Raw genomic sequence first — 114,398 nt, 5'->3', positions numbered from 1 at the left:
CAACATAGAGCACATTTTAGTAATCCATTTGAGAGGAACCACATCATAGGTGAATGTCTGATGATTTTCCCAGTACAACCAATGTTTAGCTTCCAGGAATAAATTGCTTAGCCTAGCTAATCAAAACAGTCCTTATATTCTTTTTGTGTGCATAGATTTATTGATACCCAGCTTAACCCTGGTCGCTATCATTTTGCCCACCAAGAAAGCCTTAAACCTTTCCAGAAAATTTTCAGGGAAAGGAGAGTTCGATGCTACGCATATCTTGATATATTTTCTATATTTTATTTTGTTTCACATAGGCTAAATTCCAAATCCTATCAGTACAAACTGATTAGACTTTGATTAAAATAAAGAGGATTCTTAATTTCCCATTTACTTCTGAAAACATTTCTCTATTTGTTTATTTATTTATTGGTTCGATTTATATGCCGCCCTTCTCCGGAGACTCAGGGTGACTTACAATGCGTTAAGCAATAGCCTTCATACTTTTGTATATACCTGCTTAGTAGGGCTTTCGGGCCCCCCCTAAGCGGTGTTCTTTTTTATACAAAGTCAGTTTATTGCCCCCACAATCCAGGTCCTCATTTTACCTACCTCGAAAGGATGGAAGGCTGAGTCAACCTTGAGCCTGGTGAGATTTGAACTTGCAGTGATTGCAGGCAGCTAGTGCTACTTAACAGCGCTTTAGTCTGCTGTGCCATCAAGGCTCTTTTTAAAAATACATTCTAAAATTTCTAAATTTTAATAATTTAGAGATACATTCCAAAAACAGAAGGTGTAGCCTCAGGTTATTTATTCAATCATATTTCATTAAATGATGATGCCCTCATTTAAAAATTATTTAATTTAGTGCAGTTTGTTAAGTACATAGTCTAATATAATTTATCTTCCTTTATCTTCTCTCTCTCTCTCCCCCTCCCTCCCTCCCTCCCTCCCACACACAAACACATAATCACCATTTCAATTTTCCTTAATGCAAACGTTTTCATCTGAAAGTCTATGGAGATTTTCAATCATCCAGGTCATGGATGACTCTTGAAAAAAGCACCTTTGGGATTTTTACGTTAAAGCTACGTACTGTATGTATAATGATCTTCTCTCAAGACAACATACTTTGAGAACATATTCTCTTCGTTTTATAATCCACAAAATGGTCCGCCATAATAAAAATGTTCAGTCTTTAAGATGCCACGTGATTCTTGTTTTTTGCAACCACACAGGTTAATTAGCTCAAAGTTCAACGTTACCTTTCTGCAAAAGTCAGCTTCATTTCTGGTTGCTTGATGCAACCTCTATTTAAATTTTGCTTAACCTTTTAGTAAATACTTTGGAATCTTGCTAACATCATCTGATCGATTTCCCTACTCTGCAGGTGGTGGCAGAGTGAGAAACGAAAATGGGCAGCTGACTCCTGTTCAAACTCAATTCCCCACTGAGCACCAAGCATGCTTGATATGATTTGCAAGCATATGGTACAGGGGCACATTTATATTGCAGGCCTTCGCTCTGGGTCAATCTTTCCTTAATCCAGCAATTTCCTTTATTTTCCTTTATGTCGGTTATACATTATTTCAAGCTCTCTCAACCACTACATAAAGCATCTATTTGCAAAGTAGCCTCTACAGACATTATGGCAAAAGTTGGCAAGGTTAAAATTGGGTTTAACTTACTGTAAAATTAAATGCCTTCAAAATTAAACTGCACTGATCATATTGAGTTAACCAAGATTAATTCAAATATATGTAATCATTTTCCACTTAATCAAATATTATAATTGTCAGGCTCTTTGACATCTGCCTGAACCAAAACTAACATTTTTCCAAACATGACTCTTAAAAGTCCCTTATATCAAGAAAAGAGATAGGGCTGCAAAAATTCCAGCAACTTAATTATTTCTCATCTGAAAAATCAATATATGCCTACACAGGTAATCCTCCACTTACGACCACAATCGAGCCCAAAATTTATGTTGCTAAATTCTGTTGCTAACTAAACCCAACAAGACAGACACAGACTTCAGAGGATAGTTAGAACTGCAGAAAAAACAATTACTACCAGCCTGCCTTCCATTGAGGACCTGTATACTGCACAAGTCAAAAAGAGGGCAGTGAAAATATTTACAGACCCCTCGCATCCTGGACATAAACTGTTTCAACTCCTACCCTTAAAACGACGCTATAGAGCACTGAACATCAGAACAACTAGACACAATAACAGTTTTTTTCCCAAATGCCATCACTCTGCTAAACAAATAATTCCTTCAACACTGTCAAACTAGTTACTAAGTCTGTTTACTATTAATCTTCTCATCATTCCTATCACCCATCTCCTCCCACTTATGACTGTATGACTGTAATCTTGTTGCTGGTATCCTTAAGATTTATATTGACTTTTTCCTTATGACTATCATTAAGTATTGTACTTAATTGTATTAATACTTAAAAGTATTGTACTTATGATTCTTGACGAATGTATCTTTTCTTTTATGTACACCGAGAGCATATGCACCAAGACAAATTCCTTGTGTGTCCAATCACATTTGGCCAATAAAGAATTCTAATTCTAATTCTAATTCTAATTCTAATTCTAATTCTAATTCTATTCTATTCTATTCTATTCTATTCTATTCTATTCTATTCTATTCTATTCTATTCTATTCTATTCTATTCTAAATAAAAAGTTGTTAAGTTAATTTTACCTCATTTTACAATCTTTCTTGCCAGAGCTGGTAAGTGAATCACTGCAGTTATTATATTAGTAATATGATTGTTCAGCCCGGTGGCGCAGTGGTGAGAGTGCAGTATTGCAGGCTATTTCTGCTGACTGCCAGCTGCCTGCAATTTGGCAGTTCGAATCTCACCAGGCTCAAGGTTGACTCAGCCTTCCATCCTTCCAAGGTGGGCAAAATGAGGATCCAGATTGTTGGGGGCAATAGGCTGACTCTGTAAACCGCTTGGAGAGGGCGGTAAAAGCACTGTGAAGCGGTATATAAGTCTAAGTGTTATTGCTATTGTTAAGTGAATTTGGCTTCCCTATTGACTGGTGAGAAGGTCACAAAAGGAGATCACATGGCCCCAGGACACTGCAACCATCATATAAATATTAGCCAAGCATCTGAATTTTGATCACGTGACCATGGAAATGCTGTAATGATCGTCAGTGTGAAAAACAGTCATAAGTCACTTTTTTCAGTGTGGTTGTAACATTAGTCACTAAACGAACTGTTGTAAGTCAAGGACTACCTGCATATTGGAGCATAGATATTCTCTTTTTCCCACAGCTGTTTTCCTTGAACCAATGAAGTGACCAGTATCTCCACTGATATTGTCATACAGGAGAGATTGGAGTGGATTGTTTATTTATCTCCCAAATCTTTATCACCCTGAGAATTGAGTATTTCAGTAAATCACCTAAATAAATTAATAAATTAATCAAATTTCAGAAAAGTTTTTGAGGCTTCATCCAAGTCTTTCTTTGCATTGCCATGCCATATAATGCCCTGTAATCATTAATGGTATTATATCCCCTATTATCAATAGAGGGTTTGAAAACCCAGCGCTACCAGTTCACTATTGGTAGCACGCAGCGCTTCTGCACATGCGCAGATCGTTTTTGATGACGTCTGGGTGGGTGGGCGGAGCCTCCCGCTGCTACCACTACAGGTTCGCCCGAACGGGGGCGAACCGGGAGCAACCCACCACTGCCTATTATCTATACCACTTTATAATGCCTTGGTAAGGCCACACTTGGAATACTGCATTCAGTTTTGGTCGCCACGATGTAAAAAGGATGTGGAGACTCTAGAGTGCAGAGAAGAGCAACAAAGATTATTAGGGGACTGGAGGCTAAAACATATAAAGAACGGTTGCAGGAACTGGGTATGTCTAGTTTAATGAGAAGAAGGACTAGGGGAGACATGATAGCAGTGCGCCAATATCTCCGGGGCTGCCACAAAGAAGAGGGAGTCAAGCTATTCTCCAAAGCACCTGAGGATAGAACAAGAAGCAATGGGTGGAAACTAATCAAGGAGAGAAGCAACTTAGAACTAAGGAGAAATTTCCTGACAGTTAGAACAATGAATCAGTGGAACCACTTGCCTCCAGAAGTTGCGAATGCTCCAACACTGGAAGTTTTTAAGAAGAGGTTGGATAACCATTTGTCTGAAGTGGTGTAGGGTTTCCTGCCTAAACAGGGGGTTGGACTAGAAGACCTCCAAGGTCCCTTCCAACTCTGTTATTCTATTCTATTATTCTATATGCCAATTTCTTGGCCCAGAATTTGAATTGAATTGGTTTGCTTTTAAGATGACATTTGAATATATCTGTCACTGAGTGAGGTTTTCATTTGTTTCATGTACAGGTAGTCCTCCACTTACGACCACAATTGAGCCCAAAATTTCTGTTGCCAAGTGAGACATTTGTTAAGTGAATTTTGGCCCACTCTATGACCTTTCTTGCCACATTTGTTAAGTGAATCGCAGCAGTTGTTAAGTGAGGAACATGGGTTGTTAAGTGAATCTTGCTTCTCCACACAATGTGCAAGATTCGCACAATCTTGCTTGTCCGAAGGTTGCAAAAGGTGACCACATGATCCTGGGACACTGCAACCGTCATAAATGTGAGTCAGCTGTCAAGTGTCTGGATTTTGTTCATGCGATGCTGCAACGGTCGTAAGTGTGAAAAACTGCACTTTTTTCTAACTTTACACAGTCACTAAATGAACTTGAAGGGAAACAATAATAAGGATATAATAAATAATACTAGAATATGATATACTGGTATACTGGATTCTGTAACCATTAGGTTCCTGTAATACAGATATGCCTTTGTATTTGTATCACACATATTATGTCTTTATATTTGTATCTCCTGTAACAAATATATTCTGTTATTAGGCCTCTGTAATATCTCTGGTATTCGTCAAACATATGTCCCTGCCATTTGACCTGAACCCATATCAATCGTCTTCCTGTTTTTCTTGTGCCATCTAAGAGCATGGTATGTATCTCCAAGGGATAATTTACACCTCAGCCCTAATTTATGTTTGATCTGGATAAGCTCCTGCCTTGCAGAACCAGGAGGCCAAATGGCCAATTGAGAAAACAAAGGAATACTCAAAGACTAATTGGGAAGTTTCTATTCCCTTGCAGGGCAACAAGGAATACACAAACCTAAATTAGGAGGCCAGAATTGGGTACTAAGCTGACGTCTCTGAGGGTATAAAAGGACGCCATACCTTCCACAAGGTGTGGCTATCTCCTCGCATGCATTGTATCTGTATGTTCTGGATATAGTCCCAGCCAGTATTTTGTTTTTGGCCATAAATAAAATCTGCTTTTTTGCAAGCCTCGTCTTGAGTCTCTCTCTTTGGCATTCTGGTGACTCAAGTATATTTTGGGACCTTACAAACTGTTGTAAGTCAAGGACTACCTGTACAGATTTCTTTGAATCCCAAAAATGCATTGTGCTTTTTAAAGGCATATGTACAGTTCACTCGAAAAAAGAACTAAGTAGAACTTATTTCTGATTTATCCCCTATTTTTCAATTCCATCCACATTTCTATGCTGCTACAGGTTTATAAATAAAACACTAGGAACTCATCTGCAATTCTTCTTCTGGCTAGCTATTTCTGTGTGATTACAAAAAGGAATCAAAAGACTTTTATGCTTCAGCAGAGTCCAGGGGAAAAACAGCCTATCCCGTTACCTCTTAATCATGTTTGAAACCTGCCCTTTCTGGACTGCGAATGTTTGTGACGTGACCTTCATCATCCTTGAAACTTGTTGAAAACTCACAGTGATCATCCTGAGTTAATTTTGGAGAGCTATCTATTGGGAACTTGAATTACTCACTGTAACAACATCAGAGCAATAAAAAAAAATGCAGAGAAGAATCCGCAGTTGTTAAGTGATTCACTTAACAACCGTGGCAAGAAAGGTTGTAAAATGGGGCAAAAAACTCACTTAGTAACTGTCTCGCTTAGTGACAGAAATTTTGGGCTCAAATGTGGTCGTAGCTTGAGGACTACCTGTACTACAAATCAAGGGAATACAACACGAGATAAGAGAAAACCTAGGAAATATTGTATAGCTCGATCTATCATGTCCTTCATTATACTTTTTCATGCATATCTACCAGAGGTGGGTTTCAGCAGGTTCTGACCAGTTCTGGAGAACCGGTAGCGGAAATTTTGAGTAGTTCAGAGAACTGGTAGTAAAAATGCTGACTGGCCCCGCCCATATCTATTCTCTGCCTCTCGAATCCCAGCTGATCGGGAGGAAATGGGGATTTTGCAGTAACCTTCTCCTGGAGTGGGGACCGAATGGAAATTTTGCAGTATCCTTCCCCTGGAGTGGGGACAGAATGGAGATTTTGCAGTAACCTTCCCCTGGAATGGGGACAGAGTGGAGATTTTGCAGTATCCTTCCCCTGCCACGCCCACTAAGCCACACCCACAGAACCAGTAGTAAAAAATTTTGAAACCCACCACTGATATCTACCTTTTTAAACTTTCACCATGCCCATTCTTTAAACTTTTTAGCTCTTGATTTTTGAGGATTTCAACTCCATCCACAATATTCTTGCTCTTCCTCTTCCTCTCAACCCATTCACTCTTCTCTCATACATGTCTTCTGCAGTTCTTAAACTTAAGGTAAATATATACTTCTTCTGTGCTGTTTACCCACATTTTTCTAGATCCAAATTCTTTCAGCACCCATTCCCTTTATTGTTCTACTACACATATGTTTAGAATAGAATGGAATGGAATGGAATGGAGCGGAATGGAATGGAATGGAGCGGAATGGAATGGAATGGAATGGAATGGAATGGAATGGAATGGAATGGAATGGAAGCGGAATGGGGTGGGGTGGGGTAGAGTGGAACGGAACGGAAGGAACAGAACAGAACAGAACAGAATAAAACTTTAAATGTACACTCATCAGCATACATCGAAATGAAATTTCATTGCAGTCAGCTCTCAAAGGATAACCATTATGCATATACCCACATACACACACATATATGACACAGAGAAACATCACAGTCTAGTTCGAATGCACACATGAGTACTCTACTCCCACTGCATTCAACTTATTACATCCATATACTAACCGTCCCCCTAGCAGTTCGGAAGTATGCAAATGCGAGTAGATAAATAGGAACCACTTTGATGGGAAGGTAACTGTTCTGTGTGTCTGTGGCATATAGTCATGCTGGCCATGTGAACAGGAAAATATCTTTGGACAACGCCGGCTCCCTCAGTTAAGAAACGGAGATGAACACCATACCCTACAGTTGGACACGACTGGACAGGGACACCTTCCTTTAGTTTTACTAACTGGCTCTGACTCTCATCAGCCAATTCTCCAAGATCATCCAAAGTCAGCTAAGAGTTTCTCTTTTCTGAAATGCTGAAGTGCCTGTGCAAACATCTCCTATCCTCCATGCCTAATCAGAACCACTTCTATTTATTTTATGAACATTTAACTAAGATTCACTAGGGAGGCTTTAGTTTAGCTTTACTGAAAAGCAGATTCCAAAACCATCCATAAAACCTGATTGTGGAGCATGTGTAAAGCCTTAATAAAATTTGGATTCATTTTCTCATTTATTTTTCCAATTAGAATGAATTACATACATGGAATCTAAGATGATGGACAGCACAGTATTTTTTTTATTATTATTCTTTCCATTTTTGCTAGTATCCATTTGCACTGGATCTGATATTTCCATGGGTTGGTTGGTTGGTTGATTGATGTATTTATTTATATTTATATTATTTATATTTATATAAATATATAAATGTGTGTGTGTGTGTGTGTGTGTGTGTGTGTGTGTGTGTGTGTGTGTATCAGAGGTGGGTTTCAGCAGGTTCTGACCAGTTCTGGAGAACCAGTAGTGGAAATTTTGAGTAGTTCGGAGAACCAGTAGTAAAAATTCTGACTGGCCCCACCCCCATCTATTCCCTGCCTCTCGAGTCCCAGCTGATCGGGAGGAAATGGGGATTTTGCAGTAACCTTCCCCTGGAGTGGGGAAGGAATGGAGACTTTACAGTATCCTTCCCCTCGAGTGGGGTGGGAATGAAGATTTTGCAGTATCCTTCCCCTGCCATGCCCACTAAGCCACACCCACCAAGCCACACCCACAGAACCGGTAGTAAAAACATTTGAAACCCACCACTGGTGTGTATGTATAATTATTTATTAATATATTGTTAATTTACTATTTATTTATTAAAACATTTATTTGCACATTGCAATGCATTTATTAGGAGGTGAGTTTTCTCACACTCACAAATTGGCTAGATCATTGTATTTGTTTGTTTGTATTTAAAATATTTCCCTACAATAGTTTTAAGCATCGGCTGTAATATCCAAATATAAATACAGCGTGATGGCTGAAATTCAAGAATGACATTAATAGGAGTATCTGATACCAGCTGGTAGGTCAACATACATTGGTGTAGCTAACTTACTAAGGGTGTAGAAGGACAGCAGGTTGCAAAAAGTAAACAGCCGTATAAAGCAAAGGCACTATAACTAGAATTAATTTCTGATGATGTTGACTCATGGAAAATCTTCTTTCCTGAGCTGGAAGGAATTGATATTAGAGAACAGCTGGTTCTACAGCTGCCAAAATGGAAGAGACTAAAGGAAGGGGAAGGAGAGGGGAGGGGAGGTGAAGAGGAAGAGGAAGAGGAAGGGGAAGGGGAAGGGGACGGGGAAGGGAAGGGAAGGGAAGGGAAGAGGACCAAAGCAAAGAGGAAAGAAGAAGAGAGGACTCTAAGGACTGTACTCTGTCCTTAGTACAGGTAGTCCTCCACTTACAACCACAATTGAGTCCATAATTTCTGTTGTTCAAGACAGTCCATTCTGTTGTTCAAGACAGTCCATGAGTTTTATACCATTTTATGACATTTCTTGAGACAGTTGTTAAGTGAATCGCTGCAGTTATTTAATAACACAGTTGTAAAGTGAATCTTCCCCATTGACTTTGCTTGTCAGAAGGTCGCAAAAAGTGATTCCAGGACCCGTAGACACTGCATTTTGCTTCTCATCCAAGAAGCTTCTGAAGAACTGAAGAAGTTTCTTGGATGAGAAGCAAAATATTTTCAAAGAAATATTCCTCTTGAAGTAGAAGAGGCCACAAAACTCCAAGTTCCAGGGGAAGATACTCAGCTTCGGGGCAAGAATTTTAAGTTTGTGTTTTCTGTTCCCAATTGACCTTCATCAAATGAATGACTTCCATAATGAGTAAAGGGACAATAACGGAGAAAAAACTTTCCAAGGCTTATTCCAGGCATTTCTCCTTTACCCTACTAGTAGAGTAAAGTTTGAAGCAGTGGTGAAATGTAAAATTTGTTACTACTGGTTCTGTAGGCATGGCTTGGTAGTGGTGGTGGGTAATGTGACTGGGTGGGCGTGGCCAACTTTTTTTTTTTTTTACTTTTAAAAGCATTTTTTTCGGCCAAAGAGGTTGTAGAAAAAGTGCTTTTAAAAGTTTTTTTTAAAAGCCTCTGATGATCGCGCGGCTCAGCTGGGCATGGGGAGGGCAGGGATTTTTGCTACCGGTTCTCCGAACCACCTGCCGCCATCCGATCTGAACCGGGAGCATTTCACCCCTGATTTGAAGATGCTAGAGTTACAGAACACTGATGTAGGGGCATGATACTTTTAAGTCACCTGGAGTTTTGATTGTGGTTTAATGACTTTTTAATGTTTGTATCATTTCCTTGTGAGGCAAGATTGTGATAAAGAAGATGGGTATCTATAAACATCATTTTAAAAAATAAATAAAATCATTTTTAAAAATGTATCAGTTTTTACTTGAAATAAACGATGATGAAGATTATCACGGGTCTTAGGGAAACCGGAGACTTTTATGTAGAGAAACAATTAGATGATCATCCTTGACAATTTCTCTGACAGCATGAGGGATTCTTATTAGCATCTATTCAGGAAATACATCCATGCCATTAATCTTACAAATAACGCCTAAATGCAGCTTCACAGTAGGTTGCTATGAGGCTTAAATTAAAGGGAATATTCTTTCACCTCTGGTGGGAATGTGATAAAGTTTTAAATTTTCGGAAGAAGGTGTTTAATAAAAGGTCATACATAACTGAACAAAAAACCGAATTATCTCCAAAATTACTTAGGCTTGCTACTCTGAACAAAAAACTGATGGTCCAACAAAAAAAAAAAAAAAAAAGGAAAAATTGACGAAGTTTCTACTTCCTACATGTAAATTACTTATTTCAATAGCAGAAATATCTACATAATACCTGAATGGTTTAATGGTCTGGTGTAAAGCTGCCATTGTACAACAAAGCAAAGTTGTGAATAATTGTTATGACTTATAAGTTTTGTGGTCAGACTGGCTATGGCTGGGTGGACATGACTCAGCAGAAGAGGAGAAAAAGATGAAGGTGGGCAGATGACTGTTGATTGGAGGGGGAAGATGGAGGCAACAATCTACAGGGCCAAGTCTCCAAACTTGGCAACTTTAAGATTTGTGGACTTCAACTCCCAGAATTTCTCAGCCAGCCATGTTCAGAATCGAAGTCCACAAGTCTTAAAGTTGCCAAGTCTTCTCCATGGGGGAAACCCACCTCCTTACTTGCTGGGAGAGATGCTGCTAGTTTGAGCTTAAAAAAGAGAGAGAGAGAAGAAATATGGAGAGACACATTTCCGTGCTTGACCCTATGCCACTGGAGACATCCAGGAAGTTAATGCTTTGAAGAAACTCTGTAGGAGTTCGGTGGCTGCAGAGAGACATTACTGTCAGGCACTAGGCCATTGAAGTGGGCAATAACCTTTTCCTGGTCCTAGAGCCGTGATGGCGAACCTATGGCAAGTGTGCCACAGGTGGCATGCAGAGCCCTCTTTGCGGGCACGCCAGCCGTCACCCCAGCCCAGCATCACCATGAATGTCCGCACGCCTCCTGCCAGCTACCTGGTTTTCTGGTCTCTGCTGTGCATGAACGGGGGGCGTGGTGCATGTGGGGGACACATGCGTGCATGCACGGGAGGTGGGGCACATTTGTGGGGGGATGCAGGTTGGTGCAGGAGGCTTTCCAGGCCCAAAATGGGGTGTGGGGGGCCTTGCGCGGGCCCTCTGTGCCCCATTTTGCCTTCCAGGTAGGTGCAGGAGGCTTTCCAAGCTCAAAACAGGGGGCAGGAGGCAGGGGGCAGGGGCAGGGGCAGGGCACATGCATGGGGGGCGGGGGGCAGGCTGGGGATGTACATGCATGCACAAGGGACGCACGCACATGCACCGGGTGGGGCGCATGCACTGGGGTTGATCGCATTGCATTTTGGGGCTTCGGGCACACACACATGCATTCGCGTGCACACACTAGGGAGGGAGACACACACACACACAAACAGAAGTCCCTCACCATCACCACCCCCCAAGGCAGCCACATCCCTTCCCTAACCTGCTTTCCACCCCCAGGAGCATAACAAATTAGTTTAATTTGTGTGTATTGTTTAACGGACTGCTAAATTGGCCACGCCCACCCAGTCACATGACCACCTAGCCACACCCACCCAGTCACATGACTACCTAGCTACGCCCACCCAACAGGTCTGCCCCCGCGAACACTCTGAGAGACCGTGAATTGGCCCCCTGTTTAAAAAATTTGAGGACCCCCTGACATTGATACCAGAATATAAATCTTCTTAACATTCATATTTTACTGTGTTTTTAATCTAGGTGAAATGTTAATACATATCGCAAGTCCATGCATGTTATGCTATATTCGGAAAAAAATAAATAAACGAACACTTTTAATAAATAAAGCGCCCATGGCACCTGTCCCTATGAAAACAACTGCTATGCTTAAAGCCACACGTACACCCGGCTGGAAAAAGTGCCATTCAGACATGTTGTGACAACTGTTCTGCAAGAAATGGTGGCAGTTCATCATTTATAGGAGAAAAAAGAATTCTGGCATCAAAAATTATGAGCAAGTTAAAATGTCCTAACATTTTTTAAATTAAAAATGAAATCATGTTTGGTAAAAAAAATAAAATAAAACCAAACTAGTCATTACTCCATAAATGCCTATCTTACACACAAGTACCAACTTAATTATTGCTAAGGGAGGCAGAAGCACAGAAGTATACACATTTTTTTCAGTGAACGTTAAATAGGTTGCACTCGCGCACACATTTAGATGTTTTTTATTATATGAAGCTCCAGGATTGTGAGACCAGCTGCTGCCTGCAGTGACTGAGCTGTTCTGGCACATCAAAGGATACCTGGGGATGTCTCTCAAATGAGCTTACAAAAAGATTCAGGAATAGAGCAAAGATAGCTTGCCAAGAACAAATGGCTTGTTTTTATTTTAAAAGTGGAGTAAAAATAAATGTCGTTATTTTGCATGGTAATATTCTTGATCAAAGATTGGTCATTCATAAAGCAAAACAAACGCTTTATGGGTTTTTCCATTTGGCAGCTGTTTGTTCAGCTGGTAAAAACGATTAATTAGCTTCATTTTATTTCTTGTAGATAGGGGACCTGGCATTTGGCCCAAGAAATATCCTATTTGCTCTTCTCTTCTTTTTATAGCTCACATTCTCCTTCTCTTTACCTTCAGCTAAGCCTCTTCCCATTCCATTCTTCATACAGCCCTAGGATATTGATGATGATGATGATGATGATGATGATGATGATGATGATGATGATGATTTATTGAATTTATATCCCGCCCTTCTCCCCGAAGGGACTCAGGGCGGTGAACAGCCGAAAATTAAAATAACATACAATATAAAAGTTAAGATAACTAAAAATAAATTAAATTAATCGGCCTCCCAATTTAAAACCCCAAGCTATACAATTAAAAACTAACCCATAAAACCTATTCAGGCCAGGCCGGCTTGCTGAAATAAAAACGTCTTCAGGGCCTTACGGAAAGTGCGGAGATCCGGGATCAGCCATATTCTGGGAGGTAGCTCGTTCCAGAGAGCGGGAGCTCCCACAGAGAAGGCTCTCTTATCTACTTGACTAACTGAAAAACGCTGATTGAGTAATTCTCTCTCCAGCTTCCCACCTTTGCAGCATTAACTGAGAAAATCAAAGCTACCTCACACAGAATTATTGCTAGTCAATTATGGTTTAGGCTCATGGCAAACTCTGGGTAGTTTATGTTTAGTGGGTCATGAAAGCCAAGGCAATTGGGTGAGCCAGTTTGGTGTTGTGGTGAAGATGCGGTGAAGAAATCAGGAGACACTGAGTTTTAGGCCTTCTTTGGGCATAGAAGCTGGCTGGGTGGCTTTGTACCTTTCAGGAAGATTGTTATTGTGGGAAACATAGAACACAGGAGTATTGGGTATTTCTCTGCCTTGAGCTGACATCTATCTATCTATTATCCATCCATCCATCCATCCATCCATCCATCCATCCATCCATCCATCCATCTCTATCTGTCTATGTCTGCCTGCCCGCCCGCCTGCCTATCTACATACCTATCTACCTATCTACCTATCTATCATCTCCCTCTCCCTCTCCCTCTCTCTCTCTCTCCCCCCCCCCCCCTCTCTCTCTCTCTCTCTCTCTCTCTCTCTCCCTCCCACTCTCCCTGCCTCCCTCCCAGTGGTGAAATCCAAATATTTTTACTACCAGTTCTGTGGGCGAGGCTTGGTGGACGTGGTGTGGCTTGGTGGGCATGGCTGGGTGGGCGTGGCAGGGGAAGAATACTGCAAAATCTCCATTCTCACCCCACTCCAGGGGAAGGATACTGCAACATCCCCATTCCCTCCCCACTCCTGGGGGAAGGATATTGCAAAATCTCCATTCCCACCCCACTCTGGGGCCAGCCAGAGGTGGTATTTGCTGGTTCTCCGAACTGCTCAAAATTTCCGCTACCGGTTCTCAAGAACCTGTCAGAACCTGCTGGATTTCACCCCGATCCATCCCCTTGCTCCTGGCAACTGCCTGGACAAGTCTATTCAGTTTTCTTGGCAACATTTTCAGAAGTAGCTTCTGATTGTCTAGAAGACGGATGGCCTTTTATTATTTATTCTCAAATGAACATTGATTGGTTGATTGCATTTGTCATGTATCACGGAGACCTGGTTGGGCCAGGAGGGGGGGGTCCCCCTCGTTGAGATGTGCCCGCCAGGTTTCCGTGCATTTCATCAGCCAAGGGCCCAGGGGAGGGGTGGGGGAGTGGCGGTGATTATTAGGGAAAGTCTTTGTCCGAGGGAGACCACTGTTCCTCAGATAGCCGGATGTGAGTCCCTCTGTGTAAAGTGGGGCCGTGGGGTGCAGATGGGCTTGCTGACTACGTACCTGGCTCCCTGCCACGTGGCAGCGACCCTGCCCGAGCTACTCGACGTCATTGCCGGGGTGGCGGTTGATACCCCCAGACTTATTGTCATGGGGGATTTCAACCTTCCATCCGCGGGTGAGGCGTCAGAGGTGGCTCGGGAGTTCATGGCTTCCATGACGGCCATGGACCTGACCCAGTTAGTTCAAGGCCCCACTCACATAGGGGGACACACTCTGGACCTGATTTTTGTCTCTGGTCAGTGGTTGAATGATCTTGGTAGAGGGGACCTAGATATTAAACCCTTGTCATGGACAGATCATTCGCTCCTCCAACTAGACTTTCCTACCGCCGCCCCCCGCCGCAGGGAGACGGAGCCAACTAGATGGTTCCGTCCCAGGCGCCTGATGGAACCCGAAAGGTTCCTGACGGAGCTTGGGCCGTGTCCTGAGACCCTAGCACACGACTCGACTGAAGAGCTGGTGGCCGCCTGGGAAAGGGCGGCCGCTGGAGCTTTGGACCGCGTCGTGCCTTTGCGGCCTCTGACCCGATGCCGATCTCAACTGGCTCCTTGGTTTTCTGAGGAGCTGAGAGAGATGAAGCGTCGGAAAAGACGCCTAGAGAGCATTTGGAGGACTAGCCAATCCGATTCCGACCGGACACAGGTGAGGTCTTATATCAAGACCTACCTAGTGGCGATAAAAGCGGCAAAGTCTAACCACTTTTCCGCTCTTATCGCATCTGCAGAGAACCGCCCAGCCGCCTTGTTCAGGGTGACCCACTCCCTCCTCCGGGGGGGAGTGCGGGAAGATCCCTTGCAGGGTCGTGCTGAGGATTTTGTGCAATTCCTGCACGATAAAGTCGCTCGGATTCGGGATGGCTTGGACTCCGACTGGATGAGTCCACGGGAGGAGACGAGGGCAGGTCTTGAGAATGTTATCTGGGAGGAGTTTGATCCTGTGACTCCCGAGGATGTGGACAGGGTTCTGGGTAAGATTAGTGCCGCCACGTGTTTATTGGACCCGTGTCCCTCCTGGTTGGTGCTGGCCTCCCGGGAGGTTACACGAGGCTGGCTCCAGGGGATTATAAGTGCTTCTCTGAGTGAGGGTGCCTTTCCTGCCGCCTTGAAAGAGGCGGTAGTGAGGCCCCTCCTCAAGAAGCCTTCCCTGGACCCGGCTGAATTAGCCAACTATCGTCCAGTCTCCAACCTTCGTTTTGTGGCGAAGGTTGTTGAGAGCGTGGTGGCACGACAACTTCCCCGGCACCTGGATGAAGCTATCTATCTAGACCCGTACCAGTCAGGCTTCAGGCAGGGGTACAGCACTGAAACGGCATTGGTCGCGTTGGTGGATGATCTCTGGAGGGCTCGGGACAGGGGCTGCTCCTCTGTCCTAGTCCTATTAGACCTCTCGGCGGCTTTTGATACCATCGACCATGGTATCATGCTGCAGCGGTTGAGGGGGTTAGGAATAGGGGGCACCATTTTGCGGTGGTTCTCCTCCTTCCTCTCCGACCGCTCGCAGTTTGTGTTGGCAGGGGGACAGAGGTCGACCTCGAGGCATCTCGCATGGGGAGTGCCACAAGGGTCGGTCCTCTCGCCTCTCCTGTTCAACATTTATGTGAAGCCGCTGGGTGAGATCATCCGTGGTTTCGGGGTGAAGTGTCATCTGTACGCTGACGATACTCAGCTGTACATCTCCACCCCAGACCACCCCAACGATGCCCTTGATGTGATGTCCCGCTGCCTGGAGGCCGTGCGGGCCTGGATGGGGAGGAACAGGCTCAGACTCAACCCCTCCAAGACCGAGTGGCTGTGGCTTCCGGCGCCCCGATATGGTCAGCAGGTGCCATCGCTGACTATTGGGGGTGAATCTTTGCCCCCCACAGAGAGGGCTCGCAATCTGGGTGTCCTCCTGGATGCACGGCTGTCTTTAGAAGAGCATATGACGGCCGTGGCCAGGGGGGCCTTTTATCAGGTTCGCCTGATTCGCCAGTTGCAGCCCTTTCTGGATCGGGACGCCTTGCGCACGGTCACTCACGCCCTTGTCACCTCCCGGTTGGACTATTGTAATGCTCTCTACATGGGGCTCCCCTTGAAGAGCACTCGGAGGCTCCAACTGGTCCAGAATGCGGCCGCGCGGGTGGTTATGGGTGCAACCCGTTGTGCCCATGTGACACCCCTCCTGCGCGAGCTGCACTGGCTCCCAGTGGTCTTCCGGGTGCGATTCAAGGTGTTGGTTACCACCTTTAAAGCGCTCCGTGGCATAGGACCCGGGTACCTTCGAGACCGACTTCTGCCACCAATAGCCTCCCACCGACCAGTTCGCTCCCACAGAGAGGGTCTCCTCCGGGTGCCATCAGCCAAGTTATGTCGGCTGGCGACACCCAGGGGGAGGGCCTTCTCTGTGGGAGCTCCAGCCCTGTGGAATGAATTGCCCCCCGAAATACGAAAGATTTCCGACCTCCGGGTGTTTCGCTGCGCTCTGAAGACCCTGTTGTTCCGCCAGGCAGGGCTATTAACATAATGTTTTAAATTGGGGTATTTTAAATTTCTGGGATTTTAATTGGAGCCTAATTATTTAATGATTTTAAATTTTAATTGTTGTCGTGTTTTTTGTGTTTTTAAATAGGCTGTACACCGCCCTGAGTCCTTCGGGAGAAGGGCGGTATAGAAATAAAATTATTATTATTATTATTATTATTATGTCTTGAGAGATCAAGACAGCATGCCTATGGGACTCACTCTACTTTTACCAACTTGTATGGCAGATAAAGCTGAAAGCGATTCATTCAGAGTCACGCGATAAACCGTAGGCCCAAGAGGGAAACTAGATTTTAGACCCATGGAATCAGATTCATATATGACTCACTGCACTGTACTCATGGCCATTACTGAATCCAGGGCTATCATAAAACAAATAAACCGAAAAAACAGAAACATCATTAAGAAATTGTTGTAGTTCAGTTTGTCAAGTATTGTCGTTCTAGAACAGGGGTGTCAAACTCGCGGCATCACGGCGGCATCACGTGATGTATCGTGACTTTTTTCCCCTTCGCTAACCCGGGCGTGGGCGTGGCTCATGGGGCCGCCCTGGAAACAGCAAAGGACCAGCCCACGGTGCCTCTGCCAGCGAAAACGGAGCTCTGGCTGTTTGGCACTCTTTGCAGGCAAGCTGTTTAGGTTATTGTGATTTTATTGCTCTTTGTCGATGCCTGCTTGCCTTTCTTGGCTTATAAACCACAAAAATCCAAAGTCAAGTCTCGGAACTGAATTCCTTGCTTTGTGTGCACTCTTTGGCTTGAGACAACGCAATATTATAAATTCTGCACCGTCTTCTGTTACTTGGAAAATGTACAGCTGCCCTCCTATTCATCAAAAGGTTGTTACCAAGAGAATGAAGAAACTCGGAGAGACAAATTGGCTCCTGAAAGTGAAATAATGCAGTTGTTGAGATTTGTGTCACCTAATCCCTTCTCCTTTTCAAAAGCTGTGATTAGAGAAGGTTCTGTGAAGATCTTGGGAATGCTCAGTTGTCACAATATTGGCATCTGGCTTGTCAGGAAATGAGAAGATTTCCAGCCCCTAAAGGCTGGGGAAATGAGAAATTAGGTTGAACTCAGTCTAGGGAGCCACACATTGGCATTTAGTCATTATTTTGTTACTTTGGCACCAAAATGCATTTCTTGTCTTCAATAGATTCTAGCATGATATGTAATTTGACCGAATAATCCACGACAATATGCTCCCTACAATCTGTCTACCCTGCTATTATAACAGAATACTAGAATAATAGAATTGGAAGGGATTTTGGAGGTCTTCTCTTCCAACCCATTGCTCAAGCAGGAAGCCCTGTCCCATTTCAGACAAATGTTGTCTATTCTCTTCTTAAAAAGCTCCAAAGTTGATAATAAGTACAATAGGTACAGTAAAACAGTTCATGAAATCATACTTGAAAATGATAACGTGCATGAAATGTAAAATACACCTTGACACTGGAAGCAGTAAGAACCTGAATAAATGATGAGATCTTAGAAAACTATATAGTTAAAAACAAAGTTCACATGCTACTTTAAATATTTATAAAACTAAAAACAGATGAATAATACTGCTTTTTAATTTTGTTTTGTACAGTATCTTTTTCACTTCTGCTATGAACTTTTATCAAAAACTGGTCTATTTTGTTCTTTGCAGACCCAATAATCATTTTCACCTGTTTAAGCTAAACAATATAATAATCCTTTTGAGAACATGTTCCTTTGTGAAGCTGCACAGCACTGCACATTTTAATTTGGCTTTACAAATTTGTTTTTAACTAATTTCTCAGCATAATTTAAGTGTTTTACTTCAATAACTGCTGCAGTGTAAAAAAAGTTACAAGATGATAGTTGATAAGACACCAATAGCATATTACTGAAGCAAAGTTACCTAATTCCGGTGAGGGAAAAAGAAAATAAGTTTTAGTTAAATAATACATAGAAATATTTGCTATCATAACAAATCAGTATTTAATTTACAGGCATCATATATTTTTATAAACAGTATGTGCTACAAGAGATACTTGAAAACAACCTACTAGCTGAAACTATTTAAAAGTATCTCTTGGAGCACATATTGTTTATAAAAATATACGATGCCTGTAAATTAAATACTGATTTGTTATGATAGCAAATATCCTTTTGACTTATAGACAGAACAATGAAAAAGTTTTCTGGGGTGACCACAGATCTTAAGGAAAATTAACTTTCCTTAAGATTTTATAATTGAATATCCTAAAAAAGTTAAGCTCAACCCTCATGTAAGAAGTAACTTTGCAATTAAATGTTATATAGACCAATTAAAAAAAAAAAAACACCTTCCAGTGTTGGAGGGAGTTCACAACTTCTGGAGGCAAGTTGTTCCACTGATTAATTGTTCTAACTATCAGGAAATTTCTCCTTAGTTCTAGGTTGCTTCTCTCCTTGATTAGTTTCCACCCATTGCTTCTTGTCCTGCCCTCAGGTGCTTTGGAGAATAGCTTGACTCCAGGGGTGGGTTCTACTTACCTTTACTACCGGTTCACAGCGGGGCTACGCACTCTTCTGCGCATGCGCAGAAGCGTTTTGATGTCGGGGTCGGTGGGCGGAGCCTCCCGCCAGTTTTACTACTGGTTTTATAGAACCGGTGCAAATCGGGATCAACCCACCACTGCTTTACTCCCTCTTCTTTGTGGCAATCCCTTAAATATTGGAACACTGCTATTATTTAGACTCTTGATGGCTCACAGATTAGCAACAATCAGGAGCTTCTGCCCTTTTACTTTACTCATCCTCCTTTTACAGATTCACAAGCCATGTATAGCTAGTTCTTGACATAGACCACAACTAAGCCCCAAATTTCTGTTGCTAAGTGAGACAGTTGTTAAGGGAGTTTTGCCCCATTTTACTACCTTCCTTGCCACAGTGGTTAAGTCAATCACTGCAATTGTTAAGTCAGTAACACGGGTTCTTAAGGGAATCTGGCTTGCCCCATTGACTTTGCTTGTCCAAAGGTCACAACATGGGATTACGTGACCCCGAGACACTGCAACTGTCCCAAATATGAGTCAGTTGCCAAGCATCTGAGTTTTGATCACGTGACCATCAGGATGCTGCAACGGTCGTGTGAAAAATGGTCACTGTCAGCGCCTCAATGCTGGCATAGAGAGCAGAGGAGAGAGATAAGCTCTGAACTTTTGCCTGCTAAATCCCTTTGAAGTCGGGTTGTCGTGGAAATGAGGAGTGGGGGGACATTCCTGGGAAATGATGAGACAAGAAGTCTGGAGAATGACTTGGAAGATAGCCAATGAGAAGCAGAGATTTGGGGATCGGAACGGAAGGGATTGGGGGGCAAAAGGTCAGTCTTGTCCGCATCGAGTCATGATCCGGTTGCTGTGCTCAATTAAAGAAAAGATTTCCTTAAAGATTGGCAGTTTGGAAATTCATTTATTTTGAGATAGCATCGAAGTCTGACAGTCACTTTTTTCAGTGCCCTTGTAAATTTGAAAGGAACTGTTGTAAATCAAGGACTATTTATTCATTGAGACCATAACGCCATTATCCTCACACACACACACACACACACACACACACACACATCTATGGAGATTCTCAGTCATCATGGTTGTCCCAAAGGTGCTTTTTTCAAGAGAGAACTGGACTTTCTGGTTTTTCTTTGAAGACATTTTGCTTCTCATCCAAGAAGCTTCTTCAACTCAGACCTTCTTGGATGAGAAGCAAAACGTCTTCAAAGAAAAACCAGAAAGCCCAGTTGCCTCTTGAAAAAAGCACCTTTGGCGCACACATGCACGCATGTGCAAACACACACACAAGCTGCAAGGATCATAACCTGCAAGGACCTGCAGCATTCATAAAGTAAATCTTCCTATTTTACCCGTATATACTCGAGTATAAGCCGACCCGAATATAAGCCGAGGCACCTAATTTTACCACAAAAAACTGGGAAAACTTTATTTATTTATTTATTTATTTATTTATTTATTTATTTATTTATTTATTTATTTATTTATTTTTATATGCCGCCCTTCTCCAGAGACTCAGGGCGGCTTACAAGGTGTTAAGCAACAGCCTTCATACTTTTGTATATTTTATACAAAGTCAGCTTATTGCCCCCACAAACCGGGTCCTCATTTTACCCACCTTAGAAAGGATGGAAGGCTGAGTCGACCTTGAGCCTGGTGAGAATTGAACTTGCAGTAATTGCAGGCAGCTGGATGTTAAATGCTGCCTTAGTAGGAGGCATTAGCCTCCTACGCCACTTAGGCTTATTAACTCGAGTATAAGCCTAGGGCGGGAAATGCAGCAGCTACTGGTAAATTTCAAAAATAAAATATAGCAGACTAAGTACTGTAAATAAATGTACTGTATATCCAAGACCATCCCTGTTGCAGCTGCAATGAGATGCCTCCCTCTGACCCAGCCACCTTCCTTGCTGGCGTCACTCCTGAGCGAACTCTTCTGTCCTCGGCTGCTGCGAAGAAGCGGCAGTTCTGGGTGCTCCACGCCTGCTTTGTTCTCTTTGAGAACCGCTTTGCAACTTGTTTGCAAAGCAGATCTCAAAGAGAAAGAATTGGGTGTGGCGCACCCAGAGCTACTGCTCCTTCGCAACAGCTGAGGACTTCTTCCGCTTGGAGCTCCAAGCTGCGGGGAGGGAGGGCGGCTGCAACGCCAGCAGTTTCAGTAGGCTCCTTCCCTCAGTGGTTTGTTTTCTTTGACCTCGTCTAGGCGACTTGGTCATTAAAGGCTGCTCCGTGTCTTTTGATCTTTCTCGGGCGCGGAGAAAAGCGACCCTGTGTGAAGGGACTGAACCTGCTGCTCTCGAGTATAAGCCGAGGGGTGCTTTTTCAGCATAAAAAATGTGCTGAAAAACTCGGCTTATACACGAGTATATACGGTATCTTCCAAATATTTGGACCGGGGTGAAATCCAGCAGGTTCTGACAAGTTCTGGGGAACCGGTACCGGAAATTTTGAGCAGTTCGGAGAACTGGCAAATAGCACCTCTGGCTGACCCCAGAGTGGGGTGGGAATGGGGATTTTGCAATATCCTTCCTCCAGGAGTGGGGAGGGAATAGAGATTTTGCAGTATCCTTCCCCTGCCACACCCACCAAGCCATGCCATGCCACGCCCACCAAGCCACGCCCACAGAACCAGTAGTAAAAAAAATTGGATTTCACCACTGATTTGGACTAGGCAGATGTTTTCAGAAACTAAGGCACACACATCTGTCTGCACACATCAGTCTTTAAGTCCACAATTAGCCTCATTCCTGGAGCCCAAATTCCTATAAAACACCCAAGCAGAGGTATTCTGCCTAAAGACACTTACTGACAAGAACTTATAGAAAAGCTGACTTTGTCCTCTCTTGCCGATGCATCCAAATTTTGGACGAGAAATAGAGTGGCTCTCGGTGGTGAAATTATGACTACTGGATCATTAAATATTAAAAATCGCTATCCCTTCCCCTTCATTTCTAAACAACTAGAAAAGTTGTAGATAGAATATGCCTCTGTCAAGTTGAACCTCTGGGGATCTTCACTTTGATTTATATGGAAGACGAGTAAAATATTTAACAGCCTTTGATTATTGCCACAGGGAAGTATGAACACGCAGATAGTCCTTGACTTATGACTCTAATGGGGCCTGCTCATTATTGTTGTGAGTCTTGATGGTCAAACTGTGGATCATCATGTGGCCAATCTGGTTTTACAACCTTTTTTGCAGCAGTCATTAAGGAAAGCACCATGGTTGTTAAGTGAATCTGTGGTCGTTAAGCAAAGGCCGCAGTTGTTAAGTAAACTCATTGCTCACTATGGGGCATTTTTACTGATAACTGGAAACAAATGCCCATTTTCAGCAAAGCTGTCATAAATGGTGGTCAGATGGGATGATGCCAATGGCCCTAAATGTCAATCTGTTGCTGAGCACCCAATTTGTGGTCATGTGATCACATGGGGGGGTGGCTGTCAGAATTTCAGAACAGAGCCAGTTTGGGGGCAGGTCTGTCAGAACTTTGAACTGTTGCCAATCGACTGGCCGTAAGTCGAGGACTGCCTGTACAGTGGTGCCTTATGAGTAGCCAAACAGAACACCAGCCTGTCAAAAATTTATGGTTCATGTTTTCCATGATATCGGGACACGTTTATAGATAGTCCTTGCTTATGTAGAGGTAGGTCAAAGGTCGTGGTGCCATGCTAAGAGCAGCACACTGCCTTAGCTCATGCGCTGTAGATCTTGCCTGCTTGTATGATCTCATTTTGGCTTTGATCTGTATTATCTCACCTTCAGAGGATGGCATCTTGAGAGGGGGGTGAATTATTTCTACCAATTAGAACACTGTTGCTGTCCTGCCTTTTTGTCTGCCTGTAAAAACTGTATAAAAAATAAAGCTCTCTGCGAGAGCGGGAGAGACATCTTCGCACAGAGCAAAAGCCTGGACCTCTGATTTACAACAGCTTAACTATAGCAACTGAGACCACAATTTCCATTGCTAAACTATGTGGTTTTAATAGCCCAAGGTCATATCACTACATCGCTAAGCAACAACAATCCCAGCAGTCCCCATTGCTTTTGTAAACAAGGATTGTTGGTCATCAAGCAAGAACCTCATGTGACTGGGACTTATGACTTCCTGCCAGCTTCCAACATGCAAAGTCAATGGGGAAGCCAGCGGGAAGTCATGGATCCTGGTCGTCACAAGCAGGTTGGTGGGCAGGCAGGTGAGCACTATGGGGGGCTGTTCGGCAGAGGAGGGGTTGCTGCAGCCCGAGTACAGCGAGGCTGGGGATGGCAGGTGCAGTGCAAGTGCAACCAAGCAGGGCAGCCACCTGCCTGCCTGGGACCCCCACTTACCCTGCTGCCCATTGGGCTCCTCAGAAAATAAATACAATGGCAGCAGGAGCAATTTACCACTTCCCTACCAGCTTCTCCATTAACTTGTGGGAAGTTGGCAGGGAAGATGGCAAATGCTGATAGTAATAGCACTTAGACTTCTTTAAAAAAAAAAAAAACTTTATTAACACTTAAAATCCAAAAATACAAGTTAAAATACCTCTAGAACAAAAATACATCCGTAATAATTATACAATTCAACGTCTTTCTGACAGTACTTAATTCTTAACTTTCTTCATCTATTCCCACATGTTCCTACTTAATCGACATATTTAATCACATTTTATATCTTATGTTGTTCTATACATTCCTTATTTTTCATTTCTATCCATTGATACCAAATATCCCAAGTTAAGTAATATTCCGAGCCTTCCTTATTGTTTAATTCTAAAGTAAGTTTGTCCATTTCTGCACATTCGAAAATTTTCCGGATTATTGCACAGTCTGTTGGAATAGTGGACATTTTCCAAGCTTGCGCAAGTACGATTCTAGCTGCTGTAGTTATATGAATAATTAAATATTTTATCCTAGAAGCACTTAGACTTCTATACCGCTTCACAGTGCTTTTACAGCCCTCTCTGAGCAGTTTACAGAGTCAGCCTATTGCCTCCAACAATCTGGGTCCTCATTTTACCAACCTTGGAAAGATGGAAGGCTGAGTCAACCTTGAGCCAGTCAGTCAGGATCGAATTGATCATGTAACCATGGGATGCTGCAACCATTCTGAAGGCAAACCGGTTGCCAAGCACCTGAATTGCGATCACATGGCTGTGGGGGCACTGTGGTGGCCAGAACTTTGAGGATTGGCCGTAAGAACCTTTTGTAAAGACCGTTACCAGCCGTAAGCACTGTTGTAACTTTGAACAGTTGCTGAATGAATGGTTGTTAACTGAGGATTACCTGTATATGCATGACAGTCGATTTCAATTATTTATCCTAAGCTTCCTATCTATAATGACAGCCCTATGAAACATGTCTGTGTTAGACTATTTGGACCAGTGTATTTCCCCTGAAGTCCTCTCCCTCCACCATCAGAAACGTACAAACCTCCTTGGATATGCCCATTTATAACTACAAATATATTCCTCATTTTCTAATCATTTATTCCCCACTTGTTACTTCTGGCCAAACCAGTGCTTTGTACTACCAAGAAGGTGGATCCCTTTAAGTGGCATTTCAAAGCTCAGCAGCCATTTCTTCACCTCAATTTAGGTATCCCCTTCTCAATCTATCCTGTTTGTGACTATGGAGATTCTCAACCATCCAGGTCTCAGTCATCCAATATCTATTATTTGTTGTGAATTTATTTCACTTCCAGGGTGTCTCTGTACACAGATCAGGGGTAGGTTCTACTTACCTTTACTACCGGTTTGCAATGGAAGCGCACGCGCGCTTCTGCACATGCACAGATCGTTCATTATGACGTCTGGGCGGGTGGGTGGAGCCTCCCGCCACTTTTACTACTGGTTCGCAAGAACTGGACAGAACCAGGAGCAGCCCACTACTGACGCAGATCTATGTTTTATGTATTATGTAGGAAGGTAAAAACTCTTGCCCTACTCCCATGATGGCGAATCTATTGCACACGTGCCACAGGTGGCATGCGGAGGCATATCAGTGGGCACACGAGCATTGCCCTAGCTCAGCTCCAGCACGCATACACGCACCGGCCAGCTGATTTTCAGGCCCCACTGGAAGTTGGGAAGCAATCCATTTTCAGCCTCCGGAGGGCCTCCAGGGGGTGGGAAAAGCCGTTTTTGCCCTCCCCAGGCTCCTAGAAAGCCTCTGGAGCCTGGGGAGAGCAAAAAACTGGCCTTCCGGTCCCACCGGAAGCCGGCAAATGGGCCATTTCCGGCCTCCAGAGGGCCTCCGGGGGTGGGGTGGGGGTGGGAAAGGCCATTTTTGCCCTCCCCAGGCTCCTAGAAAGCCTCTGGCGCCTGGGGAGGGTGAAAAATGGGCCTACCGGGCCATTGCGTGCCAAAAGTGGGGGCAACGCAGGGGGTTGTGCATGCATGCATGGGGGTGGGGTGCATTGAATTATGGGTGTGGGCACACACGTGCACACTCTCCCGGGCTCCCCCCGCTTTTGGCACACAACAGCAAAAAGGTTAGCCATCACTGCCCTATTCGCTTATGGTGATTCTCCATCATCCAGATCATGGTTGTCCCAAAGGTGCTTTTTCAAGAGGCAACTGGACTTCCTTTGTTTTTCTTTGAAGACGTTTCACTTCTCATCCAAGAAGCTTCTTCAGCTCTGACTGGATGGTGAGGAACGGAAAGATTTATATTTGAAGACACAGACAAACCCCCAGGTGGCCTCAACGACTCTCTAAAACAGGGGTGTCAAAGTCACTTTCATTGAGGACCGCATCAGGGTTGTGTTTGACCTTGGGTGGGCGGGGCCAGGGTGGGCAGGGCCAGCTCAACGTCACTCGTGTCAGGGGTGCCTGTGGTGGCCCGAGCGCTCTGCCAGTGAAAACGGGCTCCCGAGCTCCGTTGTCAGCTAAGATGGCCTCCTGCAACCGTCTGCCAGTGAAAACGGAGCTCCATTTTCGCTGGCAGAGGCACCGCGGGCCGGTCCTTTACTGTTTCCAGGGTGACCCCGTGGGCCAGATCTAAGCACCCCACAGGATGGATTCGGCCAATGGGCCTTGAGTTTGACACCCCTGCTCTAAAAGAATACAAATGACCAGCTGACTGCAAGGAATATAAATCCTGCCATTCCCCACCATCCAGCCAGAGCTGAAGAAGCTTCTTGGATGAGAAGCGAAACGTCTTCAAATCGAGTTGCCTCTTGAAAAAGCAACATTGGGCCATCCTGTTCATCTACTGTACATTCTTTTGCCTCTTTGTTACACGGTCTGGTGCCTCTGATTTCACCTTGGGAATTGTGCTTTTATCCGCTCCAGGTTTCTAAGCAACAGCCTCCCCTGTGAATTCTTTTCTTAACAACTGCCAGCAGCCTCCCCCACCCCCAAAAAAGGATGACGTTTTAAACAAGGATTTATTTATTTATTTTTTTGCCATTAAGGAAACCTTTCAGATCTGACACTTGCCCTTGAAAAATATTCATTGCCCTAATGAAATTAAACTGGACCACAAAACCTTCTAAGCCCATGAGACAAATCAACCCAAGGTTCTCATTCAAAGCATAAATGAACAGGCTCAAATATTATATTTTTGACACATTATGCAAAGACCTAGCCTCTTTGAGGAATTGATTGTACTGGGAAAGATGGAAGAGGGGAAAAGATGGATGCAGCAATTTCAGCAGTAACGTGGATAAAGGGAAAGGGAAAGGTTCCCCTTGCACATATGTGCTAGTTGTTCCCGATTCTAGGGGGCGGTGCTCATCTCCGTTTCAAAGCCGAAGAGCCAGCGCTGTCCGAAGACGTCTCCATGGTCATGTGGCCGGCATGACTAAACGCCAAAAGTGCACAGAACGCTGTAACCTTCCCACCAAAGGTGGTCCCTATTTTCCTACTTGCATTTTTTACATGCTTTCGAACTGCTAGGTTGGCAGAAGCTGGGACAAATAACGGGAGCTCACCCCGTTACGCGGCACTAGGGATTCGAACCACTGAACTGCCGACCTTTTGATCGACAAGCTCAGCATCTTAGCCACTGAGCCACCACGTCCCTTTAGCAAGGTGGATACATACACTCAATTTCGGTGACAACAGATGAACGATTGGCAGACTTTGAGAACCAGGTTGGTTGAGAAGCAGATCATCCTAGGTAAGGTCTTTCTATGTGGTTCCTAAGTATTGACACTCATTTGATAGCGCATAATCAATCAAATTCCAAACATGCAAAACAGTCAACCACATATTTTTCATCTTACATCCCTGCCTCCATTCAGAAATCTTTGCAGCCTCCGCCCCACAGCTTGTCCCTTGTCCCAAGAGAAAGGGGGATATTCCTTCTTTAATGGACTGAAATCATATTCAGCAGAAATCAGGAGAAATCATGGGGTCACTGAACAAGGACCATGGTCCATTCTTATTGTGTTCTTGTTCCTTTGCAATTACATTGAGATCAGACTGACTTTTTGATTTCGTGTTTCAAAGATTGTATGTAGGGCAGGGTGAAAATAAATAGGGGTCAAAGACAGAGGTGGGTTTCAGCAGGTTCTGACCAGTTCTGGAGAACCGGTAGCGGAAATTTTGAGTAGTTCGGAGAACTGGCAGTAAAAATTCTGACTGGCCCCACCCCCATCTATTCTCTGCCTCCCAAGTCCCAGCTGATAGGGAGGAAATGGGGATTTTGCAGTAACCTCTCCCTGGAATGGGGTGGGAATGGAGATTTTACAGCATCCTTCCCCTGCCACGTCCACCAAGCCACACCCACAGAACCAGTAGTAAAAAAAATTGAAACCCACCACTGATCAAAGATATGAAAATATGGTTAAATTATATCCTAAAAATTTGGAAAGTATACACAGAAAGCAGCCAAAAAGTTGTTTGTGGACACAAGATATATCTACACCGTTTAAATATGATCTAATTTCTAGAACCTGACCCAGTCAGCTGGTGGCAGCAGCAGCTGGAAGCTCATCTCAGCCATAGTCGGTGAAACATTTTCTGCTTTTATTTTCATTACACTTGTGTGTGTTAACTGCAAATTGGATTGCAAAAATTTAGAAGACCAGAAGATGGCACCAAAGAGATACAGATCGTCCCAAAGGTGCTTTTTCCAAGAGGCCACTGGACTTGCTGGTTTTTCTTTGAAGATCTTTTGCTTCTCATCCAAGAAGCTTCTTCAACTCTTCTTCAGTTGTAGAAGCTTCTTGGATGAGAAGCAAAAAAACTTCAAAGAAAAACCAGAACGTCCAGTTGCCTCTTGAAAAAGCCCCTTTGGCACAAGCATGACCTGGATGACTGAGAATCTCCATAGACAAAGAGACACAGAAAATTTTAATTCATTGCTAGTACTAATGGCTGCCCAACGTTTTTACTGCCCAAATGTGATAGCTCAAAGTTGAGTATTTGGAATGGGAATGGGAAGTAAAAGTGCAGAAAATAGTAGTCGTAGAACTAGTATCAGAGAGTTTTCTCTCACTGAAGTTTTGGGACACCTCCTAGTGGATCTCCTGGTGGACACTTCCTGGTGGACCTCCAGGTGTGTGATGGCTCAGCCGTTAAAGATGCTGAGTTTGTCAGCTGGAAAGCTGACAGCCGCGTTCGAGAACCGAGCACCGTGCAACAGGGTGAGCTCCTGCTCTTGCCCACCTAGCAGTTTGAAAGCAATGCAAGTATAAGAGAATAATAGAATTGGAAGGGATCTTGTAGGTCATCTAGTCCAACCCCTGCCCTCACTGTAGGAGACCCTACCCCATTTCTGACAGGTGGCAGCCCTTTCTCTTCTTGAAAGCCTCCAGTGATGAAGCTCCCGCAACTTCCAAAGGCAGCTTCTGTTCCATTGGTTGATTGTTCTCACCGTCAGAAAAGTTCTCCTTATTTCTAGGTTGAATCTCTCCTTGATCAGTTTCCATCCATTATTCCTTGTCTAGCCTTCAGGTGCTTTGGAAAACAGGTTGACCCCCTCCTCTCTGTGAAAGCCCTTCAAATATTGGAGCAGATAAAGTTGCATTCATTACTACACCTATGAAATGCCCCCCCCACACACACACATATTAATTGCTTAAAGTGCCCTGTTAAGAAAATATTTGCAGCAAGACCCTGAGGGTGACAGGAAGAGAACTTAGGGCCCAGTGAACCAAATTGTTTATATTCACTGACCATTTCTCAAAGATAGTCCTCAACGTGCAGTAGGTCGCTTAGCAACCATTCAAAGTTACAATGGATCCTCCAGAAAAGACTTTATGATCCAGTTATGAAGTTCTGCCATCTTCCTACAGGTCATGTAACCGCATTTTAGCCATTTAGTATCCAGCCTGCACTTATGGCCCTTTGCAGTACCCTGTAGTCACATCAGGGGTGAAATCCAGCAGGTTCTGACAGATTCTGGAGAACCGGTAGCGGAAATGTTGAGTAGTTTGGAGAACCAGCAAATACCACCTCTAGCTGGCCCTAGAGTGGGGTAGGAATGGAGATTTTGCAGTATCCTTCCCCTGGAGTTGGATGGGAATGGAGATTTTGCAGTATCCTTCCCTGCCATGCCCACCAAGCCATGCCCACCAAGCCATGCCCACAGAACCGGTAGTTTAAAAAATGGAATTTCACCACTGAATCACATGACTATGATTTAAGACAGTTGTGACAGAAACTGTGTTTAATTTCAGTTTCCAGCAAAAACCAGCCAATACCCATCAATGGATTTGCTTAACAACTACCACAAAAAAGGTTGTGAAAACGGCCCTCTTGACCACATGGTGACCCTCTTTATCACTGTCACGACTTACGACTGTAATTGCCAGGCAAAATTACAGTCATAACCTAAGGACAACCTGTACGACTAGCATGCTGACCTAATAGGATGGGAGAAATAATGATTTATCAAAAACATCACGACGTCGTTCTGTGATATGTACTTGGTCCACCTTCATCTTGTTTTGAAATGTATCGGGTGAAAGTTATACAAACTGTGGCTCAACTTTTGCTCAGGATTGCTTAGCAAAGTGCCAAAACTTTGCTAGGACCCCTGTATATAATGTTTATTGATTGCATGCTAAATCAAATTGAAAGTTTGAGAAGGGCGGTATAGAAATAAAATTAATAAAATAAATAATAATAAATAAATAAAGTGACTTGGTTGCTTTAAGTGAGCTGGGTTTTGGGCGTAACAGGTAAGAGTAGAAGAGGAAACAGGAAGTGGGGAAGTTTTATTGAAAACTCCTTTAATGCTGCACATGTAATGAACAGATTGTATCCTTCTTCTAAATGTGGTGGCAGTGTTACACAGCTCAAACATAATAGAAAATAATTGATTATAGACTGCAACAAATGTTGAAATTCTAATCCCATTTCATTCTGAAACATTTATTCGTAACTTCACCAAACCATACATTTCTCCAAAATATTCTCAACTGATGTTGTATAGGTTAACAACTGCCAAGGGTGTCATATACTTGTTACTTTGATCTCTTCTATGGAAGGGTGCTTAGATCTGGCCCGCGAAGCCACCCTGGAAACAGCGAAGGACCAGACCGCAGTGCCTCTGCCAGCAAAAACGGGCTCCCAATCTCCATTTTCAGCTGGGACAGCCTCAGTGGTGAAATCCAAATTTTTTTACTACCGGTTCTGTGGGTGTGGCTTGGTGGGCATGCCATGGGTTGGTGGGCATAACAAGGGAAGGACACTGCAAAATCTCCATTCCCACCCCACTCCAGGGGAAGGATACTGCAAAATCTCCATTCCCTCCCCACTCCAGAGGAAGAATACTGCAAAATCTCCATTCCCACCCCACTCCAGGGGGAAGGATATTGCAAAATCTCCATTCCCACTCCACTCTGAGGCCAGCCAGAGGTGGTATTTGCCAATTCTCCGAACTACTCAAAATTTCCGCTACTGGTTCTCCAGAACCTGTCAGAACCTGCTGGATTTCACCCCTGGACAGCCTCCTGCAACCTTCTACTAGTGAAAACGGAGGTCGGGAGGGCGGTGCAGTCCTCCTGAGCTCCGTTTTTACTGGCAGATGGTTGCAGAAAGCCGTCCCAGCTGAAAATGGAGATTGGGAGCCCATTTTCGCTGGCAGAGCACTCGGGCCGCCATAGGCGCCCCTGACACAAGTGACGTCGAGCTGGCCACGCGCATCCCAGCCACGCCCACCCCGGCCCCCTGAGGTCAAACACAACCCTGATGCGGCCCACAATGAAATCAAGTTTGCTACCCCTGTCCTATGACATCAGCAGGAATTCTGAGGGATGATTTTCGCCCCATGCTATATACATATGACAAAATGGCTTGGTCCAGATCTGAAAATAACTTGTGCCAAACACTAACCATTTTTAAAATAACTACAAGGGTACATCAAATTACACAGCTATCAAAAGGCCAATTAAAATTCCATTCCGTTCAAATTAAACCTTCAGTTCTCCCATTGGAGATACATAACGATAAGCCTGGCTGGGCATAAAAGCAGTTTCACATCATGCATTACTCAGATGTACAACTATTAACCAGATCATGTTCAGAGGAAAAGGGGTGTTTTATTTTTCCCTCTCTCTTTTGCATTGCAGCCAGAGGGAAATTTCACAGTATGAATTTGCAGGTGATTCCGATAATCACACAGTACTGTCGTCCTCAGCTTCTTTGATCAGTTGTTCCTACGGTAAAAGCAACATCTGCTTTTTAAGTAAAGCCTTGGAATGTTTCCCAAGACAAATATATAAAGAACAAGAAATAGGTTTTGGGTTTAGAGCAAGCAAAGCTGGAAGGAAGTTGAAACACACACAAAAAACCACACATTGATCATTGTTGGGGTTTTTTATAAAAAGTTTGTCTATTTGCAGCTTTACAATGAGACACTGCTGGAGGTTGCCTATTGAAAAATCTTCCATTGTTGTGGTCCTTTGCTTTCTGAAGACAGACAACCTCATGTGTGGGCAAAACCAGTGGTGAAATCCAATTTTTTTTACTACCGGTTCTGTGGGTGCGGCTTGGGTGCAGCAGGGGAAGAATACTGCAAAATCTCCATTCCCACCCCATTCCAGGGGAAGGATACTGCAAAATCCCCATTCCTTCACCACTCCTGGGGGAAGGACATTGCAAAATCTACATTTCCACACCACTCTGAGGCTAGCCAGAGGTGGTATTTACTGGTTCTCCGAACTACACAAAATTTCCGCTACCGGTTTTCTGAACTGCTCAAAATTTCTGCTACCGGTTCTCCGAACTGCTCAAAATTTCCACTACTGGTTCTCCAAACTGCTCAAAATTTCCACTACCGGTTCTCCGAACTACTCAAAATTTCTACTACTGGTTCTCCAAACTGCTCAAAATTTCCACTACTGGTTCTCTGAACTGCTCAAAATTTCCGCTACCGGTTCTCCGAACTGCTCAAAATTTCCGCTACTGGTTCTCCAAACTTCTCAAAATTTCTGCTACCGGTTCTCTGAACTGCTCAAAATTTCCGCTACCGGTTCTCCGAACTGCTCAAAATTTCCGCTACCGGTTCTCCGAACTGCTCAAAATTTCTGCTACTGGTTCTCTGAACTCCTCAAAATTTCCGCTACCGGTTCTCCGAACTGCTCAAAATTTCCACTACCGGTTCTCCGAACTGCTCAAAATTTCCGCTACTGGTTCTCTGAACTCCTCAAAATTTCCGCTACCGGTTCTCCGAACTGCTCAAAATTTCCGCTACCGGTTCTCCGAACTGCTCAAAATTTCCGCTACCGGTTCTCCAGAACCTGCTGGGCAAAACTCTCTGAACTGATGCAATGGAAGAAAACTATGAGAACATTATGGTACATGAAGAACTTGCTTGGTTATTTTCTCCTTCTTCTGCCTTGAAACTCTGCCCACTGACAGATTTCATCAATCCTTCACTGACACCACTGACCTTCTGGCAAGTTGAAGAAATGTCAATTTGTCATGATAGGCCTGTCACCAAAACGATTCTGAACTGGTGACATGGAAGGGTTTGTATGCTTTCTACTCACTCTCTGAGCAAATGGAAATATGTTGTGATTCTGAAGCATGCTGGTTTCAAAATGAGTATCCAATGACCTGGCTTCTGGGATCCATGAGCAACTGATGTGCTTTTAAATAGTCCAAAACATTTCTGGTTTTAGAAATAGAAGGATAAAGTTGAGCATTGGAAAGCTTATTTCATATTTCTGGATTTTCAACGTGGGATTAAAATGGTTAATGTAGGATTAACAATGGTTGACAACAAATACGCCATTGTTATTTAAGCATGTGCTTAAATCTGAAAAGCTGCAGAAAGTGACAGCATCTGGTTGACCTTATCTAGGTTCAAAAGTGGAACTTGGGTCACACTGGATGGGAGACCATCAGGAAATGCCAGGGATGTAGGCTAGATTGGGAATAGAAGAAGACAACAGAAATCACTTCTGGGAAGCTACCCATAATGTCATCAGGACTCAGCCTGAAAATTTCACCCATACCTAAGCATGTAAAAGATGGAGACAATATATATCAAGAAAGCTAAAAGTTCAGCTTGTTTTTCTTTCCAATAGAAGTTGGCTTTATTTATTCCGTTCTAATTTTTTCAGTGTTAGTTACTGAAAAATGTTCCACTATAGGAGTGTCATTTATTGAGGCAATAAAATAAGACATATACACATACACCTAAAGAAAGTCTTAAAGAGAAAATGTATTTTTAAAAAATTAATTCAAATTTACAAAGAGAACCAGTTTGGTGTAATGGTTAAGGTACTAGTCTAGAAACCAAGAGTTCCCTAAATTCTAGTGTTGTTTTAGGCATGAAATCTGACTGATGACTTTGGAACGGTCTCTGTCTCTCAGCAAAGCTCACCTCACAATTGTTGTGATGAGGAAAATAGGAAACAGGAGTATGTTCGCTGCCTTTGGACAAAATCACCATCAGTCAATTGCAAATGGCAGCTTTGCTTGGAATATATGCTGTGATGATATCTTTAACACCCTCAAACAAAATCTGCCTATTGACTCGATATTGCCTATCATAATAATTATAAAACAATAGAGGCAGGGGCTAATCTCAAGTCAAACAAACTGCCAAAGAAGAAAATTGACTGATTATATAACAGACAGTCAAGTACAATTACTGAAGTTAAAGTTAAAAATTAGAAATTACAGAAGATTTCAGGTAACAGAACATACATATCAATATAATGTAATAAAAACACAAACAGAATGCTGGCAAGGAAAAGCTTTACATGGTCAAGATCTACAAAAGATCAAGGAGAAAATGGATAAAAATAAAACCTGGCGATGGTTTAAAACTGGCATGTTAAAAAAAGAAACAGAAGACTTAATTTTGCTTGTTCAAGAGCAAGCTATTTGAACTAATCAGGACCAGAACTGAAAAAAAATCATCAAATGAATCAAAGTGCAAATTGTAGAAAGAAGCAGAAGAAACAGTAGATCATATATTGAGCTCATGCAGGAAGATCACACAAACTGATTATAAACAACGGTGTAACACAGTCACAAAAATGAGTCCTGAAACATTTCTAAAAATTATCATGTGCTAGTAATGAAAAATTGGTTGGGATATATTGTTGGAAAAGTAGTTGAAAATGAGCGGGTTAAAATATTGTGGGTTTTCCAAAAACAAACAGGTAAAGAAGAGAGCGTGGATAACTGAGATGGCAGTGCCAGTACCAGTACTGTAGAACAGAAGAGGAAGAATCTGAGAAGACCACATATTATCAAGATCTGAAAATTAAAATTGAAATATTATGGTATAAACTGGCAATGGTGGTCCTAGTAACTTATGGTGTAATTTTTGTGGATCTGCACCAGTGGTGGGTTTCAACATTTTTTACTACCGGTTCTGTGGGTGTGGCTTGGTGGGTATGGCATGGCTTGGTGGGCGTGGCTTGGTGGGCATAGCAGGGGAAGAATACTGTAAAATCCCCATTTCCTCCAATCAGCTGGGACTTGGGCGGCAGAGAATAGATGGGGTGGGGCCAGTCAGAATTTTTACTACCGGTTCTCCGAACTACTCAAAATTTCCATTACCAGTTCTCCAGAACTGGTCAGAACCTGCTGAAACCCACCTCTGATCTGCACATATACTACACTAACACACTATGATATCCTAGGTTCTTGAGAAGAAGTCAATGCGAATGAAGGTCAACACCAGCTAAAGAACTAACAGTGGTGACTTTACATTCTTGTGTATAATAATGATTTCCAAAGTCCTGTCATAGTAGTTTTTTTTGTACAATCACCACATCTCAAAGTGTACGCAAGATCCAAATGTCAAAATTTTCCAGATCAATTATAATTTCATGGCAGACTTAATTCTCTTGTTCTCACTCCCCCATCACCCTTTAAAAAAAAAAAAAGAGTAGCAAGGAATGTAGAAAGTAAAGTTTGCTAAATTGAAGCAGACTTGGCACTCTGGCTGGTCCAAATGTGAGATTTGGACCAGAGCGGAAAAAAATTGAAAGGCTATATGCCACCAGATGGAAAGAGAAGATGAAATCTGTTCACTACCACCACTCTTCACACACCCTCCCAATACTATCCAGTTCCTGTTCTGTACAATTTCTCTTTCATTTTCCATCTCTCTGCATTTAAGAAAAACACACCGTGAATGAAGTTGAAGAAGGACATTTTTCAGGGTTTTTTTTTCTGCTGAACTTGCAAAAAAAATAATAATAATACAACATGCATGTAGAAAATGATTGCTGGACCCAGCAACTATATACCTTATTTCTTTCATTGTTAAATTGCAATAACACCTTTCTGTGCATGGCAATATTATACTATGAGAGATCAGTAGCCTAGTAAGCCTTAGTTTAGCTAAGATTGCTTAAAGGACCGTGAAAATTTAGGAATGAGAAATCATAGTGAGAACCCAGATTGTTGGGGGCAATATGCTGACTCTGTAAACCCCTTAGAGAGGGCTGCAAAGCACTATGAAGCGGTATATAAGTCTATTGCTATAGTTCTGAGAATCAGAATAGAGCTTAAAGGGATCTTGGAGATCTTCTAGTCCAACCCCCTGCTCAAGCAGGAGATCCTACTACAATTCTAAAATTCTTGAGAAAGAAGTAGAATGTATCATCCAGATAATTCCAGAATTGCAAGCAACCTCTTTTCTCTAAACTCTTCCTAATTCCAAAGCAATAAGGAATTCATTCTGTCCAGAGTTGAGAAGCTGCCTGGTAGGAAAAAGCCACTGCTTCAATAAAGGACATTGAATAGATTCAATATCAGATTTCTCTTTCCAGCTGTCTACCGGTCCCCTTAGTACCACTTGCTATTATCAGGACCTTCCACGCCTACCCTCTTTCTATAATTAGGATAGCAGCTATGGTTAATCTGGGCCATTTTTCAAAACCAGATTTCCTCAACAGCAGTAGCCGTCAATCAGCAGCTTGAATGGCTCGCATTCTTTCAGGACATGTTGGAATCAAGTACATTTGAAGTCCCTGGAGTTGCATCTTCCCAAAAATACGTTATAGAAATAAACATTTTCTTACCTTCGGCGTAGCCCTTTCCTCTGCTGCTTGGCTTCCTTCTGACAGACCAGTAATCCATTTGCCTACCAATCGGTCCCTTTGTCCGCTTCCTTGACCATGAAATAAAGCATCCTTGTCTGTAACATTGGTTAACCCCAAGGTGGTCTTTCCTTGTCTGTGAAGCGACGTGGCTGAACCTAGATGATTTGTTTCCCTCTGAATTGTATGAAGTTTGGAGTTGTGAAGCGGTTTAGGGGGTAGCGCCTTTAAAGGATCTTCTGAAGAATGGGGCAGACTGGACTTTTCTCGCATTGTTTTCTTTCCCACCTGAATTATTTGCTGAGACTTGATTTCCCCTGAGAAGTTTTTGCATTCTGCTGTATCTTGCTTGCCTGCCGTTGCTGAAGAAACATCTAAGCGCCGTGAAGGCGGTTTCATTGCTGAAGTCCCATTTTCTATGCCTTGTGGTCTGAGAGCAGAAACATGACAAGTTGAGCAACTGTTGCTATGATTTTCTTCTCCTGTTCTGGAGTAGTTATTTTTGATCACCGGTTGTTTCTGTTTTTCTTTGGTTTTCATACCGGGATTCATACTCTGCTGTTGTCCAACGGTAAGAGTCATTCCTGTTTGCAAAGTTGATGGTCTGTACGCTGTCAAGTTGCTCCTGACAGCTACCTCTTTGGACTTTGACGGATGACTTCTGAAGCCAATGGTGGTCTCCATAGGCATAGTGTCATCTGATACTTGAAACAGGCGAGGCATTTCACTGAGGAAGTACGAACATCCATCACAATCGGTACTTGGAATTAGCTCATCTTTCTCGTCATCACTTTCCAACAGAAACTTCAGCTTTGCTTCCCAGTCCTCATAGATCTCCTCCGTCATCACATCAGAACAGTCAGTATCTTCAAGAAAATCATTCTGAAAAATCTCAGTGGCTTCAATAAAGTTTCCATCCAGGTGAAGCTCAATGCCACTATCCACCGTAAAAGTGGAATTCTCTGCTAAGTAGAACTTATCTTCTAGAGGAACCCTTGTGTGACTCTCAGACAGTATGTCCTTTTTCAGAACTTTGCTGAGGCTACCCTTTTCACATGTCTTGGCGTATTCGGTTGTTTGACAAGCAGTTAAGACTTTAGCATTAAAGCAACAGCTGTCCGTGCGCTCAGAAATCTGACTTGCTAGTGTGGAATCTACTTGTGAGCTGTCAAATCCATCTACCTTGCCTTCAATAGAATTCCAACATTCTTCAACACCATCATAAATAAAAAGACCAGAGACACTTTGGGTTGTGCTCGGAATAAAACTGTCATTGTTAATTTCCATTTTTTTTTTCCTTCAAGCAATTAGTGTTTTTATAATGATTTTCTATTGTAGGAAAAGTGTCACGTTTACAGAAGACTGTTGTTCCTATGATTTTCTTCATTCATAATCCAACGGATTCTGGTTCTGGGAAATTTAATCAGAAGAATCATGGGTTAGTCACAAGCATTTTGTAAGAGCTAAAGTTTTTATATTTTTTTTCTATCTTGAGGATAGAATAATAGGTAAAAGCTTTACTAAGGGAGATCCAAATAAGGAGAATTTCCTGACTGTAAGCTATTAAACTGTGGAATGATCTGCTTCCTGGAGTCATGGATGTTCTGTCTCTGGAAATTTTCAAGCCAATGTTTGACTGGGATGATAAGATGATAAGAGGATTTCTCCTTGGGCTGGAGACTGGCCTAGAAGTAGAGGTGATATTCAGCCGGTTCGGACTGATTCAGGCAAACCGGTAATAGCAACCTGCAGGTGGCCCATCTGCTCCGGCACTATGCTGTCCTATTTAGCTACATTTTCTAAGCCGCGTGCATGCGTGCAAGCTGCGCGCACGAGCAAAGCGCATGTGCGGAAGGCTTCGCGCATGCACGGAAGGCTGCACGCATGCGTGGAAGGCCCATGCACGCTCACATTTTTTGTGCTGGGCAAACCGGTAGGTAAAGTATGCGAATCCCACCTCTGACTAGAAGACTTCCAAGGTTTCTTCCAACCCTATGTTCTAGGGAGGATTACTTCAGAATAAACCTTCATAGGATCATATTGTCAAGGATTGGTGTTTTATAGACAAGTTTCCAGTTTTAGGTTCATTTCTTAGAAATGCTCAAAAAAACAAAGAAAGTTGCAATAAGATACTTAGGTCATAAAACTGATTATCTCCTTGAATTTCATATATGGAAATATCTTCCTGTTTTGTTTTGTTTTTTACTGATCTCTTGCTTAGTCTTAAATCAAATTATCTGTGGTTTCAGTTTCAGCCTGGGAACATGAGAAAAGAGAAAAACTGCTTTTCCATATTTACAGGGAAATATTTTTAAACATTAGCTTCTTCCTGAGCAGCAACACCATTCAATTCAAGTTTTATTACCTGAGAATATCAGAGAATGGGTTTTATATTCAGGCTGTCTTCAGCTGGAAATAAAGAACAGGAAATGATCAGAGCAGTTGCAAATCTACATATTCCATTATGAATAAATCTGGGACATTCAATGTATGTCTGAATAATCACCGTCAATCCATAGATATGGGAAACATTCACAAGTTATGCTGACCTATATTCAGTAGTAAGCATGCTAAGAGTCATATCTATGGTGTATTTCACAGATGATATGACATTTATAGAGAATAAGGAAGTTTATATTGATGGGGATATGCAGAAACTACACATCAACTTTGTTTAACAACCACTATTGGTTGTTAAACAATCTAAAAACAAAACGAAAGGAGAAATGTTTCCCCTTTTGCATTTGAGCATGCAAGAAGGGACAGGAAAGGAGAAAGGATAAGAAGAAAGACAAAGAAAAAGAAGGAAAGATGGGAAGAGAGCAAGGAAGGAAAAAGAAGGAAAGGGGGGACGGAAGAAGAAATTAGAATGAAGAGGGAAGGAAAAAGAAGAGAAGGAAGGAAGGAAGGAAGGTAGGTTATAATGAGAGTGAGGGAGGGTCTCAGGGAAGACCTGCCTAAGCACGTGGCCACCACAGGTGCCCCCAACATGAGTCCCATGTCACGCCCTCCATGCCAGACCCCCAGACCCTCCAAGGTCAAACACAACCCTGATGCGGCCCTCAATGAAATTGAGTTTGACATCCCTGTTCTAACCTCATATGGCTGTATTGGAAGCTGTTCCTGACTCCAGCTGAGTGGTTTCTAATTTTACAAGATGGGGTATTCATGGTTCTGGGACGTAAGAGAGGAAATCCCCATTGAAACCTTATAGAAAGCAACATGGAACACTATACCCTATGTATACTACGCTACGCTATATATAGAACATAATAGAAAACAGGTCATCCATTTAAAAGGATGGGTGTGTCCTCTTTCAGTCTTACTGTGTGGGGTTTCCCCAGCTTTCCGGCTTCTGTATTAATACTTTGCAATTTTCTAAAGTCCTTTGATGACTTTGGAACATTGGGGGTGGATCCCTGTAGGAGTGGATAGATGGGAAATAGGGTTTAAAGGGAGGGAGGGGAAAAACAGTCTCATAACCCTGCCACAAATCCTAGCCCTAAGGATTGCAACTAATTTTCCCTGTCTGTTGACCAGAGTTAAGTAGATGGGTAAAGGCAACTTCACAATTTTATCATTCTTGGTGGTTATCAGCTAGTTGGCTAAGATTAGGTTTTGCAGCTATTAGACTGGTTCTCAATGCATGGCACTGAAATTCAGGACTGATGCTACACCTGTCTAACCAATAATACAGGTAGTCCTTGACTTACAACAGTTCATTTAGTGACCGTCCGAAGTTACAACAACACTGAAAAAAGTGACTTATGACCAGTGGTGAAATATAAAATTTGTTACAACAGTTCTGTGGGTGTGGCTTGGTGTGTATGTGTGGGGGGGGGATAATGTGACTGGGTGGGCGTGGCCAATTTTTTTTTTTTTTTACTTTTAAAACCATTTTTTCTACAACCTCTTCGGCTGAAGAGGTTGTTTTAAAAAATGCTTTTAAAAGCCTCTGACGATCCCAGCTGAGTTGCCTGATCGGCTTTTTTTTCTTTTAAAAACGTTTTTTCTACAACCTCTTCAGCCGAAGAGGTTGTAAAAAAATGCTTTTAAAAGCCTTTGACGATCAGGTAACTCAGCTGGGATCGTCAGAGCCTTTTAAAAGCATTTTTTTAAACAACCTCTTCAGCCGAAGAGGTTGTAGAAAAAAATGCTTTTAAAAGCCTCTGACGATCCCAGCTGAGCCGCATGATCATCAGAGGCTTTTTTTTTTTACTTTTAAAAGAATTTTTTTGGCCGAATAGGTTGTAGAAAAAATGCTTTTAAAAATAATTTTTAAAAAAGCCTCTGATGATTCAGTTGGGTATGGGGGGGGGGCAGGGATTTTTGCTACCGGTTCTCCGAACCACCTGCCAGCATTGCTACCGGATCAGGCGATCTGGTCCAAAACGGGAGCATTTCACCCCTGCTTATGACCATTTTGCACACTTGTGACCCATGGTCATGAGATCAAAATTCAGATGCTTGGCAACTGACTCACCTTTATAACACTTGCAGTGTCCTGGAATCATGTGATCTGCTTCTGCAACCTTCTGACAAACAAAGTCAATCGGGAATCCAGATTCACTTAACAACCGGGTTACTAAGTTAAGAACTGAAGTGATTCACTTATCTTAACCAATGTGGTAAGAAAAGTTGCAAAATGGGGCAAAACTCACTTAATAAATTTCTCACTCAGGAACATAAATTTGGGGCTCAATTGTGGTCATAGTTGAAGACTACCTCTATTACGGCCAATGTATTCAGCTTTTTAAAAGAGCTCACTTGCATCTTATGGATACCCTTTTTCTCATGTTGCATTTCATGCTGAATAAATAGCATACATCACAATCCCTCCAAATTATCTCAGTTAAGAGATGTAGCCTAGAAAATGTATGGCACAGAGGAAACTCTGAGAAGATAAATTAAATTCTGATGAGCAAAACAAGGCCCAGAATCCTGAAGTCCTATCTTGATGTCTTTGATATCAAACTCTACTTGCTGGCTCTTGGGGTGAAAGTAAGAATAAAGTAGATCCCACAATCTAAAGCAGTTATTTCTCAAACTTGGCAACTTTAGAGGTATGTGGACTTCAACTCCCAGAATTCCCCAGCTAGCTTGCTGTTATAAAGGTACAATGCAAAAAGGATAGCATAAGCACACAAAATGGAGTGGAGTGGAGTGGAGTGGAGTGGAGTGGAGTGGAGTGGAGTGGAACGGAACGGAACGGTACGGAACGGAACGGAACGGAACAGAACAGAACAGAATAGAATAACAGAGTTGGAAGGGACCTTGGAGGTCTTCTAGTCCAACCTCCTGCTCAGACAGGAAACCCTGTTCAAACTCTTCCTAAAAACACAGGAGCAGTGTTGGTATAGGAAAACCAATATGGAGTTCACGTTGTATATAAGTAGTCCTCGAGTTATGACCATAATGGGGCCTGCCCATTATGATAGCCAAAGAGATCGGCCACATGACCGACCCAATTTCACAACATTCTTTGCAGTGGTTATTAACAAATACAGCCGCTGTAGGAGAATGCCGCAGTTGTTAAGTGAATACATTGTTCACTGTGGTGTCGTTTTGCCGAAAACTGTAACTAAGTCACTGTAACTGTTGTAAAAGGAGGTTGTAAAAAACTGCAGGCAGCTGAAAATGCAGTTGTGTGGCCAAGGGCCCAAAATGTGGTATTGTGATCACGGGAGGTGAGGTGAACCATCAGAACTTCACAGATATGGGTCGTAAGTTCCTTTTTACAGGTTGGTCATATAAGTCACTAAGCTGCTGGTCATAAGTCAAGGACTACCTGTAACCTTCTGCAATCATATGCAGAGAGAATTATCCTTACTTTGCTTTTTCCATATACTTAGCTTCTACAGAGAAACCTTGCCATTAATGGCTACAGAGATTCCCAGCCATCCAGATCATAGTTGTCCTAAGGATGCTTTTTTTTTCCCATAAAGACTTTCTTTATTTTGCTTGAAGATGTTTCACTTCTCATCCAAGAAGCTTCTTCAGTTCTCAAGTTCAGAACTGAAGAAGCTTCTTGGATGAGAAGTGAAACGTCTTCAAGCAAAACCAAAAAAAAAAAGTCCAATTGCCTTTTGAGGGGGGAAAAAAGCACCTTTGGGACGTGCCACAAATGTTTCACGTGAAAAAGGTCATAACTCACTTTTTCAGTACCGTTGTCACTTTGAATGGTCACTAGATGAATTTGTTGTAAGTTGAGGACTACCTGTATGCCTGGTTCATTTTAACCTGGGATAATGTTGGGGTTTTTTATGTCTTTAACTTGAGACATTGGACAGATCCAGCCTGTGTCAGGTATGCCTCCTTTCAGTACTCAAGAAAGAAAAACCCCGACTCCATTTTCATAGAGAAAGGTACTTTTACTGAGTATGAACTGAATGCAACCAAAGAAAAACAAGGTCTGAGGCAATAGGCGCAAAAATTACCCTCCCCCCAATGGTCCAGTCAGGATTATCCAATCCACATCCCCCCAAGGGGTCATGTGGGGTGCAGCTTCCAATGGCTCCATCCTTCTGGTATGCCAGGACGGTTGACCTTGACTGGTTATCAGCGCGCCTCCCAGCTGCAGAGAAACGCTGAGGAAAACTTTCTCCAATTTACTCCACCAGCTCACTTCCCCCCTCCCAACTATCCAGATAGCTCCCCCCTTCCCCTGTTTCAATGACAGCCATAGCAAGCAAGTTATATTATATTTATAATATAAATATAATATAAACAGGCTGACAGCCTGTTTGCTAAGTTCACCGTTATGAGAACCCAGATAATGGGTGAATTACAAATAATAAAGTTGCAAATCCATCGTGTAAACAGAGTTGGAGTTCAGAACTGAAGAAGCTTTTTGGATGAGAAGCGGAACCAGTGGTGGGTTTTTACCGGTTAGCCCCGGTTCGGGCAAACTGCTAGCGGCTGCAGCGGGAGGCTCTGCCCACTTGCCTGGACATCATCACGGACGCTCTGTGATGCGCAGAAGTTTCTGCACATGCACAGAAGCACCGCGCACAAGTGAAGCAAGCGCAGACGCACGCTCACAGTTCCGAACTGGTAGCGAAGGTAAGTGAAACCCACTACTGAGGAGAACGTCTTCAAGCAAAAACAAAAAAAGTCCAGTTGCTTTTTTTTTTTTGTGGAGGTGGGAAAGCACCTTTGGGAAGTGCCACAAATGTTTCATGGAATATCATCCAGAACACCGATAGCACTTCAACAAGTAAATAAAGCAAAAGAAATTGAAAAGAAAGTATATATTATTAGAAAATTGGAGTTCTCGGATACCAAATAAGGGAAATATTGCACAACAATGGAGAAAGAAAGGAGAGAGGAGGAGAGGGAGAGAGAGGAATGGAAGAAAGGGGAAGGAAAGGAAGAAAGGATAGGGGACAAGAGCAGGAGAGAAGGTGAGAAAGGGGGAAAAGAGGGGAGGAGTGGGGAAGAGGAAGGGGAAGTAGGGAGGAAGAGGAGAGGAGAGGAGGAGGAAGAAAATAGAAGAGGAGAGGAGGGAGGTAGAGGAAAGAAAGAAGAAGGAGAAGAAGGTTTGTTGTGAAAAGAGGGAAAAGAGACGGTAGGAGAACAACCCCAAATGTGATTAAAATGTCTTATTTTTATGCTTTCGTTAGAAAAAATATGTATATATATGATCAATTATGGATAAGAGAATGTACATTTACAATATGTGTATAAGAAATAAAAATAAAAAACTTTTTTCAAAAAAAAAAGTAAATAAAGCAGAAACTATTTGTGTTCATCTGCTGATTTTGTACATTTTGTTGAAAAAGAACTATACCGAACTATATTGTGCAAGGATAAATCATTATTATGCAAACAATATTTGGAAAGGATAACTCCCTTACTTTTTAATCCTTGCCTTTTGTTTACTGCATTTGCTCTACAGTTATCTTCTTAGATATGAACAAATAGGTAAATTAAGTGCACGCATGTAAATTATTCCACTTTGAATGAAACAGCTTTTATATTTGATTGCCAACGTGTTTCCTTCCCTTTCTTCCCCTGCCACGGAGAAAAGGCAATCAAAACATCTGCTAAATTGCAAGTATTTTCCTTTGAAGAGGCATTTGTTATTGACGCTTTTCGAATTCCTGTAAGTACATTTGCAACGCTAAGGCTCCCAGAAATGTTTCCCCAGTGTTACTTGTTGAACATATCTAACGTATATACTTACATGGTTTTTTTACTGCTAGGAACAAGTTGTTCCAATAGAAGAGAACATAGCTAGCTTGGGGTTAAACTGTGGAATTCTTGATGTTTGCTGAATTCTTGGTGGCTTGCTTGTAGCTATTTCCCAACTAGGTAACATCATCAGTGGTAACATATGGTAGAGCGTATCAAATTTTTCAACTTTCAATTTCCAAACATTAGGGGTGCTCAAAAGTTGTGACATGCCTTAGGTATTGTAAAGATATTTTGGTTACTTTAATATAATTTAGATGTGCTTGATAAGTGATATTTAGATAAGCAGGGATTAACACCAGATGAACCATCAGGCAGAAAGCTATCAAAGAATGACCGAAGAGGAATTCACCATATAAACCTCACACTCATACAAATGAAACAAACAAAATGTTAAAAATTTATGATATTTATGTGGTTACCTACCAAGCACATCTAAATTAGGTGTTTTGCCATTTTGGTCTATTCCTCTTTGGTGGTTCTTTGATAGTTTTCTGCCTGATGGTTCATCTGGTGTTAATCTCTGCTTATCTAAATATTATTCGCTGGAATGGATCTGTTGTACAGGTAGTTCTCGTATTATCAGCAAAATTGAGCCCAAATTTTCTGTTGCTAAGTGAGTTTTACCCTATTTTGTAACCTTTCTTGCCACAGTTGTTAAGTGAATCGCTGAAGTTCTTAAATTAGTAACGCTGTTGTTAAGTGAATCTGGCTTTCCCACTGACTTTGCAAAAGGTGATCACGTGACCCCAGAACCAGTGGTGGGATTCAGCCAGTTCGCACCACTTCGGGAGAACCGGTTGTTAACTTTCTGAGCAGTTTGGCAAACTGGTTGTTGGAAGAAATCATTAGGGCAGAGAACCTGTTGTTAAATTACTTGAATCCCACTACTGCCCAGAACATTGCAACGGGGATAAATACATGCCAGCCACTAATTTTGATCACGTGATCATAGAGATGTTGCAACAATCTTAAGTGTGAAAAGTGGTAATAAGTTACTTTTTTCAGTGCTGTTGTACTTTCAAATAGTCACTAAATAGGCTGTTGTAAGTCAAAGACTACCTGTAGACTTTTTGTTTCCCCTACTACGTTTTTTTATTTTAATAGCATATAAAGCTAGTTTATCTCTATGTTATCTAGTTGTGTAATGAAGCCTCTGCAAGCAAACAACCAAACTCAGAGAGCATCAAGAATTCATCAGAATAAGTTGCATTAGACATCATCTACTTTGGACCATTACAAGACACTCTATGAGTACCTGACAACTGAGTCACACTATCCTGCATGATTCACTATTATTCAAGCTTATTCTGGACTCAAAATGTTTTCTTAGATCATCTCTATAGATCCCATCATTCCATCTTTATAAGAAGGAAAGCCTGGAAATGCAGCAAAGATTTCCTTGCTTCTAATAGCATGCAAATTAATGCTTCCTGATGGGTGGATTTCATTACAGCTTTTTTGCTGCAGCTTGCCTATCTATTAAACTTTTTTTTGCATTCATCTTATTGTACTTTGACACGCATGTTGGGTTATCAGGAAAAACTTCTCCTTCAAAGCACAAATGGCTAAAGCAATCTGGGCTTTTACGTTTAGAAAACAGAAGATCTATATTAAAGGTTATAGGTAATTATTATCTAACCCATAATGGAATTTGTTTGGACTCCCTATGCTGGGTTAATCCAATTATAGTGACTGACCCCTAATGGGAACAATGGCTGGTTCACATAACATGCTTCATCAGGTCACTTTAACACCAAGTATTTGCATCTTTGTGAGATACTACTCGACTTACGACCACAATTGAGCCCAAAATTTCTGTTGCTAAGTGAGGCAGTATTAAGTGAATTTTGCCCGATTTTATGATCTTTCTTGCCACAGTTCAGGGTGGGTTCCTCCCGGTTCAGTCCGGTTCAGCCGAGCCGGTAGCGGTGACGATATAACGTCACCGAACTGGTTCTCCCCCCCCCACCCACGTTATTCTTACCTTTTCTTTGGTCCCACCCCCAATCTATTGCTGCCTCCTGAATCCCAGCTGATGACTAGAGGGAAAAAAAACTGTTTAAACTCTTGCCGCAGGGCTTTAAAGGGCCATCCTACAGCTGATCAGTGTTAAAAGCAAACAAATGAGTCGGGTCATAAGTGCGAGGACTGGTCGTAAGTGCGAGGACCTTCCAGAAATGACTCTGACCAGCTAGCCACGCCCACCTAGTCACATGACATCCAAGCCACACCCACAAAATAAGCTACGCCCACAGAACCGGTAGTAAAAAAAATTAGAACCCACCCCTGCCATAGTTGTTAAGTAACTCACTGTAGTTAAGTTAGTAACATGGTTGTTAAGTGAATCTGGCTTCCCCATTGACTTTGCTTGTCAGAAAGTCGCAAAACCCATGACTGTGGGATGCCGCAACCGTCATAAATATGAGTCAGTTGCCAAGCACCTCAATTTTCATCACGGGACTACGAGGATTCTGCAATAATCACAAGTGTGAAACAGGTCATAAGTCACTTCTTTCAGTACCGTTGTAACTTTGAATGGTCACAAGATGAATTGTTGTAAATTGAGGACTATCTATATGCCCGGTTCATTTTAACCTGGGATAATGTTGTTGTTTTTTTTATGCCTTTAACTTGGGATATTGTACAGATCCAGCCTGTTCACCATTATGAGAACCCAGATAATGGGTGAATTACAAATAACGTTGCAAATCCATCTTGTAAACACTTCCACATTAGTAACTTATACTGTCCTCAAATATCTGTTCTTATTGCAATTATTTTGCCACAGCAATAGTTGGATGATTCTAGAAGATGCTTTTATTTGCTGCCGGGGGGAAATGACCTATGTATGCCTGTGATTACTTTGTCCAGTTCTAAAGTCTTAACAGTCCTATCTTAAACCTGTTTCCTCAGAAGACCCTAAGAAGAAATGTATTTGGAAACACCAAAGGGGTTAGTCAGCAGCATGTTACTCAAAGTGGCCAATTAGATATCCATATAAAGGTCAAAATGCTTCCTCCATATTCACTCTCTCTAACATTTAGCAATTTGTCACTTCTAATATTGATGGTAACCTAATTAATACCCATCTCTGTGAATCTGATCTTCTCTTAAAGTTATGCAGAGTGGTCCCTATCACCATTTGTTTATTTAGATAATGTACATGGCAGCCCATTTGATAGAAGTGAGTGACTCTATGAGTGAGCCAATTATTCCTGGATCCAATAATGATATTGTTTAATAGAAGAATACCACTCTATAAAGCCTTAGTAAGGCCACATCTAGAATACAGTATCCAGTTTTAGTTACCACTGTTAGGCCTGGAAGCCATCTTTTGCGTTGGGCCTTCAGGCCTGCCACATTTACTGCTGTGGGAAACTGAGAGGGGGGATTTTATGGAGAAAGGGACATATATAGTCATAATAACATTCCTTTCTCAGAGAATCAGGGACATCTTGCCCTGCACCTGGAGTGGTGTGACTGGGAGGCATCTCCAAATGGGACGATGCTTAGATTGGACCATGTGATGGACATGTGGGTGCAGGGGAAGGGACTTGGACTTTCCTTTGGGTGGGGAAAACCTGGAAGCTTTCAGATTTGGGTTTTCCCAGGTGTGCCAATATGACATCTCTAATAAAATGGAACTTTGAGGAACTTCAAGCCTCGGAGTCTTCTTTCGTTGGGGGAGTTACTTGGAACCCTGACAACCACATTATAAAAAAGATGTTGAGACTCTAGAAAAAGTGCAGAGAAGAGCAACAAAGATGATTAGGGGACTGGAGGCTAAAACATATGAAGAACGGTGACATATGAAGTCTAGTGAAGAGAAGGACCAGGGAAGACATGATAGCAGTGTTCCAATAGTTGAGGGGCTGTCACAGAGAGCAGGGGGTCCAAAGCACCTGAAGGCCAGACAAGGAATAATGGATGGAAACTGAACAAAGAGAGATTCAATCTAGAAATAAGGAGGAATTTTCTGACAGAACAATCAACCGATGGAACAGAAGTTGCCTTCGGAAGTTGTGAGAGCTTCATCACTGGAAGCTTTCAAGAAGAGACTGGACTGTCATTTGTCAGAAATGGTGTAGGGTCTCCTGCTTGAGTGGGGGGTTCACGACTTTTTCCTCCTTCGCTAAACCAGGGGTGGGCGTGGCCAGTGCAGGACGCATCCGGCCCAAGGGCCATGAATTTGATACCTCTGGTCTAGGACAACTCACTATGGCCAACTCATCAGGGCTAACTTCCCGTGGCTATCTCTCCAGAGCCAACTCTCTGCGGGACAACTCATCACGGATTAAGAGTTATACTAACATCAACAAACGGTGGAATAGAATCATTAAAGAAATGATGCCAAAGGAAGAATAAAATGAAATGGGAGTGACAAAAATTAAAATAAGGTTTGACTTATTTTAAATAATTAAGTAGAATTGTTGAATTGTCCCACAGTAAATTGTTCCATGGGGAGTTGGCCATGGGGAGTAGTCCTGTGGTGAGTTGGCTGTGGCGAGTTGCCCGTGGTAAATTGGCTGTGGCAAGCTGTCCCATTCTACCTAAAGAGGACCTAGAAACTTTCTTGTGAATCTTGCTAGAGACCAGCATTGTACTTTGCAGCACTTAATTTTACACCTTCCCATTAATTTTAATGTTTTTTTAAAAAAATAATTAACAGTCTGATGAAGCAGGGGGACTGGTGGGCCCAAAGGAATATGAGCTGTGGTGGCACGTGGTTAGAATGCACTAACCACTAATTCAGTGTTTCTCAACCTTGGAAGCTTGAAGATGGGTGGACTTCAACTCCCAGAATCCTCCAGCCAGCGCTGCTGGCTGGAGGATTCTGGGAGTTGAAGTCCACCCATCTTCAAGCTACCAAGGTTGAGAAACACTGCACTAGTTCTAATTAGTTCGTTCTAATGCAGTCTAACTCACTCCAAGAGTTCAATTCTGACCAGCTAAAGGTTGACTCAGCCTTCCAGCCTTCCAGCCTTCCGAGGTCAGTAAAATGAAGACCCAGATTGTTGGGAGCAATGTGTTGACTCTGTAAACTGCTTTTATAAAGCAAAGTAAAGCCGTATATAAGTTTAAGTGCCATTGCTATTGCTATGTGAGCACCACATCATCTACTTCTAATATAAAATGTAGCTAGGTTGAAAGCTAAATCAGGCTCGTATGATGAGGAATTTAAACAGGTACAGGAAAAGCCTTTAAAAAATGCACGGAGAAGCCAATGCTGAATGTCCTGCAATTTACATAACCACATCAGCATGGGAGGGGTTTTCTAAAGCAAAGCTTTTTTTCTTCCCTTCTTTCAAAATGCAAATACTGTTACCAAAAGAACACCAATTTCTTTGCTTGGTTCTTTTTAAACAAGAGAATGACTAACAGCCTGGCTAAAAGGGGTGGGGGGGGGTGAATGAATAATAGTAACCAAGAACTGGGCTCTGATGTAAAAAGACCAAAGGGTTGTAATAATACAGCCGTGTAAATGGCTTTGATCCGTGGAGGTGGTGCAGAGGGAAGTTAAATCCCTTATGCTTTCTGGAACCTGGGGAACTCAAAAAGAAGCATTAAAAATCAGGCATGCTTGGTTGAGCTTTGCACCACCTGTTATTTTAATCAAGGCCTGGCAGCTGCACCCAATCATTCAAGCCTTCTTTATGTGCTCATTCACACTGGTGGCGGTTGGTTTGTGTATGTTCCTTATCTTTTCACTCCGGTGTGTTTAAAGAAAGGAAAACCTGGGGTAGGTAGGGGGGAGCCTTTTCTGCTTCAAATGCCCTTGCACAGCTAGTCAAAGGGACAGGCTGCATTTATCCATTGTTCTTTGAATGTGCTTTGGACATGGCAACGTCATTCTTTTAGCGGCCTGCAAAATAAGGTAATATTATATGCGCGTATACGTGCCTCCTATGACAGATGTTTCTGTAATATTATCTGTGAGGTGTGGAGAAGCTGGAATAACCGAGCGGCGCCATCTAGTGGACGGAGCCACAGTTCAGACACAGCTGTCACAGCTTATAAATTATGACCCGGCGGCTCAGTGTGAGGTGTGAATTCAATCAACCATAGTTTGTTCAGCTAACGTGATTAAGTAAAGCATGATTTATTGTGATGTACTAGCCCAGTCCATCCCATAACATCTGTGGTGAGATTTGACCCTCATATGCTTTGGCAGGTTGTTCCATCTTTTGAAAATGATATTCTCAGATCCAAGGTTACGGCTTCTAGTGTAACTAAAAACAAATTAAATGATCGTTGGGCAGTTAAGAATCAATTAGCAGCCATTGATATTATTCAGAATAAAAGTGGGTTTGTCAGCCTTTCTGAAAACTCTGAATGGAGAATTACATAGGGAAGTCATTTGTCCCATTTCTGGAAATTAAGGGCAACCAGTTATCTTTGAAGGTGTGTGTGTTTTTGTGTGTGTGTGTGTGTTTTGCTGCAGAGGTGGGTTTCAGCAGGTTCTGAGCAGTTCTGGAGAACCGGTAGCGGAAATTTTGAGTAGTTCGGCGAACCGGTTGTAAAAATTCTGACTGGCCCCACCCCCATCTATTCTCTGCCTCCCAAGTTCCAGTTGATCGGGAGGAAATGGGGATTTTGCAGTAACCTTTTCCTGGAGTGGGGAGGAAATGGAGATTTTACAGTGTCCTTTCCCTGGATTGGGGAGGGAATGGAGATTTTTAACAGTATCCTTCCCCTGGATAAGGGAGGGAATGGAGATTTTACAGTATCCTTCCCCTGCCACGCCCACCAAGCCACGCCCACCAAGCCACAACCACCAACCCATGCCATGCCCACCAAGCCACACCCACAGAACCGGTAGTAAAAATTTTTGAAACCCACCACTGTATTGCTGTATTGCTATTACAAGAGCCATGGTGGCACAGTGGTTAGAATGCAGTAACTCTGCTCATTGCCAGGAGTTCGATCCTGACCGGCTCAAGGTTGACTCAGCCTTCTACCCTTCAGAGGTTGCTAAAACGAGGACCCAGATTGTTGGAGGCAATATGCTGCCTCTATAAACTGCTTAGAGAGGGCTGTAAAGCAGTATATAAGTCTAAGTGCTATTGTTATTGCAAGGGTGCCTGATAGGTTTAGAAAAGCTGAACATGAACATCAGGAGTAGTGAGTGGGGCAAAAGATCCAGATGGCACCCACAACTGTTGGAATGGAGCCTCACCCCCTTTCTACATGTCTTACGTGTAGGATGCACATCAAAAGGGATGAGACTTTGATCATACATTCACAGCTATAGCAGCATCTTGACTTCCTTGAGCCTCTGCTGACACCCTTGCATAAAACCATTAAAACAAACCTCACCTCCAATAAATCCATCTTCCCTCACTCTTCATTACAACAGAGTAATTAAAAGCTCCGTTTTCACAGCCCTTTGAGAACAGTTATTGAGGTTGCTATTCAAGACTCTGGAGGTAAAGTGTTCCCTAAAGATAAAGGTAAAGATTCCCCTCGCGCATATGTACTAGTCGTTCCCAACTTTAGGGGGCACTGCTCATCTCTGTTTCAAAGCCGAAGAGCCAAAGAGTCCAAAGACGTCTCCGTGGTCATGTGGCCAGCATGACTAAATGCCAAAGGTGCAGGGAACGCTGTTACCTTCCCACCAAAGGTGGTCCCTATTTTTCTACTTGCATTTTTTACATGCTTTCAAACTGCTAGGTTGGCAGAAGCTGGGACAAGTAACGGGAGCTCACCCCGTTGCGGGGCACTAGGGATTCGAACCGCTGAACTGCCGACCTTTCGATCGACAAGCTCAGCGTCTTAGCCACTGAGCCACCTACTTTCAGCATCACCATTCTGGCTGAATAGTCCAGATGGGTCAGTTCCCCTTGAAGTAGCAGAGTTTTAAAACAGTTTGACAAGTTTTAGAAAAATCAGGAACCCTTCCCTCACTTAACGGCTAATAACATTTTCCAACATCACCAGGGATATTGGAGTGAATTAAAGCATACTATCTTATTACTCAATCCTAAAGGAAATGGAGGACAGACAGGGGCTGGCTGTGGTCCATGGGGGTCCCAATTGGGGGTCCCAACTGAGCAACTGAGGTGGGGATCCATACCATGTCAGAAAAAGAAACATTTCTGGAGATCTAAACTAATCTTGGAAGGAAAAGATCGAAGGGAAAGCTTGAGTAACTGAAGAATAAGAGGGAAGTTTATTCCAGAACACACCAAACCAATACATGATATATAGGAACTGTTGGTGGCACTACCTTGAAGAACCTAGGTGGATGGATGGATGGATGGATGGATGGATGGACAGAGGGAGAGAGAGAGAGGAATAGAGATAGATATAGGGTAGATGAAAGAGAGATAGAGATAGATTATACACACACACACATAGATATGACGCAGTGGCTCAGTGGCTAAGACGCTGAGCTTGTTGATCGAAAGATCGGCAGTTCAGTGGTTCGAATCCCTAGTAACGGGGTGAGTTCCCATTATTTGTCCCAGCTTCTGCCAACCTAGCAGTTCAAAAGCACATAAAAAATACAAGTAGAAAAATAGGGACCACCTTTGGCGGGAAGGTAACAGCGTTCTGTACACCTTTGGCATTTAGTCATGCCGGCCACATAACCACGGAGACGTCTTTGGACAGCGCTGGCTCTTCGGCTTTGAAACGAAGATGAGCATCGCCCCCTAGAGTCAGGAATGACTAGCACGTATGTGTGAAGGGAACCTTTACCTTTACCTTATACACACGCATGCATGCATGCATAAACACATATACAGACAGACACACACCACATATCTACTCATAGACATGCATACATGAGAGCCAATTTATTATAGTGGTTAAAGTTAGAAACTTTGAGAACAAAAATTCTAATCTTGCCTTGGGTGACCTGGGGCCCCTTTCTCTCAGCCCTAGGAAGGAGGCCGTGGCAAATCATTTCTGAAAATCTCGCCAAGAAAACTGCAAGCATTAATCCAGGCAGGCACCATGAGTCAACACTGAGTGGAAGGCAGAGAATAACTTAAATAGAAGAAATATCAGTTGTGTGTAATTTAATTTAAGGGCAGCTAATGAAATCTAGTCAGGCACAGAGACATGCCGATCCCATCCTAGTCTATTTTTAAATCTGCATCTTGTAACTATATACGATACATTCAACATGCACTGTTTCTTTTCAGCCTACATTGTATGTATTTATTAATTCAATTAATTCAATTTGTATGCCGCCCCTCTCCGAAGACTCAGGGCGGTATATCCAGAAATATACACTAACAAAATCTCATTAATTTTAGGTATTTTATATGATGACATATACAAAAGGCAAAGGAAGTTTTCAAGGTTATTAATACATAACCACAGTTGTGGAAATCATAGTCATTGTTTACAAAGGGTCAAAAGATTACGTTGCTTTCCCCCATTCCGCCCCCCCCCCCCCAAATTATCTGGCATATGAGGAAAGATTTAATGATACTATTTTTGGAACATCCTGAAACATTATGAAGATATTTCAAAACCTAAAGGAAAATCTAGATCATTTACCATAGACTATGTAATTAATAACAAGGGTGGTTAACTATAGTATATTTTAATATGAATCAAAAAAAAAAACCCAGCCCTTCAAAATTCATTGTAACTAAACAGAGAAATCCCGTTCGGCTGTACAACAGACCCACAACCTTTCTGCTAAATGAAATGGTAAATGAACACACACACACTTACTTTGGAACGGTGTTTGTAGAAGGGCATGTGTGGCTCGTTCTTTTGCTCTACTATTCCTCTTCGACAAGTTGTAAATAATTCTCACTTGTAGCCAAGAAGGTTGAAAGTATCAATGTTGTTTTGCCGGGTGTGATCATATCACTGCATGTCCGTAAAGGGTAAACTATTTAATCACAACACAGCAGGTGATCCATGATCCCAAGGAGATCTTGATAGGATTCTTTAAGTCCATCCCTTTGAGTAACATCTTTCCTTATTCAATTTTATTTTTTTTTTAAAAAAAAGAAGAAGGGCTGTTAGGCATTATTAATTTTTTGACTCAAGTAATTTAATTCATAAATGTGTTTTCCATATCTGCTTTCTTGACGAGCAATTGAAAGCCATTAATTCAGGGGTAAAATCCAGCAGGTTCTGATAGGTTCTGGAGAACTGGTAGTTACTTCATTACTTGAGACTTTCAAGAAAAAGATTGAAAGACCGTATACCATTTGTCAGAAATGGTATAGGGTCCCCTGCTTGAGTGGGGGGTTGGACTAGATGACCTATAAGGTCCCTTCCAACTCTGTTAGAAGGGACCTTTGTTAAATCTGTATGCTGCCCAATATGCCTAGGGGTGACTTTGGATGGCTTAGAAACATTAAAAGCCAGTAAACATTAAAACAATAAATAACAACAACAATAATAATTTATTCCGACAGGCACCTGCTGTATAACATTCCAGACTTAACAATTGTTGATAAGAAAGACCAAAAAGTCTGGATAGTGGATGTGGCAGTACTTGGAGAAAGCAGAATAGAAGAGAAAAAATTGGAAAGGATAACAAAATACAAAGATATACAAATAGAAATTGAATTGAATTGAATTGAATTCTTTATTTGGCCAAGTGTGATTAGACACACAAGAAATTTGTCTTCGTTTACATGCAAAGCAACAGAATAATCATCATCATAATGAAATAATACTAATAAGAGGCGGAAGTAAAGAGGATAATAAGGATAAATAATACCTGCAGCCATGCTACATGGGTAAATATACGTAGACTTTATACATAGAACAACTGTGGCAAAAGAAAGCAAAAGTAGTACCAATATTAACAGACGCCTTGGGTGCAAGCCCAAAACAACTGGAGCAGGGTCATGTGATCACCTTTTGAGATCTTTTGAGACAAGCAAAGTCAATGGGGAAGTCAGTTTTACTTAACAACTGGTTAAGTAAACCAGTTGTTAACACAGTTGTTAAGTGAATCAATTGCATTCTGTGGCAAGAATGGTGGTAAAATGGGGCAAAACTCAATCAACAAGTGTCTCACTTAACAACAACATTTTGGGTTCAATTGTGGTCATAAGTCGAGGACTATCTGTACTTGGGGGAAGTTTGACCCTGAAATGGAGAACATCAATGTTCGCCACGATATAAAAATGATGTGGAGACTCTAGAAAGAGTGCAGAGAATAGCAACAAAGATGATTAGGGGACTGGAGACTAAAACATATGAAGAATGGTTGCAGGAACTGGGCATGGCTAGTTTAATGAAAAGAAGGACTAAGGGAGATATGATAGCTGTATTCCAATATCTCAGGGATTGCCACAAAGAAGAGGGAGTCAAGCTATTCTCCAAAGCACCTGAGGGCAGGACAAGAAGCAATGGGTAGAAACTAATCAAGGAGAGAAGCAACTTAGAACTAAGGAGAAATTTCCTGACAGAACAATGAATCAGTGGAACAACTTGCCTCCAGAAGTTGTGAATGCTCCAACACTGGAAGTTTTTAAGAAGCGGTTGGATAACCATTTGTCTGACGTGGTGTAGGGTTTCCTGCCTAAGCAGGGGTTGGACTAGAAGACCTCCAAGGTTCCTTCCAACTCTGTTATTCAATTCAATTCTGTTCTATTCTAATGTTTGTTTTTCTAGAAAACAAACTAATTTCTAAGAAAATGGTGTCTTGAGGTTGTATAACCTTTTCTCTCAATCTTTCTCCCTGATGCTGATATTAGCTTTTTTGGAACAGGGCTGAAGAAATCTCTTCTACCTCATTCAATAGGGATACCTAGAAGGGCCTATCTTACAAGAAGGAATGTTTCAGATTAATTCTGAAACACATTGGCTTAGTTATTCAGCAGAAATGAAACAAAGCAACAAAGCAATACTTTTATATGAATGCATAATCGATAGAACAACCTCTCCAAAGGCCTACAAATTTTAAAAAATCAGATTTTAATAGTCTACATATTTCTGGAACTGGTATAAACAATATGTAAACCTTTATTGCCCAACCAATCTTGCAATAAAGTTACATAAACAATTTTTAACTTATGGAAACTTCACTGGGTTCACTGCAAAGCTAATTGAGCTTCCAACTGAGATGGTTATTGGGCAATTCTCCTGCCTCATTAAAAGAACTTTAAAGATATATATGATCCAGCTGATACTGTCTTCCATTTGCATCCTTTCCCTCGCTCCCCCTTGGGTCTTCAGCCTTTATTCTTAACATATAGGCAGAAAAAAAAATCCATTAAAAAGAGAAAATTAAAAAAGCTGTACTATGCTTTTTATCTGTGGAATTGGTAATTGTCCATCTGGAGGTACTCCAAGTGCCATTTTGCAAAAGATACCTTGCTCTGCAGATAAACCAGTGCCAAAAAAGAGCTCTTTTATACAAAAAAGTTCCAGCAATTGATATAATCACATTTAAAATATTTTATACTCTTCCTCATCTTAAATAAAGGAATATATCATTGGTCTAAGAATAATCATTCATGCACTGGGAATAGACTAGACTAGACTAGACTAGACTAGACTAGACTAGACTAGACTAGACTAGACTAGACTAGACTAGACTAGGACAGGACAGGACTGGACTGGACTGGACTGGACTGGACTGGACTGGACTGGACTAGACTAGGAATGGACCTCGGAGGTCTTCTAGTCCATGGGTGGGCAAATGTGGCTCTTTTACAACCTGTGGACTTTTTTATTATTATTATTTTTTAATTTGATTTATATGCCGCCCTTCTCCGGAGACTCAAGGCGGCTTACAATGTGTTAAGCAATAGCCTTCATACTTTTGTATATTTATACAAAGTCAGCTTATTGCCCCCACAATCCGGGTCCTCAATTTACCTATCTTAGAAAGGATGGAAGGCTGAGTCAACCTTGAGCCTGGTGAGATTCGAACTTACAGTAATTGCAGACAGCTGGTGTTAATCACAATGCTATCAGTCTGCTGAGCCACCAGGCCCTAGGACTTCAACTCCCAGAACTCCTGAGCCAGCTTTTTGTGACTTTTTCCCCCTTTGTTAAAACGGAGGTGGGCATGGCCAGTGCGTGACACATCCAGCCTCTGGACCGCAAGTTTGACACCCCTGCCCTACACCATTTCAGACAAACAGTTGTCCAATCTCTTCTTAAAAACTCTTCTTAAAAAGCACCTGAGGGCAGGACAAGAAGCAATGGGTGGAAACTAATCATGGAGAGAAGCAACTTAGAACTAAGGAGAAATTTCCTGACAGTTAGAACAATTAATCAGTGGAACAACTTGCCTCCAGAAGTTGTGAATTCTTTAACAGTGGAAGTATATAAGAAGAGATTAGACAACTATTTGTCTGAAATGGTATAGGCAGTGGTGGGATTCAGCCAGTTCGGGAGAACCGGTTGTTAACTTTCTGAGCAGTTTGGTGAACTGGTTGTTGGAAGAAATCATTAGGGCAGAGAACCGGTTGTTAAATTACTTGAATCCCACCACTGGGTATAGGGCACTGATGGTGAACCTTTTCGGCACCGAGTGCCCAACCGGAATGCATGTGTGTACACACGCTAGAGCACCAGAAACCCGAAGACCAGCTGGCGCATGCGCACTGGCCACCTGGTGTTTGAGTTTCCGGAGGGGGTGGGGATACGACATCATTTATCTCCAGTCTACAACACAGTCCTTTCAACAGTTCCAAGAAGGCTCCGCACCCATTTGTACCACTCAGGTGACCTTAAAAGGATGCAAATGACCAGCTGTCTGCAAAGAGTATAAATCCTTCCATTCCTCACCATCCAGTCAGAGCTGAAGAAGCTTCTTGGATGAGAAGCAAAACATCTTCAAAGAAAAACCAGAAAGTCCAGTTGCCCCTTGAAAAAAGCCTTTTTGGGACAATCATGACTTGGATGACTGAGAATCTCCATAGCCATTTCTTAGCGGTAGTACAGAAGTGGTTTTCCACTTCACTATTTTCCCAGTTGCAATGTATGGCTGTGAAAGTTGGACCATAAGAAAGGCTGAGGCCATAAGAAAGAATTGAGGCCTTTGAACTATGGTGCTGGAGAAGACTCCTGTGAGTCCCTTGGACTGCAAGGCGATCAAACTGGTCAGTCCTAGAGGAGATCAACCCTGACTGCTCTTTAGAAGGCCACATTCTGAAGATGAAACTCAAATACTTTGGCCACCTAATGAGAAGGAAGGACTCACTGGAGAAGAGCCTAATGCTGGGAACGATTGAGGGCAAAAGAAGAAGGGGACAACAGAGAATGAGGTGGCTGGCTGGAGTCACTGAAGCAGTAGGTGTGAGTTTAAATGGACTCCAGAGGATGGTAGAGGACAGGAAGGCCTGGAGGAACGTTGTCCATGGGGTTGTGATAGGTTGGACACGACTTCGCAACTAACAACAACAAATTCCCAGTGTAGTTTATGACTTTGGGATTTTTCTCATAATCTCCCATACAATTACACTATGTTCCTTTTAGGGGTTCAGCAAAGGTTCCCCCTGCCATCACCAGTGAAGCTTCCTTCTAGGCTACTGTGACTCCCAGATGCCTCCTGGTCTACCTGGACGGTCAAAAGACGAAGGGGCCTGGTCTAGCTGATAGCTTAATGACAGTTTAAAAATATACAATGATGAAGAATATAAAATAATAGAACCCTTCAAATAGGGAAAGTCCTCTTTTAATTCCTAGAGGGACCAACACCAAAAACAGTAAAAGTTCTATAGGAAAGGAATCTCATTCATAAGAAAAGGTCCCAGTTAAATGTTTTCAACACCAAGTCAGGCAGGAATTTATCAAATTATGTAAAAACATGCCACCCAAAGTTAGACTTTATTATATTATCTACTGTACTGTCTAAGCCCCTTCTCTCTTTCAACAGCTTCCTTGCTAAACGGACAAACTGCAGATATTGCATCAGGAAACTCCAGATAATAAAAGGATTAAGAAGGTTTTTGCTATCTTGTAATAGATATAGAATTCGTTATTGGCCAAGTGTGATTGGACACACAAGGAATTTGTCTTGGTGCCTACGCTCTCAGTGTACATAAAACAAAAGATGCGTTCATCAATTTCAATTTCAATTTAATTCAATTTATATGCCACCCCTCTCCGAAGACTCAGGGCGGCTCACAATACATTTAAAATCCTAAAATCAAGAATCATAAGGTATAATAATGATAGTCATAGGGCATAAATAAGCAATCAAATCATACTAGGAAACAATATAAATTGTAAGGTTACAAGCAACCAAGTTACATACAGTCATAAGTGGGAGGAGATAAATACAACAGATGTAATCTTGTACCAAAAAGGACACGTGTAAGCAACCCAATGTAAACTAATGTTTTGAAAGAAAACCTCTTTTGAGGTGACCTGTTGTCAACAACAAAGCAACGTTCTGTATCAACCTCTGAGCAAACTTTGATTCGGGGGCGCTTGATTTGCACCTCTGTCCCAAGCGGGAAGCTCGTCTTATTTCTGCAGAAAGAAACAGCTGAAAATTCCCCTTTTTCTTTCCCACGCCGTTTATTGTCAGAAGCCCGCTGAGGCTCCGGCGCTGCCTTCCCCTGGGAGGCTGTTCTTGCATTACTTCCCAGCCGTAGTCTGCAACCTGGGTGATTTCCTAGTGGTCTCCCATCCAAGTAATAATAACCAAGCCTGCCGAGATCGCCGAATCTCCGCCTGTCCCGAACTTTCCAGTTTCTCTGCCTCTGAGGCGCGCCCGGGGCTCCCACGCACCCCCGTGGACTCTTCGCCGCCGCCGCCACCCTCGGGCTTCCTGCTACCCGGGAGATTCCCCGCCTGCGCCTCTCAGTCCGCCTCGCCTCCGACCCCGCCTCTGAAGGGGCGGCGGCACTTCCCCTTCCCTTTCGCTTTCCCTGCCTGCCGGAGCCGTCCGGGTGTGTGCCGGACCCCCGGCCGCCGGGCTTCAGTTCGTTCTTGCCGGGATGGCGGCGGCGGCGGCGGCATCCCTGCCGGCTGTCCCGGTGCTGATCCACCGGCTGGCGGAGCGGCTGCTGAGGAGTCTCAGCCACTTATTGGATCGCGCACCTCCGGGCAAGGGCTGGCGGGATTTGGCGCAGCTCGCCGGGAGCCGCGGCGGAGTCCGGCTGAGGTGAGAGAGAGAGAGAGAGAGCTGGGCAGGGAGAAAGGGAGAGTGGATCCCCGGGAGGCGGACGGAGAGAGGGATCCCCCGAAGCTGCCCTGAAGAGAGCCCGGGATCCTTCGATGATCCCTTTCTTGGTGAGGGGAGTGCGCCGTCTGGCCGCTGGGAGGCGAAAGGAGGCGCCTCTGGATACAGGTAGTGCTCGATTTACAATGGTTCGTTTAGTGACCGTTCAAAGTTACAGTGGCCCTGAAAAACAGTGACCCAGTGTTCACGCTTAACGACCATTGGGGCATCCCCCAGGTTATGTGTTAGGTCATGGGATCAAAATTCAGCCGCTTGGCAACCGATTCATATTTATGACGGTTGCGGTGTCCTGGGGTCCCCTTTTGCGACATTCTTCTGACAAGCAGAAGTCAATGGAAAGGCTAGATTCACTTAGCGACAGTTTGACTCATTTCATGGCCCCGGCGACTCGCTTAACAGCTGTGGCTGTGGAGAAAAATGGTGAAAGGGAGCAGATGACAGATGTTTCGCTTAACGACAGAAATGTGGAGCTCCGTTGTGGCCGTAAGCCGAGGACTACCTGTATTGGAGTCGCGGCTGCAGGATGGCACCTCCCGTCAAATTGAGAGGCTTCTGAAGATCCTGGGATAAAGACGAAGAGCAGCTAGACAAGACCCAGTGGAGCTCTTGCCTCCCAATCAGGAGGTTGTGAGTTCGGTCCTAGGTAGAGGCAGATGTAGGGTCTCCTGCTTGGGCAGGGGGTTGGACTAGATGACCTTTAAGGTCCCTTCCAACTCTGTTAATCTGTTAGTTCTCCTGGTTGTGTCTTGTCTCCTGGGTCTGGGTGGATGGCCACTCAGAGCTAGAAACAGAAGAGCCTGGCTCCACCTGGGCTGAGGGCTTCCTACAGAGAACTTCTGTTGGTCCCAGTCAGAATGATTTCCACATTTCTGTATAGGCTTCGAGTAAATTTTGGCACTACTTCCTCTTCCTTGGTGAGAAGTCAAGGAACTGCTGTAGGCGGTTTCCAAAACAGTCAACAAGTGCGGTCCAGGAAAGAGTCAATCATAGGTGCTCAGAAGACTAAGACTAGCGGTGACATGATAGCAGTATTTCAGTATTTGAGGGGCTGCCACAAAGAAGAGGGGGTCAACTTATGTTCCAAAGCACCAGAAGGCAATGGATGGAACCTAATCAAGGAGAAGCAACCTGGAATTAAGGAGAAACTTCCTAACGGTGAGGCAATTAGCCAGTGGAACAGCTTGCCTTTGGAAGTTGTAGGTATTTCATCACTGGAGGTTTTTAAGAAGAGACTGGACAGGGGTCTGCAACCTTAAACACTCAGAAGAGCCATTTGGACCCGTTTCCCACAGAAAAGAAAACACTGGGAGCCACAAAACTCTTCCCGTGCCTGACTATTTCTTGAGCGGCCACAAAACTAGCATAGGTAGTTGAATTAAACATTCTGTTTTCTTCTGAAACTTTTCTTTTCTTGGTTGGCCTTTTATCCATGGTTGGCCTACCCGGGGTTGAAAAGCTCAATAAATCACATCCCAGTGGGTGTCGCACATTGGCTGTTGTGATGCATATTTTGAGTGACAGGGAACCGCAGCAGAGGGGTGAAAGAGCCACATGCGGCTCCAGAGCCGCAGGTTGCTGACCCCTGGACTAGAAGATCTCCAGCTTTATTCTGATTGAACTGAGACTTGCCTGTATACAAGACAGTTTGGATTACATACTGGTCAGTTTAGTTAAGATGCTGGTCTAAGAGCCAAGCGATCGAGTTCTAGTTCCTCCTTACGCATGGAAGCTGGCTGGGTGATTTTTGAGCCAGTCTTGCACTCTGAGTCCAGCCCACCTCACAGGGTTGTTGTTGTTGTGGGAAAAATAGGACGAGGAAGATGTATGTTCACTGCCTTGGATTACTTATAAAGTAATAAAGGCAGGATAAAAATGCAATAAATAAAAGAAGATAATCTAGCAACCCTTGCTAGAGGAACTAGTATAAGAAATTGCGCAAGCTGCAATTATCTCTATTTTGCTTAAATAGAAGGAAAAAGTCTCTCATACAGGTAGTCCTTGACTTATGACCACAACTGGGATTAGAATTTCTATTGCTAGAAAACAAGGTGCTTGTTAAGTGAATCACACCCAATTTTATGACCTTTTTTTTTGGCATGGCTATTCTAGTGAATCATTGCAGTTGTTAAGTGAATCATGCAGTGTTGAAGTCAATCTGGCTTCCGCCATTGACTTTGCTTGTCAGAAGCTGGTTGGGAAGATCCCAAGTGATGATCTCAGGATGCTGCAACCATCGTAAAATACATGCTGGTTGCAAAGTGTCCAAATTTTGACTTTGGGGATGCTGCTACGGTTGCAAGTGCGAGGATCAGTCGTAAGTCAACTTTTTTCAGTGCTGTTGTGACTTTGAACAGTTATTTATTTTTTTATTATTTATTATTTTTTAGAATTTGTTTACCGCCCTACTCCCGAAGGACTCAGGGCAGTGAACAGCCAAATAAAATACATATAATACAAATGTTAAAAAAACCATTAAAATACAATTAATAATTGGCCTGGAAAACGAAATTTAAAACACCCCATATTCATAAGACAAATTTAAAATTTTAAAATTTTAAAATTTTTAAAAAACAGTTTAAAAGAGAGGTTAGGCCAGGCCGGCCCGCTGGAAAAGAAATGTTTTGATGGCACGGCGGAAAGCGCGCAGGTCCGGGATCCTCCGTATCTCCGGGGGGAGCTCATTCCAGATGGCAGGTGCCCCCACAAAGAAGGCTCTCCCCCTGGGGGCCGCCAGTCGACGCCAGTTGCTAAATGTAGTTGAGGATTTCTTGCACTAAAAGTTCTTTACAACACCACTTCAGGAGGGTTTTAAAAAGAAGCTAGGCAGCCCTCTCTCAGGGATGGTTTCAATGTTTGGAAAGGTTTTATAGATTCCAGAGGGTCAGACTAGATCAGGGGTGTCAAACTCAATTTCATTGAGGGCTTCATCAGGGATGTGTTTGACCTGGGGGGAGGACCTGGGGGGGGCGTGACCAGGATGGGTGTGGTCAGCTCAATGTCACATGTGTTGGGGGCACCTGTGGTAGCCCGGACAGGGCTAGGGGGATCCATTGTCTCCAGTGGAGGAAGGTGAGACTAGGGAGAGCGCCAAACTCTTGTCTTCCAGAGGAATGGCTCATTAATACAATTATGTAAAAGTAAAAAGTTGAGGTTTGATGTTAATGCCTTATTCTACTGCACCAAAGGGAGTCGGAAGTCAATGCCTTTTTTTCTTTTTCCCCTTTATCTTATGATTCATGATGAATGTATTTATGAGGACTATGATCATGATTTATCACTTATATCTTTTATGTACACTGAGAGCTTATGCACCAAAGACAAATTCCTTCTGTGTCCAATCACATAATATTCTATTCTATTCTATTCTATTCTATTCTATTCTATTCTATTCTATTCTATTCTATTCTATTCAATGCCATGCCATGCCATGCCATGCCATGCCATGCCATGCCATGCCATTCCATTCCATTCCATTCCATTCCATTCCAATCCAATCTTTCCTTCACTTTTTCCCTTCCCCTTTCCCTTCCCTATTTTCCCTACTATTTACTTTTGTATGTTCTTTGTAGACTATATTATAAACTAATAAAAACTATTTTTTAAAAAAGTATCCATATACAGCAGTGATGGCTAGCCTTTTTATCGTTGAGTGCTGAAAGCGTGAGTGCACGATAGCGCGCCCACGCGCCCACATCTATAGTGCAATGCACGCGTGATCCCCCCTGCGTACCTCGCCATCGCACATGCACACACGATGCCCCCTGCGTATGCACGCGTGACCTCCTGCATGCACCCCGCTCCCCCCCTCAACCATTTTTTGCTTCCAGGTTGGTGCCCGGGGCACCCCATTTTGGGCCTGAAAGGCCTCCTGCACCAACCTAGAAGCCAAAACGGGGCGCGGGGGCACCGTGCAAGGCCCCAAAATGCAATGCGAGTGCCCCCCCATGCATGCACCCCGCCCCCCACGCATGCACGTGCACATCCGCCACATACACCCTCCTTCCCCCCTCCCCCCGTATGCTCAGCATAGACCCGACAACCAGCTGGCCGGCGGGAGGCGCGCGCATATGTGTGGTGGAGCTGGGCTGGAGCGACAGCTGGCGTGCCCGCAGAGCGGGTTCTGCGTGCCACCTGTGGCACACGTGCCATAGGTTCGCCATCACGGATATATGGTATCACAACTGGTGCAATTAGCAGCTGCCAGGTGACTGAGGGTGCAAGATGTAGAAATTGTTTATTTTTTATATTGGAAAGTTCTACACTTTCCAATAGTGTTGATAGCTGGGCTATCAACATAACAATTTTAAATTGGGTTTTAAATTCCTGGGGTTTTAAATTGAGCCGAATTCATTTAATAATTTTAAATTATTTTAATTGATGTTGTCTTGTGTTTTTAATAGGCTGTACACTGCCCTGAGTCCTTCGGGAGAAGGGCGGTATAGAAATAAAATTATTTATTTATTTATTTATTTATTTATTTATTTATTTACTTACTTACTTACTTACTTACTTACTTACTTACTTACTTACTTACTTACACACACACACACACACACACACACACACACACACACACACACACTCTGGCTGATATCAAGCCCAAGAACAATGTGTGGAGTTAATTCTGAATAGTTACTTTATTATTGTTCACCTAAGGCCAAAATAATCTAAGATCATCTTCCAGTGAGATTCCTTGAGATCAGTTGGAGCACATGGCTATCATTGAAAGAGTTTTTCAAGTGACAGCCTTAAAAACTCTCTATATATTTAAGCCACCATTTAGCTATTGCTTCTGGTTTTACTCTGTGTTTGCTTTTATTGATGTGTTCTCACACTCATTGATGATATAGTATTACACTTACACTATGTTCTCTATTGCCCAGAGATTCTTATAGAATAGAATAGAATAGAATAGAATAGAATAGAATAGAATAGAATAGAATAGAATAGAATAGAATAGAATAGAATAGAATAGAATAGGATTTTTATTGGCCAAGTGTGATTGGACACAGAAGGAATTTGTCTTGGTGCATATGCTCTCAGGGTACATAAAATAAAAGATTATCTGTTGAAATGCAATGAGCGAAATCATCCACTTGAGGATTCTCAAATTTTGCACCTACTTTCTAAATCAACATGCCTGTGTGAGCTAATGGGGGCTTTTTAAGAAGGTTTGATCTGTATTTTCCTGGTGCTTTTTTTCTAGCCTCCCTTAGATCATTGCAGGAAGTCTTGGCCTAGCACTGTTTTTCATCAATTGGAGGAGTTAATTGGGTTGGGCAAGGAGAGGAGAAGGCAACTCCCTACAGATCTTCATTCTCTTGATTATTATGTAAGGCCAACTTGCTCTTTCTTGTCTGTGGTATTCTTTCTGGGTGCTAGAGTTGCAATTTTATTCCAGACCAGTCTTTTCTCAAACTTAAGTAACTTTAAGATGTGTGGAGTTCTACTTCTAGAATTCCCCAGCCAGAATTCTGGGAGTTGAAGTCCACACATCTTATAATTACCACTCTGAGAAACACCGATCTAGATCTCACACATAATTAACTGTATGTACAGAAAGATGTATTATTGCTATTGTTATTTGTTGTCATTCTTTGCAGTTCTCTTGAGTTGGAGCATTGTTCTCTGCAAGTTCTGGCTCCTGAAGGAAGTCCCAGCTGGAGTCTCCTTCAGCTAATGGGTGAAAGAGGCTGTACCGTTTCGGAGTTGACAGAATTGCTGCAGTCCTTGCAACACACGGAGGCACTTCAGTTGCTCAATCCAAGTGAGTTTTAAGTTCTCAGCCTAGGCCACCTCTTAATAATCACGTTACTACAAGTTGCATCTTGGACTTAAAACATGCAATTATATTGGCTTCCATCTAATAACTAAGCGAATCCAAAAGACTTTGCAGTCTGTCAGGGAAGGAAGAAAAGATGACAACCTTTCTGTGACTTGGACAGGCAGTGGTCAACTTATGACCAGTCACTTAGGAACAAGTCAGAGTTACAATGGACCCCAAAAAAAGGATTCATGATGTTTATTCAAAGTTCTGACATGGAACCACCCATTTTTTTATTTTTTTATTTTTATTTATTTTTATTTATTTTTATATGCCGCCCTTCTCCAGAGACTCAGGGCGGCTTACAATGCGTTAAGCAGTCACATGACTTTTCTGACCTAGGCTTCCTTAGAAATTAAACAGCACAGACTTAGTCTTGGCAAACCTCTTTAATTCATATGGCTGTAAACTACTTTCATTTACAGTCCGCAAGGCTTGATAAACAGTCTTGCAGAGGAAGGTTATCAACACCCACCTATCTCACGTGGAACGCTGCCAAAGAGCTAATTTCCAGACGCAGGGCAAGGCCAAGCTTGGCACAAAGTCACAAACAGAATTTTCAAATCTGGAATCAGACAGATGAACTAATTGCTTCCTGCAAAAGCTCACGTCCCGTTCGCTTCTCTTTTATGTCTTATGGGAGGGGCCAATCATCTCCAAGCCTTACTCCCAAGTCGACCCTGTTTCCTTAATTGTTCCTGTCTCCTGGCAGCTCTGCGCATGCGCACAATGGGAACAGGCTCCCGCTGTTCTTCTGCCTCGCTGATGTCAGACTCCAGAGACTCCGGAGGCAGCAGAGAACTACCAGATGGCCTTGGCTCCCTCTCTGCTTCTGACTCAGAACCATCGTCCAAGCCTTCCCCAGTCTCCAGGAATGGCCCACGTTCCTCCCCAACCTCCTCACTGTCCGAATCTGCTGCCAACTCTGTTGGTTGTTGGTGGGCCACAACACTGACTGCATTTTGGACACTCGGCAACCAAACCACCTTTACAGCTGTTTGAAGCATCCTGCAATCACATGACCATGTTTATTTTTTCCTGAAACCAGCGTTTATTTCCAATTTCTAGAAAAAAATGCCCCGCGGCAAACAGTGGGTTCTCCTTAACTACCACTGCATTTGATTTACGACTTCCACAATAAAGGTGGTAAAAGGGAGCACACCGTCATGACTTACTTTATGATCATCACGAGTTGTGACCGAAATTGAAGGCTCAATTACGGTCGTAAATTGAGGACTACCTGTACATCTTCCAGTTTAGTGTACATCTATTTAAGCTCTGCCTCCCTGTTAGAAAGAGTCTTCGGGATTCTGCCAGTGAAGAGTCAAATTGCTTTTTGTGAATTAAACGTCACACTCATATGACATGATAATCCACAGTGAATCTACATAGACAAGTGATTCATTTATAAGTTGCTTAATAAAATCGATTCTTTTTTTGCATAAATTGCAAAAAAAAAAAAGTTAATTTTTTATAATGCTCAATAATGGAGCACCTACTTTGTCCCAAAGTCAATTTCCAAATGATATAAATATAGTTCAAAAGAATGTAAACGTCAACAAATTTTGCATCTTATTTCATAGTTGAGTAGATGCATATAGTAACTTCCTTTCCAAATGTAACAATTATAGAACACTATATGAACATATACTTAAATGAAACATTAATCTCATTGCATCTCAAAATAGGATGCCTTTTCCATATAAATGCAGTGGAGTCTAATAAGTAATGAAATATTATTTTTGTTGAATAAGGTGTTATCTAAGATACCTGGAATTTTTGATATTGATGTTAGCACCACTTCCATTGTTGCTTAATTATCTTTTCTAGGATTTTCCCAGCTATTGATGTTAAAATGTAGTTTCCTGGATCCACTTTTTCCCCTTCTTGAATGACTGGAATGACATCAATTCTTTTCCAGTTTGGCAGTTCCCCTCTGCTCCAGGATCTCTGAAATATTTTGTTCAATGGTTCTGAGATCACATCTTCCAGCTCTTACAGATTTCCTTAGCCCTTTACTATTATATTGTATTTTCAATTTGTCCTGTATGCTGTCTTGAGGGTTTTTTTTTTAAATGATTAGACAGCCTTACAAACCCAACACACAATTAAATATGCAAGCAAGCAAACTTCAGTGTGTTTATATAATTAGCTTCCTTTTTGTTAAATGTAGATTGGTCTTATCTTTTTCATAGGTATAAAGATCATGGTAGAACCAGAATCCCAAGCTGTTTTATCTGGCCAGATGGTGAAACTAAGCTGCTGGGCAACAGGATATCCTCTCCTATATTATCAGTGGTTTAAAGAGAAAAAAATGGTAAATAAATATACTAGAATGTAAGTGGTAGCTTCTAAAATGTAGAAAATTTTGGACCGTATTGAATGCAATGTTCTTTTTCTAATGTTTTTATTAAAACTTTTCAGGACAATACAAGTATTGAAAGTATTAGTATATAAAATTAAATATAAAAGGAAAGGAAAAAAAGAAGACATGGAAAATAAAAAAACAAGCAAGCATAGAATTGTGACTTTTAACCTTCTTTTCATCAAGTATTTGCCATTTTAATTTTCCCCTCCCTCTTTAAGCCTTTTTCATTCCCAAACACATAAATCATCAATTCAGTCTTTTTTTTCATTGAACAAAAGGTCCATATAAGGTTTCCAATCTCATATTGAATATAATTTTCATTCATCTTTTCCTTACAACATAAGACTTGTGGGATGTTAGACTCCTATGTATTCTATGTAAAGATAATGCTTGATTTACGAAATCCCTCAGCACACTAGAGCAGGGGTGTCAGATTGGATTTCTTTGAGGGCCAAATCAGCATTGTAGTTCTCTTCTGTGGGCTGCGGCGGTGGGGAGAAGGGACGGACACCTCCTGCAACACCCTGCTGGCTGAAAATGGATCACAGGGGCCTTGCGTGACACAACCCCCCTCCCATGGCCCGCTTTTGGCTTCCATGGCCTGCAGCACTGCTGGCTGAAAATGGGCCATGGAGGGGGCGCTCATGCAATCCCCCTGTGGCCCATTTTTGGCCTCCATGGCCTCCTGCAGCACTGTGTCACCTGAAAATGGACCACGGGAGGCCTCACACAGCCTGTTTTGGCTTGCAGAGGCACCACGGGCTGATCCTTTGATATTTCTAGGCCGGCTCCGCGGGCCGGATCTAAGCACCCCAAGGGCTGGATCCAGCCCACAGGGCTTGAGTTTGACACCCTGTGCTAGAGGAACAGATTTCAAATCAGCATTCTTGTGATTGTTCTCCCTCCTGGTGGGGCAAGTAGAATTGCAGCGGGCCTTGTCTTGTGTCAGGTTTGAACCTTCTCAAGTTAGACATCCTCAAAGTTGGGGAGAGCTGCAATTCTACTTGTCCCTGTCTTGAGTTATCTCGTGTTGAATTGTCCTGCAGCAAGTTGGCCACGGTGACTTGGCCATGGAGAGTTGTCCCATTCTGGGTGTGGTGGGAGCAGGGGTGGGTTCTACTTACCTTTACTACTGGTTCGCAAGGGGGCCACGTGTGGGCGCTTGCTTTGCTCGTGCACACGCATGCTCTTCTGCACATGCGCAGAAGCGTTCTGATGACGTCGGGGTCGGTGGGCGGAGCCTCGCGCCGGTTTTACTACCAGTTCTATAGAACTGGTGCAAACCGGGGGCAACCCAGCACTGGGTGGGAAGCTTGGTCTCTCTCTCTCTCATCCAGGCCCTCTCTACAATGGTCCACATAACGATCACAACTGGGAGAGCCTGGATTGCGTTTTTTGAGCAAAGCAGTCACACGGCATCTTGCTTAATGACTGCTTCACTCAACGGATGAGATTTCAGGCTCAGTTGTGGTTGTAAGTAGAGGACTACCTGTATCTTATTTATTATTTGGGCAAGATAGATGGCAACAAATTTAATGAATAAGAATTTTTTTTAAAAAAATGTTTTTATTCTATTTATACTGTTTATCCCTCCTCTCTGTTGTGAGCTGAGTGTGACATGCTGTATGCAGAAGTGTTTCCAAGTTTTATCTTCGTGACCACATCTCAACTGTGCACTGGGCAGAATTGTAACTTGAGAAAAACATCTCAGGCAAGCTTCCCTAGGTGTCATGAGGATAAAGGGAGGGAGGATGAAAGCCTATTGAGACCTGAAAGATTCTGCTACAGGTAGTCCTCAATTTACAACAGTTCATTTAGTGACCATTCAAAGTTACAAAGGCTGTGAAAAAAAGTGACTTATGGCCATTTTTCAGTTACAACCTTTCCAGCATCCCCATGATCATGTGATCAAAATTCAGATGATTGGCATCTGATTCATATTTATGACTTTTGCTGTGTCCCAGGGTCATGTGATCCCCTTTTGCGACCTTCTGATGAGCAAAGTCAATGGGGAAGCCCGAGTCACTTAACAACTGGGTTACTAACTTATCAACTGCGGTGATTCACTTAACAACTCAGGCAAGAAGGTTGGAAAATGGGGCAAAATTCACTTAACAAATGCCTCACTTAACAACAGAAATTTTGTGCGCAATTGCAATTGTAAGTTGAGGACTACCTGTAGTATATTTACATCAATAAAAGTAATATAAAACTGCATGACTTTAGCCTCCTAGTCTCAGGGGTGAAATCCAGCAAGTTCTGACAGGTTCTGGAGAACCGGTAGCGGAAATTTTGAGTAGTTCGGAGAACTGGCAAATACCATCTCTGGCTGGCCCCAGAGTGGGGTGGGAATGGAGATTTTGCAATATCCTTCCCCCAGGAGGGGAGGGAATGGAGATTTTGCAGTATCCTTCCCCTGGAGTGGGAATGGAGATTTTGCAATATCCTTCCCCTGCCATGCCCACCAAGCCACGCCCACAGAACCGGTAGGGAAAAAAATTGGATTTCACCCCTTTCTAGTCTGTTCTATATTTGAGGGGTTTATTTTATTTAAACCAGTTTATTCGGCCATCCATCTCACACAAGGTGTGAAGGTTTGACATCATGATACTATACTGGCCACAGGCCTATTACAAAATAGTTCCCAAGTTCTTATTTTTAAGTTATTTTGAAAACTTAAGTGGGATAAAATGTATGGTAAAATAACCCCATTTCTTCAAGCCAACATACCATTTTTTCAGTGCCCATGATTTTTAAAGAAACATGTTTTTCATATTTGAGGAATAGTAATTTCACAGGGAAAATCAGTATATTGCAGGGATCTTGGCAGCACTCATAAAAATGTTGAATGGGTGTTTATAGTATGCAACTAAAATATGAATTTAACTGGTTTCTTTTTGGACAAAACATTTCTATGACATTAAGCAGCGTTGAATAAGGACCTGTGGATATTAAATTATTCCATTACTGGTAAACCCTTGCATTTGGCAGAACTTGAAATTTCACTATTGTTGAAGTTTAAGTACTCTTCATGTAATATTTTGATTTTATTTTAACCTGGGTCTATATAGTATGAAATTTTCCCATTCTCAAAAGTACACTTCACATCTAAAATAGGTATTTATTTAATTAATTGAATTAACATTATGATGTGTGCATGGAAATATATTATTATATTAAGCTGCAGTTCTAAGTATGCAATCTTTATAGGCAGTTCTCGACCTGCAACTAATCAAAGTTCCCACAGGCCTACCTGAGTGGTACATTGGAACTCAGATTTGAAGTTCCAATGATCAGCTCCCTCCCCATGGTCACATGACCTCACTTTGGGGGCTTGGAAATGGGCTGAATTTATGGCTGTTTGCAGTGTCCCATGGTCACGTCAAGTCTGGCTTTTTCTGCAGAGTATTTTGTGACCATACTTATTTATTTATTTATGTATTATTTCGATTTATATATGCCGCCCTTCTCCGGAGACTCAGGGTGCCTTCAATGCATTAAGCAATAGCCTTCATACTTTTGTATATACCTGCTTAGTAGGGCTTTTTGGCCCCCCTGAGTGGTGTTCCATTTTATATAAAATCAGTTTATTGCCCCCACAAACCGGGTCCTCGTTTTACCTACCTCGAAAGGATGGAAGGCTGAGTCAACCTTGAGCCTGCTGAGAATTGAACTCGCAGTAATTGCAGGCAGCTGGCAGCTAAGTACTACTTTAACAGCAGCAGTTTAGTCCACTCCGCCACCAGGCTCTTATACTTGTTGATCTATTCTATGTCTTTTGGTGTATAACTGGTTTTGTGGATTTTAGCAGTCTTACTGTTATTTGCTTGATTTCTCTTGCCTTGCATTGCCTTACAAATCATTCATGCTTTGTAAACTGTCTAGAGTTACGGTTGTGACTTTGTAAACTGCCTAAAGTTACTGTTGTAACTGTTGTAAGGTAGTTGAATGAATGAATGAATGAGTCGATCAATGATTCAATCAGTTGATCAATCAGTCAGTCAATTAATGAATCAATCAATGAAAAGTCAACACATTAGATCTCAATAATGCCTTAGAAGCTCCTCTTTGTGTTCTTAGTCTTGGTCCTGAATTGGAGAGACTAACTCCCTGCTCATCTACAAATTTATCAGGCAACCTTTATTTTGCCTTCCATTTTAATCCATTTTAACAATATTGTTGTGTTGATAATATTTATGTTGTGTCTTTCAGAATGAAAATTATTAGATAACATAACAATATAATTGTTAGATAAGGTGGAACAAGAGTAAGTTGGATTGAGACGGGTGGTATAGAAATTGAATCAATCAATCAATCAAATTTTAAAATCTTGAGGACTTGAGATTTCATTTTTCGTAGTTAATCTGTTTCAAACAGGGAATGAATAGGCCTGAACTCCAGACTGATCTTTGCTGAAACTCTATTCTATTGGTTTAAAATAATGCTCAACATAGAACAATGGCTGAGTTCGCCAATCAATCTATGTTTGTTTGTTTGTTTGTTTGTCATATTTCTATGCCGCCCACTCTCCGAGGACTCTGGGCGGCTTACACCAAAGACAGTATACTAAATAGCATATTGCCCACAACAATCTGGTTCCTCATTTTACCCACCTCAGAAGGATGGAAGGCTGAGTCAACCTTGACCCGGTGAGATTTGATCCGCTGATCTGCTGAACTAGCAGTCAGCTGAAGTACCTGCAGTACTACACTCTAACCACTGCACCACCTCGGCTCTAGTTTAAACCAACAATCAGCAAAACCAGCTTTTGTGTGTAATATAGGTAAATACTATTGTATTATACTTTCCAAAATCTTCCCTATTGTGGCAATATGTGCAATGTGTTTTTGTTGTATCCTAATTCAGGTCCCATATGGGAATTCCCCAGAATTGATATTCAATCAAGTAACTGCAGAAGATGCGGGATTATACATATGTCGAGTGAACAGCGATTCTTCCTATGAATTCAGCCAATGGGCACAGCTGGATGTTTGTGATAGCCAAAGAGATGCTGATGGTGGGTTACAAACTTTTTACATGGTAGAAACAGCAAGAAGGTGTAAATAGGAGGCGTCCTGATTTTCTACTTTCATTTTAATGTAACAATAATGTTTTTAGATTTCTGCAGTTCTTTTTCTTGGCATAGGGATGGTTGTGATTGATTACGAAGTCATAGAATCTCTGATTATGGAATTTTCCCAGGGGTGAAATGCTCCCGGTTCGGACCGGATCGCCCAATCCAGTAGCGATGGCGGCAGGTGGTTCAGAGAACCGGTAGCGAAAATCCCTGTCCCCACCACCCCCACCATGCCCAGCTGAACCGCACAATCATCAGAGGCTTTTTTTTTACTTTTAAAAGCATTTTTTCTACAACCTCTTCCAAAGAAAAAATGCTTTTAAAAGTAAAAAAAAAAAGCCTCTGATGATCACGCGGCTCAGCCGGGATCATCAGAGGCTTTTCAAAGCATTTTTTTCTGCAACCTCTTGGCCGAAGAGGTGGTTAAAAAAATGTTTTGAAAAGTCTCTGGCAACTCCCAGCTGAGTCTCTGGCTCCCAGCTGAAAAGTCTCTGGCAACTCCCAGCTGATCGGCAGAGAGGTATTTTTTAAAATGCCTCTCTGGCAATCCCAGCTGAGTTACCTGATTGGCAGAGGCTTTTCAAAGCATTAGAAAAAATGCTTTGAAAAGTTTAAAAAAAAAAAGTTGGCCACGCCCACCCAGTCACATTAAACCCCCCTCCACCAAGCCACGCCCGTAGAACTGGTAGTAACTAATTTTACATTTCACCCCTGAATTTTCTCCTTTCTCTATGGCTGCAGTTTCAGACAACACAATTCTTAAATCTCTTGTCAGATTAGGTTATAACGACAATAGATTCCTGAAAACTTTTAATGTGTCCATGCTGGTATATTTGACCACAACAGCAGAGTTAAAAGCATCTGTGATCTGTCCTGGAGATAATGCTTTACAGCTTTTATGTACTTTTAGCGAGGGCACAAGTTCAGGAAAGTTTAAAGACTTGCTAAAGCCTAAAATGTATTATTTCTCAGTATTTACCTGGAAAATTTTCATTGCCTGTTTCTTAGTGACTTTTAAAAAGTATTTCTAGATTACATTTTACTCAGAAGTATCTTAACACAGTATAAGCATTCACAGTAAAGCAATTCAGTTAACGATGGGTGTAACTTTCTGAAAAACACATGTTTTAGATCATATATTAAAAACCACTTAATGCTGAATGAATCAGGAAAATCTTTATCTCTCACTGGAAACTGAGTAACAAATCGCTTCTCTCATCCCTCAAGAAAGCATTTAAATCCATTTAAAGCTTTGTTGATAAGATCTACATCCTGAATTAAGCCCAATAACACTTGGAGCCACTCCAAAAGATGTAAGGTTGAGGTATGTTTATTGCTTTCCAGTAAAAGAGAATATCTGTAGCCTAGAATTGAACCGAGGAGTCCCTGGCACTCTCTGAGCTTGCTTGTTTGCTTGCAGATGTTACATTCAAATAGGTAACTTCTTACCTAGAAAATGATAGATAGCTACCACTTCGGTGGGACATGAAAGGAGCCTCCTATTGGACATTCCCTGGGCAATGATGATGTCACCAGCTAATCCCTTCAACCTGGAAGTGACATAACTAGTACCCCGAAAATAAGACCGTCTTATTTTTTTTTTGAACCCCAAAATAAGCGCTTGGTCTTATTTTTGGGGAGGTCTTATTATTTTGGGGCGTGTGGAGCAAGATGGGGCTCCTCTTGCTGTCTTACCTGATTTCCAGCTCTATGTTTAAATATTTTCAGGGAGGGCTTATTTTGAGGCGGAGGCTTATTTTAGTGCATGCGCTCAAAAGCCCAATTGGGTTTATTATTAGGGGATGTCTTCTTTTCAGGGAAACAGGGTAGTAGTAGCAAATATGGCAGTCATAAAGTGAATGTAGTTTTTTTAAGCAAAGCCATTGTTCACTCTAGGGTGATTTTTTTTGCCAGAAACTGGAAGTAAATGCCAGTTTCTGGCAAAAACACCATAAATCGAGGTACCGAAAATGACTGTGAACGTGGGCTGCATCCAAAATGCAGTCATGTGACTGGGGGGGATGCAGACATCCAAATCTCGAAACCAGGTTGTAAGTATTTTTGAGGGGTCTGTAGTAACTTTGAATCGTCATTAAGCAGCCAGTTGTAAGTTGAGGACGATCTGAAGCACCTTTTTAAATTTAGTATTTTGAATTTACTCTCTAAAGCAGGCTCAGGAATTCTGGGAGTCGAAGTCCACAGGTCATAAAGGGGTCATCGTCCCCCACCCCTGCTCGAAAGCAGGGATGTCAAACTCAAGGCCTGCGGACTGCATCCGGCCCGCAGGATGCTTAGATCTGGCCTGCGGGCCCATTCTGGAAATAGCGAAGGACTGGCCCGTGGTGCCTCTGCATGGCCCTCCTGAGCTCTGTTTTCGCCAGCAGAGCACTGCAGGAGGCCGTTGCAGCCGAAAACAGAGCTTGGGAGGGCCATGTGTGATCCTCGGCACCTTGGCCATGCCACCCCCACCTGCCCAAGATCAAACACAACCCTGATGTGGCCCTCAATGAAATTGAATTTGACACCCTTGCTCTAAAGGTACAAGTGCACGCTGTTTATTGCTTTCTTCTCAAAACCATCCACTTCCTTTAAATTAGCTGCAGCAAATAAATGAGGAAGTCACTGGGGAGGACCCAGTTGTCGGCAAAGAAATTATCGTTCTTTGCTGACTTGCTTCTGCTCTGCAAATCTGGCCTATCTCTGTTGCTTTGCGGACAAGATTTTTATCTCACAAATGTTTAAACCTCTTCCATTTAAGGAAGCTACTTCGAGTTGCCTGAAAAGAAAATACACATCTACCTGCATCCGCAATCTCAGAACTTGATGGTTGGACAAATGTTAATTCTTCAGTGTGAAGCCACGGGAAATCCCACGCCACAGTACCAGTGGTACAAAGAAGAATCCCCGCTTCCTAATGGAGAGAAAAAGGCTTATGTGGTGAGGCTTTTTTCCCCCCCCCTCAGCTACACTGATAAGGAATTGATGACATGTTTTACATTCAAAGCCTCCTTGAAGTAAACTCTTCAAGAGTAACTCTGAAATTCAGTAAATAAAATAACATGTTCATTAACCCCCTAACGTTTTGCCATTTGCATGCTGATAATAGGTGCATGGTTCTCTGTGGAATATAGCACTCTGAAGCGAGTTTAATTGCTTGTATCCTATATCCCAAAGTATTTACTGGCTGAGAGGCTAAACCCAAGGCTTTTAATTATTTAGCATGACTGCAAAGTCGACGCAAGACTATGCATGAGCCTTAACGCAATGACCTCCATTAAGTTAGTATTGGTTTTATGAAATGCTTGGAATGAAATGGAATGGAATGGAATGGAATGGAATGGAATGGAATGGAATGGAATGGAATAAAGTAGAATAGAATAGAAATAGAAATAGAAATAGAAATAGAATAGAATAGAATAGAATAGAATAGAATAGAATAGAACAGAACAGAACAGAACAGAACAGAACAGAACAGAACAGAACAGAACAGAACAGAACAGAATAATGCTGCAGAATTTGGTAGATTTCCCAGTTATAAAAGGTCCTTTGTGCTCTCTGAGCACAATTACAATTACTATTACAATACAATACAATACAATAATACAATACAACACAATACAATACAATGCAATGTAATGCAATGAAATACAATACAATTCTTTATTGGCCAAGTGAGATTAGACACCCAAGGAATTTATCTCTGGTGCATAAACTCACAGTGTATATATAAACAACAAGTAATAGGTCATAGTCATAGTTACAATAATTAATCATAAGTTACAAACAATAATTGAATACTTTTATTCTTGGGCATTAATGTTGAGTGTAGAAAGTTATTACAAGTAGTCCTTGACTTACTACAGTTTGTTTAGTGACCGTTCGAAGTTAAAACGCCATTGAAAAAAGTGACTTATGACCGTTTTTCAGACTTACGACTATTGCAGCATCCCCATGGTCATGTGATTAAAATTTAGACACTTGGCAACTGGTTCATATTTATGACGAGGGTCACATGTCCCAGGGTCATGTGATCACCTTTTGTGACTTTCTGATAAGCAAAGACAATGGGGAAACCAGATTCACTTAACAACATGTTACTAACACTGCAGTGACTCACTTAACAACTGTGACAAGAAAGGTCATAAAACAGGGCAAAATTCACTTAACAAATGTCTCACTTAGTAATAGAAATGTTGGGCTCAATTGTGGTTGTAAATCAAGGACTACCTGTATTTTCCCTTAAATTTGTATAACACAGAGAGCACCTTTTTTCTTTTGTGGGAAGACAGTTCAAGAAAGATGGAATCAAAGTTTGGACAGATTTGAATATATTTAACATAGTGTAAATATTAGAAGGAAAAATAGACGCCAGCAATCTCTATTACGATATATAGATAGTCCTCAACTTACAGCCATTCATTTAGTGACCGTTTGAATTATAAGAGCACTAAAAAAAGTGACTTATGACTGTTTTTCCACACAATCATTGCAGCATCCCCGTGGTCAGAATTTGAACACATGGCCAGTTACCATGTTCTGGGTCATGTGATCACCTTTTGTGACCTTCTGACAAGGAAAGTCAATGGGGAAGCCAGATTCCTTTAACAACGGTGTTACTAACTTAACAACTGCAGTGATTCACTTAACAACTGTGGTAAAAAAGATTTTTAAATGCGGCACAATTCACTTAACAACTGTCTATTGTATCAATAGACATTTTGCATTCAATTTGGTTATATGTCGAGGACTAACTGTAAGCACATTTTTTTTCTCTCTCTGAGGAAGGATTTTTTTAAATGAGTCTTTGTCTGCAATTTGAAAGGTTTCTCTTCTCAGTGAATTAGGCTGCAGAATTTGTAGCTTCAGATTCAGGTTGCCAGAATGCAAACTTTATTGAAATGTATTCGATAGTATTGCTGGAATAAAAAGAATGAACTTTGGTGACTGCCCTTACTAGAAAATGTGTGGTACTCTTGAAGGTATCCTGCGTAGACATTGAACATCAAGGAACCTATTGGTGTCGCGTGTACAATAATCAAGAAAATGAAGAAAGCAGAAAAGTGGAAGTAACTATAGGTAAGGAGTCTAATAGTAAATTTAATTAAGCAGTAAAGTGGTATGTAGTTCAATGTGGCATTGCTTACGTTCTTCAGTGTAAGAAATTACTAATGGGATTGGTTATAATTAACAGGGCAGTTTTTACGGGACTTGTTTTCTATATATAGTAACTTAAAAAATTATTCCATAGAAAATTAAGGTCTGAACTTAGTTAGGTTCTTATTTATTGATGCTGGACCCCAATGCAGTTGACATTCTTGTAACAGTCTTTTTTTTTTTTAATTTGATTTATATGCCGCCCTTCTCCGGAGACTCAGGGCGGCTTACAATGCGTTAAGCAATAGCCTTCATACTTTTGTATATTTATACAAAGTCAGCTTACTGCCCCCACAAACTGGGTCCTCAATTTACCTACCTTAGAAAGGATGGAAGGCTGAGTCGACCTTGAGCCTGGGGAGAATTGAACTCGCAGTAATTGCAGGCAGCTGGATGTTAAATGCTGCCTTAGAGGGCATTAGCCTCCTATGCCACTCAGGCTGCTCATTATTTTATAGATTTTTTTTCACTTGCAGAAAATCTTGTTCAAACTATGTAATTATTGTGTTCCTCTGAATGTCAAGATTGCCACCAACATAGGATAAGGTTTATGTCCTAGGGCCATGATGCTGAACCTATGGCACACGTGCCACAGGTGGCAGGCAGAGCCATATCGGTGGGCATGCAAGTGTTGCCCTAGCTCAGCTCCAGAGGGCCTCCAGGGGGGAGGCCGTTTTCGCCTCTGGAGCCTGGGGAGGACAAAAAACGGGCCTACCAGGCCCACTGTGCCATCACGTGCCAAAAGCGAGGGGAGCGTGGAGGGCCACATGCGCATGCGCAGGGGGGCGTGGCGTATTGAATTATGGGTGTGGCCACGCACACGCATGACTCCCCCCTGCGCTCCCCCTGCTTTTGGCACACAACAGCAAAAAGGTTAGCCATCATTGTCCTAGGGGGGAAAAATGATAAGATCTCTGTGCTATTTATCAAATTTCTAACCCTGCTACCATATTCACTTGATTTCCTGATGCTTATACATGCTGTGTGGGAAAGGAATATATATATCAGTAATGTTACCCACTATTTGCATTCTGCTGGGGGTGTATAAGTAGGATATGCATAATGTCAGAAGATTCTCAATAATCCAGGTCATGGTTGTCCCAGTGGTGCTTTTCCAAAAGGCAACTGGACTTGGTTGCATTTCTCATCCAAGAAGTTTCTCCACTTCAGTAACAGAACTAAGAAAGCTTCTTGGATGAGAAGCGAAAAATTTTCAAGGAAAAACCAAGACAGTCCAGTTGCCTTTTAGAAAAGCACCTTTGGGATAAGATACCCATAAATTTTCATTTTTAATATTTTCATTTTTCTTAACTTTTTAAAATGTATTATGCGCCGTGAAGGAAAACACTGTATGTAGTATAACAAATCTACATATAATGTTTATATAAAATGTATATGATTAATTTTAAGTCAGGCTACGACCAGGCCTCATTTCCGTTTTTAGTTTCTAATTGCATGAAAGAGACTGGATTTCTAGTAGGTAGACAGTCAAAACCTGCTATAGATTTGAGATTATATTGTCCTTCCGTAAAACACTGCATGTTGTTTGCATTATGAACAGTTTATTGTTCTGTAAGGCCTTTTAAGTTTATAATGTGCCGTGGTCACTATTGGTTGAAAGCCTCAGTATCAGGGGTGAAATCCAGCAGGTTCTAACAGGTTCTGGAGAACCGGTAGCGGAAATTTTGAGTAGTTTGGAGAACCGGCAAACACCATCTCTGGCTGACCCCAGAGTGGGGTGGGAATGGAGATTTTGCAATATCCTTTCCCTGCCACGCCTACCAAGCCACACCCACAGAACCGGTAGTGAAAAATTTTGAATTTCACCCCTGCTCAATATTCTGTGTCCATTGTTGATCGCTCTCAGCTAGACATGCTAAATTATATGTATCAGCCCTTCGAGCTATACCAGACTAGGAAACCAATGCCATGTAGATTGGTTCTAATTTTATTGTAAAGTTATAGTAATAGAATCTTGCAAGTCTGTATACATTTCCCCTTCTCTCCCTTCTTCATGTGAATTAGGGAGGAGCCTGTTTGAAAGATTTACTCATTATTTTCTTGATCCTGGCTGATGCCTTCTTATCTACCTGTTACACTGATAGCAATTCTATTTAGGGTTACTCCACATGCCCTCTACACTGTGTTTGTCTACGTGATTTGCAGAGAACGTGATTTGCGTAAGCTCCCTTAAGATCTCTGAACAGTGGCAGAGGAATAACTGACTTCGCTGTTCTATTATAAATATGAGGTTGGCTCCATGATTTTAGAAAAAATAAAAGTATACAATGAAGAAGGAATATTTTAAATGCATTCAATGTTTCATTGTGTATGCCCTTTATGAATTTGTTGCAAAAAAAAAAAAACCTCTACACACATATTCTGTTCAAACCTGTCCTGGTTTCCAAGTTTGGGATTTTAAATATCCTCATATGCATCTGCCTTTATTAGATCCTTAGGCAAATAAAAAAAAAATAGATCCAGTTTTCTCTCAGTTTGGCAGACACACATTTAAGTATGAATTATGCAGTAATGCTTGGCTCTGGACTTGTTGGAAATGTAAATATAACCTACCTCCTATGTGTATTCTTTGCCTGTCACGAATAAAATCAGAAGCTTCACTGTAGCATTCTTTTCTCTTGAAACTCAAGGTGGAAAATCTGTTGCAGTAGAATGCACGGAAGGTAACGTTAATCAAATACTGTACAGCTTTCTGATAAAACCTAAAATAATGACAATTTGGTGATTCTGGGATCTATAGCTGGAATGGAATGTTGTGCTGTATGAATGCCAATGTGATGCCTTATCCTTGCACGAGCTGTTCATTTCTTCTTTACATCTTCTACTAATTGTACAAAGTTAGTCCTTTCCTTTGTCACTAATTTTGTAAGCATTGAAGACAGCAATAATTAAACATCGTTTTATTTCTGCTTTTAATTTTAATTTTTAGTTAACTCATAAATCCCTTTTCATATATTTATTTAAACTGTATGTTAATTTTTCTTTGTTTCTTTCAGATGAATTAAATATCCTTGCAAGACCTGGTAAGTTTATTATACGGGATAACATAAAAACTGCAGCTCTTTCTTTATGTATGCTCATATACTGGACAACATATATAAAATCTTTAGGATCTTTGCTCATTAATAGAAATTTGCTTCTATTAATATTGTTACTGATGGTGCTCATTATTTTTTTCAATTTTTAAATATATCATTGAATTTATAATCAACGTTTACAGTATATATGTAATTATTCATGCTACACAATAGTTTAAATGTTTCCCTGGCCTGCTATAAAAATTAAAAGTAGATATTAGGTGGAAAGCCCATGCTACAAGATAAGTTTAATAAGTTGGTTTATTTAATGTGGTGAGCTGAATCATATCTATTTTGACCTCCTAAATTCATTATGAGAATCGTCCTCCAATAGCTAAAGACTTGATGTTGAGCAGGTACCAGAGGTGGTATTCAGCAGCTTCTGACAGGTTCTGGAGAACCTGTAGCGGAAATTTTGAGTAGTTCAGAGAACCGGTAAATACCACCCCTGACTGGCCCCGCCCCCATCTATTCTGTACCTCCCGAGTCCCAGCTGATCGGGAGGAAATGGGAATTTTGAAGCAACCTTCCCCTGGAGTGGGAAGGGAATGGAGATTTTGCAGTATTCTTTCCCTGCTACGCCCACCAAGCCACACCATGCCCACAGAACCGGTAATAAAAAATTTTGAATCCCACCACTGGTGGCTATGTATAGGTAGATATCTCTTTCTTCTTTAACCATGGGGCATCATAAATATGTATCAGCTATTAATGTATATCAACTATTGTATTATTTATACATGATAAGATGATCCAGATACTAAGTGAAGATAGTATGAAATGAATCATACTGTTGACTGATATGCTAAAACTAGCACTGATATATAATCAGGTGCTTGCTAAATCCAAAGAATTATCAAATGATACTTCCATTAAGAATTATGCCAAGTATTTTGTTCCCTCTCTAAAAATCATGTCAGTTCTCTTACATATTTGAATTTTGACAAGTATTGCTCTGGGTTCTAAGCCGCTTTCTTTGCATGAAATGTCTTTGTGCGTGTGTATTTGTCCTTAAGATTGTAAGTTGCACAGTAATAATAGAACAACGAAAAACAAAAATGTTTTGGTTTTCAGTTTCCAATGGCCAAGAATCTTTTACTAGCTCAAAAGCAGGAATTAGAATCCCTGAAAGCTACATTAGGTTTATATAATGAGCTTGGAAAGATATTTCTGATTTTCATAGTCAGTTCTCTGTGGGTAGCATTGTTGGAATATTTTCATGACTGATAAAGAGGAAAGTAAATGATTTTGCAAGGAGTTTCCTTAGCTTAGGAACACTTGGGAACAGCAAGATTGTAGTATTAGGATCCAATTTTTAATTTCTTGGAGCATAATCCTGCTTTCATCATTCTGGAAACAGAAGCGTAAAAATTCCAAGATGTTAAATATTAGGAATATTTCTCTCCACCATTAGATAAAAATATCAAAAGAGAGCTTCACAAATTATGTTGGAAACATATTGTGGTTAGAATGCAGTATTGCAGGCTGACTCTGCCCACAGCCAGGAGTTCAGTTCTCACTGGTTGAAGGTTGACTCAGCTTTCCATCCTTCCGAGGTTGGTAAAATGAGGACCCAGATTGTTGGGGGCAACAGGCTGACTCTGTAAACCACATAGAGAGGGCTGGAAAACACTATTGGAGCAGTAATATAAGTCTAAGTGCTATTGCTATTGTTATTATGGGGTCTTTATTTGGCTGTTTACATTGAATGGTCTGATAAATGGAACATTGTTTGGTTTTTCTGAACAGATTTTATCTTACTCACATTTCACGAAATTCCAAAAATTATTCCATTATTTAATATAATGTACTAATTACATTAAAATACTAATTCTAGCAGATCGCTAAAAAATACCCAGACAGCTACTTCTAACAAGCCCAGAAAATTATAATTACTTCAGTAGGGAAGATTGAAATTTTATTTTTGTAACCTGCATATAGGTAATCTTCGACTTACAACCATTTGTTTAGCAACCATTCAAAGTTACAACAGCACCCAAAAAAAATGATCTATGAGTGATCCTCACATTTATGTTCATTGCAGCATCTCCATGGTCACATGATCAAAATTTGAGTGCTTGGCAACCAGCCTGTATTTACAATAGTTGCAGCATCCGAGGCAGGGCTGGGTTCTACTTACATTTACTACCGTTTTGCAACGGGATCGCGCATGCGCAGAAGCTTCTGATGACATCAGGGTCAGTGGGCGGAGCCTCCCACCGGTTTTACTACCGGTTCTATAGAACCGGTGCGAACCGAGGGCAACCCACCACTGATCCGAGGGTCATGTGATTGCCATATACAATCTTCACAGCTGGCTTTCGACAAGCAAAGTCAATGGGGGAAGCCGGATTTGCTTAAGAATCATGTGATTCACTTAACTAATGAAGCAATTTTCTTAAAAAAGACTGGCAAAAAAGGACGTATAATGGGGCATGACTCACTTAAAAACCAAATCTGGCTTAGCAACAGAAATTCTGGTCCCAATTTTGGTTGTAAATTGAGGACTGCCTAAAATACATATCAATTACCTTATGAATTTATAACAGATCAGTCTAGTAATGCTCAGTTTTAAAAGCAGAATTCCATCAGGAAGTAAAACTGGGATAACTCCAAGGAACAGGATATTACTTTTTTAAAAATTAAAAACACAAACATTTCCCTTGTTAAGAGCAAGAGTGATCCAAGCTGAAGAATATTTGAGGACCCAGATTTTTGGAGGCAATATGCTGACTCTGTAAATTGCTTAGAGAGGGCTGTAAAGCACTGTAAAGGGGTATATAAGTCTAAGTGCTAAACAGGGGTGGGTTCCACTTACCTTCGCTACCAGTTTGCAATGGGAGCATTCACCTGCGGTGCTTCTGTGCATGCACAGAACGCCCGTGATGACGTCCGGGTGGGTGGGTGGAGCCTCCCACCGCTGCTACTACCGATTTGCAAGATCCAGAGCAAACCAGTAGCAACCCACCACTGGTGCTATTGCTATTGCTATTATTTGTAAATTTTACTGACATTGGTGAGTCCAAAACTTTTTTCATTCTTTCTTTACAAAACAGATCTTGAACAACCAACTGAGAGACAGTTTGGTAAGTAGCTTTACATTCCAACCAGGCAAATCCTTATTTTTTTATTATTATTATTATTATTAAAATGCTGCCCATCTCACTAATACAGCAATTCCGAGCCTTTATAATACAGAGATGATGCATATCTAAGGTAGTGTTTCCCAATCTTAGCAGCCTTAAGATATGAATGGCTGTGAATTCTGGGAGTTGAAGTTCACATATTTTAAAATTCCCAAGTTGAGAAACATTGATCCAAGACAAAAGCCTTCCTCAGCCTGTTTTCAACAAATTATAGAAGTTCTCCCATTTTCTAAATATTCACTTCTCAATACCAGATTATTCATTTATCCAAGCAAAAAGAAACAGGGCAATATGATTCTGGTCAAGTTTACAAAAAAAAAATATCAGTATTTTTGATATTTAACCATGAATTAAAAGAATTCTGTAAATTAAAAGAAGAAAACCCTGTATTTATAGTTTGCGATTGCTGTCTGATGCAGTCTGCATATTCTAGCCATGTTATATATTATCTAACCCAAATCTCCTTATTTCATGTTTTATGGTACCATAGAAATCTTCATAGTTCCATGATTTGGACTGCAGCTTCCTCTTACCTCCCAATTTTGTCTTTGCTTAGCAGTAAGAAGATAAGGAAACAAGTTCTATTCTAGGTATACAAATTTAGATATGTAGATTTATGCTTCCCTATTATTTATTTAGATTTATATTCTGCCTTTTTTCCAGGAATTTAAGATAGCTAGCCTTACAGGAGTAACACTGTATAGCAGCATAATGGAAGAACTCTCATGCAAATTAAATTTTCTTTACACAAAGTTGACAGATCCAGAAGGGTACACCAGTGGGAGAAAGACTGATGGTACAAATTCTGAATTTGCAGGAGCAAATTCCATCGTTGACTACATTTGTTTAATATAATTGTAGCAGCAGCCCATTAAATTTTAAATTAAATTTAATTTAAATTTCAAAAATTAAATTAAATTTTAAACCATACATGCTCCTTTATAGGCAATACCTTCATCATTGCTCAAGAATTATTGAAGTCTAAAAATAGTTTATTTTTTAAAAAATGCTTTCTTGTAACTTCAGAACTACTAATTAGTTAAATTAAGTAATTAATTCAGACAAGCTTAATTTCTTGCTTCATTCTTTGTTTGAAATTTGGCCTTCCAGAAAAGGTATTTAAGCTCATTCTGGGAAAGCTTCCCTTAGAATTTGATTATTTGTTTGGCAAAGAACATTTGTTTATACAAGGGATTTAAATATAGATGTGAACAACAAAAGGTCAGTGTGTTTCCTTAGCACAATAAAATGCAAACTATTTGTATGATGCTAAATAAACATCCTCCGTGCAATGGAAACTAGCTGGGCTATTGCAATTATATGAAACAAATGCAATGTTGGAATTTGCTCCTGCAAATTCGGAATTTGTACCATCAGTCTTTCTCCCACCATTGTATGTGTCAAGTTTGTGTAAAGAAAATTTAAGTTGGATGAGAGTTCTTTCATTGTCCTGCTATGGAGTGATATCCCTGTAAGCTACTTTAAATTCTTGAAAGAAAGGTAAATTATAAATCTAAATCAGGGGTGTCAAACTCGATTTCAATGAGGGTCACATCAGGGTTGTGTTTGACCTTGGGGTGCTGGCGTGGGCATGGCCAGGGTGGGCATGGCCAACTCGATGTCATTCGTATTGGGGGCACCTGTGGTGGCCCGAGCGCTCTGTCAGCGAAAACAGACTCCCAATCTCCGTTTTCAGCTGGGATGGCCTCCTGCAACCCTCTGCCAGCAATGTGGCCCTCCCAACCTCTGTTTTTGCTGGCAGAGGGTTGCAGGAGGCCATCCCAGCCGAAAACGGAGATTGGGAGCCCGTTTTCGCTGACAGAGGCACCGTGGGCCGGTCCTTCTCTGTTTCCAAGGTGGCCCCAACGGCCAGATCTAAGCAGCCCGCAGGCTGCATGCAGCCTCCGGTCCTTGAGTTTGGCAGCCTTGATCTAAATAAATAATAAAGAAGGATAAAATCTACATATTGTAATAGCACATGTGATTTAAAAGTGATACTCCCACCATTACTATAAAAACCGTTCAAGAAAGCTGAGCTTATTCAAAGATGAGTCAAGAATCTGGAATTCCTATTCACAAGTTTGACAAGCAATGAGATAGCAAAGCAAGAGAGCATTTAACAAAATGCAAAATTCCCAACTGGAAGTACAATTCATGCTGTCTGTTGTTTGTATTACATCTGGCAGTTTGCAGCCCATTTTGCTAATGTATACTTTTTCTTTGGATGAAATCCTATGCTATCCGTAAAAAAGGTCCGTATTAAATCCCTCTGTGTTGTATTAACCACCCCAAACAAGTGATAATTGAACTCTTGAGAATGTGCGGTCATTTGTAACTCTGTCTCCGTGAAATGGCTGTCATTGAAATAGATCTTGATATATTGTATTTCGTCTATAAACTATGTGTTCAATCCCTAAAGCTACAAGGATAAACAGTAAATATAAGTCCAATGCAAAGAAATTGGTTTGCAATGGTTTCAGAAAAACGATTAATTTTTATTATACCCAAACCATTTTTTAATGCTTTGGTAAGGCCACATTTGGAATTCTGCAGCCAGTTTTGGTCACCATGATGTAAAAAATAAGTTGAGACTCTAGAAAGAGTACAGAGAAGAGCAACAAAGATGATTAGAGGACTGGAAGCTAAAACATATAAAAATGATTGCTGGAATTGGGTATGTCTAGTTTAATGAAAAAGAAGGACTAGGAGTGACATGATAACAGTGTTCCAATATCTAAGGGGCTGCCATAAAGAAGAGGGAGTCAAACTATTCTCCAAAGCAGGGGTCACCAACCTTTCAGACCTCAGGGACCACTAAATTCATAACTTTCAATCCTCCGGACCACTAATATGAATTAGTGATGAGATGGGGTCCTTCAGGCACTTAGTGTGGCTGCCTGTTAACAAAGAGAAGCACCCGGGGTCAACCCTAGTTTTGTTGTCCATTGCAGCTAGGAATCTCAAATACAACCAAGAATGAATCTTTGTCTTGTAACCAGCCCGGGCGCTAGATGCCTCCCCCCTTGCAAACTCTTTCTCTTGAGGAGCCCGGCTGAAGTTTCGTGCACCGCTCATTGAAGAACCTGGACTCCCAAGGAGGGAGGAAGGGGCTGGAGCTACTAAACAGGCAGCCAAGCTAAATGCCTGAAGGACCCCATCCCATCAGCAAGTGGGATTAATTGCTTTGGCAGGCCGTATCCGGCCCAAGGGCCATAGTTTGAAGATCCCTGACTTAGTGCAATATAAAAAATGCAAAAATGCAAAGATTTTTCTGCGGATCACCAAAATTTTCTCATGGACCACCAGTGGTCCACGAACCACCAGTTGGTGACCGCTGCTCCAAAGCATCTGAGGACAGGACAAGAAGCAATGGGGGGAAACTAATCAAGGAGAGAACCAAACTAGAACTAAGGAGAAACTTTACTGATAGTTAGAACAATTAATAAGTTTGCCTCCAGAAGTTGTAGGTGCTTCAACACTTGAAGTTTTTAAGAAGAGATTGGATATCCATTTGTCTGAAATGGTATAGGGTTTCCTGCCTGAGTAGGGGGTTGGACTAGAAGACCTCCAAGGTTCTTTCCAACCCTGTTATTCTGTTAAAACAAGGCAGGAAGTGAGCCTGAACTTGAATCAAATCTTGGACTAATGTTTGCCCTTGCTTCTGTAGTTGATATTAATGTGATTTGCCTCTTTCTCTCCAAGTACGCTTCATTACGCATTCATTAGCTGTGGTGGCTGCAGGCTACTTCTGCTGATCACCAGTTGCCACAGTTTGGCAGATTGAATGTCACCAGGCTCAAGGTTGACTCAGCCTTCCATCCTTCCGAGGTCGGTAAAATGAGGACCCAGATTGTTGGGGCAATATGCTGACTCTGTAAACCGCTTAGAAAGGGTTGTAAAGTACTGCGAAATGCTATATAAGTCTAAGTGCTAGTGCTGTTACACGTTTTTTTAATGGGGAGTTACTTACGTATAAGATACCATGAAGTCTTCCTATGAATTATCATGCATGTTAATTTCCTTGCATGCATACTATGGAAAATCTATTTAGAAACATGCTTTGGTTTCTCCCTTTGTAGCAGTAGATAAAGTGGCACTACTGATGGGGAACATGAGCTACTATAACCATCCCAAACTCAAGGCTCCATTAGTTGATGTTTACGAGCTGACCAACTTGCTGAGGCAGATGGACTTTAAAGTGGTCTCCTTGCTGGATCTGACCGAACCTGAGATGAGAAATGCAGTGGATGAATTCTTACTGCTCCTGGACAAAGGTGTCTATGGTAAGAGTTTGATTTGGTGGCCAATCAAGCTGAGTTTCAGTTTGATTGCCAGAATGTATCTTTCATGGTTACTTTATTTGGCCGAATTTGGGCTTCTACAATGAGGAGGAAATTGGACTGGATAGCATAAACAGCCTCTTCTAGCACTGTGATTCTCTGATTCTAATAAAGTAAACAAAAAGCATCACTTTGTAAAATACATAAAAAATGTACGTTACGTTGGTTGTAAGTCGAGGACTACTTGAAACATACAGGTAGTCCTCGACTTACAACCATAACGGAGCCCAAAATTTCTGTTGCAAGACATGATGTTGTAAATCAAGGCACTCATGTGACCAGACTTAATTTTATGACTTTTTTATGGCAGATATGAAGCAAAAATGTCATAAATCACAGTCACATGGCCATGGAATGGTGCAACCAGCTGTTGGGACCAGTTGCCAAACAGCCAAAATGAGGTCATGTAGTGTTTGGGACTGTTTTCAAGTTGGAAGGTGGCCTTCAGTCTGTAATTTTTTTTCCTATTCATTTTGTGTAAGCATGTGAAAATGTCTTTTGCTGTTTAATCAAGCATAGTCTGCTCTACCCAGTACACCTCTCTCTCATGTTCTTTTTGCCATCGCTCAATCTTTTAAATGAAGAGGCCGTGGGCTACAACCTCTCAAATCATCAATATTCCTTTTACAAGCCTATTACTTTTTTGAACTGATTGAAAAATGCACGTCTCTGAAATCTCACCAGTATATTATTTTTCGTAGTTGTCATTACAAATACTCTTCACCAGGCCAGGATAGGAAGAGCCCAGCTTCTAATAGTACATAAATATAGTCACGCATTGGTTCGAGTTGGACGTGTCTCCGCAATAGATGCTAGCACACAATGTGAAGTGGTTCTATATGCAGCTTTTTCATTGCTCAGAGGCTCAATGCTTGATTCACTTAGTTCCTCCTGATCTGACATTCAGAATGCCTTTCACTCTTCATGTGGCTGAGCCAACAATCACTCTTGACAGGAAGATTTATTGTAATAGCACTCACAGCTTTTCAGACCGCAGCATTCTTTGACAATCCTTTTTAGCAGCGGCTTGTTAGGAACATTCAGATCACTCGCGGCTGTCGATGGGATGTTGCAGTTGCTTCGCGATCAGGATCAGCCGTGCTTGTATCCATTAACTGTGGGTGTGTTTTATTTATTTATTTTTAGATTGAATTTGTATACCCGCCCAACCCGTACATAGGTAACTCCGGACAGCTTACAAAATTTTAAAAAGTCACGGTATAATAAAACTCATTCTTAAAAAACCCCCACACGCACCTCCCTTGGCAGCAACAACACAATCAAATCAGCCACTTGATCGGATCCCTCTCCATTAGTGGGTACCGGGCCCACTGACAAAGCTATGTTTTTAGGACTTTTCAGAAAAGCAATAGGATGGGAGCAGGGTTGGGCTGCTGGCGGTTCGCAGGGTTCGGGAGAACCTCTAGCTAAGATTCTGTGTAGTTCGGAGAACCCCCAAATCCCACTCCTGGCTGGCCCCACCTAGCCCCTCCCAGGAATCTCCATGTGGCCCGTTTTGGATGCAGGTAAGTGCAGGGTGCACACGGAGGCTCAGGGAGGGTGAAAAGCGGGCCTACCGGAAGTAGGGCCAGAGGGCCTCTGGAGCATGGGGAGGCCATTTTTGCCCCTCTAGGGCCTGGGGAGGGCAAAAATGCCCCCCTCTGCCATGGTGCAGGAGGCCAACTAGACCATGCCCACCATGGCCATGCCCACCCAGCAACCGGGCAGAGAACCCCTTGCTAACATTTTTGAAGCCCACCCCTGGATGGGGGAACTATATCTCAGGGGGAATGACATTCCATAAAGAAGGAGCCACCACCGAGAAGGCCTTTTTTCATGGCCCCATTGATGGTAGCCCCTAATCAAGGAAACCCATAGCATGTCCTGCCTTCCTGTCCTGGTGGGCCGGGTAGATATAAGAAAATATTTTAATATTTTAATGAAATATTTTGAAAGTTCTAGGTCACAACCTATGAAAATCCAAACACGGCAGAAAGAGAACCATGTTTCTTATCATGAACAGTTTGATTCAGAATCCATATGATGGTGTTATCTAGAAATTATTTAACAAAATAATGTTTTGCATAGCCAAATATTGTAAACTTCTCTAAAACCCGTGAAATCTTGTACAGCTAATAGCTAAAGGTTTGGGGTTTTTTAAAAGACTCAGTAGTTTCTCTTCCATTTATTAAAATAAGTGTTCAGGGGAAAAAAAGTAAAGATACATTGTTCAGGGGAAAAAAAGTAAAGATACAATACCACTTCCTTTCAAGGAGCATTTTTGTCAAAATAAGCTTGATTCCTGGGCACTTAACAGATATTTGCAGGCGGATTTCTTGACCGCAGTACGGAAGTGGTTTGCTTCTGCATTGTATTTTTCTGACTTGCTATTTGTTTAATTGAGTGAACATTCCTTGCACACTCTGAAAGGAATCAAGGGAAGATGATGTTAGAGCAACCACCGGCAGTGATGGTTATGAGCATTATGAGCGTTGAGACTCAATGCAAAACATCCTTAAACTCATGCAACACTATGTTGGGTTGAGAAGGCTGCATTAAAGCACAACATCCTTTACAACCAGCCGAAATAGGTCCTTATCCTAATATCTCAAACATTTTTTATTAAATTATTAAATATTATAAAATACAAAATATGAAAGCAAATAGAGGAACATTAAGGAAGGAGGGGAAAGAGGAAAAGGAAGTAGGAAGGGTAGGAAAAAGAAAAGAAAAAGAAGCATTGACTCCCTCTGTTGCAGTAAAATAAAACTTCAAGTCACAACTTTTTGTTTTTCCATAATAATATAAACAAGTCATTTTTATAAAGATCTATCAATCTAATCTGTAAAACCCAAAGTCAAAGTTACATTCTTTTCCACATCAAGCATGAAATTCAGAAGCAGTTTCCATGTGAAAACGAAAGTACTTACCGTATTTTTCAGAATATAAGACACACTTTTTTCCCTCCTAAAAGAGGCTGAAAATTTGGGTGCATCTTATACTCCGAATGTAATGCGCAAAATGGCTACCTGGAACAGCTGCTGCCTTCTCTTACCCCTTCCGTGCTTTGCCTCCAAGGATCAGCTGTGCTTTTGAAGCTGTTTTTCAGCCCCAACACCAGTGAAGCATCCTCCGTGCTTTGCCTGCTTTTCTAATTGCTGCTCCCACAGCCCCAACTTCAAAACCAGTGAGCGAACTAATGTGCTGGGACTAGCCAGATGAATACCTGGTAGGTAGAATTTTTTTTCTCCCTATTTTCCTCCCCAAAAACTAAGATGCGTCTTTTACTCAGAAAAATACGGTATATTCTTTTCTTTAATCAGAGTAGTCAGTTTTGCCATTTCAACCAACTCCAACAACTTCTACAACCATTTCTTCCATGGTAGGTATCAAAGTGTCTTTCCATTTTTGTACATATAACAATCTTGCTACTCTCAACATGTATAGTAACAAAGTTCCAATTTTTTTTCTCCAGTTCTTTTTCCATTAGTCCCAAAAAGAAATGTTCTGGTTTCTTTTTTATCTGCATTCTATCTTATCCTAATATCTCGACCTAGATTCCTTGTTTGTTTAGCAGTGAAATTAAATGAATTGTTTTGCTTAGCAATCTTGCTTAGTATAATTGTTAAATGTGTTTTGGTTTTCTCACCCCCCCCCCAGGTCTATTATATTATGCTGGGCATGGCTATGAAAATTATGGTAATAGTTTTATGGTTCCTATTGATGCTCCAAATCCCTATCGAGCTGCAAACTGTCTATGTGTACAAAATATCCTCAAACTAATGCAAGAAAAGGATACTGGCCTCAATGTATTTTTACTGGATATGTGCAGAAAAAGGTATGATATTGCTTTGAACACTGAAGAATTCAATCCCGATAATTCAGGGCCCAAGATAAATAGCTGTATGGATTCTACAGGAAGAAGCATGTTAAATCAGCTAGCTGAATACAGGTTTCACAATTTTCCAGTTCTTGGGAAATTATTTTTTTTTTAAACTTGGTTTTCAAAACAAATGCAAAATAATAGAGAATAAAAAGAAGGGGTCCTTGGTGTACTCTGGACTTGAGGCAAGAACCTCCTCCTTTCAACCCTGAGCTACAAATATTTTCCTTTAAAGAAGTATTTCTTGGGCAGTTATGTTTTGCTGTTGTGTAAGAGACTTGATCTGCCTTCAAAGTTAAATGGTAGACATAACATGATTACCAGCTACAAACCAAAGCTCTTTAAGAACATTGAATGTTTCCTTCCAGCAGATAAAAGCTCAAAATCAGTGTTATAGAGCAGAGGTTTATTTTCCTATAGCAAAGTGGTGTCCAGCCTTGGCAACTTTAAGACTTGTGGACCTCAACTCCCAGAATTCCCCAGCCAGCCATGAAGTCCACAAGTCTTACGATTGCCAAGGTTGGACATCCCTGTTATACAGTGGTGAGATTCAAGTAATTTAACAACCGGTTCTCTGCCCTAATGATTTGTTCCAACAACCAGTTTGCCAAACTGCTCAGAAAGTTAACAACCGGTTCTCCCGAAGTGGTGCAAACTGGCTGAATCCCACCACTGCTGTTATAGTAATCCCTTGCAGGGATCCATCAACTTCTCTTCATATTACTAGAAGACTTTTGCAGATTACAGATTAACAGAGTTGGAAGGGACCTTATAGGTCATCTAGTCCAACCTCCCACTCAAGCAGGAAACCCTACACAATTTCTGACAAATGGCTGTCCAATCTTTTCTTGAAAGTCTCAAGTGATGAAGCTCCCACAACTTCCGAAGGCAACTTCTGTTCCATTGGTTGATTGTTCTCACTGTCAGAAAGTTCCTCCTATATTTCGAGGTTGAATTTCTCCTTGATCAGTTTATATTCATTATTCCTTGTCTGGCCTTCAGGTGTCTTGGAAAATAGCTTGACCCCTTCCTCTCTGTGGCAGCCCCTCAAATATTGGAACACTGCTATCACGTCTCCCTTGGTCCTTCTCTTCACTAGACTAGCTATGCCCAGTTCCTGTAACCGTTCTTCATATGTTTTATTCTCCAGTCCCCTAATCATCCTGGTTTCTCTCTCTGCACTTTTTCTAGAGTCTCATCTTTTTATAGCGTGGTAAGCAAAACTGGATGCAGTATTCTAGGTGTGGTCTTACTAGGGCTTTATATAGAGTGGTATTAGTACCTCACTTGATCTTGATTATATCCCTCTGTTAATGCAATTTAGGATTGCAGTGGCTTTTTTGGCTGCCGCTGCACACTGCTGGCTCATATTTAGCTGGTTGTCCACTAAGACTCCAAGATCCCTCTCACAGTCACTGCTATTAAGCCTGGTTTCACCCAGTTTATATGTGTACTTTCAGTTTTTCTTATCTAAGTGTAGGACTTTACTTTTCTCAACATTGAATTAGCTGGAAAGGGAACTGTGCTTGTCCTGTGTGGCATCACCCATCCAACAACTCTGTTTTTCTTCACTAAGGAGTTGGTCTTCAAAATTCTAAACAGGCCATAAGAAACAGGCCATTCTCTTTTGTGGTCCATAAGATAAGTTGCATATATTGATTATTCTTTGTTCACAATTTAATTAAGTCCCACTCAAACATTTTCACAGAGTCTATAAATCAGTTCTCAAACCATTTGTTTCTGAGCAACTTTACTATCATTTACTCATCTTTAGAATAAGCCAATGAAAATAGTGGGATCTAAGTCAGTCATGATTAATTCAACCCATTGGTTTCTATGCAATGCAGAGACATTTATATTTAGAGGCATTTTTAAAAGTTTTTCTTAATTGTTAAGTTTAGAAAAGCCAGCAGAAGAGGAATGAACATTTTGCAAGAGTTGTCAAAAATAGTCAAATATGTCCCTATTCATTAAGTATATATTTCCTGCCATATTGCTCTAGTAACATATAAAATTAGCTTTGCCCTTTTCAGGATAATGTTGATTTGCATCTTATGAAACTAAACTATGGAAGATATTTGCCAAACTACCGCTGGCAAGCAGCTCAGCAGTGATGGCATCATTAGAGAAAGAATTCTGATTTGTGTATCCACCCCTGATCATCACCACCACATAATCACTGTTGCTCAATCTATAATTTCAGCAAGTAACCACTGAGTAGTATTTCCTGATTACTCGGGCACCCATCAGAAATTATGGGTGCTCCATCACTGGAGGCTTTCAAGAAGAGACAATCATTTGTTTGAAATGGTATAAGGTCTGCTGCTCAAGCAGGAGGTTGGACTAGAAGACCTCCAAGGTCCCTTCCAATCCTATTATACTATGTTAAGTTCTGAAGACCAGTGCTATTCAGTCAGCTCAGGGATAATATGACTCCGCTTAATGAACACCACAATAACAGTATTCTAAATTAGTTGAAGCTTCTGAACTGTGCCTTCAAGGACATTGATACTACAGTATACTACATTGATACTGTAGTAAAGCAGACATGAGTGATTGCACCAAGCCATCCAGGACACTAGTTCAATAAAAATAGATTGTAACAGTATTTTAACCAGACAATGAAATGGTGATATAGCTCACTATTTCAACCAACTGTTGTCTGATATGTAGAAGAATGATAAATGTATAATGGAAAAGGGCTTATAAGTCTAGAAGTGAAGCAAGCACTAAGTAAGACAAAAATCTGTTTGTTAAAGAAAACTGGAATCATCAGATTGCTTCTAAAAGCCAGTCTCCTAGTATTTTCAGCATAGTATAACCAATCCAGAGGCATTTGTTTAATTATGTGATTATCCAATATTGTAAATCTCTTTTCTTCACTGACTCAAAGAGAGTTTTGGGTCCTTGCTATATGTCAATATGTCCAAAGATTGTAGCATATATGAAATGGCTTAAAAGACTGAATTTCAGATTCCAGTCCTGTTTTTCAAGACTTGCCTTCATTCTCTCAATTAAAAAACAGCATGAATTGTTTACCAAGCTGATGGAAGTACTTCACACTTCTGCCCAAGTATCCATTGGCAGATTCTTTCACAAGGGAGTGAAAGAAAAAGATTTGGAAATAAATAACAATATGCAGGAGTCATAAAAACATTAATTGTTCTATTCTTGTTTGAATATTCTATTCTGATTCAGGTTTTTTTGATCATTTTGATTCTTGTGTTTATTGAAGGAACGAATATGACAATACTGTTCTTGTCTTGGATGCCCTGAAGGTTACAGCTAACATTGTTTTTGGATATGCCACGTAAGAATAGCTATTAAAGTATTTATTTTTTTAAAAGTGTGGTAACTTATTTTAATTTCTAACTAATAATAATCTCTATTATCTTTGGGTATTACATAAATAAGATTCTGATTAGGCTTTAGCCATGCTTTATAGTGCATGTTAGAGGTTAAAATCTGTTTTTATTCACAATCATTATTCAAACTGAGTGGGCATCAAGAGATATTTTTCATTCCTCTGTCACTGAGTCATGGATATGATTTTCAGTATTATAAAATATGGAAATATTAAACTCATAAGTCTCACCTCTTCCTTGCAAAAGAAATAACTGACTGTATTTGTTGATCTGAATATTAGCATCTTTTTAGTCACTTGATGAAAAACTTGCTTTTAAGACTGAGGAGATTGCATTTAGTTTAGTGCGAGACATCTTACTACCTACATTGTTTTCTCCCTGTGTTGAAGAAAAGAACACATTAAGTCTCAGCTATGCTGAGAAATCCCCTGAATTCTAAATAGCAGCTATTATTCTTCTTTGAGAGAAGAAAAATGGAGGGAGATTTCTTAAGGCCGCATAATGTATCTATGACAAGAGCTGGGCTTGAATCCAGATGAGATCCTGTTTATGGAAACTGTTGGCTCTCAGAACTTGGAGGACTCTTTTTTCAGACTTGGCAGCTATGTCCTCTGACACCATGGCTACAAATTTGTCTTATGAGACAGTATATATGTGGGAAGGGTTCACCATTGGCTTCCGCCTCAGGAAGAAATACTATTATGCGTAGATAGGTTTTTTCAAAGACTCTTTCCCTGTGTGCCAAAGTCACTGTGAAGAATGAAGCTGGCCTGCTCAGTCACTCACTCAGTCCGTCCGTCCGTCCATCCATCCATCCATCCATTGAAAGAGTCAATTAGATGGCCTGTGGCTTCTTGACATGATAAATTCTTTTCCATCTGTCTGATCAGTTTGAACAATTAGAAATATTCCTGCTGTACCATCTGAAGCAACGCTACCTCAGAAGTTTAACCTTTGTAGTTTAGACGCTACGTGATACAGATGCCTCTCCCATCTATGGTGCTAACATGCTCTCTACGTATTGTCAAGGTGCCAAGGGGCAGAAGCTTTTGAAATTCAGCAGTCTGGATTGGCCAATGGGATTTTCATGAAGTTTTTGAAGGAACGTTTATTAGAGGACAAGAAAATTACTGTGCTGCTGGATGGTGTGGCAGAAGGTGAGAAAAACCTACCAGAAATAAAAAGAGATGTTTATGGATTAATTGTACAATAGTCCTTGCTTAACAATTGCTTGTTCGGTGACAATTTAAAGATATCACAGCCCATGACTTGTTCTCATTATTGCAGCTGTTGCAGTGGTCATGTGGTCACAGGTGTTTGGCAACTGGATTGCAATTATGACATCACAGCAACCCACGGTCACATGATTGCCATTTGCAAACTTCACTGCCGACTTTGGACATGCAAAGTCAATGGGGAAGCTGGTGGGAAGTCATAAATAGTGACCATACGACCATGATGGCGAACCTATGGCATGTGTGCCACAGGTGGCACGTGGAGCCATATTAGTGGGCACGCCAGCTCAGCTCTGGGGTGCATGCGCGTGCCAGCCAGCTGATTTTCGGGCCTTCTGGGCCCACCAGAAGTAGGGAAACAGGCTGTTTCCTGCCTCTGGAGGGCCTGGGGGTGGGGGGTTGGGGAAGGCCCATTTTTCTTTCTTACCTGGCTCCAGATCCTCTCTATTTATCTGGGAAGGGTGAAAACAGCCTTTCCCACTCCCTTGGAGGCCCTACGGAGGCTGAAAGGGCCCATTTCCCGATGCCCGGTGGGACAGGAAGTGACTTTTTTGCTGTCCCCAGCCTCCAGAGACTCCTAGAGAGGCTCCTAGAGAGGCTCTGGAAGCTGGGGACAGCAAAAAATGTCACTTCCTGTCCCACCGGGAGTTGGGAAATGGGCCATTTCAGGCCTTTGGAGGGCCTTTGAGAGAATGAGAAAGGCTGTTTTCGCCCTTCCCAGATAAATAGAGAGGATCTGGAACCAGGTAAGAAAGAAAAACGGGCCTACCAGGTCATCATGTGCCAGGAGCTGGGAGGGGTTGCACGCGCATGCACGTGGGTACATGCGTGCACGATCCTCCCCCGCCCCCCCTTCCTGGCACACAATGGCAAAAAGGTTAGCCATCACTGCCATACGACATGTTTAACAACCATATGAGATAAACCTAACCATAATCAGAAATACCAAAAATGCCATTGTAAGTTGGCACATTCATGTGACATCATACTTTATGATAGTGACTAAGTTGCCTGTCCCAATTACCATCGTTACGTGAGGACTACCCATCTATATATATAAAAGCGAAAACCACTCATGCATTAATCACGAAATCTCCATAACCGTAAAGCCTACAAACTTGAAATTTACCATGTATGTTCCTCTCGGCTTCTAGGCACTCACTAAGAAAGGATTTTTCAAAATGACCATCAGAGCATTAGTATTTCCTACCTATTTCCGCACTCTGATGCTAATTAGTTAGACATTCTACTCCCCCTCCCAACTTGAAAATAACTCTGGAGAGAATGGGATAGCATAGGACAGGCTTCTGTGGGGCAAGCCTCATGGAGAGAAGGGGCTAGAAAGCCTGAGGGAAAGAAGGAGATAGGATAGGAGATGTTTCTGTGGGGCAAGGCTGAGGGAGAGAAGGGGAGAGGCTTCTATGGGGCAAGCCTGAGGGAGAGAAGGGGATAGGAGAGGATCTATAGGGCCAGCCTGAAGGAGAGAAGGGGATAAGAGAGGATCTATGGGGCAAGCCTGAGGGAGAGAAGGGGAGAGGAGAGGCCGATCATAACTACTCATTAATTTTCAAACTCTGTCGATTTATCAAGCCTCATCACATAGTTTCGTAGTGGACCACGGGTATTCAGCTAGTATTTTATATACTCTACTTAGAAGGAAAATTACAAGCAAGGCTTTATTTGGTAGGGTTTTGTGGACTAGAAACTTAAGTACTATTGATATACAAGAATGCACTGCAGGAAATTACCCTATATTTAGATTTTGATCAGTTCATAAATTCTTTCCTATATCTGACTCACTAGTTACGATTGTCACCCATAAGAACAATTCTTTTGCATGGCCTCACTTGGTATTTCATTTGGTTCTAACACCAAGAGATTAAGATTGTGAAAAGCTAGGTATGCCTTTTATATACTTGTTTCTTTATCAACCTGGAGTAGGGTTTTTTTGCTCAAAATTGTCCCTCAAATGGATTTTTGCCATATTGGAATTCAGATACACATTTTAAACAAGCATCTGGAAGCCTGTGAGTAAAACAGCCTGGGGAAATGGTGCAATTTTGGTGGAAACATTATTGGCAGGGAAAGAATTAGTGAAGCGTGCACCTGTCATTTTTCTATTCAAAATCATCCCTTTTTGCAGCTTTTTGTAAACAAAAAGGAAGCCTGTCGGAGAATTTGCTGCTAGCATTATGAAAAATGTTTAATGTGCCTTCATTTATTTAGAGGTTGTTTTTAGGTTTTTGTTTGTTTGTAAAGTAAGAGAGGATTGGAGAAGGAAATACCTCGATCTTTGCTCTTTCATATAGATTCTGCAGCTGGTCACAACTGCTGTTTATGAAGTCTGCTGCTATTTTGGTGCCATTTCTTTTACTAGAACTAATTTCTCTGATAATCTCGGAAAATCAAGGAGTTAGGTACTAAATGTATTGGTATTAGGTAGGGAGTTAAATAGAAAGCTAGGCAGCTGTCAGTTATTCCTTTGATAGTCGATTTCCTGGGAACTCCAAGCCTGCCTACTAAACAGAGAATAGAAAAAAGAATACCAGGACAAGGCAACATGACACATCCACAAACACAGAAATGCTCAGTCAGTGTTTACCGTTATGAAGAGGAAGGCCGCCTTCATCTCATACTCTAGTCGTAGAAACCCCTGCCATTCAGAATAGAATAGAAAGGGCTCTGCCATAAGTAGACAAAATGGCAACGAAGGTCAGCTGAGGTTCCTTGAGACTTTCTGAGCTTGGTTGTTTTCTACTACCCAGACTAGGTAACATCAGCAGCAACATGAAGATGTTACCTTGTTTGGGTAACGAAATAGCTGCAAAAAAAAAAAAAAAACAACCAAGCTCAGAGAGCACCAACATCATTTCAACCCGGAGCTACAAATATTCTCCTTTATAAACTCAGCTGAGCTCAAAACCCTTCTGAATCCAAACCCCATCCAGTGAGATAATTCTCTCTCTCTCTCTCTCTTTTTCTTTCTTTCTTAGCAGCTTTTGGATTCAGAGGGTTGAAAGTTATTGAGAATTATCCTCCACCTGGCCTAAAGTTAGGCCTGAAGAGTGGGTGTCTTCCTAATCTGGTTGGGTTTTGCATTTTATGGAAATTTCTACTACTGGACTCTTGGAGTTTCTATTTGCAGAAATGACTCAACGGTTCATCCTTTATATCTAAATCATAATACAAATATTTTAATGAATCTAATGTGCTCATAAGAGGCTGCTTTGATCCAGTCTCCGGTCATATTCAAAGACCTATCCTGGAACAGGTTAAAGGACTTTTTTGGTAGTCTCCACATTGTGTAAGTCCTCAACTTATAATCATTTGTTTAGTGACTGTTTGAAGTTACAACAGCACTGAAAAAGTGACTTATGACCGATTTTTGCACTTATGTATTTATTTATTGGTTCAATTTATGGCGCCCTTTTCTGGAGGCTCAGGGCGGCTTACAATTATTTTTTTTTAATTTGATTTATATGCCGCCCTTTTCCGGAGACTCAGGGCGGCTTACAATGCGTTAAGCAATAGCCTTCATACTTTTGTATATTTATACAAAGTCAGCTTATTGCCCCCACAAACTGGGTCCTCATTTTACCTACCTTAGAAAGGATGGAAGGCTGAGTCAACCTTGAGCCTTGGCGAGATTCGAACCTGCATTAACAACCATTGCAGCATCCCCATGATCATGTAAAATTCAGGTGCTTGGCAACTGGCATCTATTTATGGCCTGAGATCATGTGACCGCCATTTGCAACCTTCCCAGCCAGCTTCCAACAAGCAAAGCAGGGGTGGATTCTACTTACCTTTACTACCGGCTCGCAACGGGGCCGCGCGCACTTCTGCGCATGCATAGAAGTTTCCTGATGACATCGGGGTCAGAGGGCGGAGCCTCCCACTGGTTTTACTACCGGTTCTATAGAACCGGTCCGAACTGGGGGCAACCCACCACTGAAGCAAAGTCAATGGGGTTGACATTAAGATTCACTTAATGACAGAATGACTCACTTTACAGCTGTGGCAAGAAAGGTTGTAAAATGGGACAAAACTCACTGAACAACTGTCTCGCTTAGCAGCAGAAATTTTGGGCTCAATTGTGGTCGTAAATCGAGGATTACCTGTAGGTCTAGCTCTCTTCTGACCTTCAAGAAAAAGTTGGGAAATCCATTTTAAACAGCAATTTGATGTCTAAACTGTATTCTGGGACCATCATCTATTAAAATGTCTGAACTGAGGCAACTGGGTTACCTATTTTATATTGTACTATAATGTGCATTACCTAGAATCCTAAGGAAATTAGCAGTATGGAAATTATTGTACCAAAGAAATGTTTTCAGAGGGAAGAAAGAGCATGGTAATTATTAATCAAAATAAGCTTGTGGGTTTTGTATTTTATTTTTAGATATGGGAAAGTGTCATCTTACCAAAGGCAAGCAAGCTTTGGAGATTCGCAGCAGCTTATCTGAAAAGAGAGCGTTAACTGATCCTATTCAGCAAACTGTAACCTCAGCAGAAGCTTTGGCACGAAATCTACAGTGGGCGAAAGCGCATGGTACAGTAAATGTGAAAATAACGTTTTTGCTTAGCCATGAGAAAGCCATAACCTTGGGCCAGTCTCTCTCAGTCCAACTCGCCTCACAGGGTTGTTATTGTTGTGGGGGAAATAAAGAGAGAACGGTTTATTAGATAAGTTTGCTGCCTTATTTGTAAGAATAATAACAGCAGGAAACAAATTAAGTAAATAAATCTGTAGCCCTTATGTCCCTAAAATACATACTTAAAAAATTAAGTTATTTGTATTGAAGTATTAGCTTCTCACAGCACAGAGGTCATAACAGATAGAGGGAAAGAGCAAAGGAAAATATATATATATTCCTTTGCTCTTTCACTATTTCCTTGCTTAATGTACTTTGTCAATATTACCCCATAACTTAGGAGCTGGCAATTGTTTTATTGTCCCCCACCTACCCAAACTTTCTTTGGTTGTACTGAATTTTGGCTTCCTGTCCATTTGTGATGGAAAAACTGCAACAGGTATAGCTTTAATAAAGATAAAAATAAATAACCCCCACCTCTACAATACTTGTATTTATAGGAAGTCCTTGACTTAAGGCCACAATGGAGCCTGCCCCTTGTAGTTGTACATTATCACTGTCATAAAGCAGGTCACCTATTTGACCAGCCTGATTTATGACCTTTTTTACAGAGGTCATTAAGCAAATCACCACAGTTGTTAAACTGTGTTTAAAATGCTATGGGGCATTTTGCCAAAAACTGGAATTAAATGCCAATTTTCAGCAGAAATGTAAATCGTGATTAAATCACTGCAGGATGCTGCAGTTGGCCCTAAATACAGGCCAAGCTCCTGAAATGTGGTCATGTGACCACGAAGGGGGGGGAAGCATTGGAACTTTGGAACAAGTTCCTTTAAATGGGGAGGTTTGTCATAATTTCAAATGGTTGCTAAGATGCCAATTGTAAATTGAGTACTATCTAGGAACCTGGTGGAACAGTGAAGTAAAGCGCTGTTAAATAGCACTTAGCTGCCAGCTGCCTGCAATTACTGCATGTTCGAATCTCACCAGGCTCAAGGTTGACTCAGCCTTCCATCCTTCTGAGGTAGGTAAAATGAGGACCCGGATTGTGGGGGCAATAAGGTGACTTTGTATAAAAAAGAACACCGCTTGGGGGGGCCAAAAGCCCTACTAAGCAGGTATATACAAAAGTATGAAGGCTGTTGCTTAATGCATTGTAAGCCGCCCTGAGTCTCCGGAGAAGGGCGGCATATAAATCGAACCAATAAATAAATAAATAAATAAATAATAAATACCTGTATTTGACCCCACCTCCAATGTTACACCTTCCTTAAACTATTAAATATAGTTCCTAGCTATGGTTTCCCCACCTTGCTTAATTATTTTCAGATTTGCTCATTATCACTTTTATTCCTATAAGGCAACCTTTCACAATCTGAGACCCTCAAGGGCAAGGGTGGGCAACTATGGCCCCTTCACAGCCTGTGGACTTCAACTCCCAGAATTGTTGGCTCAGGAATTCTGGGAGTTGAAGTCCACAAGTCGTAAAGAGGCCATAATTGTTCATTTCTGCTCAGGGGAGTGACAGGTTGATATAGGATGCTGTAACAGTGTTTCCCCAAAAATAAGACCCTGTCTTACTTTTTGAACCCTGAAATAAGCTCTTAGCCTTATTGTCATACATTCAAAAGCCCGATTGGGCTTATTATCAGGGGATGTCTTATTTTGGGGGAAACAGGGTAGTAAATGAAAAAACAAGGTGGTTTTTTTCAACATGGGCCCATATTTTAGGAGGAAAAAAGAACAGTGGATTACAGGGCAAGGTACAAAAATACATGATAGCATCTTCCAGTGGTTGGAAACCACTTCCCTATATCTGCAACTGCGGAACTATTAAAATAAACTTCTGAAATTCGGGGAAGATCATGACTAATAGGCATGAGGAGCAATGCTGTTTGCAGAGCTGTTTCTAAAGAGAAACAGGTATGGATCACCACCTTCAAAAATGTGCTTGTTTTCAGAACTTTCTGAAAGTATGTGCCTTCAGTTTCAATGCGGGGTTCGGATCCAGCTTGGTTTTGCTGCAGAATTCTCCAACGTCATGATCATCTACACAAGAATCGTAACAAAGCCAACTGAAATAACCGTTTGCAACGCCTACGTCACTGATTTTCCTCTTGTAAGTTAGTCTCAGAAGATGGCACATTTATTGTTTGAAAGACCATATGTACAAAACAGAAATATCATGCTTTAAACATGAAACACAACTGGCGTGATATAAAGCGGGGGGGTCTCCAAACTTGGCAACTTTTAAGACTTGCAGACTTCAACTCCCAGAATTCCACAGCCAGCCATGCTGCGAAGTCTTAAAAGTTGACCCCTCATATAAAGGATGGAAATGGAGAAGGGGGGCTCAAAATCTAACTACCTCCTCATTTTCATTTTATTGTTTTAACTGTGCACAGGAATTGGATGTGGATCCTAAAGAAGCAAATAAAGGAACTCCTGAGGAAACTGGCAGCTATTTGCTTTCAAAAGATTTGCCCAAACACTGCCTCTACACTAGAATAAGTTCACTACAGAAGCTAAAGGTAATTACTTGCAGGCAAATTTGGTTTGCTTTCTTATATTTCTACATTCCCTGAGTGGCAGCAATGCCATTCAATTACTGTTTAGACCTACTAAGGTTATCCTTGGCTTGCAACTTTAAAAGCAGTGTATGCTTTTAAATGCTCAGGGTGCAAAGTGAAAACATCTGCTGTGAACTCCGCATAGGTGTCAGGAAGGGCATCCAGCCAGTAAATGCTCAGCTCCATTCAGTCACCCCAACTCCACCCCAATAAAAGGGATTACAAGATCATAAAATGAAAAATAGGGGGTATTGAAGGTTACCAAATTGCAAATGTTTCAGGTTTCATTCACTGGACGTGGGTCAGTGGTCTCTGGAAAAGTAAAACAAAGTGTATGGGGAAGTTGCTGGGAAAAGAAATAGTAGGAGATACTGGCTTCTGTAACAGGTCTTAAATATGCATAGGGCTGAGAAATGATTCGGAAATGAAGTATAATTACAGATAGTCCTCAATGTAGAACCATTCTTTTAGCAACATTCAGTTACAATGGAACTTTAAAATATTATATATGATGGACTTTGCGCTGAAATTGTTGCAGTCCCCACAATCACATGATCATTATCCAGGCACTTGACAACCAACAGGTATTTACTATAGTTGTAGCATCCTGGTTGGTTTTTTCAGCCTTCCCATCTAGCGTCCAACAAAGTCATTGGAGAAAGCTGGTTTCACTTAACAATTGTGGCAAAAGAAGTCATAAAATCAGGTGTGGTCATGTAATGACCCACTTAACGACCTCATTGCCTAGTGACAGAAGTTGTGCTTGCAGTTGGGGTCCTAAGTCCAGAACTCCCTGTACTATTTTGAAAGAAGAAATTGCCCATTGAAACTGCGGTCTGACTTGACAGAAAAAAAGAATGTAATTTGATTTGCAAATCACCCTAATGGCTGGTGATCCAGCCCAACTTTCCTTGTATAAGATGAGACTACTGGAGTTTGTAATTCTGTACTCTGGAGGGGCTTCGTTTTGGAGAAAACTGATCTACCTTGAGTCACACTGGATGGGGCAAAATATATTTAGTTCTTGATTTGATTTTTTATGGAATGTCTACCTCTCAATGCAAATTAGTTCTGTTTAATTCGTTTGCCAATCAGGTTCAATATGTTCTCTAGTGGAGAGCAAGCCAGCATAAGACCATCATATCTATCTCTAATATCTATAACAGGGCTTTCCAAACCTGGCAACTTTAAGACTTGTGGATTTTTAACTCCCAGAGTTGAGGAATTCTGGGAGTCGAAGTCCACAAGTCTTAAAAGTTGCCAGGTTTTGAAACACCTGATCTAGCGTAACATGGTGATGACAGAACATTAGAAGTTAGTGTCAGGGTTCCAATTAATATACTCATAGCAAATAGAACTCTGAGGCAAGCAGTTTCCATTTGCAAGAACATGTTTATTGGATGTATCACATTGGCACAAGCTGGTGAAAACCAACTCTAAAGGTTTCCGCAGTTTTCACCTAATTAAAAGTCCTCCCCCCCCCCCCTTTCCCAAACAATCAGTCACATGGTCCAAGCAAGGTGCTGTCCAGTTGCTTGAAAACTTCACTCCTTTTCTCTTCAGCCACCTGTGGAAATGTCCTTCGTTCACAGGGGAAACTATTTTGTTTTGGCTGCAAAACCCCAGCTATCTCTATTCCCCTCTCCCTATCCCTCAGCACCCTTGTGGCAGTACTTAAGCCTCCAAGATGACCTCGGTCAGGCTAGCTTCAGAGTTGAGTGTTAGATGGCCAGTATCCTTTTTTTTTTAAATGTTTCCATGTTGTGAATTTCATAATAGGAATACAGAGATCCTTTGATTGCAATCATTATATTCTGTTGGGTTGAATGCCTGGCAGTAAAAGGCTATCAATGTTAATGTATCTCTCTTTAAATCACAGGAAGATTTAACATTCACCGTTTGCCTCCATTATGAATACATGGGACTCGAGGACCCGGTGGATGAACGAAAGGCGGTTAACATTGGCAAACCGCTGGTTGCCAAATTGCGCATTCACCAAGGATTTGGAAAGTGCAGCTGCTTCCAGAGCTGTCCTTTGCCTAATGGCGCTACCTCCGCCCAGTCACTGGCCACAGAAGCATCTGGATTCTGCCCATCTCAGCTTAATCAGCCGCATTCTTACACAGGCTTTGTCCAATCAAGTCCTTCTCTTATAGAAAGCCTGAGGCAGTCGCCAAGATGCCACTGCAGGATGGTGCCAGACAGATTAATTGCATGGCAATCAAAGTGGTCACATTCATATGATTCAGACCTGAGCAATATTCCTGTGGAGACCACAGATGAACTCGAATCTGACTTCTCGGGAAGTTTAAAACTATCTCATGAGCCTTAGCCAGCTTCATTTTGTAGGCCGGAACTGCATTTTCAATGGCCTTGCCCTGGGATGAAATTCTGAGGCCCGGTGACATCTTGGTCTGGAGCCATGCATTGGGCTTACAGTCCTTGGCTGAGGGAGAAAAAGAGTTAAAAATGTTTTCAGACAACCAGAAATAAAAGTTGCAACATCCCCAGATATTATCCCTCGTGAGGGGGAAGACGAAAAAGAATTTGGTAAAGGCAGACTAGGTTTCTGTGGGAAATGACTTCCTAATAACTCAGCAGGTTGATTGTCAGAATAAGCACAAACTAAGCAGAAGTCTTTAAAATACAGAAATTTTAATGCGCTGATTGAGAGGCCTACAGAAGTTATGATACCAGACTTCCACTTCACCAGGCAATGAGGAGAGGGAGAATAGCAGATAGCAATAGCACTTAGACTTATATACCACTTTACAGTGCTTTACAGCCCTCTCTAAGCGGTTTTACAGAGTCAGCCTATTGCCCCCAACAATTTGGGTCCTCGTTTTACCCACCTCGGAAGGATGGAAGGCTGAGTCAACCTTGAGCCTGGTGAGATTCGAACTGCTAAATTGCAGGCAGCTGGCAGTCAGCAGAAATAGCCTGCAATACTGCACTCTCACCATTGCGCCATGGCAGCTCTATAGTCCGGAAAATCAGGTGATCCCGATGGACAGAACAGGCATACGTGTAAGCAACGTTTTGGGAGGAAGAAGATAAACTGCCTGTTATGGAGTCTGAAAAGGAGCCATCACAGAATGATCTTTCAATCCAAAGAAGTGGATATTAAAGGAAGTTAAGGGATACTGAGCACCAACTTCCTTTGCTTTCAATTACTGTTCAGTGTGCAGGCCACTGAGATGGTGGCGGCAGTTGAGTAAGAAAAGCGGTAAGATAAGATCTTACCCTTCCTTCCTTTTTTCCATCTTTCCCAGCATTACAGCTTTCTTACGAGAACTAGGTCTTTGCATAATGTGTCTGAAGTGTGGTTGATTTGAACCTGGTCATTTCTGCCTTTGGTGAAAATTCTGAATTAGTTAGTTTGATGAGCCATTTGTTTGCTTTCTCGGTTGGCCATAGTATTTCAAGGAATCTTCTCCAAAGTCTTTCCATGATTGGTCCAGATTTAGTTCTTCCAATACCTCAAACAGCCAAAATATTCTAGGTTTTGTTTCTGCTGGATCCTGTCTGTCCCCAAATTGTTCATCAGAAATTCCAGAACAGATGGCATCTCCCAGGACCAAGCATATCTTCCAGATCATACTTATTCTTAATTCTATTTCAGATATCAGGTCAACTTTAGTTATTTAAGCAGCTTCATCCATATCCCATTTACAGTATTTACTGATAATTATTGGCCTGTCCCCAAAATTAGGTTTGGAAATATCCAGTAAAGAAATGAATTCTTGTTCTGGCTTTTTCTTGTATTTGCTATTTTTCTTAACATTCTTAATTTAATTTAAGATATTCACCAAAATCCAAATATAACAGTTTTGAAGAATTCCTTGACTTGGGTTTTTATTTCCTCTTCATGCACACAATGCAGGGCACTTTATCCTTTCCAAGGCAACAGAATGTTGCAAAGAAATTGTGTAAAGGATTTTGAGATACTTTCTGCGTTATCCTTCTGTGCTTTTATCTGTTCAAAACCAGATTGGAAAGAGACGAAATTTTGTCTGGCAGGATAAACTAGCAAAATAAAAATCAAGGTAAAAATAAGTTGGATTTGGTTGTGGTTTGCAGAATGGAATCGGGGGGGGGGGTCCTCTTTTGCACCTTAATGGGAGAAGCAGATGCGGGAGCAGTTTGAAATGTTGCCAAGATCCAGAATGGAGCATATACACATGGAAGGAATCACAAACACAACACCAGGAGAGAGCAGAAACACACAGAGGCAATACATGCATCTACATAAGTAAAACCCTCAAATGTATATGCTACACAAATAAAAAACCCTGAATAGACCCTCACCCACACACAGATGCTTAGGCAACACATGCAGATATGCTGATTAGTCCAATCAGGGGATGCATAACAAAGTATCATAAGGTACATCCAGATCAGTATTGGGCCATTTTGCCTAATTATGCCAATTTACAAGTACCTGCATAGGGACACGGTGGCTCAGTGGCTAAGACGCTGAGCTTGTCAATCGAAAGGTCGGCAGTTCAGCGGTTCGAATCCCTAGTGCCATGTAACGGGATGAGCTCCCGTTACTTGTCCCAGCTTCTGCCAACCTAGCAGTTCTAAAACACGTAAAAAATGCAAGTAGAAAAATAGGGATCACCTTTGGTGGGAAGGTAACAACGTTCTGTGCACCTTTGGCATTTAATCATGCTGGCCACATGACCACAGAGACATCTTTGGACAGCGCTGGCTCTTTGGCTTTGAAATGGAGATGAGCACTGCCCCCTAGAGTCGGGAACAACTAGCACATATGCGCAAGGGAAACCTTTACCTGCACAGGTTAACTGATTAGGGAATATTTTGGTGACCAAACTTTTGCATATATTCTCAATTTTGTATCAGTAGCTCCTTTGAATAGACAGAGGAAGTAAATGAGTATATCCTACCGTAGCCATCTAAATAACTTTTGCATGTGGCAAACTTCCAAATCTCTTCACTCTGACCATTTAATCATTTTTATTCCCGTCAAACGTGGGATGCTGGGAACAGACAGGACAGCATGAATCATTCAGGGCTCTCCCAGCCAACTCCAGTCAATTCAGTGCCCTCCTCATTTAAGCTACAGCAGCATCTGAAGTAACTCATTTGCTTGGCCCTCAGTATGGTTAAGCACACAGGCTACCCCAAAAATGACCAAGTCTAAACTTGAAGAGCTCTTTGAGATTACTTCTTCTCAAAGTCCTGTTGTGATCATTACGAGTAATGAACTCAAGGAATCAGGACTCTGACACTTTTTGCAGTTTCAAGAGATCCTTTATTGAGTACATCATATCGGCACTTAAAAAGGTGAAGCTAGTGCTAAATTATTCCCGCACCTAAGGATAGTTAAAAGAATAAGACCTCCCACCATTTGTGGATTTTAGTCCAATATCTTTTAGCTTCTGCACATGTTCACCACATATGGTAATATGAGCCCGGAGTCTGATGACACATCCAACATTTCTCCAATTTATTCTTGTACATTCTGGCTATTCTCGCCGGGGGTAAATGCCACCTGTAAAACATCTTATACAAATTTTCCTTATATGCTGTTGACTTTGACTTTAAACCAGAAATAAATATTTTTATTAGGGATTTTACCAGAAATATACAATAGAGAAATGAGATATTTAATTGTGAATGTTTTAATGGCAGCTAGAATTGTATTTGTTAAAACCTAGAAAGGAGAGAAGATACCCACGGATGATGACGTTGTCAAGAAAATTTTGGAGTGTGCTGAAATGAGTAAATTGACATTTGAAATTAGGGAACAAGAAGATAAACAATATTATTTGATATGGGATTTATTTTATCAATGGTTAGACAAGAAAGAATGGAAATGACATATGAAATATGAAATGGATAAGATAATAAAACATAAAGGGTTTTTTTCCCCTTATGGAGGATAATTTATTGTTAAATAATTGGTAAATGAGAATAATAATGTAATAAACTGTTAAATAAGAAAATGTTGGATAGAGGATTAAGCACAAAAGATTTTTAACCGATCAATATGCTTTCTGTAATTGTAATGATGATAATTGTTTTATGTTTTAAGTTTTGTTTAAAAATAAAAAAAAATTTCCAAAAAAAAAAAAAAAGAATAAGACCTCCCCACCCTCAGGTCACATGGGCCAATCAGTCCAGGCATAGGTTCTTGCTCAACTTCAACAAATGTCTGTTAAAATGTCCTTGGTTCACAGGCCATCTGGGAGATGTTATGACTAGCTGACTGAGGCACCACATTCCTGAATCCCCCCTCCTCAATGCTCTCCCCCTTGAATGGCAACCAAGAAACGAGGCAGAAGTACATGACAAACTACTTCTAAAACTAAAATCCTATGGCATCTCCAGACCCCTACATAATTGGATAGCCGCGTTCCTGTCAAAATGACAACAAGTGGTCAAAATAGGGAGCGCCCTATCAAATCCTGCACCTGTTAATAGCGGTGTCCCCAAAGGCAGTGTTCTAGGACCAACACTCTTCATACTATACATAAATGACCTCTGCGATCATATTATAAGTAACTGCATTCTCTTCGCCGATGATGTAAAACTATTTAACACCACCGATAATGCTGCTACCCTTCAAAAGACCTTGACTTTGTGTCGGAATGGTCAAACAATTGGCAACCACAAATCTCAACCTAACACATGCTCTGTCTTATGCATTGGCAAAAAGAATCAGAACACAAAATACAAGGTGAGTGGACACGACCTTGTAAATGACCCTCACTCTGTCAAGGACCTTGGAGTACTCATATCTAATGATCTAAATGCCAAAGCCCACTGTAACAACATCGCCAAAAAGGCATTAAGAGTTGCGTAGCTTCGTTTCTAGTAATATTACACTACTAACCAGAGTATACAAAACATTTGCTAGACCAATTCTTGAATACAGCTCATTTGTCTGGAACCCTCACTGCATATCGGACATTAGTACAATTGAGTGTGTCCAGAAATATTTCACAAGAAGAGTCCTCCACTCCTCTGCTCGCAACGAAATATCTAATGCCACCAGACTTGAAATTCTGGGCTTAGAAAACTTAGAACTATGCTGCATTCGATATGATGTAAGCGTAGCTCATAAAATCATCTGCTACAATGTCCTATCTGTCAGTGACTACTTCAGCTTCAACCACAACACACAATAGATACAAACTTAAAGTGGACCGCTCCAAACTCAATTGCAGAAAATATGACTTCAGCAACAAAGTGGTCAATGCCTGGAATGCACTATCTGACTCTGTGGTTTCATCCCAAACCCCCCAAAATTTTAACCTAAGACTGTCTACTGTTGACCTCACCCCATTCCTAAGAGGTCTGTAAGGGGCGTGCATAAGAGCACCAGCGTGCCTACCATCCCTGTCCTAATGTTCCCTTTATTTGTATTCATTTTATGTATTCAATTCAGGCTTATACTTATATATATTATCTAATATGTACTTGACAAAATAAATAAATAAAATCAAAATAAATAAAAAATAAGCATGGCTTCAGCTGAAGTCGTTTTGCAGGTTGACACCTGTTGCATTAGACTCTACATTACAGTTACCAACATTGCTAGTTGGTATGTTGTCTGTGCTACCTGGTTATTATGGGGATTGTAATACTACTGTAATGGAAGTTATCAGTTTAGGAACATCTTCCAGTCATTTATTACTGCTCCATTTTTTAGTGTGCATAATTCTTTAATCTTTGAAATATAATCCTTGTGATAATCTTTGTGATGCTCTCTGTGGAGTTGTAATGAGTAGAAAAATTCTGCAAAATTTATAACAAAGCTCAGCTTCAGTCCATAAGGCCATCTGCAGAGCCTTATCATCAGGCCAATGTCCTCTGGTGCAGTATTTTGTCACAGAGGAGCCAATTAGATGCATTCAGAAGCTCATAGCCACGGGCAGACCAAAACACTCATGGTCATTTATCTGAAGCAGAGATTGTGACAGAACAACTGAATTGCCAGCATCTGGCATTCTTCATATGAATTTGGCATACAATTGCCACCAACTTAATGTGTTTATTTATTAGATTTATGTAGCTACCCATTTCACATATGGAACTGAGTGGCATACACAATTAATATAACAAAAAAACAAAACCATTAAAAACAAAATCATTAAAACATAGTTAAAACAGTTAAAAGTATAATAAAAACAAAAACACAGGAAAGTGTATTTCAAAACCTATAGACAGGATGTCCGTTTTGCAGGCTCCAGATTCCATGGGATCCCCAGGCCAGGCCCCAATGACAAAACCAAGTTTTGAGGGCCTTCAAGATCAGTGGAGTTGGGGCCAATCTCCCTTTGGAGGGATGAAGTTCCAAAGACCATGTGCCAAGTAGAAAAAGCTCTCTTCCTGGGTCCTGCTAGACCAAGGACCCCCTCCTGCTGGACCTCATGGGATATAATGGGAAGGAGATATAACTGAGGAGAAGCAGTCCCTGACATAACCTGGCCCTATGTAGCACTTTAATGGTCATAACCAGCACCAATAATTAATCCTGGAACCAGATTGGCGACCAGCGCAACTGTTGTGACGTAGGCCCAAGTAGTTATTACCAGACACAATCAGTCCTAAATAAACATATTTTATTAGAACAGCTGAGAATTACTTCATTCTCATCTTAG

General features: G+C 41.6%; 1 protein-coding gene across 1 annotated transcript; it reads left to right on the top strand.

The window, feature by feature from the left end:
* Positions 1 to 60,865: 60,865 nt before the first annotated feature.
* Positions 60,866 to 109,473, top strand: MALT1 (MALT1 paracaspase). The gene is made up of 17 exons (XM_070934565.1): positions 60,866 to 61,032; positions 66,714 to 66,877; positions 69,130 to 69,251; positions 74,169 to 74,319; positions 77,138 to 77,316; positions 79,359 to 79,455; positions 82,185 to 82,217; positions 82,551 to 82,577; positions 85,688 to 85,717; positions 89,857 to 90,060; positions 93,778 to 93,955; positions 97,236 to 97,310; positions 98,395 to 98,522; positions 103,003 to 103,152; positions 105,157 to 105,314; positions 105,601 to 105,726; positions 107,645 to 109,473. Exons 1-17 carry the CDS (start codon positions 60,866 to 60,868, stop codon positions 108,095 to 108,097), a joined length of 2,442 nt encoding a protein of 813 aa, XP_070790666.1. The 3' UTR covers positions 108,098 to 109,473.
* Positions 109,474 to 114,398: the final 4,925 nt, after the last annotated feature.

Source organism: Pituophis catenifer, unplaced genomic scaffold, assembly GCF_029215685.1.
Source record: "Pituophis catenifer annectens isolate HBS135680 unplaced genomic scaffold, rPitCat1.0.hap2 SCAF_2, whole genome shotgun sequence".
NCBI lineage: Eukaryota > Metazoa > Chordata > Lepidosauria > Squamata > Colubridae > Pituophis > Pituophis catenifer.
Note: the sequence above shows the minus strand (reverse complement) of the source record. Positions and strands in the feature narration are given on the sequence as shown.

Excerpts from the sequence above, each read along its gene's own strand:
- MALT1 (XM_070934565.1), top strand. The coding sequence starts at position 60,866 with ATGGCGGCGGCGGCGGCGGCATCCCTGCCGGCTGTCCCGGTGCTGATC. Across the intron at positions 85,718-89,856 it reads ACCAACTGAGAGACAGTTTG|CAGTAGATAAAGTGGCACTA; the intron begins GTAAGTAGCTTT and ends CTCCCTTTGTAG. Across the intron at positions 98,523-103,002 it reads GCTGGATGGTGTGGCAGAAG|ATATGGGAAAGTGTCATCTT; the intron begins GTGAGAAAAACC and ends TTTTATTTTTAG.